At 46.9% G+C, this 121,896-nt stretch overlaps 2 protein-coding genes and 2 non-coding genes across 6 annotated transcripts; 1 reads left to right on the top strand and 3 right to left on the bottom strand.

Moving 5' to 3' along the window:
• Positions 1–11,359: 11,359 nt before the first annotated feature.
• Positions 11,360–68,107, bottom strand: LOC108921945 (serine/threonine-protein kinase Nek7-like). The gene is made up of 10 exons (XM_018731731.2): positions 67,945–68,107; positions 50,239–50,346; positions 43,265–43,405; positions 42,459–42,521; positions 35,047–35,157; positions 33,768–33,876; positions 32,033–32,140; positions 21,839–21,933; positions 15,036–15,149; positions 11,360–12,891 (listed from the first exon to the last, which is right to left on the bottom strand). The coding sequence occupies exons 2-10, from the start codon at positions 50,332–50,334 to the stop codon at positions 12,781–12,783; spliced, it is 948 nt and encodes a 315-aa protein (XP_018587247.1). The 5' UTR covers positions 50,335–50,346; positions 67,945–68,107; the 3' UTR covers positions 11,360–12,780.
• Positions 68,108–85,641: 17,534 nt separating this feature from the next.
• trnai-uau (transfer RNA isoleucine (anticodon UAU)) lies at positions 85,642–85,735 on the top strand. The gene is made up of 2 exons: positions 85,642–85,679; positions 85,700–85,735. It is a non-coding gene; the product is annotated as a tRNA-Ile (tRNA).
• An 8,275-nt stretch (positions 85,736–94,010) lies between these two features.
• On the bottom strand, positions 94,011–94,104 carry trnai-uau (transfer RNA isoleucine (anticodon UAU)). Its single transcript has 2 exons — positions 94,067–94,104; positions 94,011–94,046 (listed from the first exon to the last, which is right to left on the bottom strand). It is a non-coding gene; the product is annotated as a tRNA-Ile (tRNA).
• A 6,060-nt stretch (positions 94,105–100,164) lies between these two features.
• On the bottom strand, positions 100,165–115,574 carry LOC108921869 (LIM/homeobox protein Lhx2). Of its 3 annotated transcripts, XM_029259345.1 has the most exons (6): positions 115,396–115,574; positions 114,806–114,968; positions 112,852–113,057; positions 111,668–112,044; positions 104,063–104,268; positions 100,165–102,679 (listed from the first exon to the last, which is right to left on the bottom strand). In XM_029259345.1, exons 2-6 carry the CDS (start codon positions 114,923–114,925, stop codon positions 102,389–102,391), a joined length of 1,200 nt encoding a protein of 399 aa, XP_029115178.1. In that variant the 5' UTR covers positions 114,926–114,968; positions 115,396–115,574; the 3' UTR covers positions 100,165–102,388. The 3 variants fall into 3 exon arrangements, with proteins under 3 accessions (XP_029115178.1, XP_029115179.1, XP_029115177.1); XM_029259346.1 differs by lacking the exon at positions 114,806–114,968; XM_029259344.1 differs by lacking the exon at positions 115,396–115,574 and having other exon boundaries at positions 114,806–115,098.
• Positions 115,575–121,896: the final 6,322 nt, after the last annotated feature.

Genomic DNA, 121,896 nt, shown 5'->3' with positions numbered 1-121,896 from the left:
CTTTGTTGGCCTAATGAATATTCATGATATGCGGACACGCCCTCTCATTAAATCGCTACCTGAACCAGTGTTGGACACAATAAGGCTGATTCCTGCCTCCGTGTGAAGAAAGTTCATTAATTTGTGTTAAACAAACTGTCAGGCCAATAAAACCCCCCTTTCATTAAATATGTGCTTATGATTGTGTAAGGAGAGGGGGTCTGTGTGGCGATCTCAGACACGCTATTGTTTCTGCAGACAAAATGAGGATGGACACACCAACCCGTGGTTCTGCAAGTCCGGTGGTGTGACCCTACGAGAATCCATCCAGAAAGCGATCACCTCAGTGCTCCTTCTTTCTCCCATCCTGCTGTCATTGAGCACTTGCTCCAAATATATTGTTTTTTACAGCTTTTCTCCAAAGCAGCTGCCAGGCTTGTACACTAAACTACTTACAGTTATTTAAATAACAGGGTAATTTTTACTGCATCAGTTCAGTGTAAATACCCTGTTCAAGGCATTCAGCAGGAGGTGGGATTCAAACCCAGATTCTTGGAGTTCAAAGGAGTGGCTAAAACCACTATGCAGCCAACTGGCACTGATAAATTGTCATCTTAATTATAGTTTAATGCACATACTAACAATGAACAAGTTTAAATGTACTGGTTTAAAAAAACAGAAACACACACCTTACCTGCAAGAAAATGGTAGCATGGCCATGATGGGGGGTAAAGACGCAATGATGGGAATTTGAGTTATTTAAATACCATCAAGGAAAATCCGTTGGAACTTGAGTGGATTTTTGGATTAAATAGGAAAAAATTAAAAGATACTACCCTTGCAGAATATTAGTCCCATTGATTTTGTTGCACCTAAAGAAAGATTAGTAATAGTTAATTTTATTGCCGAAAGGATTGTTTGCCAGTGGAGTGTGTAATAAAGAGATGGCCTCCCAGGTCAGATGAGGAGGAGCAGTGAAACCAGTGAAAATCTTGAGTGTCTTTATACATATGAATGAATGAATGAATGAATGAATGAATGAATGAAAAACATTGAGTGTGCATGGTAAGATACATATGGTTCTGCTGTGTATAAGAAACAAGAGAGCCTACTATAGTTCACCTATCTGGTCATGGGAGGAGCTTACCGTGTGATTCCAGCTACCTGTAATATCATAAGAATTTAAGAAGAATATAAGAATTTGAAAAAAAGTGAGGGTTCCTCCAAGAAAAATAAATGCAATGAACTAGAGGAAATACTGCTCTCAGTTTATTGCACTGGAAACTGATCACCTTCACAGAAATTCTGTAAATTGATAGGTGATCCATTGAGGTTTTGTCAAATTCTTACAGGGGTGTGTAGCCTAAAAAACAGTTAAGAGTCTCTGCCCCGAGTACCTCAGTTTCCATAAAGGAGTAAATAAGTCCTCTTCACACAAACATGGTTCAAGTGGTATTTTCAAAGTAAGCTTGTATTTCACGGACCCCCAAGAGGTCCACAGACATGAAGTTAAGAGCCCCTGACCTGGAGGAACTCGAGCAAACAGGAAGACGATAATACACACTCAGCACAGAGTTGGTCATGTATTCAAACCTACAATTTCAGAGCTAAAAAGTCATAGAATCGGCTACGGAGCTATTCGTTTCTTCACTACTTGAAGAATGTTTTTTAAAAAATTGAAATGCATCACTTTGGGTGCAACGTGAACCACAGGGAAGCGAAGCGTTTCCTTTCATCAGGGCAGATTTATCCGATTGGTCGGGATTTTAAAGCAAAAGTGTTCGAGAATTTAGTTTTTATAAATCCATGCATGTATTTAAACATCTTTTCATGCCCGTGGCAAGTCAACGCTTTATTTGCTGAAACCGTCATGTGCTTTTGAAGACGTCGCCCATTGACGTCGGAACGGTTCTGGAGAACCAGGCAAGTGTGTCTTCCCAGAAGGACCACAAACACAGCTCATTCAGAAGTTCCGGCACGTTCTTTTCCTTAGGATGGCATCGCGTTGCTGTCGAAGGTGTCGTCACCCACCTTCCATCAGCACATGGAAGAATTCATTTCCAACCCGCTGCAGATTTATACAACACATCCTGCTGAGATCCTCAGCTGCTGTGTCTGTGAAAACCTTCAGCAATTCCAGGGACTAATATAATTATTAATTCATTCATCTCACGCTTTTCTCCAGACCACATTACAAACTTGCTGCCTTGTATTTACCCATTTATACAGCTAAGTAATTTTTACCGTATCAGTTCAGGGTAAGTACTGCGATCAAGGGTACTGCAGCAGGAGGTGATATTTAACCCTGTGCCCTTGGAATGCAAAGAAACGACTCTGATGACAGTGAGGTAGCTGGTGGAATAGTGGAGCTGTAAACTGTGCAGTTAAAGGTTCCTGGTTTGAATTGCTACTGGGGTTGTACTCTTGAGTAAAGTACTTCCCCTAAACTGCTCCAGGATGAATGAGTAAGTAATTACAAGTTGCTTTGCATAAAAGTGTTGGATAAATTGTAAACCACTATGCCCCCTACAGGGACAGTACTGCCATGTGGTTTTACGGTCTCTTATGCAAACAGCTTTATAATCATGAGTCCACAGTCAATTTTAAAATATTCTTTAACTGGTGGACAGTTTTGATCAAGGTCAAGTTAGGTTTGTACAACAGCAAGCTAATTCCAAGCTGCAATGATTTTCACATTTACGCAGTGAGGTTTTCTTACGGTATCCATTCAAGGTAAGGACTTTATCGAGAGTAACAGACTGATTCAAACCAGGGACCTTCAAGTTGTAAGGTGACAGCTCTAACCACTGCACCACCTGTTGGCTCGACGGTCCGTCCCCAGCTACTCTAAAGCGGAGGCCAATTACGGTAAATAGGAGCACACAGACTCGTATCTCCAAAAACCATTAAAGTCTGAATTTTTACACAGCAAAGACATGGAGATAATAATTACAAAGTAAAAACATTCTGGTCCCAAACATCAAAACCTGGTTTTCTGTAACTCGGCAGTCCCTCGCTTTGGTCGGGGTCCTAAAGGAAAGGAGCTGCTCCGAGAGAGCCAGTGCCCTCCTCTCCGCTCCCCTCCAGCCCCCCTCCATCACTTCTCACTACGGGCCCAGATAAAAAAACGAGACGTAAGACTTAAATTTGCGTTTAATTTTAATTTTCCAGGAAAAAAAGGCCCGTCAGTACGGCAAGGTCATTTCTCAACACGTTTTATTTGGTGACTGAGTGAGGGTGGGGGGTGGTAGGGGGGGCTGGGCGTTGTAGTTAAACCCTCTAGAATGTTATGATTTATTTAAATGGTGAGAAAATATGAATAATGTATCTGCGAAGCGAAACACTCGTCCCTTTTGTACTAATTGTCAGGAAGGCGCGCGCTCTGTCAAGGGGTAGCCGAGCCGCAAGACCTCGAGATCACAGGGGTTCGATTCAAAGCTGCCTGTCCTGCAGCCACTGGAATCAACTTGCAAATTAGCGCACAGAGTCTAATTAATGCCGGGCTAATGAAAGCAGCATTTGAATACCGCTGGAAAAAAAAGAGAGAGAGAAAGAGAGAGAGAGAGAGAGAAAAAGGAGAAGAAGAATTGGGGTTCCCTTTCTCAGCCCCGTCGCTCGTGCCATTGAAGCTCATTGCGGAGCCCATCAATATGTGAACAAAGTTTGAGGGAGAATTAGCATTCATTTGAAGAATGGGCCCCGTTATTTATTCTGTTGCTTTTGGCGCACTTCTCGGTCCCGGGAGAGACTTTTTCGCAGCAGACAGCGTGCCATATCTTTCAAAATGTGTGACGGAATATAAGGGCAACTTGAAGAATTTATTTATTTATTTATTTTTATTTTCCCACCCCCCACACGTGCTGTTGTTGTTCCGAGGGCCTCGGGTGCGAGCGGCCGGGATCAGATGCGCCGTCGCAGCTGCCGTGCCCCGCAGGTCTCTCTTCCGCGCTTTGAAGGCGCCCGGCTTTGGGACGGTGGAGCCCCGGGGCGGCGGCGCTGTCGGCCGGGTCCCGCGGTCCTGCCCGAGCCGCTGTTTGAAGATGAGTCGCTCCGACTCCAGCCGCTGCCCCCGGGGCACCCTCGCACCCGCATAATCTGGGCCTCTCTTCCTGTTCGCCCTCCCTCCTCTCTCGCATCGCTCGCCCGGCAGCGCCACCCCTTCCGTGTCTCCGGTTTGTGTCAGCGGTACTCTTGGGTTCCCCTCTCCGCCGGGCTCCAGCCCCCCTTCGGCGGCCGGGCGGAGGAAGATGGATGATGAGGTGTGCTGGTGCCCCTCCGCCAGGCCTGATTTATGGGGCCATATTTCATGAGGAGCGGAGCGGCGGCCTCCAGGGGAACGCTTATGGATTGCCGGAGATGTGAGCCGCTTCAGGCGCGGAGGCCCAGCGGCTCCGGCATCGCCACCATGCCAAGTACCAAACCGCTCCTCCACAATCATCTTCATTTGTCATGCGGCTCGCTATGGATCTCCCCTAAATGCGCGGCGCCCAGAGCTCCAGGAAGGAGGAGGGGGAAAAAAAATCAAGATCGAGTTGCCTCTTTTATTCTTTCCATAAGTATCGATCTCCGTATTTTGAGTTTTTTTTTTTTAAATTTCTGCTTTGTTTTTGTTGCGGGAGGCTGGTGACCGTCGGGGAAGGGGGGGCTTCGCGGCGCCGAGGATGGGGCGGCTCAACTTACACGGAGAAAACCCTAAAACGGGACCGATCCTCGTTCTCACGCGTGATGTAATAAAGGCGGACCGGGTGCAGCACTTTCCGTCGGACCGCTTTCCCTTTTCACGCTTTTTTGCATTCTTGTTCCTGATTGGCCGTTTCGCGGTCTTCCTGAGATCCCATTGGTCCTTGCGGTTCGCGGATCGTCGTTGCTGTTGCGCCAGTTCGCCGGGGGCCCGCGAGCGGACGTAGGTGCCAAGACAGCGCGGCGCTGTCGCCTGGGGGCGTTTTTGTTCGTTCAGTCGAACGGTGCGGCTGCCAGGTTACCCCGAAACCCCGCACCCCCCGGTTCATGCCTCTGGCGGTGGTGTGGAGCCAACCGGGGCCGCGATGACATCTGTCTTGCAGCGTGTCGCAGGGATCGCGCGCTGACAGCTTGCATATGAAATCGGTGTGTGTGTGTGCGCGTGTGTGTGTGCGGGACGGGTGTCGCTCTAAAGCGGAGCGCCTGATGCCAGAGGCCCCTCCCACCAGCTGACACGCGGCTCTCTAATGACCCCGCAAGAGGAGGGTGGCTGGTGGTCGGCTGTGGTGGGGAGGGGGAGTCCTACACCCCCCACATTGTTTTAGGATCGTTAAATCCCGAGTTTGGAGTCCTGTGTGTGTGTGTATGGTGTGAGTGTAGCACTTGTGAGACGCATATAGACACACACCGCTTTTATTTGTGATCTCTGCCTCCGCAACATCTCTAAATTGAAGATGCCCATGATTTGAGTCCAAACCGAGAAATAAAAAATAATAAGGTACATCACTCGTGGAATGTACCGCCGTGCCGTTTCTCTCCAAACAAACAAACAAACAAACACGACCTGGTGCGGAGAAGCGTCCGATACAAATGAAGTTTGATTCCGACGTTGTCCGGCGCGCGCTCGCACTCTCGGAACCGTTATTTCAATTAAAAACAAGATAAACTGCTGATTAATTCAGTATACCACCCAATTACAGATCAAACAGGCCTCCTGGGGGGGCGATACCCCGAAGACAGCAGATGTTCAACAGAAACCCGCGCATATTTAATATCACTATGAAATATTAAGGTGTTTTATGGCGCACGTGAACGCTCCACGCGGCATGCGGCCGGCTGGCGGACGGGCCCACGGTCGCCGTGGGTGGCCTGGAGTGGCGGCGCGCGCTCAGTGGACAGCCTCGCGGAGCAGGACATCGAGTCCGGTGGGTCCGTGGCGCGGGGGCGTGAAATGAGTCCGCGTGTGGGTCCTGTGAGCATTCATCTCTTCTGCTGAGGTAATGAGCACGTGCCACATTATTATTATTATTGAATGTGATTCAGCCGCCCTTTTCCACAAGGTGACTTACAGTGTTGTTTACTACACTCCTTGCAATGATTTACTCATTTGCACAACTGGGTCATTTTTACTGGGGCTGGAGCAGTGGCTCCTCCTAATGGGCTGTGTGTTTGGATGCGGGTTTGACTGCAACCCAGTCTGTGTAGGGTTTTCTCTGGGTGCTCTGGTTTCTTCCCACAGTCCTCCCATGTGTGCTCGAAGTGGATTGTTGGCTTAACTGCCTTTACTGCGAGAGTCAATTAGTGTGTGTGTGTGAGAGTGAGCGAGTGAGTGAGTGAGAGAGAGAGAGAGAGATTGCCCACCCTGTGTTTCCAGGATGGACTCTGAACCCCTATGACCCCACAATACGTTTACATTAACTCCTTCTTCTCCAAAACAACGTACATCTCAGAAAACAACATAAAAAGTGTGTCACACCACTCGGGTGCAGACACGTTAGCATGAGACAAGGGATTGTTGATAATGGGTCATCTTTACTGCATCTTATTCAGCGTAAATACCTTTCTCAAGAGTACTACAGTAGGAGGGGGATTCGAACCCAGAACCTTCAAGACAAGGTGAGAGCTCCAACCACTACGCCACCCACTGGTACTGTTGAGAAGAGGAAAAGAGCAGGACTGGAATTTGTTGCAGGTTAAAACAAGGTGTGAGCGATGAGCCGTGAGTAACGGCCTCGCGGTAGCTGTGTACCACGGTGAGAAGTGCATCCCGGTACCGCGAGCCCAAGCCAGACACCGCTATCACAGCAGCATCTGGCAGCGCAGCCAGTCCGCCGATCGCAATCAAAGCTCCGAGCCCTCGGCTGGGGAGCACTTCCTATGCCAGACTTCAGCCGGCCCACGGTAAGCCCCGGAAGGCTCCGGAAGCCCCCGGCCTGATTGCGATGAAATTTAACGTGGCCATAACACATAAATCATCTTTTAAAAGATGAGACGGGCAGGTGGGGATATTAGCAGTGAGTACCCAGTGTTTCCAGTGCGATAAATAATTTATCAGACCGGCGCGCGCTGGGGGGAGGGGAAAACGCTGTTATTTATTTTGTCCCACGCAGTGTTTGTTCCTCAAGACGGTGTTTTAGCGGAGGGCCTGTCGCTCGCGGTAATGAACCCTCTGTGGGCGCCAAGCGATCTGCTCCGACCCCCCCCATCCCCCATCGGCAGGCACCGCTTCGGCTGCCACGGCCATCGCTCTCGGACCTGTCCGCGGCCCCGCCCCCAGCCGGCTCTACAGCTGCCCATTTGTCACGTGGCACTTAATAGAGCGGCGCACGAGAGTCCGGGGACCCGTTTGAGGAGTGCAGGCGATGGGGAGGAAGGCCTGTCGCTGTTCTTTGGCGCTCGCTGCCACCATTTACCGTGGGGGGGCGGGGGCGTTGCCCCGGAGACTTCCTCTCCAAACCACACGCTTATGGCAAGGCCTCGGCGGAGCTCCGCCCCGCTTGCGTTTCGACCCCTCTTCCCGTCCCTCGGACCCGAAGGGACTCTCCGTCCCCACCGTCCATCCGACACCTGCCCCGTGGTTAAAACACCTCCACCGCAGGCGCCGCGCCGATGTTTAGTCATCCGCCGGCGTTAAGTGTCGACCTAAATAGTTTATGAGGCATAAGCTGTTAAGAAAGTGTAGCCGCCGGCGGCTCATTGAACAATGCATATAAGATCCCTTCTGGGAACGCTTAAAAGAGCTGCGGCTCCTGCTGGCAGAGGGGCGGCGGTGCGGGTACAAGACGATGCTGCCGCTGCCGCCGCCGCCGCTGACAGGCCTCGCCGGCCCGCGTTTCATCGCGCCGTCCCCGCTGATTCGTACCGCGGGATCAGTGTTCGCTTTATTTGCTCAACTCAAAGGTTTACACGGGAAAGCCTAGCGCAATCACAGGCAGACGCCTCGACTGAGACGTGCTACGCCGACCGCGGCCTCCGCCTGGGTTCGAGCTGCGGTTTTTAAATTTTTTTTACGTTTACATCGATCCATTCAGCTGATGTATTTATTCAAAGTGACTGACAACGTTAGGCTTGTACACGAAGCCACTTACACCGATTTACCCATTTATACAGCAGGGTAATTTTTATTGTGTCCGTTCGAAGCACCATGGTTAAGAGGAGGAAGTGGGATTCAAACCCTGGTCCACTGCTGCCTTCTTTTTAAGATATAGTTTATAGTCCCTCCATCCCCAGAGAAAAGACCACTGGGGGTTGTACCTGTGCCGAGCCATTGACACCGTCCATCTGACCCCAGACCAGGTGCCCCCCCCACCCCAATCAACCCACAATCGCCCTGGTGACCGGCGGGCAGCTCACAGTCCAGACCCCCATCCTCCTTCCAGCCGTTTTGTTGTGGCCCCCCTTCATCACCTGGGGGACCATTAAGCTGAAAATAATTGGCTGTGAGTCTTTCTCCCCGAACATCGATCCTTTGAGCTGCTGGACACTCCACCCCAACACACACACACACACGCACGCACACACAGTCTGCAGCAGAACTGCTCGTTCTTGGATGGTCTGGAACGGCTCACTCAAGCCTTGCAATTACATCAATTGATGATTTACCCAAATTAATCAGTTATTTATTTTTTCAATAATTTTACTGTGTGACCAGGAGTGTTGCAACAACAAAGCTTCCGAAATCACCCCCCCCCCCCACTATATTGACTACATGCCCATGCTCGGTTGGTGTGTTTTTATCCCGCAAAAACAAGACAAGTGTACCTGAGCCCTTCGTTGACACCAGCGGTGTGAGACAGTGTACACTTGTGCGGCAGGCCGTGGGGGGGGGGAGGTGGGGACTGCGCGCATCCGCCCACAGAGGGCACCCTTGCTTTTCCCGAAGTCCCCTGCGTGGTGACAGCTGTGCTGCAGGACTGGTCAACAGGCGGCCTGCAGCTGAACGGTGACAGATTGTTCCTGCAGGGCTTGGCAGTGTCACCGCGGTAATCCCCCTGCAATGGGCTGCGCTTCCATTTACAGTCCCAGCCATTTGCTGGAAGCATCTAAAAAAACCTGCCAAAATATTAGGAACCAAAAAAAAAAGTAGTGTGTGATATTTGCACAAGAATGGAAGAGGTTTGCATTAAGTAGGATTTTTTTTACAGAAAAGGCAACCATAATAATAACAGTAGTTTAAATTATGACACATCCTAAATGTATATTTTTAAATTATGAGAATAATAAAAAAATATATCTGCACTCTCGTATGGCATACCATGGTAGCATGGGGTACTTTCACAACTCAAAACAAGGAGTAACTTCTTAAAGTACAATGGTTGTATTTCACCTGATCAGTTAACCTCCCATCACTTACTCATGTGTTACCGGTCCACTTGGCCAGCAGGTGGCATAGTGATTAGAGCTATTACCTTCCACTTGAAGGACATGGGTTTGAATCCCACCCCTGCTGCAGAACATTTGATCAAGATACTTACTCTGAATTGATTCAGTAAAAAATTAGGTATAAAGGGGTAAATAACTTTAGTAGCTAAACACAGTAAAGTAATGACCAGGTGGAGGTGCTGTGGATGAGCAGGGTGTCCAGTCAGAACTTTTTTAGTAATATTACAACGGTTATTAATAAATAACTCATAACTGTGTGTGTTCCTGTGTATCTTCACCATCCTACCTCATGTGATACTCCGTCCCCGACGACCACATCGGTGGCATCGACCTGCCGGTCAGTTTCGGTTTCCTCGGTAACCGGGCCAGCAAGGGGAGACTGGCATGAACAAGCGAAGCTGACAAAGGGTGAGGGTGACGGTGTGGTAACGCCCTGGTAAAGGTGTGGTAACTGTCCTTTGCAGAACTGACACTCCAGGTACTCGTTTTCCCAGCTGCATGCATGTTCACGGAAAACATTTAGAGTGAGTGGAGTGCAGAAGGGTGTGAGGAAAGCCCCCCAAAGAGTTGCACCTATGACCTCCCTGTCCAAGCACCAGTTTTTCATTGGGATTGGTCCTCTACTGGGATGCTGCACATCTTGTCAACTAATAACCCCACACTGATTGGAAGGGGGGGCGTGGCACAGCGGGTTTGGCCGGGTCCTGCTCTCTGGTGGGTTTGGGGTTCCAGTCCCGCTTGGGGTGCCTTGTGATGGACTGGCATCCCATCCCGGGTGTGTCCCCTCCTGGCCCCGTGCTGCTCCGGCTCGCCGTGACCCTGCTCGGGACAAGCGGTTTCAGTAAGTAAGTAAGTAAGTAAGTAAGTAAGTAAGTAAGTAAGTGTGTGTGTGTGTGTGTGTGTGTGTGTGTGTGTGTGTGTGTGTGTGTGTGTGTGTGTGTGTGTGTGTGTGTGTGTGTGTGTGTGTGTGGTCGGAAAGGGACGTTCACTTGCACTGTCACACTGGATGTTTGTTACGTTCTGTCACGTGGAGCAGTTAACACTCCCCCCTCCCTCTAGAACGCTGAGATGGACAACGGCTATACGGCACGGAGAGATGTGTCTGTCCTCTCCCTGGTCATCCCTTTACCATAAGGGTGAGAACAGGGGCTCTTTTACCTGGATTTCAGCTCAGCTTCAGGGTTCGAATCTCTACTCCTGCGGCAGTACTCTTGACCAAGGTACTTTACCTGAACTGATACAGTAAAAATTACCCTGCTGTATAGCTGGATAAAACACCGTAAGTAGGTTAGTGTAGAAATCCAATATTGTAAGTTACCTTAAAGAAAAGCATCAGCTAAATGAATAATAATAATAAGAATAATAACAGTAATAGCAACAACAACAACAATAATAATAAAAAGAAGAAATAATCCTGAACTATAAGGCCACTTGGAGCACTTTGGCAGATGGAAACGAGGGTCTTGCTTCCTTCTGGGTTCCTCCTTACAGCATCTACAAGCTCCTACAAGTACTAATAATAATCAATGGGATAGTTTTCTACACAGTGACTGACAATGTCAGGTTTATGCACTAAGCCGCTTAGAACAACGTACGCAACTTTTACTGCATCAATTCAGGCTCAGTAACTCGACTGGGAGTTTGATCCTGGGAACTCTGATTTAAAGGTGGCAATCCTAACGACCACGCCCCCTGCTGGTTAGCTGTGACTTGGGGAGGAGACGGCACAGTAGGGCCTTCACAGAGTCGGCCGGTAACGTGCAGATGCTCTCTCCATCAGCACGGGACCGACTGCCCCAGAAGCCTAATGAAAAGGCGCTGTGCACAACGGTGGCATAAAGGTCACCGCCTGATAAATGTGTGCTGCGTCTGACATTTCGCAGTTCACGGCGCGGCTTTCGGGTATGTTGGACGCGCGGCACAGCTCTTTAAAAAGCGCGCCAGTGGAACGGGCCGCAACAAAATCGCTTCTCTCGAGGGCACCGGCTCAAAGAGACCGACTCCAATCAAAGCAATTTATTTCTCGTTACCAACGAAATATGAGAAGGAACAGTTTGACATGATTTCACCAGAGCAAAATTGCAGTCTGCGTTGCAAAGGCAGCTCAGTTAACAAGGTAAATAATGTGAAATACACAGTCCGGCTTCTGAGGGTGAGGAAACAGTGGAGGAAAGAGGATATTGGTGGCGCTCCCGTCTTCCTTACGCTGCCAGAAGTTGCCGCAGTTGCCCTGGGCGACAGCCGTCCGCAACCTTTTTTGGACGTGATGATGTCACAGGGCGGGCGCAGGAGATGATCGATAATACGGCTGGTCACGATAAGCGACTGGGGCCTGCTCTTCTACACATGGATGGATGGACAGCACTGTGGGCGAAGATACGTTCCACATGTGGCCCTCGGATGTCATGCTGATGGAGGCCTTGCTGCCGTGGCGTTGGTGCAGGGCATGATGGGTAGGGCTCAGCTACCGTACACTCCACTATTTGGTGTGAACTTTAAGTCACGGATAGAGAACTACAACAGACTAGAGTCTGATCCAGTATGTGCAGAGCGCCCCCCGGAGAAACCTGCATTACGACACTTGCACATGGCTTGCTTCTCTGGATTTCACAGCAAAAAAAAAGAAACTGTAACAGGGCTTCAGCAACACCGTGCTCTGCTCCGAAACCAAATCAATATTCCATAAACTAAAAAAAAAAAAAAAAAAAAAAAAAAAAAAAAAAAAAAAAAAAAAATCAAACATCAAATACTTGTAATGTTTTCACACATGAAACTTCAAATCAAAAACAAACCAGGCAACTAAAGCTATCAGACAATTTCGGGGGGAAAAAAAACAAAACAAAAAAATAAATCTCAAAAAAGTATTTAGATTCTGTCCAGAAACAGTAAAGATATACTTAGAATTGCAACACTGAAGCGTTAGCAAAAAAATTAAAAATAAAATGAAAACATAATACATAATGTAATATCTGAAATACGTAATTAGTATGAATAAAATGAGTGAGAGTCCTCACTACAGGATGTTCACATTTCTCTGAACTACAGGTCACATTTCCTGCGACAGACTAAAGAGCCTACGACGGGCGTCGTTAATGTCGTTAACAACTCAGCCAATAGGGGACAAGACTCCGCCCCTTTCTGTCCTTCCCTCCAATCACATCACTTTCTACCGAGAATTTCTCGAACCGCTGCACTATTTACGTGACTATATAGTTCTTGATTAGAAATAATTGTTTTTTTTTTAATACCAAAAATGAATAAAAGAAATAGAGAAAGCACGGGTGGTGCAGCCAGCTCAGCTCGTCTCAGAAGCCTCTCTGCGTGCACCTTTCTCACGTCTCTCTCGCTCTCTCTTTCTATCTCTCCCAGAAACAGAACAAAGCGAACTGATCTGAGGTCAGGCCGAGAGGCGGCTCGCGTCCGTGCGTATGGTCTCCGTGCTGTTCGCCGGACCGGGGCTCAGGTGCTCGACGACCACATCTGCATCTGCTTGGCGATCTGGAGCACGAAGACGATGTCGGGCCGCTGGGCCGGGTCGGGGTTGATGCACATGCTCACCAGCTCCCTCAGCTGCAGAGACAAACAGGAGGTCAACAAGGTACTCTACCTGGTTTTAGGATACTACTTTATCCTTATTTTTTAATAATTATTCTTAATATTTATCAATATTTTTAATCGTTAATTTATCCTTATCCACTTGCAATGTTAGGTTTGTGCACTCAGCTGCTTACAGTGATTTGTCCATTTTTACAGTTAAGTAATTTTTATTGTTTCAAGTAAAGGTAAGTACCTTGATCGAGGTCACTGCAGTACTGGTGGGGAGTGAGACTTGACCCAACAACCTTCAGCATGCAGATTTTTTTTTTCGTAACTGCTTTACATAAGAACTACTCTACCTGCTGTTCTCTTTGTCTGTGCTGACAGGTCACATGGGCCTGGGTCTCCCTTCTAGCTCATTGTGTGGCTCTCGAACCGTGGGAAACCCCCCCCCCCAACACTCACTGCCTCTGCCACTTCACCCGTAAAAGGAGGCCAACTGGGATCCAGCTCCTGACTCTGCTTCTCGCTACCCACCTTCTCCTCCCCATGGGCACCCAGCCCACCCATGCCGGCCCCCTGACGGCCTCCTGATGGCCCTCGGCTCCCGCTCCCTCTCCAGATGAGAGGGCTCAACGTGCAGCCAAAGGAGGCGCTCTCAAGTGGATGAGTGCAGTGGGGCAGCAGAGACACGAAAGCATCTCCAACTGGCTCTGTCGCCCCACAGGTCCTGTACTGAGGCTCACGTCCTGCATCAAGAGCCACCCTGCCGGCAGCACCAGAACCGGGAACAGTTCCAGTTGTTGTTACAACTGGTACAAGCAGTTTCCCAACTGTAGTAGCAGGCAGAAGGTGATGCAGTACTTACAGTTGCTGCTTTGAGCTCAAAGATGCCCAGTTCAAATCCCTCCTCCTGCTGCAGTACCCTTTATCAAGATGTTTACCCTGAACTGACACAGTAAAAATGACCTGGCTGTATAAATGGGTAAATCAATTTAAGTATTTTAGCACAGAAACCTAACACTGCCAGCCTCCCTGGAAAAAAACTGTCTATCACTGAAAATAGGGGTGGCACAGCAAGTAGCTCTGTGTGGGTTTCCTCCGGATGCTCTGGTTTCCTCCCACAGTTCAAAAACATGCTGTTCGGGTTCCCCCATAGTGTGCGAGTGACAGAGTGAGTTCCACTGATGGATGAGTAATCCACTGTAAGGAGAATATCTAGCAGTGTAAATCACCGCGGTGAATAAGGTATGTGGGCTGATAACACCAGAGAGTTCATTGGAAATCGCTTTGGAGAAAAGCATCTGTTAAATACACACTGTAAATTATGGTGAAAAATCTTAAAAAGAAACCGAGTATGAGCATCACCGGGAGTCATTTCGGGAATAAGCAGTAACAGTAGCAGCAGCCAGCAGCGATGGCGGCAATAGGTAACATGTGGAGGAGCTCCCGGTTCACATTCACACCACCATTATCATCTAGAAAAGTACAGCCTACCGGATGCGTGGTTACGTGGTTAATTTGAGACCGAATTGGGGCAGAAAACGGGTCACCTGCATTTGGAGTGTTTTACCACATTGAAGAACCTGCTCGTGCATTGCTGTTCTGCACCCCAACGTGCGCCGACCAGCTAGCCGTGCGGCCGTGAAGCTGGGCGGTGGGGCAGCTAGTGTGCGGCAGGGGTCCCGCGTGGCGCTCAGCGGGTGCAGATGCAGCAGGTGCATTTGACAGCTAGTGCCCACGACAGGCGCATCTGGGAAGGCCTTCTGCGAGTCACTGCGCCAGCATGTTCCACACACACAGACACACACACACACACACACACACACACACACACACACTGCTGCTGCTAACAGACCAAGCAAGCGAGGGGTGGGCTGGTGTGGTGCGTGGTGGCCTGGAGGGGCCCTCTGCAAGGATCTGAGCTACGACGACACATCCACCGCAACGTAGCCGCGCAGTGCCGTGACTGAGCTCAGGCTGCACCTGACTGGCTGCTGGTAGTGAAATTCACAACCGCATTCGATTAATAATAAACGTAATTAAAATCACATATCCAGAGCTCTCATCGTGAACAGCGGGAACGCACGTATTAAGGAACAGTTTCTTTGGAGCTGAGTGGTGCGAAGAAGCCCCCCGGTCTGCAGGCAGAGCGAGCGGTGCCGCCGGGTTCCCACCTTCTCGGAGTAGTGCTCGGCCGGCAGCGGGGGGTAGTCGCACTGTTCGATCTTCTGGCATAGCGAGAGCAGGTTCATCTTGTCCCCGTAGAAAGGGCTCTGCAGGGCCGCCATCTGCCGGAGGACACAGGAGGGGAGGCAGAAACGGTAAATGGGCAACAAAAACATGTTGAAACACAGGAGTCAAGAGGACACTACAAAGGTCAAAGGTCACAGGAAGGATAGCCGCTCTTCCCCTGGAACGCGCCCAGCAGACAGAGATGGAGAGATCTAACGGTACAACCCCCTTTACCCTATTGAGGCCTGTATTAGAGCTCCAGGGTGCGGTCACACATCTTTTAGAGCTGTCAGTCAGCGTCTGGAAATTGAGGCAGCCGGTGGCGTGGCACCAGATCCCTTGAGCACGGTACTTACATTAATTTATACTGCAGAAATTACCCTGCTGTATAAATGGATGAATAAGTAGCTTTGAGAAAAACCATTCTAAGTCACCTTGGATAAATGCTAACAACAATAACAAAAACAACAATAAGCATTTGGACGTTAACGTAAATACATTTTAATCAAAATAACAGTAAATCTTAAGGCCAAGGAATAGCCAGCTTTGTTGTTTCCAACCATGTGTAACAAACTTTGTGTCCAAAGGCAGACAGAGAACTTCATTTCCCACAATTCAGTGCAGGTGAACTGCAGTACTGTTTGCATAAAACAAAAAAACCGTTGCAGTGTCACAAAGTGCATGCTACATGAATTCCCCTTTATTACATGCTACGAAATATCTTGTTTAACGTGCAATATTTATAATTTAAGATTAGAGTACGTGTATTAAGATTCCATGCTCGCATTAAGAACTTACCAGAAACAGCATTTTGCAATACAAATTAGGTTTTTAAGTGGCAATCCTTATACAATTAAAAAATTCTGGCATTGTTTATGCATAACATTTCCATCCATCATGAGCGGAACAACAGCAGACTGTTGCGAGAGGGGCCAAAAAATTCAGAAGCTCGCATACATACCGCATTGGTCGTAAAAACGCATAAATGAATACGAAATATATGTAAGGAATAAAACAATAACCTAAGTAAACTGTATTTAATTTACATTTATAATACGACACTTCTGTTTCGGCTTCTGATTTCGACATGCTGTTGGGTAAATCCTGGACACTCAGAAGTGTGAGCAAACTGCTTACTGAAAAATCGTGATGTACGGAGAGCGAAGAGACTGAACCTCTGACTCCTCTTTAAGAAAATTAAGATAATTCAGCAAGAGGCTTTTTTGATGTTAATGCAGCGACTTCCACCGCTGGATTCGGGTGTTTTTCCTCCCTCTAAAAGATGTGTTTGAGATGTATTAGAGAATAAACTCGTGTGACGCCCTACAGACGGGCACCGATTGGCGGAGCGCTGCGAGAGTACAATGGTGTCGCAGTGGTGGTGCTGCTGCTGCGAGTAATTTGCGTCCGTGTCTCTTGTCAAGGCTTATGGTACGTATTCCATTCCTGCGTCGCAGGTCTCCTGAGGCTCTACTCCGTCTGTGGAGGAAATTCCCTGTGGATGTGATAGGGAATTGTCACAAAATGCAAGTCCTTTTAGAGGGAAGCGTCCGGCAGACACATAAATGTAAATATTTCAATAATGCAGGTATTTGATGGTACAGGGTAAAATTGACGTCGCGCTCGAATCGAGACAAAACTCGGGTCTCCATCGCACCCGCACTGGATTGTGGGAAATGAAGTTCTTGCCTCCCTTCAGCTGCACATCCCTGTGCTGCTGGTATCCTGAGGCTGCACTGCTTGGGTAGAGGAGATTCCCTGCGGATAGGTGGGCAGTGTGTTTATCCAACCCTGTTACACACACACTCGGACTACCCAGCTACAATGCCACTCAGGTCACCCCAGTGTACACGCCGCTCCCCATCACACACGCACACACATTAAATGTGTTTTATTTCAGAGCGCGGTTTCATAGCTTCACCATCCTCTACCATCTCTGCACCTGAAACCTTCCAGCTCTCCTCCGCAATAAGCGCTTTGAACGATATCGCCGCCGCTGCCATCTGCATTATAATTATTTCATCAAGCTCATGCGATTACGGTTAATACCGCCATTGTACGGTTATTATTTCCACTCGCCCACTCCATCTAATTGTGCTCCAGGAGTGATACGCCGAGAAGGGACACCCCGGCGAGGTGCTACATTTTTAATAAGGAGATGTCTGATAATCGTTTTGCCCTCTGACCCCGAGCTGCAACTGCAGCTCATTACCAGTCGGAGTGCCAGTTATGTGGGCTTGGTGGAGGGGAGGGGAGGGGTCAATGCTGCTGTTCTGCCAAACCCTGCCTTATCACACTCATACCCCTCTGTCTCTCACACTCACTCTCACACACACACACACACACACACACACACACAGCGCAACCCTCACAAAGACAGATTTATCCTCAATAACTCCAGCCCCTCCACCAACATGCTCACACTAACACACCGGACCAAATCCCCCTCACATGACAGCCTCCACAAGCGACCACACCGTGCCGAGTCTGAGTGCGCCGCGCCTTGTGATAGTGCCGGCCCGCGAACTGGGATCGTCTTCTCCTGCGGCAAGCTGCTAATTAGTTAAGGGCTGAACCCCCCCCATTGTCTCCATGGCATGTGGGAGGGCCCCACCCCTCCCCTCCCCCTCCCCGCTTGCCACAGTTGACTGTCAGCCCTTGTCGCAGCTCAGTCCCGCCATCCACATCAACGTCTCCATTTCTTAAAAGTTTTGCGCGACGTGGCGATGGGCGCGCAGCCGGCAGACACAGCGGTGCATCTCGAAGGTTTTGGAGTGCCCGAAAACAAAAAACTTGCACTTCTGGACACAAAAAAAGGTTGGTTTTTTTTCTTTTTTCCCCGGTACCCATCAATCGCACGGTGCCCGTAGCGCTGGAAAGACCGGTCCAAAGGGCCTCCGTTTCATCTGTGCCGCGATAACCCTACTACGTCAAAACCGCTTCGGCGGTGCCACGCAGCTCCGGGGGAAGTCATCAGGAACAATAACCCCCCCCCTTTGATCACACGCTCGGCGCTTACAGTTCTTTACTTCAGCCTGGAAAGAGGAGGCCCTCTAAGACAGAGACGGAGTGCGCAGTACCGTGCCGCACAAAGACGTAAGGGCAGATTTGGCCAGCTGCTGGCAGAGGACGCTGTGTAGGAAAGCGAAGAAGCCGTTATAAGATCTGTTAATAACACCATCCGGAGTCCCAACCGTGGGCAGAGAGGCGCTTCTATCAGTGAAACATTTTCCCTGCGTTTCCCTACTGTGTCACAGCCGAGTAGGGAGCTCATAGTGTTATCATTAATGTCCCGGGGCTTCTCAGGTCCCGTTGGACAGACAGGAGTGGACTGGTGAACAGTGATAGTTCGCGACAATGGAGCCTTCCTCGCTGAGCAGCTCTGGCACGAGAAGAGCGCTCCCATGAAGTGGATGTCTACGGCCTTTACCGGGAATGTCACCCAATGACGTTCTGATGACATCACCTCCACAAAGTGATCACATATCACATCCCTGGGACTGAGAAGGTGTTTGTATGCGCTTTCCTCGCTGTCTTCTTGAGGAGCCGTTTGAGTTGCATGACGCCGCCCTCCACTGCTCCACGGAGCTTCTACGGGAGTGAGGTTCACCCACGGGACTTGTCCAGCTCACCATGGAGGACTATGTCCAGGAACCAGTCCCCTCCTCACACCTCTCCCTCAACCATATGGTTGCTCAGCCCCCCTGCTGTGCCTAGATATGGACGTGAGCGCATTCGCGCTGCATCTCAGTTGAGCTGCCCGCATGTAGTGAGTCCCGTGAGACGACGACAGCGCGGGTACGACCCCGTGGTCCGTCATGGAAACGAGGACCCGCGGAGCGAGCTCTGTTTACTCTGGTGAAATCGAGAGCTCAACAGAGAGACGAGGAGATGCAGCGAGCGGTGTGCTGTGGGTAAATACACACACAGACACACACACACACACTGTGATCTTTATTAAAACAGAACAGGAAAACAGGGCGAAAAGGGAAAATCGATGTGGGCCTGCCCAGCCGCGGCCCGCAGAAGGTGGAAAGCACTGGTAATCTCCTGCCGAGCGGACAGCCTCCCTCACCACTGGGCCTCCTCCTCATTGATTTTTTATTTAGCTCCCAGCAGCGCTGTTTTTCCCGTACGGAGGACACACAGACAGCTCCCCCCGCAGCCCGTCGGCACATAAATCAGGGCCCGAGGAACCACAGGAGCCCGGAACGCCAATCGGCCGACAGCTGCCCGCTCCTCCGGATGGGAACTGCGACCGGACGGGGGGGTAGGTGGATGGATTCTCTCGTTCGACCCCCACACTGCGGGGCCACAGACAGCATGGCTGCATTTAGCCCTCGTATGCATGTGCTTCACTGTTTCATTTCTTTTCTCAACATTTTATCAAACTCTCCATCAATAGATGCCCAATTTGTAAGCAGAAAAAAAAAGTTACTGACATGGAAGACCGACTGTAAACGTCACTTTTACATTTTCTCCAAAGTGACCTCAATGTTAGGTGTGTACAGTAAGGTACTTATGATTTACTCATTTTTACAGCTGTATAAGTTTTACTACATCAATTCACAGCATCTTCATAAGGGTACTAGAGCAGGAGGTGGGATTCAAATCTGGACCATGTGACTGCAAAGCGACGACTCCAGTCAGTTAATCGATCCACCCATCGGTATTTATGTTTACATTTTCCCAGCTGATGCCTTACTCCAAAGCAACTTATGGGGTTAAGCCTCTTACAATTTTTTACCCATATATACGGCCGGGTAGTTTTTACCATATTGCTTCAGCTAAGCGTTAGGCATATCCTCACAGGTCCCCTGTTCCCACATCAGAATACCTAGGATGGATGGGAAGCCACTGATACTTGGACCCGAAGACGTTTATTTTTCTGCACTTGTTCTCAGTGGGAGTTTTTTTTGTTTTCCTCTCCTCAGCTACCAGCTGGCTATATTAATAATTACATTACTTCATGTAGTTGATGCTTTTCTCCACTTACAATGTTAAGCCAATTATAATAATTTACCCATTTATACAGCTGGGTAATTTTACTGGACTACCTTGCTCAAGGATACTATAGCTGGAGGTGGGAGTCGAACCTGCGACCTTCAGGTCCAAAGGCAGCAGGTCTAACCATGACAGTACAAGCTGCCAGTTAGTTAGAACTGATTCAATTCATTCTGAACGCTGTTCAGCACTCTGAGTCAAGTTGGTAAGACGAGCCCTCTGCAGAAATAAATTAAATCGAACTTTAACCACTTTGCCAAGAACTACCCTGATGACCCAGCGTTGACCCGGCAATGACCCACACTACAGGTATCTGGTGGAGCATTTATGTTCCGGCCGACGTTCCTGCAGACGAGGAACTCGAGCTCTGACGCGTTTGCTTATTGAGCAAACAGGTCTGTGGATGATGCAGTCAACATGGGACTGCTCTACATCCTGCAACATCTGGACAAACCAGGGACTTATGTGAGGATCCTGTTTGTGGACTTCAGCTCGGCCTTCAACACCATCATCCCACACCTCCTCCTGTCCAAATTAACCCAACTCTACGTGCCCACCTCCATCTGTCGGTGGATCACCAACTTTCTGACAGACTGACAGCACATAGTGAGGCTGGGAAAATTCTCATCCAATATTCGCACGATCAGTACTGGCGCCCCCCCAGGGATGTGTGCTCTCCCCACTGCTCTTCTCCCTGTACACCAACGACTGCACCGCAAAAGACCCCTCTGTCAAGCTCGTGAAGTTCGCAGATGACACCACACTCCTTGGCCTCATCCGGGATGGTGATGAGTCTGCTTATGGACAGGAGGTGAAAGAGCTGGCTGTCTGGTCAGTCATAACAACCTGGAGCTGAACACGCTCAAAACAGTGGAGATGATCGTAGACTTCAGGAGAAACACCTCAGCATTATCCCCACTCACCATCATGAACAGCACTGTGGCAACAGTGGAGTCGTTCAGGTTCCTGGGCACCACCATCTCACAGGACCTGAAGTGGGAGCCCCACATAGACTCCATTGTGAAGAAGGCCCAGCAGAGGTTGTACTTCCTTCGCCAGCTGAGGAAGTTCAACCTGCCACAGGAGCTACTGATGCAATTCTACTCCGCAGTCATTGAGTCTGTCCTCTGCGCTTCTATAACTGTCTGATTCGGCTCAGCTACGAAATCAGATATCAGAAGACTACAGCAGTTAGTTCGTACTGCTGGAAGAATCATTGGCACACCCCCCCCCCCCAGCTCTCCAAGAACTGCACTCGTCCAGAGTCAGTAAAAGGGCTAGCAAAATCATTCTAGACCCCTCGCATCCAGGCCACTTCCTCTTCGAACCTTTGCCATCTGGCCGGAGCTACAGAGCACCGAGCACCAGGACAGCCAGGCACAAGAAAAGTTTCTTTCCTCAGGCCATCTACCTCATGAACAGCTAAATGCCCCCCAGGGAGTAAACTGGTGCAATAAACAATGCTATTTATATTTATTTTTCACATCATATCTCTTATTTACTTTCCCTTGCTTTGTATATAACATATCTGTACAAACATATAATGCCTAGTGTCTATTTTGTATATTGTGTACTTTATACTCCATATATTTTTTTCTATTAGCCCACTCTACTTTTATTATCTGTGTCTTGTCACTGTCATTCTGTCTGTGCTGTGGAAGTTTAGGTCACCAAGACGAATTCCTTGTATGTGTAAACATACTTGGCAATAAAACTCATTCATTCATTCATTCATTCTTACCTCATACAGCAAACAGCCCAATGACCAGATGTCTGACTTGAAGTTGTAACCGTTTTCGTGGATCCTTTCGGGAGACATGTAGTACGGCGTCCCCACTGTAGAGAGAACGAGAGAGAGAACATGTCAAACGCGCACAGGGTGACGGACAAACATGTAACAGCGGTCATGTGACGGCGAGCGTGGAGGCAGCGGTAGCAGTGCGCCAGGCCTGCGCTCGTAAATCCACTGACATATGGCAAGCGAGTGCAGAACACAACCGCGAGTTTCCGACACTGAACCGAAGCGCTATAACTTAGCCAGAGAATTACAGCGCCTGTCAGCGTGGAATATATTGCACTTGTGAAACGTGAAATGTCTCGCGATGAATAATTGTGTGGAGCACGCTCACGTTGCCGGTGCGGAGCGGTGGCGTTCCGCTCATTACCGCTGGGTGCGGTCTATTTCTGGGGCCCGCTCTTTGCTCGCGTCACACCTGAAGGAAAGTCAGCAGGGCACCTTCGGCTGGCGACACCTCACAAGCGGCGCTGACAGGACGTGTGGCATCGAGAGCCTTTCTCAGGGCCAAAGTGTGAAATCGGTCATCTTTTTCAAAATTATTGTTTCCAAACCGTCATTTCGGGGTGAGCGTTCCAGCCGTGGTGACCGTCAACAGAAGAACGATGAACGATATCGATGAGCAGCGAGGAAGGAGGGGCAGAGCGACTCTCCCACCCGGGCAAAAGATGTGGTTGGCGGGAACTGTGGGAACTGTCAAGTGACCAATGAACGAGGTTGGGGGGCGGGGTTTAGAAGGATGGCTCACACTTTAGGCTTGAGATTGATGTCAGAAGTGTTGGAGGAGGACGAAAACAGCATCTCCACAAATCTCAGTGTGAAAACACACACTCACGCAGCGTAGGAGCGGGAGCGCGTCGTGACCGTGGACGTTTATGACCCATTACGGCGCGCTCCTCGGGCCCCGACGCTCGGCTGACGGCCCCCTCCCCGGACCCCGTCGCAGCGCGTCCGGCGGCCCTAATGAGCGCGTCGCGCCGCGATCCCCCCTCCCCACTTCCAGTCTCATCAGCGCAGGCCTGCCAATGCAGCGCATTAGTCAATATGACAAGAAGGGGATAATCAGAGCCTATTCATCAAGGACCCGTCCGCGGCAGCCAGTCCGCACGGCCGCCTGCGCCACACCGATATCTGTCTGGGTGACTGAGCGGCAGTGCCATCGCCAGACGCGTAATTAACGGCAGCAACATCGGCGCCTGTGATTAACGGCCTCCTCCGGTCGTCGATGGGCCCCTCAGGAGCACCTCGGCGTTGCGCAAACGCGCGCCCCTAAAACTCTGCCTAATTCGCCGAGACGGAGTGGTGGGCGAGAACCTGAGGTCGAACCACGGTGGTCGGGCCGCGAGTCAGTCCAGCCTGTGCAACGGCGCATCGCACGTGCTCTACTTCGGCACTACCAGAGCGTGGATCTTCACGGAAGGCCGTGGTCGGGCGATCGATAAGACTGAAAAATGAAGAAGGGAAGCAGATGGGGTAGTGGTTAGAGCCGTCACCTTCCAATCGTAGCAAAATGGGTTTGAATCCCATTTTGAGACCCAAATTGCAGAAATTGTATTTACTATGAGACGTACGTCTCAGAAAAACATCTGCTAAATGAATAAATGCAACTGAACTGTATAAATAGGTAAATCATTGCAACTAACAATGTTGCAAATCACAGTGATTGAAAAGCAGCAGCTATAATGTATTAATCATAATCAATATTAGCGCCGTCACTAAATTACATCTATTTTGCAGTATTTAAATTGTAATATTAATTAGTTTTTTTTTTTTTAAACTAATAATAAAAGAATGAATAAAAAAAAGGTTGTGAGAATGCGGAAGGGAAAATTTTCACGACGGAAACGATGGTGGAAAAGAACCTCCGAAATGAGTTTGAGAGGACGGAGCAGCTTCAGATCAGTTTTTACACGTCCCCGTTAATTCGCATGCATCTGCACGTCTGTACGACACAAAGTCGCTGCAGCTGAAAATTCAACAAAGCAGCTTTTAAACCGTGAATAAAACACACAAACGGGCCTTTATACATCTCGCTTGCTATTGATTTAACAAAGTACTTGGATAATAATCCAGTTTATCACATTTTTACATGGGATCAGGGTATTCATATATTCAAAATTTCCACCCACCCCCTCATAAAAGAATATCTTAGATGCAAATGACAGTTACGATATACTATTAGCATATCTGTCCCCAAAAATGTAAATATAGTGCTAATTAAACCAGGACGACAATGACAACATCAGACAACCAGACGACATCAAATGAATGAACGCTACCCACCCAGACATATACTCGTGTGTTTATATAACGGTTAGTGCAAGTGGAGATGTCATCGTCTGAAGTCTTGTTTCTGCTCTGAACCTCCTTTACGAAACGTTTCCCAACCACCGACAGACGGACGTTGAGAGCCAACCGGAACCCGCATTCTTGAAATCAAATTTTATCAACTGGGCCATTTATGGCCACATCTCCAGCGTGTTTTAAATGTAACCCACACACACGTTGGCTGGAGCTGCGGTGAGTCAGAGCCTAACCCGGCAACACAGGGTGCAAGGCTGGAAGGGGAGGGGACGCACCCAGGACGGGACGCCAGTCCATCACAAGGCACCCCAAGCGGGACTCGAACCCCAGACCCACCGGAGAGCAGGATCCGGCCAAACCCGCTGCGCCACTGCGGCCCCCAGTAAATGTAACCCTTGAGACATAAATTAATACCTTTATATAGCTTTTCTGGGGCTGTGACAGGATACAGGCTTGTTGGAACATAGACCATTCAACTATACAAAAGATGATTAATAAAAAGCCTTATTTGTCATCCTCCATATTCCTATTAACACAACTCAAACTTCTGTTTCGGATCAAATTATAAATATATGTTGACAATTCTTAAATATATTCTGCAAGAACATGTATTCTATAGCTACGGTCTATGGCAGAATTTCCCTCCACAAATATGTATTTGACTCAAGTGCGTAACTTTCTTGAGCCGAAAACTTGATTTGCACCATGACTCTAATTCTGAATTATGTGGTCACATTTTTTGCAACTTCTGACACATCTCTGCGTAACCTTCTGCCCTTGAACTGCATTTACTTGTGTCTCTTTGTATTTGTATTTTCAGGATACTGAGCTATTTCCTTCAGGATGAATTAACTTCCCATCCATCCATCCATCCATCCATCCGCCCCTATGTCGTACCCCGGTACCATTCTTTTATTATAAATATAAATGGATATTTTTCACGGGACATTTGGATGTTATTGGGAATATTCCAAAAACATAAACCATCCAGACACACATGCTGTTTTCTGTGATATGTGTCATGTTTTGTTCACCAGCACCCTCTCCCAGTTGTGTCTGTTTGGCCTCCTTTTCGGTACTTAAAAGATGAGCGACATAAGTGTACCATTTTGTTTTTTTTCTTTTAAAAATAAAAAAAAAAAGGGGGGGGGGGGAGATTTGTCTTAGATATGGTTCTTGTTGCTCCGCATAAAAGACGGGGGGTGGGAGCACAGCGCACTGTCCTATTCTCTCCGCTGCGAGTTGGCACCTTGAACCCGACTTGAATCCGAGAGCTTTCATTACCGTTTAATTACAAACCGAACGGGAGACAGTGAGACGAAACAAAGAGTCCCGCGGTAATTGGTTTTGGGAGGAAAGTCGCAGCAATGCCTTCTGAAATTCGTTTCTTCGACTCCCAAAGCACACGACTTGCCGACGTTAATTCAGCCGTCTGCTGAACCAACGAGCTCCTGTGCTTCCACGACACACACACACACGGGGAGAGAGGGAAAAACACACTGTTGAAGACATAACACAAAATTACTTCCTTAAGACACATAAGTGCTGAATCTTTGTTTCGGGGCCCTTGTCGTTTTGCTTATTCTGCACGAGATGCGTCTATATTTTTCTCAAAAAGCAACAGTCCGCAGCTTGCCACGGCGACAAGTAATTAGAGAGCTGATGCTCTTAAGGGGAGACGGTGCGAAGGGCGGGGCCATCCGTTACTGTGGGAGTGGGTGGCAGCGCCAGGCGGTGGGGGGTTCAGCACCACACCCCAACAGCCATGTGGGCAGATCTGTCTTTTTTTTTTTTTTTTTAAAAAGAAGAACGGGGGGGGGGGGGGGACATACACACACGTCAGTACCCCGCCACGCGCTGTCACTTCGCCCCTGCTGGCAAACGTGAGCTGCTGTGGGATCATCTGCTTGACGTTCCCCGCCACTTCCTGCTCTAATTACGCCTCCGTTCTCACGGCAACAGAGAGCAGGGATGGGCTGCACCTGTCAGACTGGCCGCAGCGCTGCCCCATGCCCTCTGGTACCGGTCCACGGGTGCGAGGTAGAGGTGGGCAGACAGGAGGAAGCCAGGAGGAAACTTAAAAAAAAAAAAATAAATAAATAAATAAAAAGGAGAAACGTGGCTCTTGAAGGCCTGTGATCCTCCTACATCTGGGTCACTGACCTTCAGGGTGGGAGTTCAGAGTTGTCGTCGGGGCAACCCGGGCACGGCGCCCGTGGCGAGCTTGTTAAGGAGCGCCCGTGTGAGCCCGTCGGCCACCGGACACTAATGAGGACTCCTGTACTGAAGAGGCGCGCAGCACCGCGCAGGAGCGGCCCTCCGGTTCATGGCAGAAGAAGTGATAAATAAAATTAAAGCAGCACATGCTTCACGTGTGGGAGGTGGGAGGGGTGTGTCACAGCACGGTGTGGGGGTTGGGGGCTGTCCGACGCACGCACATCACAAATCCTTTTGTGCTCCTGTGCAGGCCTGCGTTTCCACCAGTAAACTCTGCAGCGGGTTCCGATTGCTCTTGTTCACCAATACAAGACCCAAAATGATGCAGCATGAGTTGTATTTAACCTCACAAACTGTGCCCCATTTGTCTGCCTCTTCCACCGGTGTCCTGTAGCTATTCAGCGCACCCCTGACTGCTGATGAGACGGTCAAGGGATCTGCTCCCTGATACCTACCGGACCCGAGCGCTGAACGCCTCCACCTCTGACCTCTTGGTGGTGCCAATCACAAGGAGTCTAAAATTAACAGCCTTAAGGTTCTCAATTCTGATTTCACTGCAGTGGAATGAGCTCCCGCAGTCCCTCAGAGCTGCTGAATCCCTGCCAGCACTCAAGAAGGGTCTTGCGACGGGTGTCTCTCGGACCCACTTTGCTCCTACTCGCTCCACAAACTTGCACTACGTTACCTGTTCAAGAAGCATTCCCTTTCAGTTTTTACGTAGATACTTCTGTAATGCATGCTGGTAGCGTAGTGGTTAGAGCTGCTGTCTTTGGATGCAAAGGTTGCAGGTTTAAATCCCACCACCAGCTGTAGGACCCTTGAACAAGGTACTTTCTTTCCCTCAATTGCTCCAGTAAAAACTACCCTGCTGTATAAATGGGTAAATCACTTTAAGTAGCTTGACATTACAAGTTACTTGAAAAAGGGGTCAGTTAACTGAATAAATGTAAATGTAAACAGCGGTAGTGGACAAATCGACAACATTTTGATTTATGTGTCTGAATCTGTATCTCTGTTGTTGATGCACTTTTGTTTACTCCGAGCTGGACGAGAAAACTGTCGGCTAAACAAATAAATGTAACTAAGCTCAAAAAAAAATATTACACATTCTTTTGATTAATAAATTATTACTATATCAGATAAATGAATAAATGTAAATCCCTGCTACATTAGCATTTACACAGCTAGATTTTCTCATGTTTGCTATACTAATGTCGATGCTGTAGGAACTATAAGTATAACATTATTACCCACTCCGCGGTAGGTGGCGTAATGTTTAGAGGTGTGGCTTTGCACTCAGAGGACCTGGGTTTGAATCCCACCTCCTGTTGTAGTATCCCTGATCGAGGTACTTATCTGAATTAATACAGTGAATGTTCCCTGGAGGAACAAATGGGTAAAATCACTAAGTAGCTTAATGCCGTATAATAATAATAATAATGCAGAAATGTGCCAGATAAATGAATCACTAATAATAATGATGTATTTGTGTAGCTGATAACATTTGCATCAGAATTCAGTCCGAAGAAAGGGCCACAGACCATTAAAAACAGCGGTGTGTGATTTTAGGAGCAATGCGCAGTCCCCTCCCTCCCCACTACCCCCAGGCCACGGAGCTGTTCTACCGAAACGCAAAAAGATCAAAGCAAAAATAATGACTTTAAATTCCTGCGCTGCTTATTTCACTGGAAGAGTGTAAGGGAGCGCGGACAAAAGTGGACGACTGTCGTGTATAGCAGGCAAGGCAAAGCTCTGCAGAACCGAAACCAGGATGAACGTTGCTACGCGCACCTGTCCGCACACTGTGCGCAAAGCTTATTGTGTAAACAAAGTTGACGCTTCATAAAAGAAACACACCCACCAGAAGAAACACACCTACCAGCAGAGACACGCCCACAAGAAGAGACAGTCCACCAGAGGAGACACGCCCACAAGAGGGGACATGCAATCCATCAGATGAGAAAAGTCCTCCGGTGGAGACACTGCTCCCAGCCGAAACACACCTACCCAGAACCCCCCGCTAGCTAAAACACACCCAGCGTGAGACACGCCACTGACCACAACACACCCGCTGTCCAGAACACCCCCGCCAGCTGAGACACACCCCTTCTTCAAGACTCACCACCAGAAAAATGAGGCTCATCAGGTGAAACACACCCTGCAGCTGAAACTCACCCAAAAAGTTAATTTTTTCACACTGGTAGCGTAGTGAATCTGGTGCCTCTTTGAAACAAAGGATGCAGGTTCGACTCCCACCTCTTGCTGCAGTACCCCTGAGCAAGGTACTTACCCTGAACTGACACAGTAGAAATTCCCCAGCAGTAGAGTAAATGGGTGAATAACTGTAAGCGGCTGAGCGTGCAAAGCTCAGTAAGCAGGAGAAAAGCACCAGCAAAATGAGTAAATGTAATGTAATTACTGTGTTACTGTTTCAGAAGATGACAAAGTTTAGAGGGTCAAAGTTAATTTTACAACCGCAGCTGTTCACATTTGCAAAGTTCACCGGGGCACCGCATCACGTCTGAGGCCTCATGCGGGAAGTTGCGACACATCTCTGACCGTCAGCACTTTCGCAAAGCGGGACGTGACCTCTGCCGGCGCTATAAACGGAGCCGTTTACATCGCAGCAAAAGGACCGGGATTTACACCGCGACGAGCCGTGAAGATGTGTGCGGTCGGCGCGACGTCCTTGACGTTCGTTCAGAATCCTGGAGAAGTGCTTTGAGTCATCCGACTCGTCGGAGCAGCTGTCCACGTGGGATCGACTCCCATCTTTCACACAAGCAGACAGCAACCCAGAGGCAACCCCCCCCCCCCCCCCAACCCCGAGTCCCACATCCTCTACGTTATGATTGCTCACCATCTCATCTCAGTAATGACACCGTCCTGAGATGAGCAGAGCGCCCTGCCAATGTCCAAGGCTGTCCTCTCATGCCGGGAGGGGAGGGTTCCATCTTTCAAACAGTAATGCTATGTGAAAGGCACTGTCATATGTCAGTGGCGGAAAGGAAGGCAGAGCAAAAACCTGCAGTGTGTCACCACCTTGGTGGAGCACAGGTGCAGCGCCACGGAGATCGCAGAGCTCCGGTAGGGTTGCGGGTCGTTACCCGGACAAGCGAGGCCTAAGAGAACCGGACGCATTTTTCACATCTGTGACACGGTAGAGACTCGGCGATTTGGAGTCACTGAGCAAGACGACGGAAAAGGGACACTTTGCGGTGGAAAAAGACATTGAAAAACAATGACTGGTTTCTCGCAGCAATATTTTGTAACATATTACATCACCGCCTGCGCTCCACATGTACTCGGCTCATCGGAGGGACGAGCAGGAAGACCGAGAACCATCAGTGGTGCTACCTGTCTATTATCGTCAACAGTCACTGCACTCACTTCTACCTTTGTGCCTTAAGTACACTAAGATCAGAAGTCTATTCTGAACTCGGTTTGTTCGTAAATCCAAAGTCACAGTTAATAAACATTATAATGCTTAGATGAAGCTTCAATATATACATACATTTAAGACTTTTCACATTTATTCATTTAGCTGACACTTGTCTTCAAACCAACTTACAGTGTTAAGGTTACAATTATTTACCCACTTATACAGCTGGGTCATTTTTACTGGAGCAACTTTAGGATAAATACCTTGCTGAGGAGTACTACAGGTCAGATTCGAACCCTGCAGCCTTTGGTTCCAAAAGCAGCAGCTATAACCACTATGCTACCAGCTGTCCCCAGTTCCAAAATAATTCAAAAATTCTTCATTAAATTAGAGCTAGACTGAAATTAAAACTAATTTAAAATGAGAGAAAATAAAAATGCATATTCTAACTTCAACTCGACGCAGGTTGCCGACTCTTTCCGCTCATGAGACTCTGAAATATTCCTCATCTTGTTATTGACCACAGATGGTCGGGAACTCCAGATACGAGCTGTAAACACCGTGGAAGTGAGTTGAATCAAGGAGGCTCCACACTCTTCATTCTGCTCTTCTACGCCCATGTTCTGACTCGGAGGGTCAGCACAAGTCACATTCGCTCAGCTAGAAACTGAAATATTAGAGAATAGGCACATAAATACATCGGAAAACGGTTTTATAGTCTGGAATCGGTCAGTCAACAGTTCCAAACGGGAGCCTCCAGCGCGTTGCCTAAGTGAAATATGCGCACGTGGAAGTCGAAGGCGTATCGAGGAGTGCAAAAGGAGCCGTTCCCATGCAGCTTTGCCAGGAATCTCGGCTCACAAGGTACAAGGGCTCAGCCGCGTCGCGTTTTATGAATCGAACTCCTCGCGCTGCTTATTGCAGATGCCCCAGCGTCCAGCATCGAGACGCTCGAGATCTCAAACCCCTGCACGGTGTCTGTAATGCAACCGCTTCGGTCGCAGCGGACAGGCAGCTTTAGCGGGAGGGGTAATTATTTTGTAAAAATGACCAGCGAAGGTACGAAAGAAAGACAGAGATAGGAGAGAAAAAGTGAGAAAAAGTGAGAAAAAAGACAGCCGCAGTAAGAGAAGTTTTTAATCGTTATGTTAAGACAAACTCAATGTGGAGACTGTCTGGAAGCTGCTGCTATCGCCCCCGACACAAAAAGCAGCCAACTGACGGAATAGAGAATGAGGCTCTCCCTCCGCCCGCACCCGAGTCCTGTGGCATCAATTAGCTGCCTTCCGTGCAGGCGAGCCGCCTCCTCTGGGCAGCCGGGGAGCGGGAAAGAAGGGGGAATAAAGCCAGGGGAGGCGCCGCCTTCCTCTCGGTCTAATCCAGCAGGCCGAGGGGCTGCGAGCCTAATCCCCCCACAGCCGCAGTGGCCTGGGGCGAGCAGGGGGGTAATCCTGCCCCACGAGACGTGGTCCTGCAGCCTCACGGGCGATCGGGCGCACGCGCGCACACACACACACACACACACACACACACACACGCGTGAGCAGACATACACAGATGGACACGCACATACAAACACATGGAGTCACAAACAACACAAATGTACACACATACAGACACAGAACACAGATCTGTACAGATGGACACTTTTTTTTTTCCCGTAAGTATTTCACACTGATGTTCAATTTTAATGCAAAATTAATTCCTTAACGCTGATTAAAATTGAATACAATAAAATAAAAAAAAAAGTATGTTGCTCTTTAATTTTTTAAATAATAATAATTATTATTAATAATAATAACAACAGTAACAACAACAACAATAATTTTCTATATTTTTTTCTTATAAAACTAACTGGTTTAAAAAGGATTTTTATTACGGGAAAGTGCAAATAATTTATTTCCTTCAGCTTTCCTACCATTATTGGGACAATTTATTTAAAAAGGCTCTCTGAAAGTCCTGGGGAGGAACACACACACACACACACACACACACACACACACACACACACAGAGAGAGAGAGAGCGCTCCAGTGCTAGACAGCGTACGTTGCACCCTCTCTGTGTGAAGGGCTATAATTTGCAGTGTTCTATGGGTCTTAGCAGGAGATTATCATACATCATCACATCTCACTAAACTCTCGACCCACCAAGATAAGCACCTGCATTGGTCCTCGAACCCCGGCATTCGGTGCTGCGGCGCACGCGTGTGCCCGCGTGCGCTCGCGGACGTCTTACCCAGGGAGTGTGCTGCCGTCGTCTTGGAGCTGAAGAAGCGGCCCAGGCCCAGGTCACCAAGCTTTACCTCCCCGGTCGCAGTGATGAACACGTTGGCGGGCTTGATGTCTGCATCAGAGAGGGATCAGGTTCAAGGTTCAGACTTCAGACAATCGACTTGGTCCTGCAGCTGAACTTAAGTTCAACCCGTCTCCAGCTGCTGTACCCCACACCTCTCTCCCATTGAGGATCCAGTTTTACCACGCTCTCCATCTCTGATATCCTGGATTTCACTGTACTGGGCCCCTTACCTGCTCTATACAGCAATTCCTTTACCATGCTGTCTGTCTGTATCTCAGGTGGTCCCTGACTTACGACATATGCAGTTCACGACCCAAACTTACACCAGATGCCCCAATAACCTTATATTGTTTTAGAGTCCTTTGGTGTCTCGCAGCAACGGCGTTAATGTTTTTACTTATTTTTTTCTTTTCTTTTGTGATTCCATCCAAGATACCTTGTATTTAAAATTCCTACCAAGCAAAAAACAGAGCATTGTAGTGGTGCTGCAAAGAAAAAAAATGAAAGAAAACAGGTTTATAAATTAAGGGAGAATAATAGCGTTGCATGAAAATGTAACACTGTGCTGTACTGACATTATTATTCCACATTAAAATAATGCTAACATGAATAATGTGCTGAGTTAGTGAGAAAATATAAGAAACCCATTACACAACGTAATATTCATACATGTTAACCGTTTATATTTCCTCATGGCTAATATGATTAAAATGGGACTTTCGACTAATGACTAAGTGCGCTTATGACGAGGCTGTCGGAGCGAAATCCCGTAGTAAATCGAGGACCCCTTATATGCAGGATCTCAGGGAACCATTCTCACTTCAATTTTACTCTGTGCCACAGTACATGCTCTCATTCTGTGCGCCTCCCAGTTTCTCTCACTCTGAACTGACTGCCTGTTCATTACCCAGGATGCATCTCGTGGGGCTGCACATTTCCACCACACTTTCTTGTAAACCCCAGTCTATTCGCCCTATGAAAAACAGAATGGTTCCTATGATGGACTCTACTGTGCAGCGCCCAGGTGTGTGTCCCTGCCTTGGCCATGCCCGCTCCGTGTTCTCCTCAACCTTCCTGCATCCCTCTTTCGCTCCCGGGGGCCGAATTCAGCTCCTGACACACCACCGCAGCTCTCCCGACGGCAAGACAAACACACACCACCGTGCAACGTGCTGACTTTCAGAACCGTATAGAGATAGAGGAACAATACGTTAGATTTTAATTATATGTAGTTGGCTCTGTTGTCACGGGAACCAAGAGAGCCGTACCAGTAAGAGAGGACGTGTCTATTTTGTACCGATGGGCAGTTTTTGGGAATAGGGCACTGTTAGGCCTGGCATCTCTCCAAATTTCCTGGCAAGCACCACTCGTCATAGGAACCAGCACATGTCCACTGCAGCGGGCAACTTGCACAATCAATGGGCAGGAGCACTGCATCCATCGGGGGGTGTTGGAGGCAAAGGAATGGCACCGGGCTAGCGGTCTCCATGGTAAAAGAGCCTGAGGGAAGGTATCTCTCGGGGTAGGAAGGGACATGAGGAGTATCCTGGTTGTTGCGGTGGGGGGGACTGCCAAGGAGCTGGAGATACAGAGGAACTGAGCTGAGAAGAGGGGGGGTTGCCTGAGGGGGCGCGAGGGGTGGGGGTGGGGGGGAGATGTAGGACAGGATGTTTACCTCTGTGCATCACCCTTCGGGAATGCATGTGCTCCACGGCGCTGCAGAGCTGAACAAAATATTTCCATATTGTTCTTTCAGGGATGAGTCGTCGCTTCTTCTTAAAGTACTGGAGAAGGGGGGAGGGATACATAAAATATGAGTGGGATCTGGAAACCAGCAATGCACACCATTTCATACACACACACACACACACACACGCACGCACAACACCCCAACACCGCGACTCGTTCCCATAGCCTTCCTGGAGCTGCAGCCCGAAAGCCGCTGAACATCAAAAGAATTATTTATCTCGCATTAACATTTTAACCCTCTCCACTCCAGTGTTTGAGCTGCAATTAGGAGCCATTAGAAAATGCTGCCTAATGAGGTTTGACACCCCCCATAGAACACCGCACCTAATTAACACTAATCCCATTAATTAAGTGGTGAAACATATTTAATGCCACAAAACAACAAATGTTTATATATCTCTTTTTACATTTTGCCTTTAGCGCACCGTCGAATATTCTTGACTGAAATCTGCATATTAGCAGCGATAATTACACAATGCCTTGGATATCTCAATAAAAAGGCTTGCATTTAAATTATGTTAAATATTTTGGTTTTGATTAATAAAATGCAATACACAAATATATATGTTGTACATTCATTTTATAAATATATGATTTACATAAGAAAATGCATTATTCTTTCATTACTTTTTGTACAAATTTCTCCTCGTAATAACAGCAACAAATAATGAGAAAAATTTTAACGGTGATAACAGCAAGTGAAGTATTTATTATTATTCTCTATTCAGGGATATTTTAATAATGAATAAGTGTTACATCGTGCAAAACTTAAGGTCAGAACACTTGAACCCGTTAAGTTGAAAATTTGAGCTATAGACATTACTTTAGGTTTTCTTCATGATCGTGTCTGTAATACATTATAAATATTAACAAAGTGAAAAATTGCGCCGTTCCAGTTAATTTCTCATGGCTGCTATCCAGTGCCGTGACTCGTACCCGGAGCGGCCGAGCGAGCGGCCCTCGTTTGTTAAACGTCTGTCCGACGAGTCGGCGGTAGAGCTAGCGGGACAGCGGCTGCTTGTCACTCTCATTTCTGCACTGTGCCGTTCGGGTTCCGCGACGCCCCCTCCGGCTCCTTCCCCCCCCGCTACTTAGCCCATCCTCCCGCCGCCTCTCTCCCCATGCGCAACACCCCCAGGTACAGCCTCCCCGTGCTTGACAGCGATAATGGCCGTCCCCGTGCTGCGCCGCAGTTAGTGACAGACCTTGATCATCTGAGACAGGTCGCCTGCGTCTGCCAGCTCCAGCACGATGTTCAGCTCATTCTCCTCGATGAAAGAATCCAGGTACTTTATCACGTTGGGATGGTTCAGTTGCTGCAACGTGATCAAACACACAAGAGTCTCCAGTCATTTGCGGCGGCGTCCGGGGAGGCAGTCACAACTGGGAAATGAGAAACTAGCACCCTCCCCCCCCTCGCCACTTATTCCCTGCTTTCCGCTGGTACGAACAACCATATCCCCGTAGAGAGACCCAAAGACACTCGCCCAAGCTCAGACTATCAGAACATTTCACTCCGCTGTCCAAAGCCCTGATCTCCTGAACTTCAGGTAAATTTAATACACCCAGATGTGAGCCTTAGCAAGTCCTGGAACAGGTGCGTAACACTGGATCCTGCTAAGGGACGAGAGCAGCCTGGCAAAAACATCGTCCTCCGATTCCAGCGCCTTCATAGTCGACGGCATCAAATATTTTCCTGGATGCTGACAGCCACGGGATTACTCGGTTATGCAGGACATTCAACACAGGCTAATCCTAATCCTTGTCGATGTAAAGGCATTCCGTCTATGCGACCGAGCGCCAGCTGCTAACCCGCACCGCTCAAACTCTACCGTGGAAAGTTGAGATGCTTCGGCACATTAAGGTCCCGAAAAGCCCCAAGGCTGGCTGTGCGTGGACTGTCCCGGGACTGGACGCTAACGGCTCATTTTCGGATCGCTGACAAAGTTCACCATGTTCACCAGACTTACAGCTGAGAAGTTAAAGGCGAGGAGAGTTAAAACCATATTTTCAGTTTAAACTGTTGCTGTGTTTAAAATGTGTCCTGATCAAAAGAATGAAAAAGGGGAGGAAAAAAAAAAAAAACACACACACACACACACACACACACAATTTATTTGGGCATAAATAACTCGTACACGAACCAGACCAAGTGGATTTTCATTACTAGCCATCATTTGGCTGAGAAAATACAGGGATAGGAACAGGATGGCACATTCAGTGAAGGAGTGGGAGAAGATCTTAGTTCAGCTCCTTTCCACAGCGTTAACAGGTTGTGTCTGGTGATCCTGAGTGCTGGAGATCAATAACAAGATGAGATAAGTTGCACATGTTTGTGGGAACAATCAGTCAGTGCAACAATCAGTACTGATAGGAATTTGTGGATTCAGCTTTAAATTAAAAACTTATTTCTAATTAGTTTTAATTTTTATGTAGCGAGAAGTTAATAAAACGTTTCAGATATTTATGGGAACAATCAGTCAGCAACTGATATTAAAACAATTTCAGATTCAACTTTTTTAAAAAATTTAAATATTTTAAATTAGTTTTAATTAAGAAGCTCAAAGTTAGTAAAAATACTAAAAAGTCTCCCACAGTTTTTTCTATTACACCTATAACGGCGATTTTTCACAGAGCCTAACCTGTACATGTTATTTAATCCTTTTACTTGATTTTCTATTTTCTTATACTTGTTTATTCCTTTTTTCTTTTTTGAACATCCTTGTGTGTTACCCTGCTCTGTAATATGTTAGTGTCCTGAAGGACAGCGCTTCTGCGATGCAAAACAAATTTCAGGGAAATCTGACAATAAAGTCCAACTGCAGTGTATTGTAAATCAGCAGTGGAAGGTCTGTATTAAGCTTTTATTGAATGTTCCCAAGTTTAAGCATGACATCAGATTTACAAACAAACAAATAAAGATCAGACTTTCATTCTTAATAATGCTCAAAAGCGGAGGAGCCATTGTACCACATTTACATTATTTAATTAGCTGACACTTTTCTCCAAAGCGACAACTTACAGTGTTAAGCTACTTGCAATTATTTACCCATTTACATGGTTGGGTAATTTTACTGGGGCAATTTAGGGTAAGTACCTTGCTCAAGAGTATTGCAGCTAGAGGTGGGATCTGAACCTGCAACCTTTTGGGTCCAAAGGCAGCAGCTCTAACCACAACCACATGCCCCATATAAGCTACTTACAATTATTCAACTGTTTAAACAAGCTGTTATAAGCCATCATTTAATACAGTGCTGCTTCAAACTATGCAAACCCGTTAGGAATGGTCATTATCCTTATATAGAATCTTAAAACAAACATGTAACATGAATAAACAATTGTGATTTTCTACTTACCGACTTGATGTAACCAATACAACTTGGGCTTCACATCTTTTCACACCTGCACTACTACCGTGTTTCTTCTACACACACAATTTTCTCTAAAGCAACATATGGAATTGGTCTTTACACACCTATTATGTCACACGAGAAACACTGATTCTCATTAAATAACCATTTTGTGGTAAAACTACAGGACGCAAGGGGTTCACATACTTTCAAGCGGCACTGTATACCTATGAAGAACAGCTTTATGGTGATACCAATTAAATGTATTAGTGATTCAGGTCAAACAATAGAGTAAGGATGGAGTTTTTACACGTTTAAAACAAGTACTGAACGAATGCACGATAAAACACAACTACAACAAACCACACCTTCACAAATGTTGCATATTAAGCATCACACCGCAGATTCCTATGAACACAACTCCTACAGCCCAAAATTTTATTCATGCTATGGCTTCGACAAAAGTTCAAAGTTTCACAGCATGTCACACACCCCCCCCCCCCCCATTATCATCCAAGACACTTCTTAAAACCGTAAAACACCAAGGTACGCTTAAAACAACAAACCCCAACGAATGTATATCACAGTTCAGTGTTTATTACTGCGCTGATGTTATGAATGGCCATAATGATACAAACTTGAGAAAGGCTTGTTTTGACAGTACACTTTACATGGGCCCATGAGAAGGTTTTTCAGACAAGGCAGATATAAGTTAAATGGTTCCTGTCTTGTTGTACTACACTGATTTATCGATCGCTGCTCCCGGCCTATGCGGTGACAGACGGGCAATTAAAATGTTATACTGCAACGTTAATCAATTCACTTAACTAAGCAACATCATCTCACATCTCCATGTTATCCGTCCTAACTACATACGGTAAAGTAGGTTTGGCTCCGAGGCCCCGATGAAAGACTGGCACACAATATGACAATCAAGTCTCTCCAACATATATGTACTTCACAAACAAAAATACATTGTTCTTACCACGCATGGAAATATGATATGCAAAAATGATGAGCAGAGTGTGACCGAGGTACGAACGGAATATGCAAAAGACCATGCAAAACGTGTGTGGTGAAAGAACAAGGGGCGCACGGGGTCTCTCTCTCTGTGCGGTGTTATCGAAGTGAGCTGCTTAACCGAAAGGAAGCTAATTTATATGATTAAATTTAAGTGATACTTTCCATCCATAGCAACTAATGCTTCTGCTCGTTTAAACAACCGGATGATTTATTACAGAAATTCAAGTAAAGTGCCTCCTAGGATCCGAACCTGCAATCTTTAGGGAAAAGACCACATGGCATTGACCAGTACGCCTCCCGCTGTTCATTCTTTGTGTTGCCACACTATGTCGTTGAACCGGAGCTCTGACCAATCCTACGTTAAGAGGAAGGGATGACAAACGACTGCCAGGGTACATCTGAAGTGGGGCGTGGTTCGGATCCCATGCTGCCCTGCTGCACAGAGGAACGTGGGAGCACGGGAAAGCGGCAGCGAGTAAAATGAACAGCACCGCGACAGCCTGTGCGCTCCACTGGATCTGTACACATCACTGGCCTCCTGCCTCATGGCCTTTTCCCTCTGCTATGGAAGAGCTTGAGAAGTGGAGACAAACATGATCATGACAAGGCCCACCCACAAAAGGGGGCGGAGTTACATTTACTCAGCTTATGCTCTTCTCCAAATTGACTCACACTAATTTACACATTTATACAGCTGGGTAATTTCTACTGTATACTGTTTGTACTGGGGGACAGCTGGTAGCGTAGTGGTTAGCGCTGCTGCCTTTGGACCTACAGATGGCAGGTTCAAATCCCAGCTCCACTTACAGTACCCTTGAGCAAGGTAGTCATCCTAAATTGCTCCAGTAAAAATTACCCAGCTGTATAAACGGATAAATAGTTTTAAGCAGACTAACACTGTAAGCTGGCAGGGTGAAAAGCATCAGATATATTAATGAAAGTATCAGTTCAGGATACTACAGCAAGGTGGGGGATTTGAACCTGGGTCTTTGGGGTCCAAAGGTAGTGGCTCTGCTGCATGTGTTAGAATCAGATGTTAAAGAGGAGAAACTCTGAACCTTCTAGTTCTTTGTGATCCTTTCTTTCGCGCTGCCATGGTCTCCAGGGCAATCTGGCCACAGCGGCTCCGCCCACTTCCCATCTACGGTACCCAACCAATCCCACGCGGCGCTGCTTGTGCGTGAGGACCCCCCGACAAACCTGGCACACAGCAGCGCTGGCAGGCCATCAGGTTTCACAGCCAGACCGGAATTTGGCGCCTGCAGCCCCTTAACCGCCCACCGCCCCCCCCCCCCCGGCCCTCTCAGCTTGTCACCCCCACTGTGACAGCTGCAAATGAGGTGTGTTTCTTCACCTGCGCACGCTGCTTTCCTTCACCCGGCGGTATTAATGAGGCCTGGCGTTCCCAGAAAAGGCGTCTGTTTTTCCTCTTTTTCTTTTTTTTTTTTTTTTTGTTGTGCCGTTCAAATGAACCTACGCGGTCCTTTCAGAGGGAACCGGTCAGTCAACCGCAATTTCACTAAGCAGGTATGAAAACACCTCAGGAAGAGAGAGGCGAGAAACAAGAGCAGCAGCTCTGAATAATTCATGGAAGGAAACGCTCGCGATGAAACCTGAAGGGAAGGCCCCCCCCACCCACAATCATCGTAAGTATTTGTTCAGCGTCCCGGTAGACAGGAGCAGAGGACCGTCTTCAACGCGGGCCGGACAGCATGACCACTGCCCTTCTCCTTGGTTGAACCCTCCCGCGACGGTCAGCAGACCCCACGCCCCTCCAACCTTCTCTCGCTCCCTCGGCAAGCGTGTTTCCAAATGCCACTCTGGTGCCCTCACCCCTTGACCACACCTAGTTATCGGTAATCAATGAGCTCAGACAGCTTGGAGGTATCAACTACCATGCCGCTGCGGGAGAGTGAAGGGGGGGGGGGGGGTTGGGTTCGAGTTGAAGCCCAAGGTGTGAAGCATGTAGGTTCGAGTGATTCTTCACAACGACAAAGTACTGCATACTCTGCTTCCATCAGGTGGGGGTGGGCACTGTAGTAAAGGTGTGTGATCATGTATACAAGCCTATGAACCACAGAGATCGTTGAGGAAAAAACATTGGGTGTATGTTTCTGTGAGCGTATATGGATTGGGGTGGGTGTGTGTGTGTGAGAAATTCCCCAAGGATCAATAGTGTGAAACACACATTGTGGGGACATCCCCAGTACAAAAAATGCTTTTGTAAACTTTAACAGAGCTTGAAAAGAAATTAAAAATGCAATATTATTAAGAACTCATTTATCTGATGCATTTTTCCAACATGACTAAAAACATCAGGTTCGCACAGTAAGAGAATTAAAACAATTTAGCCAGATATACAGTAGGGTAATTTTTAGTGTGTCATTTCAGGGTGAGCATTTGAGTTGCCTGTTTATACAGCAGGGTAACTGTTACTGTGATTTGGGTACTACAGCAGTAAGTGTGATTCATACCCATGTCTTTCGACCTCAAGGCAGGGGCTCTAACCACTACGCCACCTGCTGTCCACACACTTTCATGTATTTTCGTGTTTCACCAAGGTGAAGTTAGGACTCATTTACTGGCGTACGAGTCAAAGTCCAAAGAAATACAGTAAAATTAAATGTGTGTGCGTTTCCCTACTGCATCTGTCCGTGTCAAGTGTGAGTCTGTCATTAATAGTGGTTATCAGTTCTTTTTTTCCCTTCTTTTCAGAGGGGCTGTACGGAACACGCCGGTAACGGCGGGTTCGTGAGCTCAACGGCAGGCTGGGCCTTGCGCACATCGGCCGGGGAAACACCTCGGCGCAACGCCATCCCAGCTGCGCCGCCCAGACGGAAGACGTGGCACACCGATACACTCCAACTCCCAGCAGGGGGCACTTCCTTTATTAAACCCAGTCATGAGAGCACAGGGAGCGCCTCTCTCTCTCTCTCTCTCTCTCTCTCTCTCTCTCTCTCTCTCTCTCTCTCTCTCTCTCTCTCTCTCTCTCTCTCTCTCTCTCTCTCTCTCTCTCTCTCTCTCTCAGCACAGAAGCGCGGGGTCCGAGCCTCACGCGAGCTTCCCAATATTCCCGCTGTGAGCCTTCCTGCGAAGACCGGCTGTCCGCACGAGTCCCCGTCACCGGCCCTCCTGCCCCCAGCAGGGGGCGTAGCGGTCGAGTGCATCAGTCTCTCTCCAGGTCCCTCCCCCACAGCTGTACACACCGAAAAGATCCCCTCCCGTCTGAACGGGGATGTCACCCGTTGAGAGGAGGAGTAAGAGAAGCGAGACGTGCGCCCGGCTGTAAAAACACACACACGCGGCGCTAGCGAGTCGCTGAAAGTCGCCAAGAAGCCCGACGTTGATGACAGGACCCCAACAAGCCCACCTCCTTCTCCCTTCATTTCATCATCATCATCATCATCAATTCGTTATCATTATCATCCGCTGTGTGCCAGGTTTATCAATTCATCGTTCAAGTTAATTCAATAGTTCAATTTATCATCATAAAGTACATTGGTCACGACTGCATCGCTTTTATTTACTCTTATGTTGCTATTATTTTTCCATCCCTGCCTCCATTCCATTTCACTAACCGCTCTGTCCTGAGCAGTGTTGTGGTGGTCCGGAGCCTGTCCTGGAATCAATGGAGTACACCTTGAATGGGACGCCAGTCCATCGCAGGGCAGCCACACACACATTCACACACTAGAGTCAAAAATTCACCTGAACTGCACGTTTTTGGAGTGTGGGAGGAAACCAGAGCACGTGGAGGCAACCCATACCAGATACAGGAAGAACACGCAAACTCCTCATGGACTGAGCTGGGATCGAAGCCACGTTCTTTCGCAGTACTAAGGTGCTACTCGCTGTGCCACTATGTCGCCACCTTTTGTTTACAGGTCATCTATTATATATAATGTGTCTTCCAAATATGTTATATGTGATGGTTTGTCATTTGCATTTGTTCTTTTATGAATTTTCAGACTTTCAGTGTTTTATAAAATTCTTTTTAGATAAAGGTCATTCTGGAAATGTTGCCCAGAAAATGTCTTTTTAGTAAGTTTTTTAAAAAAAAAAAAAAAAACTTTTACACACTCAAATAATGTGTCATTTTGCATTAATAATAGTTGGAAACGTGACTTTTGTTTTCCTTCACACTGAAGGGCTGCCGTCCCCTTCAGCGTGAAGGAAAGTGACCTAGTGGCCTGGTCATGGGCCTGGATCAGACTAGGAGCAATCAATAATCAGTGAGACCTCACCTTGAGAAGGTCAATCTCCTTGATGCAGTCCTGACGTGCTTTGGCATCCATCATTTCAAATATCTGGAAAAACAAGAAAAAATATGCATTTATTTCCATTTGTCCTCTTCTTCTCAACTACACTTACCCAGTAGTGTCCCACACTGAAGAACTACGACAATAAGTTCTTTGTGTAAAGTGTTCATTAACTTGTTATGGGACATTTGAAAACCCCGCCCACCCACTGTAAGCCGCAAAGGCATTGGCCAGAGGGTGCTGTCTCTGAAGTGCTGGTAAGCCAATAAGTGAAGGCCATGGTTTGATTTGGATTTTGTAACCAATCAGTATTCAGGTGAGTCTGGAAATCTTACATTTATTCATTTACCTGAAGCTTTTCTTAAAAGTGACTTACAATGTTAAACTATTTACAATCTTATACCCATTTACACAGCTGGGTAATTTTACTGGAGCTATTTTAGTGTAAAGGGGGCGCGTTGGCACAGCAGGCTCGGACAGGTCCTGTTCTCTGGTGGGTCTGGGGTGCCCTGCGATGGACTGGTGTCCCGTCCTGGGTGCGTCTCCAGTTCGCCGCGACCCCACTCAGGAAAACCGGTTTCAGACAGTGTCTGTATTTTAGTGTAAGTACCTTGTCTGAGGGTACTGCAGTTGGAGATGAGATTTGAACCTGCAACCTGTACGTGCAAAAGCAGAGCTCTAACCAGTATGCTACCAGCTCCTCCCAAGGCAAAACCAGCACGCTCAGGCTCTTTATGGCCCGTGATTCCTGGAACCCAACCAGTTCTGGAGCTTCCCAAGGTGGGCGTTACCTGGACTTTCTTTAGGGCCACCTGCTTGCCCTCCAGCAGGTAGGTGGCTCGGTACACCTCGCTGAACTGGCCTCGGCCGATCTTCTTCTCAATGCGGAAATTGGCCAGCGTGGAGCAGTACGGGTACCCGGGCAGCTTCCTCTGTGGGAAGGAGCCAATAGACAGTGAGCATCTTGGGAGGTCTCTGTGAAGCAGCCAATAAGAAGCAAGAACTTTCGGTGACCTCCGAGGAGGAGCCAATGGAATATCGTGAAGGTCATCGGAGAATTCCCCGTCCAAATTCCTTTCAAAGTCAAAAAGTAAACTTTAAAAGCATGTTTGAAGAGAAAACTGGTTTCAAGTTGCAAAACCGAGTGACTCCATGGGCTTCGAGCTCTCAGGCCTCGCCACCTGAACCGCTGCTGCTGCTGCTGCTCTTCTACAGTAATAATTTTCCAAGCTAAGAGGCCTCAGGCTGTGCCATTCCCTGCCAAGCCCACCCCCACACCAGTAAACACACTCACTCACGCACGCGCACAAATTAAAGACCAGAGTTTCACTACAGAGCACAGGGTCACGTAGAGCTCACGTTAGGCTCCTGTCTATCCACGTGTCCGTCTGACAAGCAGGACACCTGGGAGAGCCGTCGACCCACTTGACTGATCCCGACCTTTGCGTGCGGCTCCCGCTCGCCGTTCCGACAAACTTCTCCCGAACGCGCGCGAGTTTCCGAGGGAAAGGTCACGTTACAGAAGTTCTGGATGCGTCGTCTCCTCGTCTCTGTTCTTGAGCCATCAAGGCAGAGCTAAAAATCAAACCGCCGTATCAAGTTCCTACTGCGGGCAAACACGCATATTGAAACACGCAGTCATGGTGGTGCGCATGCCAAAAATATTTAACCGTTGATAGCATCTAAAAAGCAGAAAAGGCAAACATGGAAACATGATGTGAGAGTGCTGCTGTATGTAAAATTTCAGAACTGCCCCACGATAAAGCTCTGGGGAACAGGCCAAAAGTCGCAGGGGCATCGAGTCCTGCCCCTCAGCGCCTCGAAACAATGAAAAGGTGTCAAAGTCACAGCTGGGGTTGGATTATAAACTTTATATGTCCTCCTGAGACACAGCAGAAAGAGGAAATTGCAGCAAGTTGTGCGAGCCCCACCTCCAAACATGTGGCATCATTTAAAAGCGAAGAATGTCCTCCATAAGGTGCACGAGGAATCAGCACCATTGTAAGATTGGTTTGGCCGATAACACTTAAAAACACACGTCCTCTGGAGTGGACAAAAAAAAAAAAGGTTTTAGAACATGACACAGGATCACATCCAGAGATCACAATGAGCAGTATCTGAGACATGAGGGCTGAAAAGCACCAAAAAAAAGTGTAAAGAGGAAGAAAGAGTGACAAAATGGGAAATGGGCATGGCCAACTTCTCAGCCAGTGACATTTCATTCTTCCTTCCATCAACGGGCCTTCAAGACCTCGACTTACATTTAAGAGAGAAGAGAACCTTGACATGCAGCTGGTTCCGGAGCGCAGCATTATTGGAGTGTATAGTTCGCTACCAATCAAGGTAACATTTTCAATGCATAATAAAATGGAAAAGCGCTGTTTCGACAGACTTTCAAAGGACTCTGACTGATGGAAGGTCGTGACTTGTTCATGACCGACCTTGACCCTTGGCTGTGCACCTTTTTTGGTCAAAAACCAAGAGAGAACAGCTTCAGGGCACCAGGCTGGAGACTGATCTGCCTGTTCACAGTGGATGGAGAAGCGGCAGTTATTATTACCATTATTAATAGTATTATTTAGCCTTTGTCCAAGGTGACTTGCAATGTCACGTTTCTACACTAAGATAATTACAGTGATTTACCCATTTATACAGTAGGTTAATTTTTACTGTATCAATTCAGGGTAAAGTGCCTTGATCAAAGGCACTACAGCAAGAGGTGGGAGTTTTAATTGGGAACCTCTAAGCTACCCTTTGTCTATTTTGAGAAAGAGCTACAGTCGGGAAAGTGGGGAAAATTGGTTCCCTTGCACACTTTCAATTTGCTGATCAAATGAGACGAGATAATCTGACGAGATAATCTGCTGCCCGGTAAAGACACTCTCCGGATGAATGGTTCTCGACCATGGTCCTAGTGGACTCTTCATTAATATGCAGATTTAGCTGCTGATGGGATGAATTGTGCAGTTCAAACCGGAGAACCGCCCATGACAACAGAGAACTCAACAGTCCTTTTAAATCCCAGAAAAACAAATTCGAGTTCTAAGAAAAATGTTGAGGTGCGATACTGTCATATAAGCAAAATTGGGGGGAAACATAGTAGTCAGTTTCACCTGGATTAATAAACCTTTCAGTTTGGTAATTTAACAAGTTTAGAACAGTACACAGTAATAAATTATTCAGATTATGAATGAATGATTAGGTATTCATTGCAATAGAAGGGGAAAAATAAAATTGACAATATATTTTCTGACACTTTCTGACACCTTTCCCACCAAAGCAATGTATAAATCCAGGTAAACAAAAGTCCATGTCACAACAGACAAAGAGCTTTAACTGCAAACATACAATTTTCTAAGCAGTTAGCTTGTCCAATACTACTGTGTTTGCTGGAGCACATCACACGATTAGCTGCCTATAGAATTGAGTTTCATAGAATATACAAAGTTGATCGAGACTGATGGTGGTATGCAACTTCATGGGGCTGTTAGGAGATCAGGAAAGAACTGGGTCCAAAAGAGGTGTGTTTTGGGGCTGCTAATGCTGAAAAGGACTCAGCAGCGCTGAGGCACAGAGGGCGCTCATTGCACCACACCGGAGCAAAAACGGAAAAACTGTTGACTTTCGATGCAGGACCCGTTGTGGATTGAGGAGCACAGTGCTCTTGCTATTATTTCAGGTTTCCTTTCAATAGTATAAATACGCTTTAACTGAATTTTTTTAATGATAGGGGTTCATCAAAAAATACTATAGAATAAGGTTAACTATAAGTGAAATCGTAACAATATATTGGGGGGGGGGAACTAATTACAGGATCCTGAACTAAGTGAAATCTAGGAAGCGAAGGGACCCTGCACAAATAGAGCCGAAGTCCAGCGGTGCGGACAGAGCTCCAGTCCTGCGAAAATGCAGGGCACAAAGTCATCGATCTCTTTAACGCTCCTCTGCAGGGCCATACAGAGCATGCTAAGTGCGCCCCCCCACCAGCCCGTTCCTCACCCCTCACCTTGCGCCTCGAATTACATGCTCCTGTGCAGGGATCACGATGGCGGAACCATATTGACGCCATTTGTAATCGCGGTAATTCTTGCCACTGTGGGACTGCGAGCGCCTGTCAGGGGAGGGTGGGGAGCGCGCCGAGTTACGAGGCACGTTTAACGTCCCTGTCGGCCCGACATGTCAGGGCTAACATCGGATGACACCAAAACACCCTGGCTGATGTGTTTTGGCACTATGAAGATCCCAGCTGTGCATTTACATATGCAATGACCCAGATTAGCAACCCCGCCCCCGTCAATGCGGATTTGAGGAGCTCCGTTAGAGACACCCCTCTCTGCATCGTCCCACGAACCACAATCCCACACCATCCTCTCTGTCCACTTGCGACACATGGGAATCAGAAAAATCCGGACTTACGACGGCCGTCACGTCAACCGTACGATATTATTTCTGAGTCCCGGGGTTTGGTCGCAACATCTAAAGACGACCGCAGGAAACGAATTGCGCAATTCAAGCCACAGTAAACCACACACGACAGTAGAAAACTCAAAGAGTCCTTTTAAACAGAATAACTCAAACTTGTTTTTGCACTAAGAAAACAGTTGAGGTGCAATGCCGTCATGGAAACGAAACTGGGGAAAAAAAAAGCAGTTTTCAATTTCACTTGGATTAATAAACCCCTCAGTCTGGTAACAATTTCAGAACAGTTATGTACGGTACGTTGTAATAAATTTTTCAGATTATAACATATATAATCATTTTAACAGAATAAAATTACTTAAATTACTTCTTTTGGTGCCCACCGATAAATTTAAGAGACATAAGGTGGCATACAGATTAGAACCATCTTAAAATCCCTGCTTCTGCTATAGTATTCCTTCATCAAGGTAGTTACCCTTGTAAGCCAATTTGAAGAGATTTAAGATGAATGAATAAATAAAACACGAATTACCTGACCACATAACTGCATCTGAATTAAAATTCACTGTGATTTGAGAACATGATCAACATGTTGCTGCAACCAATAAATTCCCTCCAAGCGTACAAAGACATGACATGCTTCACTGTACCCTATGATACTGGGTTGATTCTCCGGTGGGCACCATGTACGGTTGGCTCTGATAATGAGATGTGAGGGAAGTAAATGCACCATGGCCTACTGTCATCTAGATTTTCTACTTCTTCAGAGCTTTCATGTGGTCAAAATCGGAGAGACTGGACTGGTTCTATGCAGGAGCGCCGCTCAGCCCAAAGGGTCGTACACTACATTATATCGAACCCTGGAAGGATGGGATGGTTCCACAGAAAATAAACATAAACCTCCCCAAAGACATTGGTACAGCAATGTTTCAGCATGATCTGTTCAAATCTATTTGAAAACAATAAACTCCCTCATTATACGTTTAATTTCATTTACAATTTTTACTTTTCTGCTATGGCACCATAATAAGTGTAACCACATACTACTCCAGAGCATAAACTTCCCAACAATAATTGTCCAACTAGGAGGTCTTTGGTAAACCAGCCGGGACCCTTCCAGACCCCTGGTTCCAGATGATTGTAGGCTTCTTTGCTGGTTCCACATCTGGGGAACCAGGTCTGGATCCCATCCCAATCTGCAACAATGTGGTGAAACCTGATCGTGTTCTGTTCCAGGCCCTTGGAACGTAATAAAAACGCCAGTTTTCAGTTTCAGCACCTGTGCCAATAGCTCAGTATGATCTTGTGACATGCTATTACTTTATCGACTTTGACAAAGCCTCTGCTGTTCCTGCCCCCCCACCCCCACCCCCACCCTCACCCTACTGCCAAGTTAATTACCTGCAACATGAGTCCTCTTTGCAAGCACTCACAGTGTTCTAGTGCAGAGACCCCATATCGTGTTTGAGAAAAACAAAATATTTGGATTTACAGATCTATACCTGAGCTATGGATACAGAATAGGAGATCATTTAACTTCACTAATCTCATATGTAAGTATACTGGCTCCTGGAGTTACAAACTGTTAATATTCAAGTTTTCTAAAAATTACAAACATTTCCCAGTTTGTTTATTTTTACTTCCTTCTTTTTTTTCCCCATTTTTCAATTTTCAGTCTGTTCTTAATTTATCAGTGTTTCAGTATTTTTTAAATTTATTATTGCCATATCAGAGACTTTCACAGGACACATACCACAAATAAATGAAGGGAGGCAAAAGTGATTTTAGGGAATCGAGCAAAATGAAATATGAATGGAATTCTAGTCTGTAATACTGACTTTGCATGTTCTGCCACTCATCAGTACTGTATATTGTGTCTTTAACAGCCTATAGCATGTTTTTTTCCCCACACGATAAAGGGTACAGAGCATATACAGTGTGTCCCACAACAGCACAAGAATAAACCAAGGGAAATAAAAAAAATGCTCAAGTTTTTATTTTCATGTTTTAAAAGACACTAAAATGCCCAGGTGTTTCAGTTTGTTTGGATTCTAGTGTCTGCATCAAAAATGAAAAATATTACAACGGTTGATACCTGAGTAGAATATGATACCAGAGAGAGAATAACACTGAAAGGACAGTATAAGATCAGTATCGTTTGTGAGACCACATGACTGCGAACCAAGGGAGAGAGAGCAGGAAAGGGGGGGGGGGGAGGAGGGGCGAGCGAAGGGACACAATAAGATAGCTGGCGCATGTGCCGACTAATTGCACTTAACTACAGCTTAATTACATCTACAGCATGTAGTGGCACAAAAATATTCATTATCTCACAAATAAACCCCATGCAGTAACTGCAATCTCAGCTTCAAAAATGAGGACATAATTAACCTTAATTCCCAAGCAGCAATATGGCATTACCAGTGAATATATTACAGGGGCCTGAATATGGCCAATTGCTTAATGTGATGTATAGACGATGTGCAGAGGAGGTTCCGGTGACATAATTAAGTGCTCTGTGCCTCTATTGTCGTTATTTCACTGTCGTGCAACTGAGGCTTTTGAATCTTTATTACTGAAGATGGCAGCTTTTTTTTTTTTTTTTTTTTAAACAGTCTCAATTTAATTTCTTTGGACTAATCACAAGCCTCCAAACCAGAACAATTTAGAGGTCAATCAAAGGTATTCTGCTTATTCATACTGACTTTGTTCCTCTAATATCTTTTCATTCATTCTTTTCAAGTTACAATGACTTACCCATTTAAACAGCTGGGTAATTTTTTACTGTATTAATTCACGGTAGGAGGGGTGCGGTGGCCCTGCTGGTTTTGCCAGGGCCTGCTCTGTGATGGGTCTGGGGTTCAAGTCCTGCTTGGGGTGCTTTGCAGCGGACTGGCGTCGCGTCCCGAATGCGTCCCCTACCCCTCCAGCCTTGTGCCCTGTGTTGCCAGATTAGTCTCTGGTTTACCGCGACCCCGCTTGGGACAAGCGGTTGTAGACAGTGGGTGTGTGTGTATGTGTGTGTGTGTGTGTGTGTGTGTGTAATCCACGGTAAGTGCATTGATTAAGGTATATTAGTTGGAGGTGGTATTCAAATCTGGGCCCTTGGAGTTCATGGTGGGCGCTCAAGCCACTATCTACCGCCCCTACTTTAAAAAATCCCATAAAAATTTGTATGAGTGCTAAATAAAGTATACACACACACACACACACACACAAACAAAACAGAGCTCTGGCCAGTGTGCTGTTAGGACCTTTAAATGTCACCGAGTCATGACCCCAGTGACCATCAGCACTGGCAGGCTGCCGCGGTAGCGTGTAGGAAGACTGGGTTCGAGGAACTCACCTGCTCCTGATAGTCCTGCACAGGCAGCTGGTATCGCTTCTCCTGGGTCTCTCGGCTGTGCTGGTTCTGGTTCTGGTGGCTCCTCTGGTCCTCCATGCCGGCCTGCGCCTGCAGGAGACACCCGTGTGAGTCCTGCCCTCCCGTAATCACAGACCACACAAGGATGCCCTCCTCATGAGGGGCTCCTCTCCTTGCACCCAGTGCAGCCAGAGAGCTCGGATTACGCTGCGTGTATAACGTATGCGTTTGTGTATCGGGATTGAAGCGCGACGACTCACATGTCTCTATCTCTAATCTCACCGGTCACCCGGCCTGATAGTGCGATACACAGGAAGATGTGTGCGCGTGCCGTGACACGCTAAGGACCCTACCCTTCCACACAACACACACATATCCCGCATTCATTGATCATTTACATGACAGTTCACAGAGAAAATTGCTTAACAGCGGTACAGTGGGTATTGTACTACGCCGTGAAAGGAGGGGCAGCTGGAGGTGCAGGAAGGAGAGGCCATTCAACCTGGTGACACAGCAGCAAACTGGGGAACCACGAAACTCTCACTGCGCCGTCGAGTGCCCTAACCGCACCAGTCCGTTGTTGTTGTCGTTAAATTAATATTATCATCGTCATCATCATCTGGCCATCTATCCAGATTATTTAAAGTTTGTATATTAGGTTACGTTTACCCATGTATGCAGTACGGTAATTTACTAATGAATTTTATCAAGGGCACTGCAGGAAAAGGTGGGACTCAAACCCAGGTCCATCTGACTGGAAAGTGAGCTCTCTAACCATCGCTGCCTTGTGGTTTAGTTGTAAGTGTACGGGGGGAAAAAAAAACAGCTTGTGAGCTCAAAACATTAGCACGCACACGTACGTACACACACACACACACACACACACACACACACACACACACACAATCAAGGCTCATGAGAATCCCACAAGAAAACATTTACAAAAGACGCGCGGCCCAAACATTGTCATTGACTAATGCATATTCAGGTAATTGTCGAATGAATATGGTTTTCCCCCCCATTATTTCTGCAACGCAACCACCTTGGGCGCCTCCTCGTGTGCCCAGGCGAGCTGCGCGCGCGCGTTTTGGGCGCATAAGCAAAATGCAGATGGGGCGAACAAAAGCCTCGTCGGCGTGTTAATAAATCTGATGACTTCGCAGGCTTGTCTCTCGCAGACGAAGTCGTGATCCGTTTTTGATGAAGCCGTGGAAACGGGTGCCGGTGACGAGACGCCCGACCGGCCGCGGGAGGCGAGCCGCGGAGCCCCCCCGAGGCCGACCGCTCCGTTCCCGCTTACAGCAAGCTCTCGATTTAACGGACGCCCACTTAACGGATTTTGGAATCAACGGACAGAACTCTACGGTTCACACGTAGAACAGACTTATTTTGCGGCCGATGCGTCGGTACTTCCCCGTAACAGTCTAGCGGATATGAGGAAGAGGAGCAAAGTGATTCCTCTTCTCAATAAACGACATAACGCCCCGTTATGCAGCATAAATATAAATATATATAGAGCAAAACTCCTCGACTTCCACATGAACACAGGTGGTGTTGGGCTTCAAAATATGTCATTTGTTATTTAATGTACTTCTGGTTTCTTGGATTTAACAGACATTTGGCAATACTGGATACCCCCCTAACCCCAATTAGACCGTTAAACCTACTGCGCTTTGTAACGGTCGGCAAGAAGAGCTTGGAAATTCCTCTCCACCGCCTGCGGGACAAAGGGGGAAATAGGGAGGGGGATTAAAATTGGCACGAGCTCCTAAGGAACCGGCCCGACGCGGTTCTGCGTGACTCTGGTTACCGCAGCCGAGGCCTCGAGGAAGAGGGACCGGCGGGAATCTGTTTAAACGATACGCCGCTTTCCTTGGGACGGGAAACCGGTGATGCCGAAAACAGACATCGCGCCGTTGGCACGCGGCGCGGTCACGGGTTCCGACTTCACGGTACGTGCCGAAGTCAAGGCTCGGCGTAAACGCCGCCCAGCCGTCTGGGACGCGCGGTTTGCCCCGAATATTCGCACTCGGACAGGCGGAAGGGTTCCGGCAGCCGTGCGACGGACAGGTGGACAAGGGATTAAGGTAAAATGTTAAGAAGCGTGCCGGGAAACGACGGCCACCGTCATAACAACAAACGACGTGTGACATTACCGATGCATCACCCGCATTCTCTTCAAACCCCCCCCCCGGCCAGAGAGTGGTCAAATTTTTCAAAATAAAATGAAATGGCATCAACATCCGCCTTTTTGAAACATCCCTTGACTGCCTCACAGTTTATTATACGATACATATTTTCTAAGAAATTACTTTACAATTTTATATATTCTAAAATTCTATTGTACGTTGTATACATTTAATTATTTGTCTTTCCAACTATGTTCCAAAATTGAACAAGTGCAAAATTTGAACCGACGGGTAAAACATTAACGTACCTCTCCCGCAGACGACGAAACGCAAAAAAAATTCATATTGAACCCCGGAAGGGTTATTATAACACTCACAGCGTGGTGGTGTTTCACAGGTTCAAAAAGGGGTTGGTTCTGAAGGCCTGTAGTGCCAGTAGGAGTGGGGTTCGAAGCGCTGAAATACCTCCTGCCCGACAGCATCCAGACTGGGAAGAAGATGCCTCGTAGAAAGCAGGTGTAGAACAAGCTGTCATTTACACCTTGGTTCAAATCCCCTACATGTGAGATGGGGTCTGATCCCCAGAAGTGTTTGGGTCAAAATCAATACAGCCCTATTTCACACTGAACACTAATCTAGACACACTGATTCACACACTTATACAGCAGGGTAATTTTTACTGCATCAATTGAGGGTAAGTCCTTCGATCGAGGGTGCTACAGCGGGAGCGGGATTCGAACTCAAGTCCTTTGATTAGCAGAAAATGTTTCTAACCACTCTGCCATTTGCTCTCCCAACATTACGCATTAAACATCACTGCATACAATGACCCGGTAATGTGTTTTACCGTACTTGTACTGCATTTCACGGTAGAGATAACGTACAGTATGTTTTTACTGCTGTACCACAGAAATGTATCCATAAAGCGGGCAAAGTTTTTACTGCACTGAGCCAAAGGTCCACTTCATGAGCCTCAGAGAACCTGTTTTCATAAAGAGGCATATTGATTTTTTTTTTGTTACATGGGACCCTCTTTATGCAGACAAGTGTACTAATCTATCATATATGGTTTTTAATTACATTATTACATATGTAATATGGTTGTTTTATTTACAATCTACCTCCCTGGTCAGAACCACCCACAGCTTTAGTTTTGTCCATTACACGTGAATTTTTCTTATTTTTAAAAACGCTTTTTGACTGAGAAACGGCTGCAAGTAAGTTTGGGCAAAATAAAAGAAACGATTCGTTTCAAATTCAAAAGTTCTGCTTTGACACAAAGGAAACCTACGAAGCTTGGGCTGGCCGAGCGACGCGTTTGAGGGACCCTGAAAAATCACACCAAGGAAAGGCGGCTAAAAAGACGCTTAATGCAGCAGCAGGCATGATTTTACCATGGTTTGCCACAGTTAAACTCAGCTTTTTCATTCCATTACAGCTTTCAGTCGTCTGATGGAAAGTTTTCTGCTCCTTTCCCCGTTAAAACGCGACATCCACCTTCAGACTATAAAAATAAAAAAATTTAAAGAGAAAAAAAAAAGCCACACGTATACAATTCTTAGAAGTGGATTTCGGCGGCGGATGCAGCGCCTGGAGCGGGTCGCGTGGCGCCGCACGGGTGCGAGAAGAGCTCGCGGCAAGGTGGGCGGGCGGGCAAGCGGGCTGAAGGCGGCGCAGGGGGAATCGGCCGGAGGCAGTTCATTGAAAGAAAGGGGGGAAAAAAGTTGCCGTCGACCGCTGATGCAGGACGGTGACGTAGGCGCGTCCTCCACGCATCGAGCCGAACGTCACGGTGACGCCACCGAGCCCGCGGACCTCACACCTTGCCGGCGCGACGAAGCGCGAGGCACGACGCCTCGGTGGCCGGAAACCACCATTTCCCCATCGTTTCCACGAACATCGTGATAAGCTGCAATAAACCGAGGAGTGCAAGTAGGCCCCACGCGGAGAAAAGCGCAGGCTTTCTATGTCGCTTTGTGGGAGTTTTTTTGTTTTCCTCTCCTCAGCTGCCAGGTGGCTGTCTTAATAGTTACATTTATTCATTTAGCTGATGCTTTTCTCCAAAATGACTTACAATGTTCAGTTACTTTCAATTATTTACCTATTTACACAGCTGGGTAATTTCACTGGAGTAATTCCGGGTAAGTACCTTGCTCAAGGGTACTGCAGCTGGAGGCGGTGATCAAACCTGTGACCTTTGGGTGCAAATGCAGCAGCTCAAACCTCTATGCTACTAGCTGTCCCCCCCACTCATACTGAACCGAAGCACCTCCTGGGTCCAAACTGCACAAGTTAAGAGAAAAAGTGGTAAAAACTGTTAGGGCACCAAGAGTGACCACTCATGTGCTGTATCTCGGGGCCGTCAGCAGATCAGTGTTACCAGCAGAGCTGTGTTTCCCCGCACTCCTTAGGAGATCGGAGCAGAACTTGGTCGGCGGACAATTCAACTCACCTCGATTGTCACTACACACACATTTTCGGAACCGCTTGTCCCATACGGGGTCGGGGGGAACCGGAGCCTACCCGGCAACACAGAGCGGAAGGCCGGAGGGGGAAGGGGACACACCCAGGACGGGACGCCAGTCCGCCGCAAGGCACCTCAAGCGGGACTCGAACCCCAGACCCACCAGAAAGCAGGACTGTGGGCCAACCCACTGCGCCACCGCACCCCCTACTGTCACTATATAACTAAACTCAATTTCTGCATCTCCCCAGCGCGATGCAACATAGAAGCATAGAATATAAAGTACAATAAAAAAAACAGCAGTAAAACACAGAACAAATGGAATAATAAATAGTAGCAGTAAATCTAAGTGGCGGTTTAGCCCAACACAACTCTCAGAAGCCCCATGTGTTTGGCCTGCTGTGTGCGTTTCCCCTCCACACTGTCGGCGTGTGTGCGCACAGACAGACAGAGAGAGAGAGAGAGAGAGAGACACACACACACACACACACACACACACACACACACACACACACCAGCCCCACATCCGGTTTCCTTTCTGCCTCTCTGCGGTGTGGCATCCTCCCCGGCGCACGTCTCCCCCCCGTGGCTCAGGGTCACGCAATGCCTCTCCACGCGCCTCCCCGGCCGCGGCCTTGCACCGCAGTTGCATCCTGGCACACTTCTTACTGTCTTTATCAGCGAATGCGATGCCATCTGCTTCTCTGAGTCACCGTTTCCTGCGGCAACTGGGATCAGATGTGTGCAGTGCTCGGTAGTGATGGTGACCGTTGGTGGTCGCTCTCTCCCTCCCTCCCTCCATTTGTGTGCGCAAGATACGCAGGCTGTGTGCCAATGAGCTCCATCCTCAGGCGGTGCAGGTGGCACACAATTTCCAAGAAACCCCCTCCCATCCCCAGGGGCACCAGCGTGGCTCACCGCGGGCGATAGAGACCGAAAGCGATGGCTGCACGTGGTGGGTTTTGGCGGCGGCGATGTCATGGCACAGCACCGCGCTGAACGCTGCATGAACCCGTTCTGAGTAAACCCGAGAACGCTCTGCGCACGCAAGGGCCCGGCTCCTACGTCTGATGTGGCGCTCTGCAGCACAAATCCGTGTGCCGGGGACTGCGCTCCGCCGACTCTCCGTTCCGAACCGATCCGGTGCGAAAGAACGGCCCTGTCCCGGGGTTGCATTAGGTGCTCGTTTAGGGCCGGATCACGGCGGAGGTGGCTCCTCGGGAAGGAGGGGGAGCGTGGGTTAGCAGCCAGGCCGGCTCGTTCTCGGAGTCGCTCGCCAAGGCCCCGGGGCCTCAATGAGGGCTGCGGAGGAGCAGAGCAGACCTCCCTGCCTTTCTCCCTCCCTAATAGCCCCCTCTGCCAAAAAAGAAAAGGCAAATGCGAGGTTCGGCGCTACAGTGCGGAGGCGCCGGGCCGAGGGTCCTCCGGGGGCCTCCTTTTTGATTTCCGTTCTCGAATTCTTCTCCCATCACGAGCACAAAAGCATCTCTTATTCAATACTTAGTCTCTCGGACCCCCGCATTAATTTCAGACAGCCTTCCTTAAATCACCCCGCCCCCACCGCGCCTCTGCTCCGAAACCGCGCTTCCTTGCCCCCCGACCCTCTGCCCAATGCTGCCGCGCGTATGGGAATAGCCCATCTCGGCCTATTGCTGAAACTGCATCGTATCATTACCACTAACCTTGACTCCTGGCTTGTAGCGATAATCTTACTAAGGTCCGCGGGGGAGCGAGGCGGGCCTGCAGTGAATGGCTAATTAACGGGAGCGGCCCTTCCTCTCGGAGCGCTCCGGAGGTTCACCGAGGCGGCCGAGTTCGGGGGGGGAGAACGTACGAGGCTGCGGTCGACCTCGGCACGCACCTGTCAAGGTAAAAAGGCTCAACCGCTCTGGGCTTCTCTTAACGTACTTAAGGAAAATTAAATCGATAATTACGTATACTTTTCCCCCCTTGGTGCCTCTGTCCTCCCACTCGCCTTTTCTACTGCAGAAAAAAAACAAAAAAGATTAAAAATCTAACTAAGTGAGATAAGGAAATGCTGGTTCTGTAGGTTGAACTCGACTGGCCCCGGTGCTGGGAGATAAGAGGCGCCAGGTCGCCGCTTCACCTTGCTGCACCGTTCTATTATTGGGGGCCTTCGGTTCAACGCAGAGACTTATTTATTTCCCCGCTCACTTCCTGCTTCATGCGACCGTATAAATATAAATACCATTTAAATGAGCACCAGCTACCAGGGCGATGCAACTGCAGGACTTTGGCTTGCATAGTCTGTGTCTGAGCCGTCTCCCACTTGCCATCTCCTTGAGAGAGGGCATCAGTTTTTGGGACAGTACCACAGGTGGTGTTGGATGACGGTGGGGGACGACGGTGGGATAGCCCCCCGTACCGGCCCTTACCCCCCAACCCTGTGATTCATGAATTCCTGTTGCCCACAGCCTGCAGGAATGTCCCAAAACCACGGGACGAAACGCACGCACGCAAACCTGGCTGACGCACGATGGGCTAAATAACATGAATAAATTTGAATATGATCAAGCTGGCCTCAGGACTGCAGCACTCGCGTGGCGCACAGGAGTGCTCGGCAAAGGGGGAAGGTGTTTGACCCGACCATATTTGTATAACGGCACTAGAAGAAGCGCTTAAAGGAATTTCCTGTTCCTCCTTTGGCTCATTTCTCGCCCGTTCTGCATTGCTCTTCCACGAGACTCGCTGTGGACCGACTCTCCAATTTCCTCTTGCTCTTAAAAAAAATAATAATTTATTAAATAAATAAACTGTAATTTCTGTAAAAACACAAAGAGCCTGGCAGCGATCGCTACGGCGCGGCCACGCATCCTGTCTGGAGGAGAGACATGTTTACGTATCAGATGCACAATGAAACTCAACAGGGCCTGGCTGCAGAAGCTTGTAGGGACAAATCCCTTTTGGATCTGATAACCGACGTGGGACTCGGGGGCAGAGGACGTCCTCGGCGCTCCTGCAGCCCGGCTCCCTCACCTCGTCCTGTTTTAGCTTGTTCTTCCTTCCTTTCTTAGAAACTCTGCCAAGGCAAAAAGATCATCAGCAATTCTGAGTAGTACCTCCAAGGGCACAGGTCTACTCCCCCCCCCCCACCACACATAGCGTTTACTTGGCAACGTTTTACACCGAGTGAAATTTGCAGTATTGTAATAAAGAGAAGGGAAAATCGCACACATACGTCGCAGGATGGACTCTACGTAGTTTTTTCCATTTAACAGCGGAACAGAACCAGGTCACGATAACATGAAATCGGTACGCCGAGAAAATCGAAAGTCAACCGTATATTCCTGAACTCATGTGAATCACATCACAGGTCGAATGTTAACATCTCCAGAGGAAGAACGTGAGACCCCGGCGTCCAGCTGGTCTTTGCGGAGGGAGCTCCTTGTGGGGGCGACAGAAAATATATTCCACCTCTTGGCAAATACATAAAAGTAATCAAAGGACTCCATAACTTCATGTCAAACAAAATTTGGGTTGTGGTTTAAATAGAAATGTGGGGGGGGGGGGGGGGGGGGGCCAATCAGACTGACTGTTAACGGTCTTTCCAACAGTTACGCGAACTGCACTGCTGTAAAACCGTGTCCCGTCCCACAGCGAGAGCGCAGGTGGGCTGGGCGCACGGTTGCTATGGACAACAAGAACAAATTATAATGATGATGATTTCAAAAACAGAAATAATGTCTCGATGAAGGCCGGGGACTTCTCTGCATGCAAAACTAAAATGTTAAGAAAAGCCCCAACCCGCGTGCCTTTTTGCGTCGGTAGCTGCAGAGCGGCTCTGCGCGGTGCTGCCAAGAGCGGCGCCGGTCCCCGTCTCCGACGCTAAGCAAGATGCCCTTTGCGGGTCGGCGTGTTTGTTTGTGTAAAGGAAAGGCTTCCTAAGGTCCGCCAGGAGACAGCGTGGCCTGTGCCAGCGGCGCGCGGTGACGCCGTCGCTCGGGCTCCCGGCTTTTCCCACGTTCTTCGGGCGAGATTCGGCGCGGGTTGGACGCCGCGGCTCTCTCCTCGGCGCCCCAGCAAGGACCTGAGCACATTACTGACGGAACAGTTGTGTGCGAGTGTGAGCGTGCGTGTGCGTTGACTGCGCGAGGCCAAAAACAAACTCCCAAGGAACTGATGGGATGAGAGTCTTTTCTTTGGAACAGAAGTGGGTCAAAGCCCAAACTGCTGGCAAGGACAGACGGCGTATGGGAGAGCAGTCGGGCCTCAGACAGTTTATTCCAAGTGTCCCACTGAACTTCTCTCGCTCGCTCGCTCGCTCTCTCTCGTCCTCTTGCTCGGGGCCCGCAGCCGCCAGGACGGGCCGCCCGCGCGGCGTCGACGGTGCCCTCTATCTGCCGGGAAGCCGCACTGCACCCGGCCCCGAGCGCATGCTTTCCTCACTCAGGATCGAGAGGAAGCGGCTCGATGCCAAAGAAGTTATTTACGGCTTTGCGCAACAAGCCGAAAGCACAGGGCCCGAATCGCAAGAGCGTAGCGGGATTTTATGCTTCTCTTCTCTTCCTTTTTTCCAATAAAGATCAAGGGCGGTCACGTTCCCGTCCGCCCCATTCTACGACAGAAGCCCGACACGGAAGCAGAGGGCTGGCACGCGAGCGGCGAGCCGCGACCTCGGAGTTCCTCTCTGCGGGCTCGCCCAGTGTGACCAGAAGCATTCGGCGCATGTGCCGCACGGCGGACGCAACTCGAACACCCGGTCAAGAGCGGAGAAGAGCAAAAAGGCGGTCGGCGCAAACCACGGCGGCGTCCCGAAACTTGCAAAACCAGAGAAAGGAGCCGAGTGTCACTTCGGAGCAGCGTCATCGTTGCCATCCTCGGCCAGAGCATTTCCTTGCTTACTTTTTTACCCAGAATGCACCAGCAGCTGAGGACCCCCACCGAGTGCCTTGACCGGACAGGGCAGGGCAATGACTGATGCCTCCTGCATCCATCAGATGGGGGACCAACATTAATCAGGATAATAGGCGGCCCCATGCTGATTAAAACAATTAAAGGCGCTGGCCCAGTAAAAGCTGCCATCGGTGTGGTTCTGACCTACATCCACGCGTCTGGGCAGGGCGGCCGACGGTGGGGGGACGGGCCGGGCTCGCGATACCTGAACTGATTAACGACCGCTGCTCAGACTGACATCCCCTCGATTCGGTCTAGGGGCCCGCGCCAGCCGCCAAAGGGGCCGGGAGGGTACTGCGCGGGGGGGGGGAGATCTGATGTCCCGTTTTCACATCCTCATCTAACGGAACCGTTTAAAACACCATCCAACCTGCGCAATGTCTTCGCAAACTCACATTATCTAAATGTATCAAAGGCGGCAGCAGGTGGGGCAGTGGTCACACATCTCAAAACGAAGGTTGCTGGTTTGAATCCCTGCTCCTGCTGTAACCTAGTACCCTTGAGCAAGATACTCAGCCTGAGCCGATACAGTAACACTGCCCCGTTGTATTAACGGGTAAATCGTGACAAGTAGCGTAGAGCATTCAGATGTATTTCGACACTTATACATTAGTGTACTGTCAGATAATTTAGTAAATGTACTCAGCCACTTGTAATGATTTACCCTTTTAAAGAACTGGGTAATTTTTTACTGCATCAATTCAGGTTAAATAACTTGATCCAGGGACACTACAAGGAGTTCCAGTCCAAAACCTTGCTCCCACCGTGGTACCCTGCATCAAGTTACGTGAATAAAAAATAAAATCTGTGTAAATAAAAATGAGTTATGAGTTAAACTCCGTGGAACTGTGACTGGGAAATAAATCACAAGACGAAGGACATCAGACTTGAGAAAAAGGGCCCGTTGTTGTTTTCACAAGCACGCTTTTTTCCGGGAGCGAGGACTGCATCGACACGCGGAGCGAGAGGCTCGGCCTTGCAGGGTAACGCAACCTTGGTACTTGACCCCAAGACCTCATCTCCGCGGCCTTTAATCGCCCATTCGTCCGAGCCCTCGAGAACAAGCACCAAACGGAGCGACACCGGAAGGAGTTGTGCAACGCAACCAGGAAGCTTCCCGAACGACGCACCCGAGGTCACCGTCACTGACCCTGGCAAAAGCCACCCTTTCCATGGCAGCCGTGCCACACCTCCTCGCCCGGCGACCAGACTCGAAAGGAGGCGCAATTCACCAACGCCGGGCTTCCCGCTCGTCATCGATGAATCGCACTTCTGCAAAAAACCACCTCCTTCACTTTGAGCTCTTCAACTTCAGAAGCGCTCCAGAACCGCGAGGGGCAACCCGGGAGGCGCCGGGACGGGCGTCTCCTTTTCATCTCCTCAAAAGTACCGTTCAAAAATGGGGTGGGGGGGGGGGGGGGGCGACACTGTACGCCGCGAAGGTGCCGATTTTCCCTCGCTCTCGATTTTGCTCACGAATGAAAGTGCCTCGCGTCACATGTGCATCCCCTGCAGAAGGCACGCTACCAGAACAAAGGCGGCCCGGCGGCGCTTGCAGGGACAAAGAGCTGAAGGCATCACCTGATTGTCTTTATTTTTAACTTTCCTCTCAGCTTCTACAAGGGCCCTTTATGGGACGCTATCTTGATTTTGTGCGGTAACACCAAGGCGAGCGATGAGTCGCTCGAGTCAAATCCTTACTCGCGCGTTTCGTCGGCGGACAAAGAGCTTTACATACAGACACGCGAGTGTAAAAGCACAGTCAGCTGGGCCAATACCACAGTTTTAGAAGTGAAACAACAGAACTGATAGAAAACACAATTTGTGCAAAATTGTGACAGACGGTTTAAAGTTTATGGAGTTAAGCGGACGAGCATTCTTGAATCTCCAAAGGGATTCAGCAGCTGTGAGACGAAGGAAGGGAGTGCATTCCACAACTTTTTATAATAGACACAGCGAACACCCCGCAGGCTTCGATATACAAACAGAAGCCAGAGGTCAACAGTTAATACCTTTCAATCACTATAAGTACACGAAAGGAACCGAGGACACTTTCTTACCCAGTTTCTGGCAAAAAAAGGTTGAGTAAATCTTACATCATAGAATGACCACAGTACAGGTCTGTTACACTCCGCTTGTCCCGAATCCTGGGACTTTCTCAACCGCGGCCTCTCCAGATTGTTCTTGTGCCTCTTTGCTCACCCATACAAATGGCCACACACTGGATCTGTACTCTATATATACGTTGTTTTTTTTTTTTTAGTTCAACAAAGTTGGTTTCTCGATATTTATCCGTTATGTATAAATTCAGGTAAAGCACAAAAACGGAAGTTCCCAGTGTTGGAAATTGATTTAAAAGCTTTCATTCGATCACTATAACTTTCATTACCTGATACATAGAATATACCACACAATACAACATTGCAATGAAGTTCTTAAAAAAAAAAAAAAACACTTCCTCGCAGTCTAATTTTATTCCAAAAGACAGAAACAGGGGGAAATGAGACGCAGTTCTATACTTTGGTCTACTCTCATGATGAATCTTACCAGCGGCAACACTGGACCATCTGAAAAAGAGGCGCAAAACAGATAATAAAAAAACACCACAGCAATCAGGAGCACTTTGCTGCACCAAAAGTTAATTTTACAACATTTGCATAAACCAGAATAACGTTTCAGGATTTTTCGAAATCTTTATTCATAGCGCTACAGTGATTTACACAACGTTCACATTTATTCTCGTATCTGGTGCTTTTCTACAACGTTAAGCTGCTCGGAAGTTTTTACCCATTTATGCAGCTGGGTAATTTTACTGGAGCAATTCAGGGTAGGTACTTTGCTCAAGGGTACTACAGTTAGAGGTGGGATCTGAACCTGTAAGCACTGGGTCTGAAGGAAGCTGCTCTAACCACTACACTAGCAGTCCCCTTTATGGGAGGTAGGAGGTGGAGTGAATAGCTCTGCTGTAACACACCCAACTCTGTAATACACAACAGAGCACTTACCATGAATTGTATGAGTAAAGATTACTTGGCTGTATGAATGGGTGGATCATTGTCAGGAGCTTAATATTGTTGGGCAGCAGGTGGTGTACTGGTTACAGCTGAACTCAGAGGTTGCAGGTTCAAATCCCTGCATTTACACTTCACCAATGTACAAGGTAGAAATTACCCAGGTATGTAACCAAGTAAATCACTGTAAGTGGGCAGGGGCAGCTGGTAGCATTGTGGCGAGAGCTGCGACCTTACCCTGAATATTATCCTGATGTATGAATGAGTAAGCTGCTTAACACTGGGCAGCTGGTAGTATAGTGGTTCGTACTGCTGCTTTCGGACCTAAAGATCACAGGTTCGAATCCCCCCTCCAGCTGTAGTACCCCTGAGCAAGGTACTTACCCTAAACTGCTCCAGTAAATTTACCCAGCTGTGTAAATGGGTAAATAACTGTGAAGTAGTTTAACACTAAGTCGCTGTGGAGAAAAGTGAGAGATAAACGTAAATATCAGACTTCAAAAACAGAGGGCCGGACGTGAGCAGAGACGTTTATGAGAGGAGACACCGAAGTACGCAACAAGCCCAAACTCCTCAATCGAGCGGATCGCCGTTATCGGTGCCGTTGTACAATTTTTTGTCAGATGCGATCATGATATTTATATTCTGCCCGCCCCACCCATCGCCCCTTGCCACGCCATGACACTCGAGGCTCGTGTTAAGTTTGGCGCTTGCGACGGACGACCGAGTGACAGCGGCGTCCAGAAATGGCCCGTTCCATTTAAGGCACTGTGTCGCAGGCATGCCTTCGCACGGCGGGGGGTCCCGTCCGGGACTGAGCCGAAGCCGCTTTCCTGGAAGTCGCCGAACCGCCGTATCTTACTGACATTTAGCACCGTTGAAAGGGGGTACCTTCACGGCCGCCACCTCCGCTTAGCGGGAAACTGCCAGGAAGACCGCAAATTGCACAAAGACACCTGAACAATCGGGGGCACTTGGGGTGGGGGGGGGGGGATGCCGGCATGTCCAAGGTAAACAAGACAGAACCACGGTAGCGGGCGAACATTTCCTACCACAAGGGCAAAGCACGGGAGCAGAGCCCCATTCGCTCGGAGGGACTTTTCTAGAAACTTCAATCGACCGGAACTGGCCGTGTTACGCAAACAACTCAGCTGCATTTTAATCGGCATATCTGCCGACTCGAGAAAAAAAAAAAAAAAAAAAAAAAGAAAAGGCGGACATGTGAGAGGGAGGCCCGAGATCTGCGGAGGAGAGGCGTAAATCAGGCGCGGACGCGCGGGGTTGGCCGCCATCCGCCGTCCCGCCGCCACGTGACTCTCGCCGAGACGCTTCTCATTCCACAGCGTCTGGGCATTTATGCTCCGGCAGCAGCTCCTCCGACGCGATCCCGTTTGACCTTGGGGGGCTACGACGGGCCCTGTCCTCCTAAAATATCAGCAGGAGATAAACAGAGAGGAGCAGAGTGTCCCGGAGCCCCCCCCCAACACACACGCGCACACACACACACACGTGTGCGTGACATGACCACAGGTGAGCAAACAAACTACCTTCAGAGCTTCCCCTGCACAAGCAAACGTCTGAGCATCGCTGCGGAGAGGACGGTCCACCGTCCATGACGAGAAACTGCTTACTCTAACCTTCTCGCAGCAGGATTCGAACGTGAATTTACCGCATTATTTTACCTCCTTATTCATTTTTAACGTTCCATTTAGCAGAAACTTACTGAAGCGCTTCCACTCGACACTCATTTAACCGAGGCTTTTCTCCAAAGCGACTTACAATACCTGGTTCCTAACCGTGATTTACCCATTTAAACAGCTGGGAAGTTTTTACTGTACAAATTCAGGGTGAGGTACCTTGATCAAGGGTACTACAGCAGGAGGTAGGATTTGAACCTGCAGCCCCGTGTCCAGCTCTAACTCAGTATTAAACTCCTGACAATGATTCACCCATTTGTACAACCAGCTAATTTTTACTAGAGCAATTCATGGTAAACACTCTGTCGTGTACAAGCAGGAGGAGGGATCTGAACCTGTGTCATTCAGGTAGATGGCAGCAGCTCTGACCACTCCGCTACACTTCACTGACTGATGGATATTACTGCAAAAGAAGGTGCTTCAGTGGTTAGTGGTTCCAATCCCACCACCGTCTCTAGTACCCCTGATCGAGGTATTGAAACAGTAAAAAATTACCCTGCTGTATCAATGGTAAATCACAGCTCAGGGCACCAATGTGACACTAAGTGACTGAAGAAAAGCATCAGATAAATGAGAGTTAATTCCAGTGAGGGTTCAACAGCAGGGTCCCTCATAGGGCTCAAATGCTCCAAACCTTTAACTGACACGTCCACTTCTTCAACGGCCCCCCCCTCGACCTCCACCGGGCGGCGGGACACAAACCGAAACACGCGTCCAGAGCAGGATACGAACTGGACTGAACCAACTTTCCCTGCGAAAACATTTCCTGTCCCCGATACCGAAAGCAGGAAGAGAAACGAGGAGGCGTCCGTTTGCACAGGAGCGCAGTTTACACCTTCTCACCGCGCTTTTACTGCGCTGCAAAGTCCAAGGACGCACAGCCTCGCGGCGGGTCGCCTTTCAGGGCAAAGTCTCGCTTTACACGCAACCGAGAACGTGCTCGGGTTCCGATGCTGAGGATCTACCCTCGGGTGGTGAGGAGGATCTCAACCGGCTCTGAACAAGGTCTATAGCGTAGATGCCCCCCCTCACCCCCCACCGCCCCTCGTGCTTCCCTTGTGAGCACAGGACCGAGGGGGGGGGGGGGGGGCATTTGCACTATAGACCTTGTTCAGAGCCGGTTGAGATCAGTCATAAGTGTCAATAATGCTATTACTGATATGGTTCCTTATTGTCACCGGCATTATTAACATTATTACTCAGAATTTTAACGTTTTCGACATAGTAAGTGACACTTATTGAGGTCCTTGTCAATTTTACCAGTATTGTTATTGGTCCTTAACATTACTGGCACTTATTACCGATACTATTAATGGTTTTATTGCCGCTGTTAATGTTACCGACACTTTTATGAATATTACTGACAGGTATTGACATTGTTGACAATAAAGGGGTTATAGACACAGTTATTCACATTATCTGCACTTAAAGTTGACAAATAACTGACTTCACTGGTATTGCTGCCACTGTTAACATTACTGAGCGCAATACTAAAATTATATAGTTATTGACACTTATGGACATTCATAGTCCTGTTATTGACACTTAACACGGTTAATTTTACTGATGCTCACTTATTGATTATTATGGGCCGTTATAAACATGTACTGACACTGATCAGCACCGATGGATATTATTAACACGCCATTAGTTAATAATATCGTCAATTTTATTTACACTTTCAGCGACACTGTTAGTGATGGAAGTGGCGACATTTTACTGATATTAATGATATTGCTGATTTTATTCTATTGTTAATTAAAACAGTTAACTTTACATCTAAGTCATCATCTGAAAGTTCTCTCAAATATGACAATGTTACAATAAATTTGAATTACACACACACACATTTTCAGAACCGCTTGTCCCATACGGGGTCGCGGGTAACCGGAGCCTACCCGGTAACACAGGGCGTAAGGCCGGAGGGGGAGGGGACACGCCCGGGACGGGACGCCAGTCCGTCGCAAGGCACCCCAAGCGGGACTCGAACCGCAGACCCACCGGAGAGCAGGACCGTGGTCCAACCCACTGCGCCACCGCACCCCTCTAAATTTGAATTAATTACATTATAAATTTCAAGTATTCACTCAGCCACGCTTCTCTCCAGCGCAAATTTCCACAATGAGGTACTCAGAATTATTTACTCATTTATACAGCTGGGAACTTTCACTGGAGCAAGTGAGGGTAAGTACTTGCTCAAGGGTACTACAGCTGGGGGTGGGATTTAAACCCGCAACCTTTGGGTCCACGAGCAACAGCTCCAAGCACTACTATGGCACCTGTTCAATGTTCAGCAGCTGATTCGTACAGCAGGGTAATATTTGCTGTACTGATTCAGGGTAAGTACCCTGATCAAGCTCACTACAGCGGGAGGTGGGATTAGAACCAATGTCCTTCGAGTGGAAAGCAGCGGCTCCAACAACCATGCCACCTGCTGCTCCAAATGTGTCTGACACTCATATTGACACATTATTACTTAAGGTTAGAGTCACCGTCGACGGCACAGTTACTGAAATCAGTACTGAAATGGTATCGGTTCTGTTGTCTGTTGCTTCGTACCTTCGTTTGAGGTTCAGAGCAGAAGGTCATGGTGCCAAACCCCCCCCCCCCCGAGGGCTTTAACTTGGTCCTGATATGAACCCTGATGGTTCACAGTCTCGAGACAGACAGAAGGAGCGTGACCCGAGGGGTGAGCACTGACTCCAAGTAAAAGTTTACCGCACTTTTACCACACACTCTCTGACGGCTTCCACCACCGTCTCGTCTGAGTTTACACTCGTTGGGCCGATTTAGCGGAGAGCAGAGTGAGTAAGAAGCGAAAAAGGTCGAATCCCCGTCCTTCTCGGGCTCCAAGGCGCAAGTAAAAAGAGAGAGCAGAGTAAAAAAAGCAGAGTAAACAGTGAATATGACACACACACACACACAGGCTGCGCGTTCCGCACGTGTGTGTCCGCAGCGCTGGGACGATGTTTCGCGGTGTGTGTGTGTGCTGCTGTTAATAATTTTCTGTGTCACTGTAAACAAACAAACAAACAAACACACACATAGAGAGAGAGAGAGAGAGAGAGAGAGAGAGAGAGAGAGAGAGGGGCTGAGGCGCGCGCGCGCGCGCGCTCATCTCTTCAGTATCCTGTAACGAACGATTCAACGGTGCAACTTTCGCACGAGCCTCCCTCTGCCATAAGCAAAACAAGATATATATCGCACACGAGTTAAAAATGTCCGCGCGCGCGCGCGGAAAAGCACATAAACGAACAGGCGAAGAGAGGCGCGCGCGCGCAGCGGCAAAGGGGGGGTGGCGGTCGCGGTCCCGGTCCCGGTTCGGACCCCCCCCCTCGCTCGCAGCACTTTCGACACCTTCTGGAACTGCGGAGTTTCAAAAAGAAGCTCCGGCCGCAAAACACGCACATCCTAAATCGGTCCCACCCCGTCGTTACTGCTGTTGTGAAAAGTCCGCGAGACGCGACTCCTACCTGATTTGGGCGAAACGGAGCGGATTGCGGCGGCCACGCGGCGCGCGGACACTCATTTACAGACACTCGCCTCGAGCAACTTCTCCTGGCGGCTGAGCGAGAAGTCCGCGCGCGCGCATGCACGCGTGCGCTCTATGGCGCGCTGGCTCGCTCGCTCGCTCGCTGGCTGGCAGGCGCGCGCGCGCGCGCACACGCCCACGGACGTACTACGCGCACGGACGGACGGACGGTCGGCGTCTCTCTCTCTCTCTCTCTCTCTCTCTCTCTCTCTCTCTCTCTCTCTCTCTCACACACACACACACACACACACACACACACACACACACACACACACACACACACACACTCGGCCCTCTGACTCACTGTGGCACTCGCTATAAGTGCCTGTCTCTCTCCACTGAGACTTTCACTGTTTGCCACGCGGCTTCCCATCAGAAGGACTGGAGAGGGGTCAAGTCTCTTTATTCTCCTGCATCTGTGGGCTTGAATCCCTAATTCTTCTCCATCAGGCAGGGGGTTTCAGGCCCTTCTTCTCCATCAGGGAACAGGATTGTGCAATTTTATCTTCCTCCGTCTGGGAGGGGAGTGGAATTTTTTTTTTTCTCCATCAGGGAGAGGGGTCGAGTCCCTTTTGCCTCCTCCATTAGAGGAGGGGGCTTAGGACTCTTTCTTCTTCTCCATCTCTTCCATTTCTTATACTCCTTCAGGGAGAGGGTTTGAGTTCCTCTTTTCTTCTCCATCAGGGAAAGGGGTTGAGTCCCTTTCTCTATTTCCATAAGGCAGGGTGGTTCAAAGTGCTGTTCGGCTCCTTTTCCTGTTGCTCTGCTGATGCAAATTGCTATTATTGTCCCCATTTGACCTGTGATCAGGATGCAGTCACCCAGGGTACAGAAGACACCCTCACTTGTCTGTTTGTGGTCAGAGGTCAAAGATCAATAAAATTATTGTAAGTTTATGTATATAATTAAAAATTGATCAATAGTATAATTTATTAATTCTTTCATACAATTTGATATTCTTACTGTATCAATTCAGGGTAAGTATTTTGCTCAAAGGGACTATAAAAGGAGTGGGGTTCAAACCCAGGACCCTCCCAGCAACTCTAACCACTGCGCAGCCTGCTGGCCCACATAGTAATACCATGAATATAAGATAAGGAATCTCATGCCACCTGAGGAACCTGAGTCCATGATGACACTGCACGTGTGACACCATGTGACACTTGAGCAAGATTCCTTACCCACAATGCAGTGGGCTGCACTTTGGAGCTTCTGGGACCGCGGTGCTCCTCCAGGGTCCCTGCTCGCCATCGGCTCTGACTCACACTCACTTCTAAGGAAATGTGTAAACCTGCTTTGGTCAGCATTGACACCACAGTGTCACACACACACACACACACACACACAGTATGACTTCTCCATTCAGTCAGTGTGCTTGTGAAACAGCAGTCGCTTTAATAAGAGTGTATGTGGTACAGTGGAGGTGGCAAGCAGACACAATCAGAGCTAAATATATGCATTTCTATACAAATTTTTTTTTAAATATTTTGTTTTCATATCAGTTTGATGTTGCATGTGGACTTTCTGGCCCTGTATTTTTCATTTTCAGTAAAAAATGATTATGCTTAATATGTTTCATAATGCTATGTTTAGGAAGTCAAACACAGAGACAGTTTAAGTAATAAATCATATTAACACGCACTGTGCACGGACATCAGAGTTCTCCTTGATATTGCTGTATGGATTATTGAAGAGACTCTACTGCAGTTTGAGCATCAAAGAACTTCATCATGAGCTAAATATGTAAGCCAGATAAAAATGATGGGTCATTTCTCAGAATGTGGAATTTCTAAAAATAGAAATCCAGTTTCGCTCGTAAGACTTTTAAATGCTGTCCGTACTGCGATGCATGAAATTTATCTTCATTCGTTGTTTAATGAATTAATTCGTCTGGAATATTTATTTGACAAGAAGGTCTCCCTCCACCTGTGCTTAAAAGAGTGTTTCTTTATCAGTGGATATCGCCACTGCCGTCTTCATCTCACGTGATGTCAATCAAACCGGCAGAGCGGGGCCCTATAACGCTCCAAAATTAATAATGACATATAAGTGAAATGTGGACGACATGTCATCATTTCGATTGGACTAAATATAATATTAAATTAAATTTTTTTTCAATTTACTTCATTTTATGTTAATATTTTTTTAAAATTAGATATTCAATTATTTACACACACACACACACACTTTCAGAACCGCTTGTCCCATATGGGGTTGCGGGGAACCGGAGCCTACCCGGTAACACAGGGCATAGGGGACACACCCAGGATGGAACGCCAGTCCATCGCAAGGCACCCCAAGCAGGACTAGAACCCCAGACCCACCGGGGAGCAGGACAGTGGTCCAACCCACTGCGCCACCACACCCCCTTCGATTAGTTAATTTAATTTATTTCAATAAAACTGGACGTGCGGAACTGTCATATTCACTGTTTACTCTAGTTACTGTGCTTTTACCTTTCTTTTAGTCATAAATTTGTTAAAAATGAATTCAAAAAAATCCTTTGTATCCCTGCACCAACCTCCTTTTGCATATGTGGCACTAAGATACTTACCATTATTGACAGTTATTTAACCAGATGGGTAATTTTTACTGCATTGATTCAGGGTGAATACATTGATCACAGGTACAACAGTAGAAGGTGAGATTTGAACCCTGGACCTTTGACTGCTTGGCAACAGCTGTAACTGCAACGCCACCTGCTGCCCTGGCTAGTTTGACATTGTTCATTCACATCTGTTGCCTTATTTTAATTGTGTGAGGTAGTACTGCACAGGGTAGGTGTAGGTGAGATTTGATCACAGCTCCTACCAAGTGGAATGCGACAGCTCTAGCCGCTGCATCACCCACTGGTCCACGAAAGAGCGCATAAAAGCAGTGGGAAAAGTCTTCAAAGCAGGTTATCTGCGACAGCATGAACGAACATAAAGGCGAAGTGGGTCGAGCGGACTGCGGCAGGGCCACTGAGCGCAGCCCTTTCCGGACAACGAGACCAAATCCTGCCCTGGTCATTGGGGTGGAACGGGAGCAGCGGCGAGCGAGGCTGCCCCAGCATGAGCTCCGAACAAAGCGCCTTCTGTATCGGCCCTCAACCACCCATGTTGCTCCCTAACAATGGTGATCTTGACGGGAGGGAGCGAGGAATCCGAACGTGTGACTCACTGCGGTCCGAACGGTAAGCGCCACCTAACCAGGCGCTGACCTGACCGGAACAAATGAGCCAAAAAACGACTGCAGTTTATTTCCAGAAAACACGGTGGGGCTTAAATGTTTATTGGTTTTTTAATATTATTAAAAGCTGCCTGTCACATATGGGGAATGGTGGGCCAGAGTCTATCCTGGAAGCATAGGGCGTGAAGCAGGACACACCCTGGATTGGAAACACCACTCCATCACTGGGCAGTCAAACACACACACCACACAGACAAACACACACACATAATGAGGGCAATTTAGAGTCACAGGTTTGCCTGAAATTGCAGCTTTGGACTGTGGGAGGAAACCAGAGCATCTGTTCCGCACAGAGTGACCATTAAAAGTTTATATTAGTGGACATTGATTCGCGTTTCTTTTTCAACCGCTCTATGCTTCCAAAAATTTTCAATTTCGGCTGCGTGGTTACATATTAATTTTGCTCACACATTTCTCCAGAGCGACTTACAAAGTGAAATTGCTTGTAATGGTTTACCCTTTGATACGCGAGGGTACTTTTTACTGTATCGATTCAGGGTAATTACCTTGATCAAGAGCCCTGGGAGGGATGTGAACCTGAGTTCTTCGAATCCAAGACACACAGTTTCTCTGCTGGATGGGGCCTGTCTGGGTGTTCCCTCTCCAGCAGTGATGGGTGGGCCCGCCTGTCTGTCCTCCAGCGTGCCACTGACGCTCGGGATCGGGCCTGTCTGCAGGGACGAGTCGGCCCGGGGGTGCGTGTGTTCAAACCAGGCCACTCAGCCGCCGCCGCGGACCCCGAGATGACAGGTACCTCCCATTATACAAGTCGAACTTGTTATCGAAATTTCCCGCTACGTATCTCCCGCCCTCCCTCGTCACGCTGCTGTCAGCCCTCACTCAGAGCTCCGCCGGGGGGTGGGTGATCTCCCCCGAACTCCTCTTCCTGTCTTTCCCCGTGTACTTCTAGATGTTAATCCATTCTTACTAATGACAAACATAGTCAAACAAATCTCTGAAATTTAACCCTTTGGTTGTATTCCGGACAGCTTCTGTTATTGGTGCTCCTGGACAAAACTATTTCTACTAAAATAATAATTATTTATAAAGCATAGATGATCACTTAACATTAACTTCATTCCTAGATCTAAACCTATTTTTTTGGAATTTATGGTCTATAGACCTTGTTTCCAAGGCTTACAATGGGACAATTAGTTGCGTAGTAGCTAAAGCTGCTTGCTGTCTTTTGACCCGGAAGGTTTCAGGTTCAAATCTCACCTCTAGCTGTGGTACCCTTGAGCAACGTACTTGCCTGAAACTGCACCAGTAAAATTACCCAGCTGTATAAATGGGTAAATAATTGTAAGTCACTTTAGAGAAAAGTATTCCCTAAATTAACAAATGTAAATTAAACCTCTCCTGTGGGGGGGGGGGGTTCCTAGGCCCCTGTCTGACCACACATGTACCAAATATGAATAAATCATGTAAAATTCAATGCAACTGTTCAGACACCCAGTGCGAAGGGTGTCATGAAGCTTTATGGTGATCAGATAAAAGAAATCACATTCATGACAGAGAAAAATTGTAAATGGGTCACATTGGACCGACGCACAATCTGAGAGTTAAAGAAAATGATCACACGCAAAAATGAAAATTTAAGCAGCATTAAAATTTAGTTTCCTTTTTATCATATCTGTAGGTTTTTTCAATAAAAACACTTTTCTAAATGTTTTATCTAACACTTGACTGAATAAATATTCGTATATACATGTAACGTACAGCTTTCCTCTTTTTTTTTTTTTTGCAATCAGTGTCAATTCATTCTTACTTGCCTTTGCTGTACATGGTGGTGTGCAGCGCTCCAGAGACCATCCCTAGAACCATAGTAAGATTCATTGAAAGCACCAAGTGTCCACGCAGATGTACCATCGATGACGGGATCACAGCAAACCCCCGGCTCAAAAACTTAGCAGCTCTGCTGAGATCTGCGAAGACGGCTTTATGGAGCCCTTGGGCAGCGCCACAGTTGTGCAGTCTGAGCAGTTCCTCTGCTGTGGTCCATTATGTAATATTTATTAATTCATTAATACCCCGCAGACATACTCGGATTTCACTGCGGACACGGACTGTCATCTGTGAAATACGGGATTTCGGAACAAGTGCCTATTAAATTGTCAGCGATCGGTTTAAAATAAGGTGAGTGGGTGAGAGGTGGACACACTTCAGGTGAGGCTACGTCTCCCAGGGGTTCAAAAAAAGTTCCTGTGCTGGGTTTTTGGACCTTTTGGGCTTCTGTTATAAGTCCATGCAATACTCAGCATCAAGGAAGTTCTTCTTCTTACATCTCAGGATCTTAACCTGGAGCCCATTGACCCTTAAATTGTTATCATTATGCTGAAATCATGGATTGATTTATATAAGTGTTTATACAGGTATAGTTATATAGGTGTTTCACAGTGTTTCAGTGATATTTGGGAAAACTGGTTTAGGGTTTCTGGATAGGCCGGTAACGCATTATTTTTATTTTTCCTATTTTAAATAATGAGAATTATGCCTTCATTTTCTGAAATTTTGATATCCGAACCATTTTTCAGATTTAATTTCATAAATCGAGGGATTGCTGTACTCATGTGCACTGCAACAGTGAGTAAGAATGAAAAGAGTGTAAAAAGCAATAAAAATAAATGGAGACATTTTTTGCATACAGTATTTATATTTGAGAATAGCACCATGGTGGCGGAGTGGATGCTGCTCTTGAAATCTGAGCAAGTCGAAGGGGCTCGGCTCAAACCCCACCTTGCTCCCTCGCATCAGATCCAATAAGTTAGCCGAGAATGAAATACGACCACCTCCGAGTTTAACAGTGGCCCGGAGACGTGCAGCCGGTCTCCGAACATCTGCGTGAGGAATGTCTGTCCGAGCGATGGCCGTTTCCTGACAAACAATGCCTCCCAACCCTTCTGCCACGGCCTGCCAGCTCCACGGCTAGAGTTCACCCCAACTGTATGTGCCTTTTGATGAAAGCAGAATTTCATAAAGAAAAAAACAAGCTTGTTAGCGTTTTAGATTTGAATAGGAAAAGACTGATGTCACGAAAGCTCTGCCTCACCTTTAATAGGCTGTTTACAGCGCAAACGGTGCCAATAACTGCAAGAAACTGGTACATAAACGGTTAACCGGACCCCTTCTTTTTTTCTTCCTGCTTCTGTCTTTCTGGGCAGATGGTGATGAGATATAATAAGTGTGGCTTCCAGTGGCAGATCTTTTTTTCTGGCGCCTTTGACTCGGCCCCTCAAAAGCTGCATACATGCAGAATTTAATACCGGCTCGTTCTCTTTGCCTTAAGTGGTCCAATTAGGGGCTACACATCTGTGCATTTCCCAGGAACCCTTCAGTAAATACAGTTTCTTATCTATAAAAATATGTTTAGAATATTGCATTATGAGGGAAACTCCAGCGTACAGTGTCCTCTGCTTCTCCCAGCTCAGTTAGTCATGCACTTCATCACATTTCCTATAAGGAAACAAAGGCAGTGAAATCACACTAATACCATGATTTGTTCCTTTTGTGAGTCATTTCTTCCTATTGCTGAGTTTTGATTTGTCAAAGTGCATCTCAGCAAGTGCGACTGTAATGCAGAGATGTTTAAATTATTGCAATCATTGCAAAACTTGGCATCTTAAAAGTGCATTGCTGAAATAAGCAAGAGTCCAAGCTTAAATCCTGCACGCAATGGACCCCAGTATCTGAAAATGTACATTTATTCATCTAGATGACACGTCTCTCTGTAAGTGACTTGTAGTGTTGAGTTCCTTTGTGTTTTACCCATTTTTAACTGCGCAATTTAAGAGAAGTTGTGTCAGTCGGGGGTGTGGTGGTGCGGCAGGTTTGGCCAGCGCTCGGGTTCGAGCCTTGCTTGGTGTGCCCTGCACCAGACTGGCATCACACCCAGGGTGTGAACCCTCCCCCTTCAACCTTGTGCTCTGTGTTGCTGGGTAAGCTCTGGCTTGCTGTGACCCCGCTTGGGCCTAGTGGCTATGGACGTTGGTTGGTTGGTATTGTGTTGAAGAGTATTACAGTAGCAGGTGGGATTCAGACTTGGGTCCCTCAAGTCCAAAGGCACAGAGCAAACAACTCCATCACCTGCTGGCTCAATTGATGCAGCAATACATGTATTCAGTTGTGCTTTGGTGCCCTTTTTACAGGGGGCACACCTCTTGGGCCCATTGTGAGTGACCCAAAGGGCTCCATGTACCACCCAAAGGGTATGCAGAGGCGCTGGACCCCTTAACAAGGCTCATTTACTCCCTGGAGGGTGTCTGTCTCAAGGAACCACTGCTACATGGGATTCACATCCGTTCACACACATCTGTACCTTTCCCACCCTCTCGAACATCTCAGACCTATCCTGCAGTTGAAAAGCACATTGGAGAATGAAAACTTCTCAGAGGTGCAATTCAAGCAGCTGTCAAGGATCTCCTGCAGTTTGGGGAACTGCGGCGGCGCAGCCGTGCCAAAATCGATGGCACCCGAGACCACCGTTCTCTATCTCGCTTCCTTATTCCCTTCCCTCTTCCACTGTTCTTCGCTCATTAAATAGACACTGAATTGGAAAAGACTGTAACTAGTAGAAGTGGCACTTTCTGGTAGGTCTGGCATTGGCGGGGGAGACTTTGCAAGCAATAAATAATGACATAATTTTTGTTTTGTGACAAACTCAACAATTTTACCCCAAAGCAAGTAAAATTTCGCACTGTAATACAGCTGGGATTTTTAGTGCAGCAGTACAGTCCTGTTTGGATTTCCATTCCAGTGGCACACATTTAATTTTCATCCTCTCAGAAATACAGATAAATGTGCGGCAGTGTAATGGCGCAAAGCAGCAGACTTTGATTTTTATTGGATTCCACCAAAGGAGCAGAAGTATAGTTAAATCAAAAAACATATAAATCCCTCGGTCCCCAGATCATTACTTCTCACCAGATCTCTGTATCTGGTCCTCTTTTCTTTTTTGCCTGTAACATTTTCATTCTCTTCGTTTTCCCTTTTCCGAGTTGTTGTTATTGGGAGGAGGGTCGGGGGTGTGTGCCTGGTTATTTTATTGGAGTCATTTATCACCTTCATAACGGTGCCTTCCGGAAAAAGCTGAATGCTTTTGAAAAGAATAATGTTTCGGAAATTTTGAAAAAAAAAGCAGAGACGCCTTTGCGGGAGGGTCCGCCGGGAGTCGTTTGTGTGACTACTGTAACTGCGCTGCCGCTGCGGCGCAATAAAACGCACGCCTTTTAGGCTTTCCTCGTGCGCTTCCCGCTCCGAATTTTGTCAGCTATAAATTGCGTATAAACACGGCCATGTATAAGGCGCCCATAAATGCCTCCATAATTCATACGGCTGCGCCGCCTCGGGGACATTAAGATTGTTTCCGCGATGTGTGTTAGCGCGCGTTAGCGTTCGGCCCGCTCTCGCGCAAAATCTGCTAGTTTAGTTAGCCGCTAGTTTAGTTAGCCGCTAATTTTGTTGGCCGCTTGTTCGGTTAGCCGCCGGTTTTGCCGGCCGCCAGTTCGGCTAGCTGCCGTGTCTCAGATCTGCTTGACGCTGCCTGAAAGAGATGATCGTCAACCCGTCTCGAAGGGGTCCTCGGCGTGCAGCCCAACCGGTCGAATTCATTCAACGTCCGCCGTTTTTATCAGCACCCTCGGCATGCTTAGTTTTCATCGAACGCCGTTTACAGACGAAAGTGCTTGCGCAGTAACTCCCGACTCTTGTCGAGCTCCTTGCCGGAGCTCGCTTGCAAAATATGCTGACTTTAATTTCACGGGGACAAATTGCACGCAGGCCTGAAAATTTCCTGCCCATGTGCGGTAATGGCGCCGCGCCTCCCTCGCGGCCTCCGCCGCCCAGCTGGGGGCGGAGGTAAGGGTGCGATGTGACAAAAGCCTTTGGCTCGCGCAAGGCAAACAAGATCGTTGAGCATCTTTCTTCTTTTCTTTTCTTTTCTTTTCTTTTTTTTTTTTTTTTTTCCCCATCCGATGCACATACGCCGAACGATGAGGAAGCCGTAAAAGACGAGAAGAGGATCCGAGCGTGGGGTGTCAGACTTGTGATCAAAGGTTCTCTCTGAAGATGGCACGCACGCTTGAAAAGACGGACTGGCAGTGTGTGCTCGCGTGCGCGCGCGTGTGTGTGTGTGTATGTGTGTGTGTGTGTGTGTGTGTGTGTGTGTGTGATGCGCAGTAGAGATCACATATATTACAGTCATCGCTTGTTGGAAACACACATTATTTTCACCACGTTTTCCCACCTTTTTCTTCCATTCTCTAGTTCTGAGTAAAGTGATCATCATGTCAAGCATCGCAGTAGGCTGGTGGTGCTGGGGGTTCGGGGGGGTGGAGAAGGGGGTGCTGTATGCTGCAAAGTGTGATGCGAAGACACACACTGTGGTTTTGTACTCATAAAAAGTCAGGCGTCCACTAAATGCGCTCCGCACGACTCGGGCTTCTTATTTTTACCTGCTGAATGGTAAAACAGGAAGCCAGAATCCAAAAATCCACCGTTACAAAGCCCTTAAGGAGGAGAACAAGCGCTCCGCGGCACTGGGATTTAGCAGCCTGAGGAATGTGCTGCTTCCTCGCGCTCCGCCAGCAGCGGGCCGGGTGACTTTGTAGAGCTGGCACTGGAGCGAGACTCGCTCGGGCCTGGGAGGGCAAAGCGGGGGCCTTTTGAAGGCAAAGCTGCTTGAGGGGGGTGGCTTTCCTGCTCTTTCTTCTGGTCTGGAAAGAAGGACCACAATCTCCCACAATGCACAGCAGCAGTGGACACAACAATGGTGCAGTGCCGTCTGGACTGTAGAATAGGTGGCCCCCCACCCTCCAGGGCTCCGGGTGGGCTACCTGGAGCTTTCATCTGTGTGTGTGTGTGTGTGTGTAGATGGGAGATTCCCACCTACACACACACACACAGATCCACAGACATGCACATAGGCATTCATACATACACATGCATATACATTTTCACGTATACCTTAGACACATACCACAAAAGAACTCAAAAAATATTAAAAAAAATCCAAAAAACGTTTTTGTAGATTTGTTTTGTTTCGAAGGTAGCTGAAATGTCAGTTTTGTGATTTTTTCTTTAAAGTACAAGATTAGCATACGTCACAGATACAGCTTGCGGAATAGGCCTACTCTCCGTTAACTTTCGGACGGAACAAGCTAAATTATGTTCTGCAATTCACATTTCTTTTCTGGCTGTAAAATCCAATACAAGAAGAATGACAATTGTGCTGAACACTGAAACTGGCAACTGGAAAAAACTGAAATTCCTACATATACACACACCATGACCCTGGTTTGAATCCCACTTTCTCAGCCTACTCTCAACTCACACAGTAAAAATTACCCAGCTGCACATATCTGTAAGTCAGCAGCTTAACATTGTAAGTAGCCTTGGAGAAAAGTGTCAGCTGAATGAACAACTACATAAATAAATAAATAAATAAACGATAACGTACGTATAGGTTATATATTCAGTTTGTTCAAAAGTTACAAAAGGTGAGGTTCTATGAACATATAAGCTATGTTTATGTAAAGGTACGCGTGTGCAAGTAGTCAACCGTTCCCTCCGTTGGCTTCCTGCTCATAATACAAAGAAAGGAGACATCTGCGTTTGTGTCCTCGCGCCGCCTCTGAACATTGGCAACAATGAAGAGAAGAAAGATGGAACCCTTTTCAAGTGCCTCGAGATTTCACTTGAAGATCCACCTGGCGTTCGGCTCGGCTTTCCCACAAAACAGAACGTTCTGAATTAATTTTCAAAATAAAAGAAAGACGAAATTACGGCTGCGCGCAACTCGGTTTCTCCTTTGGCTTCCAAACCTCACGTTCGCAATAATGCGCGGAAATGTGCAACTGGCAAAATTTTTATCGCGACCCGGTTATACCAGAGTTACCGTGGCTGCAAAGGTCGATGGAATTCTTCAAGGACGGTGCCAAAAAACACCATTAATTATTCCCCGCAGTTCGTGTGAGGTTTTTTCTCGGCAACGTAACCATTGGAATACCTGCTCTTTAATTATTGAGCAGCCCCCGCTCCCCCTGTTTGCTGACACCTCAACTTTGCGCTGCATGCTTGTGAGTCCGAAACGATCTCACAAACTGTTTCCTGGGTACTTATGAAAACGTATTTGTATAAAATGTCTAAAATGTAATTTGCATCGCAGGAATTTTTGTTCAGAAGCACATTCTTGCTCACGTTTCTATTGGGTCTCATTTTTCCACCTAGTGATGACAAATTTCTCCCTCTGTTTGTATCAGCAGTGTCACTGGGTGGGATCCAGGTGAGGAATTACCATTACATTTACTTATTTAGGAGATGTTTTTCTCCAAAGCGACTTCCAATGAACTCTATGTAACGTTATCAGCCCACAAACTACTTATACTGCTAGATATGGGTCACTCATCCATACATCAGTGGAACACACTCTCTCTGTGTCACTCACACATTATGGGGGGAACCTGAACAGCATGTCTTTTGAGTGTGGGCGGAAACCAGAGCACCCAGAGGAAACCCACACAGACGTGTGTAGAACATGCAAATTCCACACAGACTAAGCGGGGATCGAACCCAGGTCCTCTCACACCATGAGACAGGAGTGCCACTCGCTGTGTCGCCGTGCCACCCGTTAGGAAGCATCCAGAAGGAATGCGAATGCATATTAAAGCAGTGTAGTAAAAAAAAAAAATCCCAAACTTATTCTAACACCGCGCGGTAACCCAGACCGCCCCCTCGTCCTCCTTTTCTCTTTCTTTCATCAAACAAAGAAAACCAAAAAAAGAAAATGCAAACCACTAACTAGAAGTCAACCCCTTCGCTACAGAAAGGCCTGGAACACAGGAACCCCCCTCAAGGGGAGCTTCTTTAAAAAAATAAACAAGAGGGAAAAACAAAAACACGCTATCGGTCGGCAGGCTCCTTTAAGGAACAACTCTGAAAGGACGACGCCGCCCCAGTGAATAATTTTTTTCTTTTTTCCTTTCTTTTTTTTGACAAGGGCCTCTGTGAGCCTGCTGAAGAGGTCCGAGTTGATAAACATGTGCATCATTGTCCATTAAAAAGGGGCGCCATTGTTCGCCTGCCGCAGCCCCCCGTTCGTGGGGACACGGAGAGCCGGCTCAGCGGAGAGGGGAAGGCGGGAGAACAATGGCTCTCTCTCTTTCTCCGGCGCGGGCCCCAAGAACTGCGTGGAGCCGCGGCGAGCGGAGACCCTTCTGAATGCGTCTCCGGGGCACGACCGCTGACTGACAGCTGAATCGTGGCAAACTTTTCCCAAGTACGGCAGCATCCCGAGCAGAGCGGGGATACGGGAGGGGCGGCGTTGTATTGAGGGCCAAGCAGAGCTGCAGAGCTGGGAGGTCTCGCCATTGTTCGGATGCACATAATGGCACGAGGAGAAGGAGAGGGGGGCGCGTCCTCTACGACGCCGGTGTACATTCTGCCACCACAGACACGCCGAATAAAGATGTCATTGAGGCACAAGGAGGGTGGCTGTGAAGCTCCTTAAAGGGTTCAAACAAAGACATAGACATACATGCACGCACGCACGCACACACACACACACTTACACGCAGGCATGCACACACTCCCAGGCTGCACAATAAAGCATGGGAGATATGAACAGCGGCCGGGTGCTTCCCAGCTTTCCGGTGGAGCGCGACCTTACGCAGGGCGCTCTTAAATAAAGGGCGCGTCGCCAACATGAAAGGCCTTTCGGGTGTCTTTGTTGCGACGCGGCGCGGCGCGCGAAGGCACCACCTACAGATGGGCCGCGCGTCCCGTCGCCGCGGCTTTCGCGCTTCGCGCCGACGCAGCTGGAAGGGATCGGCGGAAAAACGCAGCCCAGGAAGTCGCGGGAACTTGAAAGAAAAGGACAAACGGCGCTCGGGGCGTAATATTGTAATTACGCGTCGGGCCGTTATTCTGATGGCAGAAATAATGCGGCGCTTGCTAACACTGCGCAGTGCGAAATATGCAGATTGAAAACAACTTTCTGTTTCAGGTGTTTTTTAAAAAAACTAAATGACCTTTTTGTATATATTAGCAGGGGATAACAGTGTACAGGTAACAAATGGCTCATCTGATGGTGGGAGCATGTCGAAGAACGTCGTTTTGAACGGTTATGGCAAAAACTGAAAATGCAGAAGCTGAGGATTGACAAATAATGACATACACAGAAATAATAACGAACGCATCTTATTTTTTCATCGTTATGTGAATATGTTCCATTCTGCTGTCCAGCGGAAGAGATCCGACTCCCTTCTAACAGTGTAATGTAGTTCCTGTACTGTATTTTTTAATATAATTGTGTTTGTTTTCCTCTCCGCCACTGGCAGTTGGCCAAATACTCATCATAAAGTATACAGTAATTATTGTATCTATAGGAGTGCATTTACATTTATTTGTTTGGCAGATGCTTTTCTCCAACATGACTTCCAATGAACTCTGTGTGGTGCTATCAGCCCACACACCTTATTCACCATGGTAACTTACACTGCTCGACACACTACTTACACTGGGTCACTCATCCATACATCAGTGGAATACGCTCTCTCTCTGTCACTCACACACTATGGGGGAACCTGAACAGCACATCTTTGGATTGTGGGAGGAAACCAGAGCACCCAGACAGACACAGGGAGAACGTACCAACTTCACACAGACTGAGCGGGGATCAAACCCACATCCAGCGCTACTCGCAGTGCCACCCCCAGCCACAATATTTGTCCATCCACTTTCCATGACCTCTTTGTCCTGAGTGTGGTCCAGAGCCCGTCCCAGAAGGCTAAGAGAGGGACACGGGTCCATTGTAGGGTAATCAGTCACACGCACACAGCCACTTTAGTCAAGTATTGTATTTACTGACATATTTTTGCTTTTGTTCCATACATTTCAGTTGAATTTATTACTTTAATGCCATCGGCAAATACAATATATGTACATTTATTCATGCTTTTCTCCAAAGCAGCACAATTATACACCCATTTATACAACTGGGCAATTTCAATGGAGCAATTCAGGGTAAGGACCTTGCTTAAGGGTACGACAGCCAAAGGTAGGAATCAAACCTGACTTCTGAAGGTAAAGGCAGCAGCTCAAACCACTACACTACCAGCTGTCCCTGTGTGCAGTATGATGTTTTATCTGTAACCCTGTGGATGCGCCTGTTTTCCACTATACAAGAATAATCTATACTGTAAAATCTTCAGCTTTTCTAGGTGTGTTTCCGACTACGTCGCAGTTGAAGATATGAAAAATGACTGCATGTATTTGTTTGCGTGTCGACGCGGAGCGGTGGGGATTTATGCATTTTTACACTCATTATAGCAGCTCCTCCACAGTGACCCCGCCGCCGCCGCCACGCTTCCCGACCCGGTTGCGCGCACAATGGATCGGCCCGTGGCTTATGGAGCGCGCCCGCGTGCGGCCGTGCCCTTTAAAGCACGGCGCGAGCTAAAGTTCAGGTGTCAGTAGTTCAACTGATTTATAATGGCGAGTGCGGCGTGATTAAGTGCCCGTGTCGCCGCAGCCCTCGCGCCCGGCCTGGGGGATCGGCTCGCTCGCAGCCGACGGGCAAGACGAATGGGCGCGTCCGCGGCCCTAACCTTTCTCATATTTATGTGGGTAAACAAATGCGTGTGCCGCAGTCCTGGCCGCGCTTTCATTTGAATATCGGCGGATCGCTCGCGCCCATTTGCTCCTTTCCTCTGTTTCTCCTTTTTTTTTAAAAAAAAAATTATTTATTTATTTTTTCGTGCGGAATCCGGCGAGTAATTGATCGGACAGGAAGTTGGCCGACCTCGTTTGACACGTGGGAGGCGGGGGAATCGAGCGGCTATATTGGCTGCAACGAGCCATTAAGGAGCCGGAGATGCCGGGGGTCCCGAGAGCGGCCGCTCGCGCCTCCGCAGGTACAGCGATTGATTTGCCTGCGCGAGCCCACGGCCCAAATCCCCACCCCCACAGGCCCAGGCCCAGGCCCAGGCCCATCCCCATCCCCATCCCCATCCCCATCCCCATCCCCCTCCCCAGATCGACCCCCCCCCCCCCCATTACCTCTAGGGCACAACAATTGAGCACCAGCGAGGAAATTCAATAGTAAGTCATTAAGCGCCCCCAAAAATAGCAGTAATTATGGTACGACACAGAGTATTGCTCATCCTATTAATTACATTCATGCAATCATTACTGCCTCTATTTACATGCATTAATTTAGCTGAGGCTCTTGTGCAGAGCGACTTGCAGCATGACGTTTATAAACGAAGCCACTGACAATGATTAACCCCTTGATGTAGGTAGATTGCAGTTATTTATTTAGCTGATGCTTTTTTTCCTAAAGCAGCTTACAATTGTTTGCCCATTTATATGGCTGGGTAATTCTAGTGGAGTAATTGAGGATAAGTGTCTTGCTCAAGGGTACTATAGACAGAGGTGTGCATCAAACCTCTCGCTTTAAAGGCTGTAGCTCGACCCATCACGCTACCAGCTCTGGAGTGTTAGTATGCTCTCAGTTTAGGGTCAGTACCTTGCTCAAGGGTACTACATTTAGTGGTGGGATGAGACACAACATGTAAGAATATCGTGTTATTAGGTCACCTGATGCTTTTCTCCAAAGCGACTCCCAGCGTTCCCAGTTTTACATTATAATACCTGCATTTACAATCATTTACCCATTTCTTCGACTGGGTCATTTTATTGTGTCAATTCAGGGTAAGTGCCCTTCTTAGGGGTGCGACAGCGGGACTGGGATTCAGACCCCGAGCCTTTGATTACAATGGGACAGTCCTCATCACTATGCCCCCTGCTGGCCTAAGCAGCACACTTAAAGTCACATGGGTTGTGAGCATCACCTGCTCTGTTTCAGTTGCCTCATACAGAGGCCCAGGCCTGCATTACACTTGGTGAGAGTGCCCAGGTTTCTTTGTGTGTGTGTGTGTGTGTGTGTCTGTTAACCTGGGAGATGGGAGGGTTATTAGTAATCACACACAGACACACACACATGCACCTCCCAGGAGTCTGTGTGGGCTGCACTCTGGCTCTCGTCTGGGAGTCTGCCATCTCCACGCCGTGATGGGCACGAACCGGCCGCCATTGTTCTCCTCTCCCTGCCGTGTGTACTCTACAAAGGGTACATCGCGGTGCGCTTTGGGAAACGTTTTCGCATCTCCCCCTCGTATCAAAAGCCGGCGACGCCGATCCTCAGACGCAGATGTCAGTCGCGAATAAACACGGCGTCAGTCGTGCCCGACTCCTGGCAGCTCCCCGGCAGGCCCTGTCAGCAGCGGCGAGGGGGAAATGCCGCCTCCCTCCTGACAGCTGCCGCCAGAGCAGGCACGGCGTCGCCGGGTGGGGTGGTCGGGGCGCGGGAGTGGCGGTGGCAGGAGGTGTGTGGGGAGGCGCAGCGCGGTGTCTGCCGCGTGACAGGAAGCTTCATATCCAAACGTGCCCGGTCCTCGTGTGGAGATGCACCACCCCACTAATGATGTGTCACACTTGTGGGAACAGACAGTATTCCAGACAAAAACACTTATTCGTTCTGATGAAATTTACATTTCACGTTTATTTATTAGATGCTTTCCTCCAAAGCGACTTCCAATGAACTCTGTGTAGTGTTATCAGGCCACACACCTCATTTACTGTGGTGACTTACACTGCTAGACACACTGCTTACACTGGGTCACTCATCCATACATCAGTGGAACACACACACACACACACACACACACACACACTCTCTCTCTCTCTCTGTCACTCACACACTATGGGGAACCTGAACAGCGTGTCTTTGAACTGTGGAAGGAAACCAGAGCACCCAGCAGAAACCCACATAGAGAACATGTATTCATCACACAGGCTGAACGGGGATCAAATCCACATCCTCTCGTACGCCCAGGTGCTACTTGCTGCGCCACCATAATAATATGTTTTCTCCGAAGTTAATTACGATTTTAAGCCATTTATACAACTAGGTAATTTCACAGGAGCGAGGTAAGGTACCTTGCTCAAGGGTACCACGGCAGAAGGTGCGATTCAAACCTGCAACCTCTGAGTCCGTAGGGAGCGGCTCTAACCATATGGAAATGAAAAGTGGAAACTGAAGAAGCACGACAGGAAACACTGAGAAACGCTTGAAGTTATCATTTGCTAGATGCATAATGAGAAGACAGGATTCTCCTGAAAATATGATAATGCTGAGAAAAGCTGAAGGAAAAAAAGAAGAGGATGAACAGCAACTAGATAGATGGACTCAACAGCAATGACAACGGATGCAGCCCTTTTATCGCTAAAACAGAAGTTGAGGATTCAACGTTCTAGAAGGGCTCGGTCAATGTGGTCAACAAGAGTTGAAGTTCCCTCAATGGTACTGAACCAGTCTCATGTGAGTTCTGTATCCAAGCACTCTCATCATGAGGCTCCAGTGGCGCAATGGGTTAGCGCATGGTACTTATACAGCAGTACTCCATGGAGCAATGCCAAGGTTGTGAGTTTGAGCCTCACCTGGAGCATGAGCTTTTAGGTTACAGGTAGCACGGTCTTCAGACCCTTTGCTACTCATATACACAACTAGCAGCAGGTTCAGGGATAGCGAACATATTCAGTACCTTAACCCGCTTAAAAGACCCTTCAGAGCAAAGTGACCCAAGTGATTTACGACTGTAGACCTACAAATTCATCCAAGTATCTCTTACAAATAGTTGCTTGTCCAGTACAAGGCTGCAGTGGTCTGGACCCTATGCTGGAAGAATAGAGGGTGGGGCAGGGTTCACCCTGGATAGGATGCCGGTCCATAACAAGGAAATCATACGCACTCATTCATTCGTGCACACGCAACGCAGGGTCACCAGTTTACCGGAAACACGTCTTTGGACTGTGTGAGGAAACCCACACAATCATGGGAAGACCCTGCAAAGTGTGCCCTTCAGCGGTAATAGTGAAGAGTACAGCCACAGTGTAATGTAGCGGATTCTCCTCCAGGTGGCATAGTGATTAGAGCCGCTTCCTTCAGACGGTCGCAGGTTTGAATCCCGCGCACAGAACCCCTTTGCGACTGATTGCCTCACCGTAACCCCCCTAAAAATAAATTTCCAACACAAATCCACTTAGAATATAAGCACTGATTTATTTTAAATATCACGATTAGATGTAATTGCGTGCGTTTGCTTGCGACACGTTCAGTTTGTCTGCCGCGGGGTGTGTCGGCGCCGAGGGCCGAGTCCTGCGGGACCACGACTGCGCTGTTCACTCGCGGCACCAGCAGAGGTCATATAAACACAGGAGAGATCCGGGTTCCGCGCTGCCGCCCTGCTCCGACGGGGCCTCCAAAGAGTGGCTGCGTGTGGCAGACCTCACACAGAAAACCGCACCGCTGTCGCTGACAATGTTTGCCCCCCCAGCCCCCCACCTCCCCAAACAACTGCACCTAAAATGCTTCATTTATTCATTTCATTACTGGAATTTACTGTTGATTCTGTTCATAATTTCCACATCTTCAGGCAGAGGTGCTGTAGTGTATGCAGATGTGTCCAGGGGCGTGCTGCGGCCCGTGGAAGTGGCACTAGGAGTGTGTTGCAACACCTTGACAGTTACGCAAAACTGGATATTAAAAGTAGTGACATAATTAAATTTAAAACAAAAAAAGAACACACACAAATATGTTTATTCCTATGTATTTTTTAAGGGTTGTATTTTATTAGTTCGAGGTGAGTTGGGGTGGGGAAGTGAGTTGTTCAGAAGATACAGTTATATGATGTGTTCATGGTACGCTGTGAACTGCTTATAATGAACTTAAAATGAAATAAATATATATTATTATATATGTGTAATAATAATAATATATACATGTTCCTTTTTTTACATATAATGATATATATATATATATAGGAACAAAATAACAAATTGTATCAGTTGCAGCAATACCAGCAACAATAGCAGCAAAAAAGCAATAACCATAATAATAAAAATAAAGAGTAGTCATATTTTTTCTCATTGTTAGCTGTGTGTCTGTATGGTTTTTGTGTTTGTTTCTTATTTTTACATGGTTCATTTGTTCATGCCTATACTGTATACATGTTCTTATATGATTTGCTTACATTTGTGCTTGTTGACAAGGTCTGGGGGGGGTCTCCTGGTCGAAATAGTGTTTATACTGTTTTCTCTTGTGTGTAAAAATCTCATCAGAAACTCACCTGTACCATAGGTATAACCAAAGGGTGTGTGTGTGTGTGTGTGTGTGTGTGTGTGTGTGTGTGTGTGTGTGTGTGTGTGTGTCCAAATGCACCCAGGCCTGTGTGTAACTTCACCAAGTACTGGGTCGAATATATTTCGTTTTTTCATCCTCAACACATGACAAGTTATTTCACTCGCCTGTTTTATATATGACTGTCAATCTGTGCAGGTGTCTGCATCGGCAGGTCTTTTCCGGTTTTGAAAAGCAAATGTATAAAAACAACAGAAACGACTATAGATAAAAAAAGAATTCTTCTACATTTTTCCCACTTTGAAGAAATACTTATGTTCCGGAAGCCAGTAAAGAACACATACATTCTCCCTCTGACTTTCATCTCTCTTTATATATTTGCTTTGCTTAACATCCGAGGATATCAAAAAGCAGTATTCTCATTTCGGCGGCGGAGATGGTGATTTGAGAGGTAATCTGAGAATCTGAAAGAAACTGCTTTTAATGAGCACGGACTACCGTAGCATCTCGCAGCGCCGTGTTCTTTAGGAGCTGCGTTTGCATCATTTCCGGCCAGAAAAAAAAAAAAAAAAAAAAAAATGTAAAAATTAAAAAATCCACCACCAAACTTTCTGGTCACCTCGGGATTTTATTTCAGGACGCTGTTACGCAATTGTCGTCGGAACTTCGTTTAATGAACATATTAAAGTGCAAGTTAAATGACATTCAGAAACGAGTCTGGAAGTGTTGGGGAAGTAAAAAGAAGCAGGGCAAAGAAAATATATTAAAAAAATCTGAATTTGATCCGGTCCGCCGTAGAAGTTGCTCCGGAGGTTGTCTGCGTTTGATTGACAAAACGGATAATGAACTTCATTAACATTCACCTGCCGTCCGCGTCGGACGCAAGCGAGAGCCCATCGGGCCTTTTCGCCCGTGGTCACTTTAAATCATTCACACTCGTAGGTTGTGGGTTTGCGAACGTTTCTTCCCTGCAAGGCCCGCTCCTCTAATTGGTCTTAATTGTCACTAATAGCTGTAAGGCGCTCTCTCGGAGGTCAGCCTTGCCCGGTCACGGGGATTGTGTCATTGATGTGACAGCGCTGAATTAAAAACCTTTGGCCGAGCGTCAGAGGACAATTTATCCTCCCAGCTTCGTTTCAGCGTGTGTCCCCAACCATCAAATGCATGTAATTGCAGCAAAGTCGTTTCCAGATTAGCCGGGGCTCCTCGCGCTAATTAGCCCGCCACTCCAAGCCACGGAGAGCCCTAATCCGCGGGAAATGCTCAGATAATGGCGATGGAAACGTGTCCGCACGCACCTCATTTTCATAATATATTACACTCAAGGCCGCTCTCAGCCGGGCGGACGAGGGCTGGACGTTACGGCGGCCGTGGCCCGGACCCACGGGGCCGGGGGCGAAGACCTGCGCTGCCTCTTTACATTCCTACACGTGCTTGGGGGAGGGGGGGGGAGGTCGAGCCCACTCTCGGTGGGGTCACTGGGATTTCCCGCTCAATAGGAAGCGGGGCAGTCGAGTGGGAACCTTGGACTGTTCCGGAATTTTCTTTACACAAAATTTTTCATTACCAAAAACCACTGGTCAGATGCAGAGTGGTCTGCAGTCTATCCTGGAAGCGCAGGGTGTGAGGTAGCGTACAACCTGGATGGCACGCTGGATTGCAGCGTGATCATACACACACACTCATTCACTCACACACATAGCGATGGCAAATTAGTGTCACCAGTTCACACACACACACGTCATTTGGTTTTTGTTCAGGGTGGTATGGTGGCACAGTGAGTAGCGCTGCTGTCTCACAGCCCCTTGGTGGTGCAAGTGGACATGGGTTCGACCCCTGCTCGGTGTGTGGAGCTTGTATGATCTCCCTGTGTCTGAGTGGGCTTCCTCTGGGTGCTCTGGTTTCCTCTCACAGTCCAAAGATGTGCTGTTCACCCACAGTGTGTGAGTGACAGCAGGAGTGTGTTCCACTGATGTATGGATGTAAGTCACCTTGGTGAATAAGGTGTGTGGCCTCATAACACTATGTAGAGTTCATTGGAAGTTGCTTTGGAGAAAAGTGTGTGCTAAATAAATAAATGTAAATGTTTGGTTTCACACACAGGGAGAACTCCTGAAGTCCATACAGACTGACCCAAATTCAGACCCACAGTCCAGGAGTTATGAGCCACTAGTGCACCATTGTTCTGTGTTTTCTTCTGTGCATTTTTGAGTTTCTATATGTAACTAAATATGTATCAGTCAAACCCGAGGAAAAAGAAAGCATAATATTGATGGAGACAATTTTTTTTTTAAATTTTCAACTGTGTTATCTATGTAAATTATCAATAAATTATCATTGCATGTTTAATTAATGCATTTTAATAGGGTATCAGTGTGATTAGTATCATATTCATGTTCAGGTTGTTTACCACTTAGCACTACATGATAAATATAAAATGAGGAAATTCTAAATTATTGATCCAGAGCAGTATTTAAAATTCAGACAGTGCCTGAAAAATTGGAGTCCAGGAAGGGTTTCCTCCAATTTTGCTCTTGCGCTTGGAAAATTCAATAGTTCTCTCCGGAGGGAGAACAAGGTGAACTGTGGGGATGAAAGGCATTGTGGGTTTTTGTCTGTGGGGTCTGAGGTGGGAAATTGCATATTCCAAAACCGTCTCTGCAGGACATGTCTACCCTAAAATAGAGGCCACTGCAAGTGATGGAATGACTGTTCAAATTCTCATATGCATTAATTTTCTCCGAAGTGACTTATAATCTTATGTTGATACACCAAGCTACTTACAGCGATTTACACATTTATACAGCAAGGTAATTTTTACAGCCTGGGTTAAAAGGGGCAGCTGATAGTGTAGTGGTTCAAGGTGCTACCTTCTTGATCCAAGGGTCACCAGTTCAAACCTCACCTATTGGTGTAATACCCTTGAGCAAGGTACTTAACATAAACTGCAGCAATAAAATTATAGAGCTGCATAAATGAGTGAGCTGTATGAAGCTTAATGTTGTAAGCTGTTTTGGAGAAAAGAGTCAGCTAAATGATTCAGGGTAAGTAATGAGTCAAAGGTTCTACAGCGGGATTGAGCCAGTGAGTCCAGGAGTAAATACAAGTGTGGCCTTGTACTGGAAGCACTTGGGTTTGGATCCTGCTGTTGGACTCTTGATTGAGTTTATAGAGTGAAAATTACACACCTACTTATAGTGCTGTGGATAAGTATTTCTGTTTTTCCAAATTTTTTACATTAAATTTCATCAGATCTTTTTCACAGCTCCAGCAGTGCTTAAACGCAACTGAAGGCCTCCTGTAGATGTTTAGTACAGTCCCACAGTGCTGTGGAGGAATTCTGGCCCACTCCTCCATACACAACTGATGAACAGCTCCTTTCAGTTCTTGCCACAACATTTATCAGATTCAAGTGAAGACTTTGACTTGGCCATTCTACAACTTTCAGGTGTTGACCTGCCTGTGTGTTTGGGATCATTGTCATATTGCATGAGCCAGTTGTGCTTCAACTTCAACGCGTGGACCGGTGGTCTGACATTCTTCTTTAGAATTTTCTGATATATAGAAGAATTCATTGATCTACCAATGGTAACAGAGTGCTCCGATCATATGGCAGCAAAACATCCCCAGATCATCACACTTCCACCACCATATCTGACTGTTCATAGAAGATTCTTACTCTGATGTGCCATATCTTTTTTGCCAAATCTAATAGAGCTCATGCAAAACATTCTACTTTGAATTCTTCAGTTACTTGTCCTCAAGGACTGAGAGACATCCAAGTGTCAAAGTGCTTTTCTGTGAACTGTAGAAGATCTTCAATACTGCTTTTAGTGAGCAGTGGTTTCCGCCTTGCCTCTTTCCTACATGTCCTGCTTTTATTTATGACTTTAATCCTTGGTCTTGCAGAGATTTTGGTAGGTTCTAGGTGGATTCACTAGTGATCCAGACTTTCTCCCTGTGATGGCTCTGCCCATGGTTCAGTCGAGGTTCAAAGCCTTTGTTACAGCAGTGTAACTCTGCCCACACTGATAGACTTCAGTTATTTTTCTCCAGTCTTCAGAAATTGTCTGACATGTATCTACAAATGTTCTTTTTGCCAGATTTACTGTTGCTGGCAATGATGTAAACGGATTGGCCTAAATCATACCTGACTGGATTCATATAGCAGACCCTAACTGCCCCCTTAATTATGTTGATTGTTAGTTAGTTTTTCACCTATATTTATAGATTTTGTTATCATACAAACCAAGAAAATGACATAAGAACATACCAGTGTCACTTTCAGAGTTCATTCATATTCAACTAGAAGAACATTTATTTAACAGACACTTTTCTCCAAAGCAGCTTCCCATAAACTCTATGTAGTGTTATGAACCCACACACCTTATTCACCATGGTGACTTACACTGCTAGATGCACTACTTACAATGGGTCACTCATCCATACATCAGTGGAACACACACTCTCTGTCACTTACACACTACAGGTGAACCTGAAAAGCATGTCTTCAGACTGTGAGAGGAAACCCACTCAGACAAGGGGTGAACATGCAAACTCCACACAGACTGTGCAGGGATTGAACCCATGTCCTATCACACAACAGAGGTGTTGGGAAACAGGAGCACTACCACTGTGCCACCATGCTGCCCGTTTAACATCCTCTCGACTGCAGCAGCAGAAAGAGAAGAAATCGGAAATGGCACATACGTGTTCACAGCACTGTAGTTGGTAAATCACTGTGAGTACCATAGTGTACAACTATAACGTTGCAAGTTGCCTTAGACAACAGACTCAACTAAATAGTAGTTCCTGGACTCAGGAGCTGTGGTCTGCCCTCTGTGGCCCCCAAGGGGCTTTTAGCAAGTGCTGGAAGACAATGAACCCTGCTGCCCCATAGCAACACACTATCCTCATATTGATATTGGTGGTCGGTAAGCTTCTGTCTTCAACTGTCCGTGGTGCCGGTACACACCAGACAGGTTTCTAGTGTAAAATTGATTCCGACGCTGTTGGAAAGTGTTTAATCCATTCACAGTATCGATTGCTCCGCCACAATGAGCATCCAGTCTGATATTTCACGCAAACCGCCCCCACCCCCATCTTCCTCCCTCATTCCCCCCATGCCATGCCCATCCTCCGCCCACCAGCGAAGGATCCCTCGCTTTCTCCGTTTCGTTCGGCCTCGCTGATCTGGCTCGGCGAAGAGACAGCATTAAGCATCGGGGCACCGCTTCCTGCATCCAAAACACGTCTTTATTCCCACGTAATCTCCCCTCTCGGCTTGTCGCATGTTTACAGTACCCCTTTCCCTAATTCCCAAGCTGCTAATATTTTGGTTGGTGAGACAAGCGTCAAAGACACCGAACAGCTGCACGACATTCCCTCAGGCTCAGATTTGCTTTCACCAAAATTTGGGAAGAAGGGGCTGCTGAGCGAGCGCTCCAGGATCTTCAAAGACGGTCAGCGTCCTCGAAATTGGTCCCCAAGTCCCTCGACATGTTTTCTCTCCCTCTCTCGCATGCAAAACAAAGCTTCCTTTGAAGCAACGAGAGGTCCCCATTAACACGCCATAAAGCGCACTGGCTACGGACGGACATGTTGTGTTGTTTTAAGGCAGCCGTCTTGCCAGGCCTCAGCCTTTGCTGCCTTGTAATTATTTGCACGGGACAAACCATAGGGCTGACATCACTCATTAACATGGAGCAGACCTTTTAGAGGTCTATTACCAGCTCATAAACCAGACAATCCTGACCGCATTTTCCTCTGTGTCAGTCGGAGCTGCGCGCTGCAAAATAAACAGACATTTTGCCTCGGAGGAAATGGGAGTGTGATGTTTCTGTAGCTGGAAGGGTGTGACGGGGACCTTCTTGCCAGCTCTACGTCTTTGGTGAGGAACACGCCGGTGATCAAAGTCTCCCTCTTGAAGGAATTCTTTGGATGAGGCCGTCCCTGTGATGTAATGCCGTAAAGGATCGCCGTAGGGTCTTGCATAGCAGCGATGGAGAACTGGATTGCTTCTTCCTTCTGCATGGATGCAGGGCATGAGCCAGATGTCATGAATGTGGTTAAGGCTCTGCACTTAGAAGTTAGAAGGCCACAGGTTCAAGGGATTATACACTGTGGCTGCGCTCTTCACTATTATCATTTCAGTGAAACTGAAGGGCACACTTTGCAGGGTCTTCCCATGATTGTGTGGGTTTCCTCACACAGTCCAAAGATACGTTTCCAGTAAACTGGTGACCCTGCACTGCCTACGGTGTGTGTGTATGAATGAATGAGTGCGTATGATTTCCTTGTTATGGACCGGCATCTTATCCAGGGTGAGCCCTGCCCCACCCTCTATTCTTCCAGCATAGGGTCCAGACCACTGCAGCCTTGTACTGGACAAGCAACTACTTGTAAGAGATACTTGGGTGAATTTGTAGGTCTACAGTCATAAATCACTTGGGTCACTTTGCTCTGAAGGGTCTTTTAAGCGGGTTAAGGTACTGAATATGTTCGCTATCCCTGAACCTGCTGCTAGTTGTGTATATGAGTAGCAAAGGGTCTGAAGACCGTGCTACCTGTAACCCAAAAGCTCATGCTCCAGGTGAGGCTCGAACTCACAACCTTGGCATTGCTCCGTGGAGTACTGCTGTATAAGTACCACGCGCTAACCCATTGCGCCACTGGAGCCTCATAATGAGAGTGCTTGGATACAGAACTCACTTGAGACTGGTTCAGTACCATTGAGGGAACTTCAACTCTTGTTGACCACATTGACCGAGCCCTTCTAGAACGTTGAATCCTCAACTTCTGTTTTAGCGATAAAAGGGCTGCATCCATTGTCATTGCTGTTGAGTCCATCTATCTAGTTGCTGTTCATCCTCTTCTTTTTTTCCTTCAGCTTTTCTAAGCATTATCATATTTTCAGGAGAATCCTGTCTTCTTATTGTGTGTCCAGGGAATGATGAGCTCAACCGTTTCTCATTCCACTGAGAGTTCCGGTTTCACTTCATCCAGGAGCCATCTGTTTGTTTTCCTGGCTGTCCATTATGTCCTTAACTCTTCTCTAGGACCACAGTTCAAAGGAGTCCATGTCCATGTTTTTCCTGCCTTGCTTCTTCAGTTTCCAGTTTTCACTTCCACATGGTGTTATTGAAAATTTCATTGCTTAAACAATTCAGTTTTTTTTTTCAGTTTTTGTGCACAAATCAGAATATCTAAAGATCTCTTCCCGATCTTTCATTGCAATAAAATCACTTTTACTTGGGTGACCCTGGCAACATGGGCATGTGATGTGTGAGACAGCATCTTCTACAGTTTATATCAAGTAGGTATTGTAATTGTGTTGTGTGAATTAAAATAAATACACCATCTATTTACTAATGTTTCAGTTGATGAAAGTGGAAAATATTCTATGTAGTCTTCATGAAAACCCACTAAAATTGGAGAATGAAGGATGAAATCCATATGGCTGAAATGTTGCTTCCACTGGTTAAGAAAGATAAATCCTGATGTTGGACACCATCGTATGGCTCCAATAAAACCTTCAAATTCGCGCTCATGAAACATAGTCATGAAAATGTCCTTGATGGGGGGTGTGTTTAATCGTTAAACATCTTATAAACTGAACACTGTATTGAAAGATCACTATTTCATTGCTTTGATGAAACTCAAAGCAATTTATATTTTTCTTACCCATTTAGTCTTCTGGATATTTCATTGGAACAACTGTATTACTTAACTAAAAGTTACAGCGTCACAGGGGGCTTCACTAGGTAACTAAATGTGTATGTAGTAAGTCCATGTCCTTAACGTGCGATACCACCGGCTACAGACACTGGAAGTCTGTGACTAGTCGTGAACTGAGAAGAGATTCTGAAAAGTGCAGTACTGAGATTTGCAATGTCCCTCCACCTTCCCCTAAACAGTATAGACATTCCATCCCTCCAGCTTGGTCTCTACCGTACTGAGATCCCATCCCTCCACCTTCCGCTCTACAGTATTGAGATCTTACTCTTTCCTCCTTCTTCCCTACAGTTTTGAGATCTCTCCATCTTCGTCTATAAGGCCATTGAGATCCCATCCCTGTACTTTCATTTGCACAACATTGAGATACCACCTCTCATTTTCTCCTCTATATCATTGATATTTTATTCCTTCCTCCTTCTTCCCTACAGTACCGAGATCTCTCTACCTTTGTCCATAAGGCATTGAGATCTCATCCCTCACCTCCTCCTTCGTCCCTACAGTACTGAGATGCCATCCCTTCCACCATGCAGTACTCACCTTGTTTCACCAGTGTCTGGACCCTCTGCTCTTGTGGCCCCGAGGTCCACATTGCTGCTGGCTGTGTGCTCCATCCAACCTCACGGGCGCCAGTGCCAAAAACGCGGCCAAGGCTGCATTTCATTAAGTCTAAAAAAAAGGAAAAAAAGAAATCCTGCTGTAGAGCAGACCACTTCGCTTGTAAGTTACCGCATTACAGTGCTGGGGATTTTTCAGCGTCGACTTTTATACATGTCTTTTCACATACAGATCAGCTACTTGATATTTTTACCCTGTGTGTGTGCTGGAGGGCACTGAGAGCGGCGGCGCTGCTGCTGCTGCGGGTTTCGGCTCAGGGTTCGCTTTACTGCTGCGCACGGGTCCCCTGTTCTCAATACCCTTTCTGCTAAATTTCTTATATTAGCTGTTTTACTTCCAAAGTTCATTGTCCTTGTGGGGAAATATTAGTGAGAAATGCCCAGGAAAGGCTTTAGCTTTGCCAGGTATTTAAATATGACGGCTGTGGGCGGAGGCATGCAAATTAATACTGCCTTCTTACTCTGCTGGGTTTTCTCTGGGCTGATATTTACATTTATTTGACACCTCTGTCCAAAGCAGTTTACAGTGTTATGACTGTACCCTACGCCACTTCTAGTGATGTACTCATTTATACAGCAGGGTAATTTTTAACTGTACCTATTTAGGGTAAGTACCTTTCCCACGGGTACTACAGGAGGGCTGGGAATTCAGACCCAGGTCTGGTTTTTACCACTATGCCACCAGCTGCCCCCATTTAGGAGGGAATAGCCAGGTGGGGGTAGATACGGACCCCCAGGAGTGATGGGAAATTAACATGTCGTGCCAGACTCTCCGACCTGCGCGTTTTTCAGTAAAAACAGTGGCGGCACCACAGCCAGTGTGGAAGTTAGCGATCGGGAACTGAAGCAACCGTTTACTCGACTCAGCCTCGTATGTCCTTCTTTTGTCGCCCCCACCGTCCTTGAATACCTTTTTTCCCTTCCTTCTTCATTTCCATGTTCCACAAGTATCTCAGTTTAGTGTCAGATCTGCTACAGTAAGGACTTTGATGCAGTGTGTTCTGAAAGGGGGGGTGTTTGGGGGGGTTTTTTTTGGTCTATGTGTAACACCGACTCTATTTCAGTATGTTTTTAAGAGTACATTCTTTACAGTGCCCTGATTGAATTCAGCTGGACGGGCCGCCGGTTCCATGGGAAAATTAAACACATATTCCTTCTGCTTAAAGGAGAAAGCTCCCATCGTATTTTTTTATGATTCGGCTCTCGGGAAAGGTGCCAACCCCAATCAACATTTTCTTACGGAAAAAAAAAACTATTCAGTTGGTCCCTATTAAATATTTCTGTTCTGTTCGACAGGAGGCAAGATGTCGTGTTTCCTTTGGGACGCTGGAGCTCTGCCCTCGTTCTGTTTTGGGTTTGGGCTTGCGCAGAGAGGCAGAACGCTGGCGGAGGGAGTCTGCGCTGGGTTGCATGGGGTGCGGGGGCGGAGGTCAAGCCGAATGGAATTCTGGGAAATCGGTTGGTTGGTGCCAGTGAATGGGGAGTGAGGTGGTTCAAGGCACTTTTAAGAGGAGGTCAAGCACCACTAGGCTGCATTGTGTGCCTGCTGGTGGCCGTGGTGCCTTGTCCTTTTACATCACGACAGAAGCGGAGGCCAACTTACGTTGCCAAGAGGAACCCAATCCGATGACCCCGATCAGGCCGCTGTAAGCCATTCCAGACTGGGCCTCGATACTGAACTGCGGCCTGCTGCCCACTGGCTGCTTCGCATACCTGCTCATGCCCAGCCGTGCCCACTGATGCCAACGGAGCTTGGATGCGATTGGCCCCAGTGGGAATTCTGGGTGAACATCAGTCTGCGTACCAAAAGACCTCCTCCACCCTTAACCTCAACCTCAGCCCAGCTCCCATACATAAAGTGCAAAAAGTGCTCCCTAGGAACTTTCTTCCTCAAAGTGTACTCATTTCTGTAATTCTAATTTAATAAAATAATATGAAATAAGTTTAAAGATGATGGAAAGACGTGGTTTGCGTGGTTGTCCTCTGAGTCGGAGCTGGGGAACCCGCGTCCTCGGGCGCCGCAGGCGATGCCAGCGTTCGTTGCAGCTGAGCTTTTAATTACTCTACCTTGATTGGGATTTTCACTGAATTCATACCAAAGTTCATATTAAACCGAATAAAACCACATTAAACCAAACGCTCCAACGACGGACTCGCTGCGCTGTGTCTGTTTCCTAACGAAATTTCTTGAAAATTACATGTCCACCTGCGCTAAAGAAACATGTGCCTTTTATTTCCTTATTTGCGAAGTTGGAAAACAGCATCATGAGAAAGTATTTTGGTTTCGTTTGGAGTTTGGCATTATTTAGAGTGTATTGTTTAAAAAGAACAACAAAAATGATTAAAATTAAACCCGTAAACTAGTGATATTGAATATAGTCACAAACTGCTTAAAAAACTATTTAAAAAGTTTCATGAGTTCAAGTTGGTCTTCTGGAAAAGGGTATTATTAAACTCTACATCTTATGGTGTGATTCGGGGTTCCGGTTCCTGCTGTGTCCTGCTGGTCTGTGTTAACAGGCCCAGTAAAAACAATCAGGTGCCTTTTCCCTCTGGTGGCTGTGACAACAGTCCCTTCGGTGGGCAGCCACTGGCACTGGGACCCCAGAGGTATTTTTTCTCCCTTGCCTTTTTTATTCCTTTTTCTCCAAGTTTACTTATAACTTTAATTACTAATTTAGTTATTGCAGTAGTTTCATGTATAGGCAACCTTTGTTCAGCACTCTGCGTCACTGTGTTAATTGAATTTAATTTATCTGCGCATCTCCATTGTCAGATACCCGTGTGCTCAATCAAAAGTGTCCCTTAGATATCTAATCATTCTTTATCAGCTATAATAATAAGGAACCCTGAATGAAAAAAGATTAACAGAAAGTGTGAAAAGCTGGAACGGCAAAAGAATGACTTACCACTCCGTTTTAAAGTTGACATCATAAAATGCATATAATTCCCTTGAAAGGCAATATCATTATGAATGTGTGTGATTTAATTCATTGTTTTTTTACATTCTGCTTCTGAAAGCACTTTGCTACAAAAAAGAAAGACATGGATTACAGATCTAAACAAATTTACAATATGTATTAGCATTTAAAAAACTACAATAAAATAACAAAACACTAAAATAAAAAATGAAAACATAATAAAAATTATGAGCGGGAAAGAACAAAGGGGATAGAAAACATGGAGCATGGAAATGTGTTATTTATAATCAATTGTGAACATGTGGGTCTTAGGCCTGGATTTAGAGGTTTCTAGAGCAGATCTGGAATTCTCTATTTCTTTAAGTGAGAATAAAAACAAGAAAGGAATTTTGCATCTTTGGTTAAAAAAAGAAGGGGTAAACTTTTTTATATCAGATGTGCATTGTTTTCATATATTAATTAATTTAAATGAAGAGTTCTTTTTAAGAAGTTACAGATCTGATTTCCAATCTCTAGCTGTAGTACCCTTGAGCAAGGTATTTACCCTAAATTGCTCCAGTAAAATTACCCAGCTGTATAAATGGGTAAATAAGTGTAAGTAACTGAAAACTGTAAGTTGCTTCGGAAAAGAAAACATAAACTAAATGAATGAACGTTAATGTAAGCTCATTATATGAAGGAAATCTTTAACATGATTAAAGGTGGTAGAAATCAGTTGTTTAATTTGGTAAAATTCATTAAGAAGCATCTATAAATTACTTCAGGTCTGGGAAAGTTGACTCATTATTTTGATTAAGAGGATTGGAGAACAATAGTGAGTTCTTCCTTAATATGGTTTGGTTACCATGGTTTGAAGCCGCTCAGTCCAAATCCCAGTCAAGGCTGAGTAATTTAGAGGTCAGTTGGAACCAGTATGCAACCTTGTACGGACTTCTGTATTGGACAAATATGACACTGAAAGTTACCAAGAATAAAGGTGTCAGCTACACCGTATAATAATAATAATAATAATAATATAAACACCATGCAGATTTAAGGAGCAGGATTCCAGACCTCCAATATAACCTTTGTGTATCATACTGTGCTATACTGTATGTTACAGCCTATCTACACATCCATTTGCACACTACGCAAAAAATATGAAAAATAAATTAGTGAGAATATTGTCGTTTTTTTATCTTTTATTAGCCCACTCTACTTTTATTATCTGTGTCTTGTCACTGTCATTCTGTCTGTGCTGTCGAAGTTCCTGTCACCAAGACGAATTCCGTGTATGTGTGAACATACTTGGCAATAAAGCTCATTCATTCATTCATTCATTCATTCATTCATTCATTCATTCATCATGTTCTACAATAACTCTGAGATGTACCGTGCAGGCAATAAATTCAGAAGTCCAAAGAAGTATTATTAATTCTTTAATATTTTTTTTACAGAACTGAAGACTAAAGTACATCAAACAAGGGGAACTGTACAAGAATGTGCGGAAAAACAACATGACCTGGGTAACAATGATACAGTGTTCCAACCCAGCTGGCTCCGCCCACTCTGGAGAACTCTATAGCAAGTGGACCAATCAGGGGTCACGATCGCGGCACTCTCTTCTGGCGCCAACATCCTTCTCCCGTCTTTCCAATGCAGTCTTATCAACGCTGACTTTACCTTTCGGAGAGAAAATCCCTGATTTGTCATAAAAAATAAAGAAATGAAAAAAACAGGTGACGGTTGAACTCTGGATGCCAGTGTTTCCTGCGTGGATGTGTGTTGCGAAGATGACGGAGAAAAGAAATCGGCTCTGAAGTCCAAGGTGATACCTTCAGATAGCATCCTACTGGTGTTTAAACATACATTTTCCACCGGCCTTGTGGATACACCGAAGCGGTGACCTTCCGGTCGGGGTCGTGGGGTCACTTTCCGAATCCAACCTAAAGATCTGCTTTGAAAGTATAGTGACAGTTTTCAGTGCATCTGATCTCCTTACAGAAGCGAGTCAACGCTCTTCTCGAATCCAGTTTTCACACTCCACGGTAACAGTGTACAGCGGCTTCTGGGCTGAGGTAAGAAGGTCGATTAAGAGTGTGTGTGTGTGTGTGTGTGTGTCTGCAGAGATTGCCCTCTCACTGGCGTCTGCTACCATGCAGCTGTGTGCTGTTCTACTTCTACTGAGGTATCGTCAGTGTATAATTATTCTTTGCACGTAGATCTCAGCAAGGTAAAATGAAGTCTTGGGGTAGTAAGACAGCTTTACGTGACAATTTCTCCCTGCTCGCGCCCATGGGGTCGGGGCCTTGAGCCGCAACAGGCCGGCGCCTGCAAAGGTTATCGTGCTCAAACCCATGTTTATAGGGCTGCCCTACCGGGAACAGCTGGCGCCCCCTCCCCACCCGAAAACGCGCTACGGAGCTCTACGCCTGTCCTCCGCAGGAGTTTCCTGTTGTAAAGAAGGCCTCGGAAAACCCGGAGGAACAGGTAACAATCCAAGAGAGCCGCCTCCCTCCCCTCCCGCGAAAGTCACCGTGGGGATCGCTCTCCCGTCCCGGCGGGGAGCCCTAATTACACAGCAGGCCTACCGAAGCATGACCGTGCTTGTCGGGCTGAAGGTACCGTTTCACATCTATCCACATCTGTATGGGGCCAAAACGTAACTCTACCAGAGCGATCGCGTTCACTCGTGACCGGAACTGCCGCGTTGCGCCCTTTCATTTCGCAAACACAACAAGCGCCTAAGAGTCACGCCACAGTTACAGTGGAACCATTTGCGCCGCTTCTTAAACTTTCCTCATTTCTGTTATACATTTTGGGGACAAATAACAGGGATTAATTTCTCAGTGTTATAAATTAAAATTACAGCTCGTGTTTCTGTCAGTGTAAAAATAAGTGCATGCAAACGCACAAATGTACAGTATGGCAGCCACCCGGGGTGCTCTCTGATGGAGGCGTCTCTGTTTTAAGTGCAAGTGTTCGTTGGGCAGGAGGCGGGACAACGCTTCGGCCCACCTTCCAACTGGGCGGGACACCAAGTGGGCGTGGCTTGGAAACTAGGGGAAAATCGTGAAGGCGCTCACGGCGGATACTTGTCGAATGCTAAAAATACAACGCGGACATGAGCGCGGGGCACGGGAAAGAACGCAGAGCCTCGTCCGGCGTTTTGTACCTCCCTAAAAATAAACGTGCGGTCAAATCACACAGGTGTCCCATCGAAGCAGTACGCGGCGAAAGCTGTCGTGTCTGGGACTGGTGGTTAAGGCACGCGACAGTCTCGGGACAAGTTTGCCGATAATCGCTGTTTCTTTGCCGGCCGCCTCCTTCGTTCCATCACGTTCGTCCTTTTCGCGTCTATCGCTCTTTGCAGACACGCAGCCGGCGACGCGGGGTCGGAACCGGGATCCTACGGAAGCAAAGCGGCTCTCCGTCTTTCAAACTTCAAACTGTAAACATGGCCCGAAAATAAAGAAAAAAAAACACAAACGAAAAAGCAAAACGTGAATCTTTTTCAGTTCTCGGGAAAATGAAAGGAGGGGAGAAGACAAGAGCTGCTCGTAAGGCCTGCTTGCGCTCGCACAAAGGTTCTAGGGGGGCTTTGAATAAATCTAAGGGGCTCTTTGCATCACGTGTACTGTCTGTTTCCCCATCTTTCGGAAATGCTCTCATCTGGTGCGTGTTCTCTGCCGCCGGAGGGTGGAGGGTGCATCAGAAGAGGCTGGTGAGGGTGGTCTGTGAAGGACTCCGGCACTCGTGGACCTCCAGGCTGCTCGGCACAGAGGTCAACACGGGCGTCACGGTGGGCATGGTGGGGTTGGTCAGGTCCGTGAGGGTGGTGGGCGTGCTGGACGGGCTCATGGAGGCGTTGGAGATCTCGGACGCCGGGCCCGAAGGAGTGCCCCCCGGCAGGGCGGAGCCGTCCGACACCTTGTCCACCCCCGAGCTCTCCTGGCGGAGGAGGTTCCGCCGAAACTTGGCCCGGGCGTTCTGGAACCAGACCTGGGGGGCCGATTCAAAGCGAGCGGAGCTCAGAGACGGCTTCACCACGGGAGCCATTCGGGAGGGGGGGGTGGTGGTGGTGGTGGGGGGGGGGGATCAGAGGACCACATTTCATACGAAATTGCAGACATGAAAAAGTGGAGCGCATCAAAGCAAAATGACTGCTTTGTTTTCCCGTTGTGTTAATTAGAGCCGAGACATTTTTTTTTTCTCCCCCACATTTCAGTTCAGAAACCTTTTTGTTTCCGTTTTTTTCCCTATAGTTCCCCAGATAATTTGCTGTCGTTTTTGTGCAAATCAGCCATTATGTTCGGCGCTCCCGTTTTTTCCCCCTCGTGAAACAATTACCGGCGGAGCGCGGCGGCGGCTCGCGCCCGTCCTTTGTGCTCGCGCGTCAACGCGGAGACGGTTCGACGCAGTCAAAACAAGTCCTGCGTTAACCAGCTGTCTCCGCGTAAATTTACACGTGACGCCTTCCCTTATTCCTGCTCGCAGGAACGGTGCGCCGAGGTGTAGGTGAAAATATTCATAAACATATCCTCAAACTCGTTATTCAAAATCGAGGTCACACTGCAAATCAAGGCATCTCCTATGAATATGTATAATATTCCTAATTCCTTCGCAGGACATTGGATGCTGTCGGGCCCTACTGACGTCGTTCTGTCCTTCAACGGTTCTCTGCGGGAATTGTTTTCCTTTTGTTACTCACAAAGCAATTGTTGGTGGCGTCATTGACGGCCGAATGCTTATTGCTCTTAAAATTACTTTTAAAATCTACAGGAATAAGCTACTTAGAATTATTTACTCATTCATACGGCAAGGTAATTTTTACTCTATCGGTTTAGGTGGGATTCGGACCTGGGCCCTTTCGCTGCAAGGTGACGACTCAAACTCGGACACCACCCGTCGCTCCGAAATTTATATATTACAGCTCATCTATTATCAACGGTGACTTTTTTATCGTCACAAACGGTAAAGTTGAGGTCTCTACAAGAAAGATTCTGTTTTACCTTTTTTAATTTTTAAATGTCTCACATGGAGGTTGCATCGGATTGCAGTGGACTTTCAGTCTCGTTATTGTCTATTATTTAGCTGACATTTTTGCCCAAGTCAGCTTGCGATGTCAGATGATCAACTTTACACTGATTCGCCCAATTAAACAGCTGGGTTTTCTTACTGTTTCAGTACAGGGTAAATACCTTGAATCAGGGTAAGGCAGCAAGGGGGGAACTTGGGGCTTTCAGTCTGCAAAGTTACAGCTCCCCTTGCCAACCTCCCCCCCCCCCCCCGACCCTATTCCCTGTCATTTTATGACCTCCTGTTGCACATGGGGAGGCCAGGTGCGGAACACCTACCGCGCCGGTGCCAGTGCCACATTCTCACCTGCAGCACTCGTTTGGTCAGGCCCGTCTTCTGAGCGAGCTGCTTGAGGTCCTTGGCGTCGGGGTTGTGGTTGATGGCGAAGTAGGACTTCATGGTGCGCAGCTGGTGATGCTTGAATGACGTCCTCATGCGCTTGGTCTTCTGGCTGGAGCTGTACTGCGAATCGCGGTCCAGCAGGTCCCCGTCGTTCTCGTTGCAGCTGAGCGCTGCGGGGGGAGGGGGCAAGGGGGTTTTAATCTCTGCTGCCCAGTTGTTGGACACACACTCGTACCCAGAGAGAGCTGAGAGGATCACAGTTCCATACATTTCTCTTAGTGCACATCAAATTCACATTGAAGCTTAAGGATACAAGTGGAGGACAGAACATTCTGGAGGAGCAAAGAGAGCCAACGTGAACTTAAGGGCACTTGAAAAAAAGTGAGCCTCTGGCAGAGCTTGAACCCACAACCTTCTAGCATTGTTGCACAACTTGTCGTGCAGGTTAGGTGCCTGCAGCCGACGTGCCGAATGTTCCTGCTCTGCGGTTGGATTCCTGGATTTGGGACGTGAAAGGAGGCCTCACCTGGACCAGCCGGCCATGAAAGAGTTAAATGTCAATTACACAGGATAATGAACTTGTCTTGCGTTAAATATACTTCATAATGGAGAGATTGTTTGTTGGGAGGACCTACAAATTATGAGTTGCAACCTACGCTCACTCACTCACCGCCCATAACCGCTTATCCTAAGGCAGGATCACGGGGGTCCAGAGTGTGTTCCGGAAGCATGGAGCAATGAATCACATACTGAGTCACACCCACAATCACATTTTAGAGTCACTAGTCCACCTGAAACATGTCTTTGGGCAGTGGAAGGAAACCAGAGCACCCATGAGCACAGGGGAACGTGGAGCCCCCAAACAGACTGAGCTGGATTTGAACCGCGGTATTTGTGGTTCAAATATGAAGGCAAAATCCCACGGTACTGATCTGTTTACTACTTTAGCTTCCAAAGACACTGGTGACTGGAATCCAAGTGGAATTTTTAAATTCCAGGAAGATGAGGTGCGACCGCTCCCTTCCGCTCTCCAGGAAGCGTCGACCTCGAACAGGTGAGGTGGCCTCCGCTTCGGCAACGCGGTGAGACGGCCGAGCCACGAGTTAAATAACCGCGCGCGCGCGCTAAAGCGCGGTTTAAGTCCCAGGCTGTGCTTTTTTCGCTCAGGGTTGGAAACAGGAGGAAAATCGACGTCTGACCTTCACGTCGAACCCGAAACTGCGACTGCGCTCTTTCAGGTGTCGGTCGACTCCCGTCTGAGCGCAAGGTGTGTGTTTTAGAAACGTGCGAAATGGTTTGAACGCTTTTGCGGAGCGAGATCCGAGGCTCCATCATGATCCACATCCCTCAGCAGCTCTCTTCCCCCTCGCAGGGGACCTGGCTGGCGGGGGTAATTAGCACCGCACACCGGGCCCTCTGCCCCCCCCCCCCACCCCACCTTCGGACAGCTTCTGTGGCGTCCTGCACCACCTCCGCTCCGGCGTGTCCCCGGCAGCCATTCCCAGAGCTACTCCGTGACCAGACAGGATGGGACGCTGGGAGCAGTGATCTCTGGGGGTCCTGTGGGGGCTGTTAGCGATGGCCAGAGTGACACAAAAGGGCCGCCGACCGGTGGGTTCGAACACACTTCAAACATGAGCAGAAGGAGCGCGCGGCGACATGATGAGAGCGAGCGCCAAAACAAGAGGAACAAAGTTTTGAGCCCAGATATAATATGTCACAAGTTGAGTTCATCAGTATATTCGTGTTAGTTGAATGGCCTTAATCGTAGTTGTGTGTGTGTGCGCGCGCGCGCGCGCGCGTGTGTGTGTGAGAGAGAGAGATTTTCTTTTTTTAATGATCGGTGATCACAGAAAACAAGCTTTGATCTTTCTAAGAACTCTGAGGGTCTTACAGAAGACAGACAGCAAATGTCATCTTATGCCTGAATTCCAGCAATCCAGCATTAGAATTAAATTATAATTCATATAATTATTAAAAAAGGAGAAGAAAAAAAACGCTGGGAAACCACAAGACACGTTATTTTTCTTCCTTTTTTTTCAGACCGCAGTTTCTTGGCAGAGATTTAAGTGTTGCTGGATATATAACAGTTCAGAAATAATATTTTCTGCGAAAAGGACCAATATTATTGACTCTAAATCCACAAAACAGCACTTTCACTAATTACCCAGTGACAGTCTCTCGGCACCAGCAAGCAAAACCAGTGTTTTCATATCAAATTGTCGCTGTCATCGCGAGCTACATTTTTGATAAGACGCCTCCAAACCAGTTAGAATTTTTTCCTCTTTTTTGGCAATTTTCAAAAATAAATATTTACAAGTTCATTTAGGGGATATCAAATACGAAACATATTTCTTCGTCTGTTATAAGAATTTTAAAGTCAGCCCAATTATTACTGACTTTTTCTGACAAAACCAGCTGAGTTATGAAGATAAACTGAACAGAAAAGTCACCAGGGTTCCTTCTCTGACTTAAGGCATGAAAAATAATGAATGATGAGTCAGTTCTGTGTTTGGACGTTGAAGGATCCTGCGCTCCTGCCTCTCGATGCCCGGCCTCTAGAGGGCAGCAGAGTCCCGGCGCCTCCTCCCTTCCTTTCCATGTTACTTCCACTTCTAATCTCCATAAACCTTGAACCATAAGCAGTGACACCGCTTCACCTTTAACACGTTTGCTTAACAGTCATTTGAAAGAAAAATCCTGAAAGGAGGGGATGTGAAATCCTTATGAGTTTCAAACATTGCGCAGGGATTCGCCCATCTGTGAGTGAGAGAGAGAGTGTGTGTGTTCCACTGATGTATGGATGAGTGACCCAGTGTAAGTAGTGTATCTAGCAGTGGAAGTCTTCGGGTGCTCTGGTTTCCTCCCACAGTCCAAAGACGTGCTGTTCAGGTTCCCCATATTGTGTGAGTGACAGAAAGAGTGTGTTCCACTGATGTATGGATGAGCGACCCATTGTAAGTAGTGCATCTAGCAGTGTAAGTCACCACGGTGAATAAGGTGTGTGGGCTGATAACACTACATAGAGTTCATTGGAAGTCACTTTGGAGAAAAGTGTCTGATAAATAAATGTGTGATTTAAGTGGTACGTATGGTATGGATTCTCTTTTAAACAGATGTGGCTATGAACAAAATATATTCAAAAAATATAAAATATTTCATATTCAGTGAACACATACAGGGCCCTTTAGGCTGCAGAAACTCTTCATTCCGTTTCTTTAGATACATCTAATCGATATCGTCTCATCAGGAGAACTTTGGGGCTTTAAAGAGTTTATTTCACAGACGTGTGTATTTGAATGGGGTGCAGAAGAGAGGGGCACATTGGTCTCGACACTGGGCCATTACAGACCATTAGAGACCCTCCCCCCTCCTTCACCACCAGCCAGGGGGGGTCAATGATCTCCAAAGACAGTGTCAGTCATGTGATGAACCAGGGGTCTCTGAAATTACCCAGAAATGTAAGTAAAAGTAGGGGAAGAAGAGGGAAGAGGAGGAAGCCACGCTGAGCTCTCTGCCCTAATGACAGCTGCGCTCAATTATTGATGCGCTGTTTAACACTAAACACGCGTGGGCTTCCGCTGGGCTGCCGTGGCATCGCGGGACGCGCTGGGCTTCGTCTTTTCACACAGCCTCCTTTAGCCTCTGCTGTTCAAAAAAAAAAAAAGTGTGTGGAACCGAACTTCATCGAGGTCCCAGGAATAATACATAAAAAGAAAAAAAAAAAACGTAATAATAAAAATGCTTAATAATTTATGTGGGAAAATAAAATCGAAACGTCCCTGCGTTCCGAGTCTCGTCTCCTTAGCGCAGATTTTCTGTTTTATTTTATTAAAAAGCCGATCCCAGGAATGAACAAAAATTGTTGTGTGAACTGAAAAAAGGCAACTTGAAGAAACTGCATTGAACAAAACGTGCGATGAATATTCCAATGTAAAATAATCTCGTAAACGCAGCTGTATTATTATTTTTGGTTATTTCTTTCGCGAGGTCCACCATAACGCACACAAATTGAGCGGTTAAAAACAAATATCCAATTTACAAACGTCTACAAACTACACCAGTGGTTCAATGTTCACACACCGTCTAACTTTATTCATAAATGTACTCGTTTAACTGACGCTTCTCTCCAAAGCGACTAACAGTATTAACAGTATTAGCTCTTCCACAGCTGGGTAATTTTACAAACTAAGTCAATTGAGGGTAAGTTACCACGCTCTAGGGTACGACAACAGCAGGTGAAATTCGAACCAACAACCTTCGGATCCAAAGACAACAGCTTTAACCGCTATAATATCAGATGTTTGTAAGTCGCTGAAATAATTTTAATTCGATACAAAATTCGCAGATTCCGTCACTAATTCGTGGTTATGAGTGTAATAGTACGAATAAAAATGCTGGAGATTAATTTCATTGATGGAGACCATACGCCGCCGACAGAGACTTCTGATTGGATTTCCGCAAATCCTTAATTAAACCCTTAATTAATTAAAGAGAGCGACACCCCACAGCCCGCTGTGCACGAGCGCTGACGACGCGCTTTCACTACTGCTCACAATTAATGTTTCAATCACTGCTGCCTCTTTTTCATTTCTGTCTTTGCATTTTTTATTGGTATTATTACTGTTTAAAATGTAATTTTCAAAGGCTGTCTCTTTTTTATTATTATTATTGCATCATTCTTTGAGACTGGGGACGAACTTTGAAGCCCCTCCGTGCTTCCGCGAGAACGGACCCCGGGGGGTGAATCTCGGAATCTCAGAGCTTCGCGGGGGGGGAGCTCTCCTTCCAGCGCCCCCCCCCCCTACAGGTGCGTCTCTTCCACAGCCTCCCCGACACCGACCGGCTGGATCCGCTACTTATCGATCGATCGAGAGTTTGATCCACTGATTCGATTAATTTACACTTTACCGCGTTTACCTATCGGTTGATTTGTGTATTTCCTGCCTTCCTAACTCGCTTCCTCGCTGAGCGTATCTTTTAATTGTTTAGTTATAATACTTACATTGTTTGCTATATTTTACTAATAAATATTTATATATAGACTTGAAGGACCCGAAAAGTGGACGACTGGCATCTTCACCAATGATGTGCTGATGGCGCAGTTGTAACGGTCCTTTAAAAATAAATATCTGCAAATTAGCCAGAGGCGTCAGAACTGGTGGAAGCGAGAAACGTTACGTGACATTTACTGCATTTGTACACATGAATTGTTTTGCTGCCTTTAATGACCTCAAAGCCGCGAGAGAAGAGCCACGGCAGCCGCGGCCCTGGGAGGAACCGCACATCTCACGAGTTCTCGCACTTTTCTCTCACTTTTTTTTAAAGCTCTTTTTGAAGATCCGGCTTCCATCGAAGCCATTTTCCACTTGTCAGCCTCTATAGTCGTCTGAAATTCTCCAGTTCGCCCCTGAGCGCGCGCGCACACACTAACACACACACACCCACCCGCACGCACTCTCTCTCTCTCTCTCTCTCTCTCTCTCTCTCTCTCTGTCTCGCGCGCGCGCGCGCGCACGCACACACACTGGGGCCCAGTGGGTCGGTGGGGGAGCACACTGGGTTTAGAAAGAAAGAAAGAGCCCAAGAAAGAGGGAAAAAAGCAGCGAGTGTCCACTCCTCTCTGCCCTCCCAGCGACGAGCAAAAAAAAAAAAATCTCTGCAGCGCCTTCAAGTTTCTCTATTGTGAGCATAACATTTTTATATTTTGTCCATTTAGCAATTATTAGTACTATTACTCTTGTATAATTTTTGTTTCTGACGGATATTTTCATATTTTTGTCTCATTCTCATGAACATAGGAGTTATGTAATTTTTACACTCCTGACTTTTCAGTAGTTTCCTTTAATGAAAATGTCAATAAAGTTTCATAGGAAGAAATTAATCTCTTCAAACAAAATCAGACTGTTTGAACGAATGAAGATACAGAAAACTGTTTACTACAAAGAGTTGGACATGTTCTAACGGAACTGCAAAAAATATACGAAAGTATTCTCTAGCTAAAATAATGGAAAATAACTTCAAAGTCGAAATATTGGTCACGCGGACGCACAATAATCAGCAAAAAGAACGAAAAATAAATTTGGTTATAGAATGAAGTGCATTATCTACTAAGATAAACGTTTGTTACACGAAAGTACTCCTTTCTAACAGACCAATGAAGAGATATGCTTTAATTTTTCAGTAATTTGTTTTTTCCTTGTATCAATAGTCATCAGAAGTGCTTTATTACACATAAAAACACTTTAAGTGTAAATATTAATAAGCGCGTGTCTGAAATCCGCGCGGACTATGTCATGGGGAACTTCATGGTCATTATTAGCAGCAAAATTATATAATAAAAATATAATATTACATAATATGGTATCATATAATATTTTAACTCAGCGAATGACCCACATTTTGCGACATGGAAAAGTGAGTTTTAATCATTTAAAATATATATCCCAGTGAAAATAACCAACCACAGGTTCGATTTAATCTGTTGCTTTGCAGCTTTTTCTAATGAAACGCATAACGGTGATTTGCTTAAATTATGAAAATAAATACAGGTGCATGAAAACTCGAGAAAGGGCTTCATTTTAGAAATCGTGCATTAAAAAATATAAAGCAAAGCAACTATGTGTTTTTACAAATTCACTGTAAGGAGATAAAATACTGTGTCATCCTGGAAAAAGGCGTAAGTGAAATCAACCATAATAAGAGCAGAGATGAATCATAAGGAGCGCAGGAGGAATCAGGACACGTTACACCAGGGCACATAGTCGTTAAAAACGGATTTTCTCACCCTCCCAGACTCCGCCCCTCGCTGTATATGCTAATAAGGCAACAAACGTTGCTTTCTCGTGACATTTTGGCCTCATAAATTTGGTCACGATGCCAACTTGGTCACTCTGGTACCGCACACTTGTTACACACTTGGAGTTACTGAGAGGCGCTTCTTAAAATTCGCGCCCGTTCCTTTTCATCATTGTCTCGTCGATCTTTTCAAAGAAAGATTTTTTCTTCTATACTGGGCTTTACTCGCTACTTTCTGTCTCGTGTTGTTTGCAGAGGAAACTGCGGGATGTGTCCAGTGCACCGTGTTTCACTCAGTCACCGGATCCATCGATCACACATAAACACATAATAACAGCAGCAGTAGTAAAACGACTGGCAGAAGTTCTCAACTTCAGGAAATTTTTCTTATTAGTACAATAATAAAAATAATTCCTATTTAGCTGTCGCTTTTATTTAAAACGACTTACACTGATTTAACCACTTACACAGCAGCAGAGTATTCTTACTGTACTCGTTCAAGGGCACCGCGGGGATTCAAACCAGCACCCCTCGGACTGCACGTGGACGGCGCGAACTACTGATCTACCTGTTGTACCACGGCGGAAACGCACATTACTCCTCCGATCTATTTTTTCGACCTTCTCTTTTTTTCATCCCCGTGCCGTGCGACCCGACTTGTCCTGAGCGGGACACCCCCGAGGTGGGCTCCATGTGCGCGGTAACCGGCAACACCCGCGTGCACAACACGAGTAAACAGCGCCCCCTCCCCCCGCCCCTCCCGTGCTTTACCTGCGTTGTAGGCCGCCAGGTCTGCCCCCGGCCCGGGGCTTTTCCTCTTCCGGGGCCGGCCCTTCTGCACGGTGCCCACGCCGTTGTAGTAGGTGAGTCCCAGCGAGGTGGGCGCGCCCAGCCCAGCGCCTTTGCTCGAGGCTACGTCCGCGTGATTGAAATGCGCGTGGTATTCCCCCTGCACGAGCGTCTCGAAGTGCACGCGGCAGTACACCAAGCTGTCCTTCATGCCGAAGTGGTCCCCGGTGGTCAGCATCTTGCTGCACGTGGTGCACGTGAAGCAGTTCAGGTGGTAGACCAGGTCCCTCGCGCGCATCACCATCTCCGACGCCGAGATGCCGAGGTGACAGCGCGCGCAGCGCTGCACGGAGAACCTCCTGTGGGTGGTGGGGGGGGGGGGGGGGGTGGCAAAGAGTGTGAGAGCAGGACAGGTACACACACACACTGTCACACCAACCTGCTGGCTGTCACGACCGAAGATCATCAAAAGCACAACTGGGATTAACGCGCAACGTGTGACGCGTCCTGCAAACGCTGCAGCTTCCTATCCTCCCCGAATCAGTCATAAAAAACTTTTGTCGTAATAAAAGTTTCTCTCCCCTTTTCGTAAATCCATATGCGAAGAGTCAGGACGCATGCAAGACGCGAGGCGCGTGCGCTCTTCTTTTTGCAGGTAAGAAAAGTAAAGAGAGCGTAAATTCACTCATTTTCACCGTCGCTTTAGTTCGCAGTTATTGTTTATTTCTGAAATAATTATCAATTCTGCACGTTTCTGCGTGGCTACATTTTCGATAGAGTTAATTTATTTATTTTTCTTAAAGACAACACGTTGGGGTTTTTTTTTTTACTTCATTTCACTGTGTTTTTAGCTTCTAGAAACGATCAGTGATTTCCCTCAAGGTCGAAGCCGGTGTCCCAGCGCAGGACCACCGGGCACGGCTACGCTTAGGCCACGAGCCTTCTCATCCACAGGCTATTGGTTCGAACCCCCTGCCCTTCCCGCTCACCTGCTGTAAGCACGTTACCTGCGGTCAAGGCACTCGCTCTGAATTGCTACAGTAAAAATGGCCCAGCTGTATGAAATGGGTAAATCACTGTAAACTTGATGTCGTTCCCGCCTAAGTGATCTCGGGCAAGTGCGTGACAAAATAACAAAACCAGGACGATTATGACGATAATGTCACCTGTAATAGTCCTCCTTGCAGTAGATGCTGCCGTCCTTGCTGAAGCACGTGAGCTCCGACTCCAGGTTCAGTTTGCACTCGCAGCACGTGAGGCAGCGCATGTGCCACTGCTTATCCACGGCGAGCAGGTAGTACCGGTCCGAGATCTTCCCCCCGCAGCCCGCGCACAGCGCCACGCGCTCGCCGCTGCTGATCGACGGCATGCCCTGCGCGAGGACAGACACGGACAGAGCGCGCCCGCTCAGTGCACGAGACAGAATGTGCAGATTGGACGAGGCGATTTATTGCAAATTGAACAGCTACCCATGCAGTTTTGTATTTTAAATATTTCCCTGGGATATTTTTTAATGATTGCATTATAACATACAGTTAACCCCCCCCCCCCCACACACACACACACACACACACATACATATACGTGTGTGTGGGGTTAAACTGGATGTTATAATGCAATATAATATATTATATATTCATGTAACATGCATTTCGATTCTCAAATAAAGTACATAAGAAAAAGGTCTAGAAACAAGTGGAACGATGTATTGCAGAATAAAATCTACATTGCTTTAAAATGCCCCCACGTTTGTAAATCAACCTGCAAGAACATTGCAATTTTTTTTTGCATTTAAAGTAAAAAGCAATTTAACATGAATTATTAATACTGATATATAATTCGGCTCTAAAACAAAAACGCGATCCAGTCTGAGTCTCAGAAATGTAAAACAGAGTTCAGCCGATTTTTAAAGCCCTTAGAAACTTGTTAGATCCGATAAGAGGGGGGCAGAAAAACAATAGTCACGAGGAAAATCTGAGAAATGGACTAATGCGGTCTGAAAATAGAAAAATGACAGGAAACAACTCAAATTTAAAAAAAATAATAATAATTAAATAAAAATTCCATAAATCATCCAGAAATGCAGAGCAGAATAAAAAAATACATTTAAAATGAAAAGTGTTAAATCCATAAACAGTGTTCTTGGTGTTTGGCCACTTGGAAACTACGAAACTATAAAAATAGAAAAAAAGCACCGCATAGCCCGAGATGACTGGAGGATAAAAATACCCAAAAAGATAAATATTTGAGAACAGGAGACACGCGGGTTCGACACCAACACCAGATTAACTATCAAGAGCGGGTTAACTACTAACACAAGCAGGGACTGGTTCAGTCAACTCTGATCGCCAATAAAAAACACATTTCAAACCTTGTCATTTTTATTATTAAAAAATATAGAATAGTGTAAAACTTCAAATAGTTTAAAGCTTCATCAAAGGGAATTAATTTGCTGATCGAACATTACATAATTGTATTCCTCCATAACAAAGGACTGAGATAAGGAATAATTTTGATCAAAATTCTGATATTAATATGACACAGTTGAGAATTAATTTGAGACTGGTTAAGACGCATTAGTTTTCCTTTAAGGAACGAACAAATACGCCATGCACAGATTTATGAAGAGAAATTATAATTATTTTGCAGTATTTTCAATATACCTGTGGGATGAGCAGAAATATTTCACTGTGTGTATGACATCACATTTTTAAAAATGTCCTTGTTTTTGTTTTTCTTGTTTTTTATTGTATGCAGGTCCAATGCATACGTGTGTTATTATTATTATTATTATTATTATTATTATCTACTTTCTAGTACTTGACTGCAAAATCATTATACAGAGCTCTCTCTTTGTTAACAAAGCAGCTGATGTTTAATTTTTATTAATGTTGATACATAGTACCTTTGACATTAAATATTATTAACGTTGCATCTTGATAACGGATATATTGTTGGGGGGGCGTTTAAAATGATATTTTTGTAGTCTGACTATCATCACTTTACAATGAACGTCTCGGATTCTGCACGATCTCTTCTGTTCACGATCCAGTCATGAAATAACGGTTCCCTCGGACCCCTGACCTCCCCCCCCCACCTCAGGCCCCCGGTCTCTCCTACCGTCTCGGTCTCCCCCATATCTATAGCGGAGCTGATCGCAGCCGAATCGGGTTTCCCTCTGCGCTCCAAGTCGTCCACGATGCCGTGCACGTCGCCCGTGGGGAGGCCGTGGAAAAGCATCGCGGCGGCGGATGGGAGCTGAGTGCGCGCGCCCTCCTCGGATCTGCAACGCAGAACTTCCGTGAGACGCAAACCGAGCGCGTGCATCGCGAGGAAAAAAAGTGTCGCGTCCCACCACGGCGGATAATTTTGAAACAATAATTATTTAAAAAATACGAATAGTTATCGTAATAAAGACCAAACCAAAAAAAAAGAGAGGAAAATTTAAAACGCTGGCTCGCGCTTTCCAGTAACTTGCGTCATTTTCCTACGAATTCAACAAACAGCAGTGTCTCGCGCGAAAGGGGGGGGGGGGGGGGGGGGGAATCATTTGAGGCTTGAAGCTGTTGGGTCCCTGTACTAATGAATCTGTGTGAACCTTTCAGTTTTTCTGCGCGTTGCTCACTAAACACTGCGTACAGAAAATGTGTGCAAGAAGAATTCCAAAAACAGTAATAATTAAAAAAAAAAAAAAAAAAAAAAAATCATACCAGAAGACTCAGAGGACTCAGTGGCAGCTGCAGAATTCTCTTTTCTCCAGGATCTTCACCATTCAGGGGTTGGACATTTTGAGGGAAATTCCTGGGCTTTTCTCCCCTTTCCTTCACTCTTAATTGGACAGTAACTCCTGAAACCGCCGATTAACGGATAATTTAACAGTTTGTGGAAAACTGAGCTCTGGCGACCTGTAACATCAAAAATATTCCCATAACAATAGGAGGGAAAGAGAGTGCGATGAAGGCATGTAGCTGGCGAGGGGGTCTCCGAGGGGTCTCCAAAAGACTCTCTGTCTTCACCTTCTTCACCGAAATAATAATTAAAAAAAAAAAAAACACACACACACACCAAAACACTGATGGAAACAGCTCTGGTGATGCTGATGTGTGTCACTAAAAAACGAAACCAGTTGTCAGAGAATGAAATCAGGTTCAGATGCCGCTTTACACAGAGCTGTTGTTTCCTTAAGGAAGTTTTTTTCTTTTATTTTCTTTTTTTCTGTCTCTGTGTCTCGTGCGGATGAGTAGCTGAGGATGAGGAGGAGGAGGAGGAGGTGTCGATACGTTCAGTCTGTACGATCCCCGGTAAGACTCCAGCAGCAGCACAGCAGCCTCATCCCTCGGTCCTCAGTCCTCATCCCTGTTCCACGGTCCTCCGCAGCCGCGCTCCACTCCGCGCGCCCTTTTTCTACGGAGAGCCGCGCGTCACGCCTCCGCCGCGCGCCCATTGGCCGCCCCACGTCACGCATATCTTAATATACCGAGGAGCGCGAGCGCCGCACTGCCACAGCTCGAGCTGGACTTGAAAACAGTAAATTCCAGGCACGGGTGGGTGATCTTCGGTGGGCTGTGCTCTTCATCTCGGAGTCCTCATCTTCAATTTGTCACTTTTGTTTTGCTAATAATAAGAGGGAATGTGGAATGATTTTTGTTATTATTATCATTGTTATTGTTGTTGTTGTTGTTGTTGTTGTTGTTGGTGTTGCAGTTGACACTGTTAAATCTTGTGCCCTCGTTCGTTAACTTTATGTTGCTACATTTTGGTTACTTGGTCTCTTACTGCGTTACTTTGTTGTTGTGTACTTATCCGCTTACTTTGTTGTTTGTTCCAGTCAGTGGTCCAGTTGTCCAGTTGTCCAGTTTGTCCGGTCGCTCCGATACTTTGAACGAACCCCCAGCGAATGTGACGGACACCGTGATGCGGCACGAAAGGTGGCGCGACCGGCACGCGCGCGCGCGCGCGTAACTCGTCCCGCGGTTGTTGAGCTGTGCGGTTACCTCTTTGACGGGGTCGGGGGGAGTCGTGGTGGTGGTGGTGGTGGTGGGGGGGGGGGGGGGGGGGGGGGGGGGGTGTTGGGGGGGCTGTCCGCGTGCAGGCAGATTGCATCTCAAGTAACCCATCCAATGGAGCAGCTCCTCAGGGAGTTTGGAGCCTTATTTTGCCACCAGGTGCGGACCGCTGCGTTTTTGTTCCTCCAACTTAAAGATTAATTTCTCAGCGTGTCAACATTGAACAAAGTGGACTTTTGAGACATTGTTTCGAGTACCGTGTTGTGTTCGGCTACATGCGATTTCTAGTAGTAGTTTGACTGCAGCACATTTTCTAGGTGATGGAAGTACTTGAATAACGAAGGAAGGAACGTTTTTTTATAACGTCTTCTTTACATTCAGTTATTGAACGAGTTCACCATAAAAACATTCAGCTTTGATTCAGATCATGCATCTGGGGAAGAAAAGGTAAAAAAAGGTCTGCACCCGGGTACATTGTATACATATGTTTGTCACGTACTTAAATGAAATGTATGAAACATAAACTATTGGATATTGAACAGTTATTATCCGTATCTAATAAGCGCACGTGACAGGTGAACCAATGAATGAAGAAACAGCTGCGACTCCACACCCGGGCCTGGACACCCGTGACGCGGTACTCGGATACTGGATACTCGATACTTTGACATTAATCCCTGTTATTAACACCTACTGAGTGTAACGCCGCACATTTTATTTGTTATTTGAGCGTCATGCTGCGTGTCATTTGGGACACTTGCGAAGATTTGCATTCTGCTCGTGGATGTTTGAGAGAAAATACTGATACATTTTATTCAATATTCTTTAATTAGCTCTAGCAGAATTACGTGGTCTTTGTTCTGAAGGAAGAAACATTGTGGACTGCTTTCTGAAAAAGTGCTAAATGTCATTGAGACTATTAATATCTCGAATGTCGAGGTGTCTAAAGTCACAACACACAGGATATCCAATAATCTTGTACATATTTGAAACTCTAAAATATTGATTTTTATATGCTGCTACAACAGTTTTTTTTTTTTTCTGCAGACATACTTTTTATTACAAAGTCAGTTTCGGCATCTTTGCACATACTAACAGCTGTATATCAATAAAATGGAATGCGTAATTAAAGAGTTATATAGATATGCTCTTATTTGACCTACATTTATCAGCTGGCTGCGTTACATGTGTAACAGCAAGTATCATCCCCATATCAACTTCAGACCACAGATATGAATTTTAATAACTGTGAATGGCAATAATAATACGCGTCATAAAATTGAAAAAAAAAATTGATTTTGGAATTTCATGACTTTAATATCCATAATTTATTATTTTGTTTTTAGTATTTTGTACACATGTGATCATCATAGTCTCGACTCGACTTCAATGCATGTGCCGCGCGCACACGCACAAACACACACACACACACACACACTGTTGAGCGCTGTAAAACAACTTGTACAACGCAAACGGGATCGTGTCTGCTCTTCCTCTCCGGGGACACACGCACACACACACACACACACACACACGCACACAGACAGACACAGACGCACACACAGACAGGCGCACCGTCCTCCACGGGTGTTCTTGAGCACTGATTGACATCCCATAATTAAACAGTTTCATGAGAACTGAACGGCTTTGAGCGCATAAATATTGAGCGCGTTTCCCGGGTTCGATCAAACTGCGCGTTCGCTGAAAACACACCACTCGAGCGCGTGAAAAACAAAGCAGCTCTCAATTACCTCCATTTATTCTAAAAGCTTAATTCCGTCCTTCAAAGCGCATTCACATGAGCTTGTAGCTACACCAATTTCGTCTAATTCCCGGGTAACAAACAGGGAAACGGAGCTTTTAAAATGAGCTATTTTTAACGTGCGTTAAATAACGTTTTGGGCTATAAATACGCGGCAGAGGGTCCTTATTATTTATGACCGTATCTTGGGGGTGACACTTGAACCCCGCACACGCGCCGCCCCCTCCGTTTAATATATATTTTATACTTTTATTTTAAATTATCGTTTGATGTGGTTCTAAAAAGTTTTTTGAAGAAAACACTGCAGCGGTACATGTCTTTTACAGCACCGGTGCTGTGTGTGCTGTTTGTTTGTGCCTCTGATTCAGTGATCATATTGTCGATATTGCATCCTAGATACAATTTTTCCTGTACAAATAATCCGACATTAAAAAGTGGTTTTTAAAGATGCCAGATTGGGTAAAGTTACGGCGCTTGGTCCACATTGAGGACATTTTCCATTATTTCTTATGGGAAAACGAGTCCCGCTATACGTCCTTCCGCTATAGGAGGCACCTTTTTGGGTCCATATTAGCCTCAAAGAGCCGAGACCCCCTGTGGTCTGTTTTCCGCCATAGTTTAATATATCTGTTTGATATATAGCTATATTGTGCACGGAAAATAACTTTGAAACTGACTAGAAACGACAGTCTGATTGTGTATTTTAGGTTTAACAAAATTTCTGTCATTCCTGTATATCACGTATGACCCCCGCACAACTACTGCCCAGATGACAACCAGGGAACACTTTTACATGCATCTGAGACAATAATATAATAATATCTCTGTATAATAAGACGCGTTTTTCTATTCCCGCCAAAAAGAGAGTTCCGAAACACATCAATATGGGATATATTAACTTCTTCTTAAAAACACTCCTAAACTGATTTAATTCATCGTAATATTTACAGCAACATTTTTTTTTCCAAACATGGAGATTTTCCTCCATTTGTATAAACAACAATGTGTGAATAACATATATGTGGTAAAACAGCAATAATATAAATCTGGACACACAACCTGAACTCTCACACCTAAAATTAAATGAATGACATGTTAAGCAGAGGTCAGTGAATATTTCTAAGCATGTAGGTAAAATAAGTGGATAACTTTTACTCGTGGAGGGTTTATACACATTTAATTAGATGGACACATTGTATAAAGAGATGATACCGTGGTACAAGTGGTAAAAATCCCTGGATTAAATGAAGAACTCCCTTATGAAAGGATTAATTTCCAGCTGTGACGCAACCCCTCCACTTTCCATAGCACTGAAATACTTCAAGGAATAATAAGGTAAAAAATAAACATTAGAGGTGGTAAATTGGTGTTATTTGCTCCCAGGGTTATGTGTTTTGTGCTAAGTTCTATTTCCATTTAGTGCAACAAATACTGAAAAAAATCAGTGGTGATATGATGAAATTCTCACATTTTAAATAGTCAGAGTATATTTAATTATTGGACTGTTGTTTTCCTTTCTTTCTCAAACAATTTGCAGTTTTGACATGAATGTGTGTGGTGTAAAGGATATTTTCCCTTTTTTAATAAAGTGGCCATTGAAGTTTGTCCTGTGGGCCTTTATCTGCCACATATTTCAAATGGCCTTAATTGGCTCTCAGATCCCATCTGGCTGAAGGGTCATAACTCAGGGTGCACTTAGAACTGGCCTCAGACTAAGCGTTTATTTTCTAAACAAAAACAAGCCACAAAAGCGAAAAAAACTTTTTTTTTTCTCAAACACACATTTTATAAAAAGACAGCTTTGGGTGTTTTCATGTATCTTAGTTTGGGATCTTTCTGCATATTTAACAGGCGACCTGCATTATGTCAGTGTGAAGAGCAATTTAAACCTTAAACACACACACACACACACACACACACACACAAACACACACACAGACATACTGCTGCACTCAGACACACATACACACCTTATATCCTTAATGAGAGCTAAATGTGTAAAATACGTAATCCTTTAAAACTGAATTACTCTGCTTTATGGGCAAACATAAACTCTGAATGGAAATATAAAGAACACATATATCGATTGAAAATCAGACCAGTTAGAGGTAAATTCTGATTCTTTACCCTAAAGCATACACTCCAAGACCACCCTGCAATCAAATGTCTTTTGACTTCTTGTGAAATTACAGGCTTGGATGATTGTGTAACAAAAAAAAAAAAAAAACAGATTTTTCTTTAACCAATCAATGTGTTTTTTTTTTTTTTTTTTTAAATCAATCCAGCCTTCTGCCAGTATTTTAAAAGTAATTTTAAAGCAAAACTAATGCTTCTACTTCCACCACCACTTCTCTGAATAATAAAGAGTTGTTACAATCTATGTTTTAAAAAAATGATGTATCACTTTTATTTCAATTTACTGTGCTGACAATAGTTTGAACTGTGCAACTAGGAATGAAAAGAGAAGCACAGAGGGGCAGATTGCTGTATGATGGACAACTGGGGTAAAAAAGAAGAACTGCACTGCAGTGATGGACAAGTTAGTTTGAACAGAAGCTCAAATTCCTGTTTTTCTCTCGACGAAATGAGTGCTTGTACTATAGGAACTGGCCAGTCTTGCTTTAAACCAGAGTTTGTGTGCTTCGCTAAACTTCTCTTTGGTTCTGAATGAGGACAGAGTGAGACCACTAACTCCCTTCACTCGTGGAGAAGTTCAGGTGTTCAGGACACTTGGGTCAACATCATTAACAGGTTGCTGCCAAAAGGGAAGGTAAATTTACACACATGCACCGAGCCATCAGAATTCACTTTTCTAAAGACATGTTTACCACAGGTACCTTTTACTCATCACAACACGGTAATCTATAGGATATTGAATACGGACGGATTAAGGTGCGCTCTTTAAACTTTCATAGGTGCCCTCATGCCGGCTAATGGTAATAAGTTCTAATGGTTTTTGGGGGTCTGGGTCCCCATGAAATGGGACAAGTTTTGTGGAATTTGCTGTTTTTAACAGGCTGTGATGTTCACACACGGCATGGATGAGAGGTCACGGGGGCAGATTTATGAGCCCTGCCCTCTCCCAGGCAAGGCTAGGAACCGCTGGCACTTCACCGCCGCTCAAGCCCCGGGGGGAGCATGCGGCCGTGCGGCACGGGGTGAACCCCAGATGAGCTTCGCAGGACCTCACCCTCCTCCCTGCTCCTTATGCTGCAGAGACGAACCTCACCCAAAACGATCCACCAGTCCAACCCCAAGACTCTGTGAGGACCACTGTCCCGACCAGCATGAGGAGCCTGATGTAAAGCAATCCAGCAGTTAACCTCACTATGGGTAAACATAAAAATCTCCACACACATTTTCTGTGCTGCTCTCGGTGGAATTAGTAAGACGAACAGCCCTTGAGGATAAGGGCACAACTGATGAAGTTTCTCCTGCATCAC

This window comes from Scleropages formosus, chromosome 17 (genome assembly GCF_900964775.1).
Source record: "Scleropages formosus chromosome 17, fSclFor1.1, whole genome shotgun sequence".
Lineage (NCBI taxonomy): Eukaryota > Metazoa > Chordata > Actinopteri > Osteoglossiformes > Osteoglossidae > Scleropages > Scleropages formosus.
The sequence above is the reverse complement of the archived record's forward strand: the minus strand, read 5'-3'. Positions and strand labels throughout refer to the sequence as shown.

Bases quoted from the DNA above. Each gene is read 5' to 3' on its own strand.
- LOC108921945 (XM_018731731.2), bottom strand. From the start codon at position 50,334: ATGGAGGACCAGAGGAGCCACCAGAACCAGAACCAGCACAGCCGAGAG. The intron at 21,934-32,032 runs GTAAGACGTCCG...TTCTCTCTACAG, and splicing joins GACGGCAGCACACTCCCTGG to TGGGGACGCCGTACTACATG. The intron at 12,892-15,035 runs GTGGGAACCCGG...TTGTCTCTGCAG, and splicing joins CCGAGCACTACTCCGAGAAG to CTGAGGGAGCTGGTGAGCAT.
- LOC108921869 (XM_029259344.1), bottom strand. From the start codon at position 115,012: ATGCACGCGCTCGGTTTGCGTCTCACGGAAGTTCTGCGTTGCAGATCC. The intron at 113,058-114,805 runs GTAGGAGAGACC...GTCCTCGCGCAG, and splicing joins ATATGGGGGAGACCGAGACG to GGCATGCCGTCGATCAGCAG. The intron at 112,045-112,851 runs GTGACATTATCG...CACCACCCACAG, and splicing joins TGCAAGGAGGACTATTACAG to GAGGTTCTCCGTGCAGCGCT.